Below are 142,572 nucleotides of genomic sequence, written 5' to 3'. Positions count from 1 at the left end.
ATTTGACAATTCAATTTTTTTTTAATTTTGTCATTCTCTAGGAATCAAACATGAGTTTTCCGCTCTTAGAACACCTCAACAAAATGGGGTAGTTGAGAGAAAAAACCGTGTCCTTTAAGAAATGGCCCAAACAATGCTAAATCAGTATGAACTCCCTACACATTTTTTAGCTGAAGCCATCAACACCGCTTGCTATACTTCCAATAGAACTCACATGCGTCCTCATACTAGGAAGACTTGTTATGAGCTGTGGAAAGGTAAGAAACCCAGTGTGAAGTACTTTAGGGTGTTTGGAAGTAGATGTTATGTCTTGAAGATCATGAAAATCTTGGAAAGTTTGAATCCAAGAGTGAAGAAGGGATATTCTTAGGATATTCCTCCAAAATTCGGGCATATAGAGTATACATTTTGAGTTCAAAATGTATGGTGGAATCAATCAATGTGATTGTGGATGATATAGGATCAAGGTCAAGAGAGTGTGATGATGATAGAATTGATGTGTTAAAAGATATTGAAGTGATTAAAGAAAAATTTGAAGATGAAAAGTTAAGTGAAGATGAAGAAAAGAAAGGAGATAGGGGGAGAATTGAGCCATCAAAGAAAAATAAGTCAAGGGTACCTAAGAACCATCCTTTGAGCAATGTGATTGGGAACTATGAGGATATCATGGTAACAAGGAGACAATCCAAGCTAAATGAGGTAAGCTATGTTTGCTATACCTCCCAAATTGAACCAAAAAATGTTAAAGAAGCCTTGAATGATGAAGTTTGAGTAGAGACTCTTCATGAAGAGCTAAATCAATTTTCTAGAAATGATGTTTGGTTATTAGTGCCTAGACCAAAAGATGTGAATGTCATTGGAACAAAATGGATTTTCAAAAATAAGATGGATGAAAATGGTATGATTGTGAGAAATAAAGCTAGGTTAGTTGCTCAAGGGTTCAAGCAAATTGAGGGAATTGATTTTGATGAAACCTTTGCTCCAGTTGCAAGACTTGAATCCATTCGAATGCTTTTAGCTATAGCTTGTGTATGGAAATTTAAATTGTTTCAAATGGATGTCAAGAGTGCCTTTCTAAATGGATCCTCAATGAAGAAGTGTATGTGGAGCAACCCAAAGGGTTTCAAGATCCTAGGTATCCAAATCATGTCTATAGACTTAGAAAAGCTCTCTATGGTTGAAAGCAAGCTCCTAGAGCTTGGCATGAAAGACTCACATCCTATCTTCTTAGGAAAGGATTCATGAAAGGGGGAGCTGATTGAATATTGTTCATTAGAAGAAATGGTGAAGTGTTCTTGGTAGCACAAATCTATGTGGATGACATAGTGTTTGGCTCTACCTCTAGTGAGTGCGCTTTAGATTTTTCCAAAGAGATGAAAAGTGAGTTTGAGATGAGCATGGTAGGAGAATTGACCTATTTTCTTTGTTTCCAAGTGAAACAACTCAAGGATGGGATTTTCCTATCCTAATCCAAATACGCAAGGGAACTTGTCAAAAAGTTTGGGCTTGAGTCAACTAAACATTTTAGGACACCAATGCCTACCAACCTAAAGCTAAGTAAGGATGAATCCGGGAAAGGGGTAGAGGAAACATTGTATAGAAGCATGATTGGTAGCCTCTTGTACCTCACTGCTAGTAGACCAGACATAGCTTTTAGTGTTGGAGTGTGTGCTAGATATCAGGCATGTCCTAAGGAATCTCATCTCATAGCTCTTAAGCGTATCATTAGGTACATTGCTGGTACTTTAGAGCTAGGTCTTTGGTATCCATTTGACACTCGCTACACTGATGCCAATTGGGCTGGAAATGTGGATGATAGGAAAAGCACTTTAGGTGGTTGTTTCTATATTGGAAATTGTTTGGTTGCTTGGATGAGTAAGAAGCAAAACTCTGTTTCGCTTTCCACAGTTGAAGCGGAATACATTGCTGCCGGTAGTTGTTGTTCTCAGCTTTTGTAGATCAAGCAAATGTTGAGAGACTATGGAATAAATCAGGGAACCATGGTAGTGTTTTGTGACAATACTAGTGCAATCAACATCTCCAAGAACCTTGTTCTGCACTCTAGAACAAAACACATTGACATTAAACATCACTTCATTCGTGACTTAGTTGAAGACAAAGTGGTGTCATTGGAATATGTTCCAACTGAGGGTCAAATTGCTGATATTCTTACTAAACCTTTGGATGTGTCTAGGTTTGAATCACTTAGAAAGTCCATAGGTTTATGCACAGTCAATTGACTTTCTCTAGAACCTGTCTAAGACATCTTCTTGCATATTCTTGAGTCCTAGTTGTCTTCCTATGTTCCTAACTTTAATCAAGTTGATGTCTTTTTGTTTTGGTTCAATCATTTCTTCATTTTTCATAAATTTTCAACATTTGTTGAGTTCATGAGAGTGACATGCTTACACTTTTGTTTAAGAGTTAAATTGACTCTTAATGATCTTAAAAGCTTCAAGATGTTTTTATCTCCATGGCTTGATTGATAAACATGATATTGAATCCTTGCTATTTTGATTTGATTAGATAAACTTCAAAGGGTTAGCTTCATTTTTTTAAGTGAGTAACAGCTCATGGTTGAACCTTGTGATTACATAAATTGTGAGTAATGTTCTTTATAGTCTAAATGCAAACTTATGTTTATCTAATGAGCACTAAAAAGTGAGTAAAGTCATCTAGAATATCCTTGAGTGTTTAAGATTATTCTTCCTTGATTGTTTACCCCCTCTTTGAAATTAAAAAAAGAAAAAAAAATATTAAGTTTCCCAGAATGGTTATGGCTCTTTAGCAATGTTTCAAGAGTTAAAAAGCCTCCATTGCAAGAGTGGGACATCCCTTATGTTGTTATGTTGTAAAGGCCACCTTAGTGATCCTCAAATTAAAAAAAAAAAAATGATCCTAAGAGTGAAGCTCATGTTTGTGAAATCATTTCAATGCTCAATGTGAAAAACCAATGTTGTATGAATTTTTTTTTGGGATGTTAATAAGCTGTGTTAAACAGAAATCCGGCCAAGAGAGGTGCAAATTGACTTCTTGGAATATTATCTTGAATTTCTCTAGGAAGGAATTGTGTCTTGAAAATGATTTTTTGCTTTATGGTGGATATAGGTTTATAAGTGGAAAAAAAAAATAACATACTCACTATTTTATGGTGTCATGAGTAAGTCTTCTTTGAGCTTAAACATACTTGTTAGAATGTTGATAATCATTTGTTTTTTACCTATTCATTTAATAAATTTGGAAGGTTCTTCAATCTTTATGTTTATTAATTTTGTCTAAAGTTAAGCTCTTGGTAGCATTCTTGTTCAATATGAATCAATTCTAACTCATTGATTGAAAGATAAGTATGTCATCCTATTGAATCTTAGCTATGGTGAATCAAATTTTCAATGTTTGGAAAGCTTGTTGGTTTTCGTGTGTTTTTATTGTAAATTTTTTGCCTAAGTCATTTTTCAGTAGGGTGTCGATCGATCTGCTAAATTTGTGGATCGATCCACTGTGTGCACAGTCTTGTGACCGAGAGCCCTTGAACGATGTGTGGATCGATCCACCAAGATTGATATCATTTGACTCCAACACTTAGAAATTTTTTTTGTGAAAAGTTTCCTGTAGTTGCACAATTTTGTTCCTTCACCGAGGGCTCTTGAACGATATGTGAATCGATCCACCAAGATCGATACCACTTATGCATTTGTGTCAAATTCCATTTTTGCCCTCATCTGGTTCAACTCCTTTGGTTTAATGAATCAAGGGTATTTTCATAATTTTTTATATAATTAAAAAAAAAACCTCAAAATCCCTAAACATTTTTTCTTTGTTTTGTGTGAAAATTTCCAATTGTGTCCCCAACCGGTTATACTCATGGGTTAAATGGATGAGGGTCATTTTGGTAATTAAAAGTTTTGTAATGTCAAAAACCCCAAATCTGGTTAATCTTCTCATTTCTTTCCAAGCCCTAGGGTTTTCATTCCAGAGAAGAACCCTTCGTCTCTACCTGTCACCGTTGTTTGGTTAAATCCAGCCATTGTCACCGGAAATCTTCGCCGTGCACAGCTCTCATTCTCATTTCTGTTTACTGTCGATGTTTCGGTGTATTGTTAGCTCGTCTCGTCTCAATTTTTTCTTCTCTATTTGTCGCCTGTTTGTCACCGACCTGCATTTCCATTTCCGTTAGTCAGCATTCGTTCCAGCTTTTCTTATGGTATCACTGATCTGGTATCTTCCTCATCACAAGATTACTGATCTGGTAGCCCTTGGTCTTCACAGCTTTTCTCGTGTGTACAGGTTGGTTTTTCTTCTATTGGTGTTGTTGGTTAGTTTTTGTGTGAGATTTTCTCATAGTAGGCTATTTGAGTGGATTATTTGGGAAAGATGCCTCCAAAAGGTCGTAAAAGTAAAGCCCCTATTAAAGGGTCATCCTCTAGAACTCAAAAGGTGCTCAAGATGAAAATTTACCCATCATTCCTTCTATCTAGCCTCCCAGTATCCCCAAGGCTCCTGCAAAAACTTCCATTGATGGGATTCCTTTTCATGCTTTCCCAGCAAAGTTCTGTAGAGACTAGTACACCAAGGTTTATCGTCATAGGTCTCTTGTTCTTGAAAGACAACTTCATTTAAAATCTTTTCTCGATACACCAATTCCAGACCTGTTTATAGAACTAGGATGGCTTCCTCTAGCAAACTTCACTGGGTCTGCTTGTGCTCCTATTGTCCGAATGTTTTATTCGAACATTATTGAGCATGACTTGGATGAGTCCTACCTCCAGTCAAGTCTTTTTGGAATTATTGTTAAAGTCACCCCTAAGATAATTGCTGAAGTCTTAAGCATCCCGTTGGTTCAAGCACCCTCTATGAGTGATTTGGAAATCACCTCTGACCTATTGGATAGAGTGTCTATTGACTTATGAGGAGAGATCCAAGGTCAGCTAGGCTCAGGGGTACACATTGGTAGCCTATCTCGTCCTGCTTGGGTGTTAGCTACTTTTCTATCATTCTCAGTTTATCTCTTCTCTCATCGGGCAAACATTTGTAAGAATGGTTGCATTCTCTTGTCTCGAATCCTTCATCGGGAACCCATCAATCTAGCATCTTGCATCTTAGATGAGATGATTTTTCGAGGAGATCCTACAGTGTCTAAGAAGGAGGTTCTTCCCTATGGCATTTTAATCACACAAATCTGCCAAAGGGTTGGAGTTGTATTTCCTGTAAATTCTTATTTTCTTGTGCGAATGGGTCCCATTGATACCTCTTCTTGGAATCGACGTCAAGGACAGATTAATGGTGCCCTTGGTTCTAAGAAGAAGGTGTGTCATAGTAGGGCTAAGAGAAAATTTGGTGAAAGTGACGCAGATTCAGATGTAGATTCCAATGTCCTAGCTCAACTTTGTGATAGGTTTGATGCTTTGGATGAGAAGATTTCTGCTCAATCCACCTTATTGTCTGAGTAGATTTCTCAACTCCAATCTCATATGGACAGAGGCTTCTCACTAATTGATGGACAAATGCTTTGCAACATGGATCAGTTGCACGCTCTTGAAGATTTTGTCCATAAGCATCTTTTTTAGCCAAGTAGCAGCTAGTTATTTTTTAGACAACTCTTTGTCTTGTGTACTTTGCTTATCATGTTCATTTTGATCGACTTATGTACATGGCTTATTTTGGACAACTCTTTGTCTCATTCTGGGACAAAAAGGGGGAGACATTTTACATTTGACATGTAGTTGATCATGACATTATGTTTTGTGCTTTGGATATTTGATATGTTGATCATGATCATTTTGTTTTGTATTTGTGGATATTGGACATGGTTATTTTGACTCATGAATGCATATTGACTATCTTTAGGCAAATGATCTTTGTGGATATCTATGTGTTAATTTATTCAAATCTTGTGGAAGTGCCTCGGAATATGTACAGGTGCTACTAATGTTTTTCTTGAGATTTATTTGCAAGTATTGTAGTACCTAGGTTGTGGTTTTGAGTGAGTGAGGGGCCTTGTATGAGAGTTGGGTGGGGCTTACTTACTTGTACTCATTCGTGTTGTAAAGGGTTTTATCCCAGAATTGCCAAAGGGGAAGATTGTGAGTGTTTAGCTAGGTTGGCAATTCCGGACAAAATTCCTAAGTGTCCCCTAACTCGGCTTTCCTATTCCTATTCGTACTACTTGACTTTGAAGACTAAGACTTTGCTAAGAGGCCGAGGTATGTAGTCGAGCGTGGAGTGATTGGATGTGAATCAACCCGGCTTTTAATCTTTAAATGTGTTAGAAAGTTGGGAAAAATGGTTTTTGGTGCAAGGCTTTCATTCCTCTGTTTCTGGATCGATCCAGGTGTAGGGGTGGATCTATCCAACTAATGTTTTTTTTTATCAAATCTCAGCCATTAGATTAAGGGTTTCTTTTTACACTTTAAAAACCAATCTTCTCTAATTTTCTGGAGAGAGAGATTGCAGAAAACGTGGGGAGAGCAGCCACACTCCTAGTGTTCTTCATTTTCTCATTTTTGTTTTCCTAATTTGGGGTTTTTCATTGCAAAGAAAATCTACTTCTCTTAATGTTTTCCAAACTAGTTTTTAATGGATTTTCTTAAGCAATAAATGGGTTGATTCATTCCTTCATTCACATCTCAATCTCTTATTCTATTTGGGTTTGGGTACATACCCATTTTTCTTCTTGTGTGGATCCAAGAAGAGGCCGGGATTGAGCTTGGTACGGACTCCAAGTGTGCTCCAAAAGAAGAAGAGAGAAGCTGAAAATGAAGGTACTAGTCAAGTAGTCCGGGAAGGATTGGTTGGCTTGAGCTAGGTAAAACCTTGTACTCAGTTTTTATTCTTCATAGTGGAGTTTTTCAATCAGTGATAGGCTCATGGTTTTTTATCTTTTTGGACGTTTTCCACGTTAAAATCCGGTGTTCATTATCTCTTTCTCTCACTCTACATTTTGATTTATTTTTTAGGAGTGTTGAAGCATTTGCATGTGTTTTGCATTGATAAATTGTTGGGAGAGTGTTGATGCATACATTCTTGCTTGTGGATGTTATGATTTGTTGAAAAGTTGTTGGAAGAAAAGTTTCTTGACATTAAGATAGTCTAAGGTTAGGTAATATTTGTTGGGAGAATTTCAAAATTGTTATAAAACACCTATTCATCTCCCCTCTAGGTGTATTCCATTATTAAGATTCACATTTTCAACTATGATTTGGTCAAGAGATTGTTGAGGTTTGGTGTAAGGTGATGAGTGGCTCCAGAATCCAAGTATCAGTTGTTGTCTTGGATCATTCTTGGTGTTGTTGGTTTTACTGATGGAGATGAGGTTCCTGGAAAAAAATTTTCGCATAATTGTTGAAGAAGATGAGCCATATTTCCCCATGGATGATTTCCTTGAAGTTGTGAGGGCCTTGTAAAAGATCGACCAAATCGGTAGTAGCATTGCATGACAATATGACCAATTATTCCACAAAGTTGACATTGAGGTTTGTTGTTGCCTTTCCAGGAGCCTTGACCATGGCGTCCTTTTCCTCATTGAGTGAAGTTCCCATGGAAGTGTTGCATTCCATTTCCAGAATGTTTAGGTGGGTGGAAATTTGAGTTTCTGGTACCAGCTTTGTAGTTGAAATGTGGAGAACCATTTTGAGTAAAGTGTGGAGAGTTATTAGTTGTGATGAGATGGGCCAAGCTAGGAGTGGAAAGATCTGCAATCTTGGTATTTTTCTCAATACGACTTTCTTGAGCAAGAAGAAGGGCTTCAATTTCCTTAACTGTGTATGAATCAAGTCTAGAATTGACATAGATGATGAAGGTTTCTTAATCTTGAGGAAGACCTTCAAAAATTGCATCTATGTGATTTTTGATAGAAATCTTGTGACCAACTAGGGTAAGAAAATCAACTACATTTCTGATTTTAAGGAGGTAATCAGTTATAGACAAGTCTCCCTTCTTGGTGTTGTGTAATTGCGTCTTAAATTGAGTTACTTTGGCTCTCACTTGAGTAGCAAAGTATAGTTCAAGAGTTTTCCATACCTGGGCTAAAGTGTTACAATTCACCATACAAGTGAGAAAAACATCAAATATAGATGCAAGAAGCCAAGACATAATAAGCTGATCTTGTTGTTCCCAATCCTGGAACTTGGGATTTACATGATTTTGGGTTTCATCGTCTGATGAGAGAAACTTGGAGAGTAGAACTAAAGTTTTAGAAAGGAAGTGTTGCAACTTATGGCCTCTTAATGTGGTGAGTATCTGTTTTCGCCAAACCAGAAAGTTATGATTGTCTAGTTTGGATAAGACTAGATGAGGAAAGGAAACGGGGAGAAAACTGGTGGTTCTTGAGGTTTCTTCCATGGCGGATAACTAAGCTAAAGCCTGCTCTAATAGCATGTTTGAAGAAATAGAGTAATAGAAACAATTAGAAGAAGAGAAAGAGAAAACAGAGTCAGAGAAAAACAGAGTAATGTTTCTTGCTCTTATTTTTCAGTTATAAAATCATTACACTTTTGTAGTTTTTATATACATAGTTGTTGATACCTATAACTAACTTGAGAGATTGGTTTTAACAGAAATGATTAGTTGAAACTAACTGAATTTGGTAACAAACTCAACTGAGTTCACTAACAAGAAAGAGTGGGGGATAGTGTATAGCAGACATGCTTGGATCAAGAATTCTAATAGAAAGGTATAAATGCTAGAAAGCCTACCAAGGTGGCCCAACTGCATAAGACTAATGTTAGAATGTGTGCTAAAGCTACATGATCGTGAGTTTGAATCCTACCCTAAGTTAAATACCTTGATTTACTCAGTATTGGTTATTACAGATAACACTTTGAGATTTGGATCCCCATGGAGAATCCTAAGGACTTGGACATGGAAGGCTCATCCGTTATCAAAAACAATAAATAAATGCTAGAAATTTTTTTATTTTAAATATTAGTTCTTTTATATTATAATAGATTGAATATTGAAAAGTTTTATATATTAAAAAAGTTTCTCTATACATAATATTTTATATATTAGAAAAGTTTTATTAATATTTTATAGAATATTTTAAATATTAGGAAACTCGATATATGATAAGGATAAAAATGAAAAAAAAAATATCATCTAAACATATTTTCATCATAATTTTTGTTTTTTTTTAAATTAAAATTAGACAAATTGTATTGAAACAACTTATAATTTAAAATTAAACTTCATATAAGAGATAGGAAAATATGATGCTTAAAAGCACCTTTCCATAAACAATTTTTTCTTTTCTAGTTTTTATAATTTAATATTTTACTTAAAATGATAGTATTTGTGATTTTACATACTTTCACCTTTTCCCATCATTTATTTTCTATAAATATTAAATTTGAAACTTATATAGAACATTTGGGGATCCAAATTCAATTCAATTCCAAAGAATTAAGGCATGATTTAAAATTGCTCAAAACCCTAATTCTATGAGACGATAAACATAGCATATAATTTGAACCTAAAAAAAGGGATAAGGTTCAAATCTTTCATTATTGAGGAGATATTTGGTAAAATTTAATACTTATTACTTAATTATTTAAGTTAATTTTAAGATAAATTATACTTAATTTGTTAATTAACTTAAAACTTATTACTTAATTCTTACTTTAAGTATTAAGGTTGTTTGATAAAATTAATTTAAAATTTATTATAAATCATTAAATTAACATATTTGTCCTCATAAATTATAATTAGAACAAAAGAGGTTGAGTAATAATGGAGGTCATGAAGTAGTAAAAGAGATCATGAAGGTAATTGGAATAAATGAGATAAAAAGGTAAAACAAAACGTAGACTTGAGAATAATTTAATTATTTTTACTACCTACTTAAAGTTGTCATACCATTAACTTATTTTACCAAATATATTTAACTTACTTAGTGACTTAAATTAAATTATTAAGTTACTTTAAGTTATTAAGTTGGTTTACCAAACACCCACGAAATGTCTTAATTTTTACTTTTTATGTAATAAATGGATAATAAAAAATTATCCACTTATTTATTTATAAAGTCATTATAAAATATAATAACAAAATGCTAACATATTTTTTATTAAGATTTTGTAGTAATTTTTTTGAAAGAACTTTACAAGAAATCATAATTAATCATCAGAGTCAAATAGGGTGTTTGATAAAACTTAATACTTATTACTTAATTCTTTTTTTAAGTATTAAGGTTGTTAGATAAAATTAACTTAAAACATATTTTAAATTATCAAATTAATATATTTATCCCCATAAATTATAATTAGGGCAAAGGAGGTTGAGTAAGAGTGAAGGTGGTGAAGTAGCAAAGGAGACTATGAAAGCAATTAAGACAAATAAGGATAAAAAAAAGTAAATTAAATATGTAGACTGAAGAATAAGTTAATTGGTTTTACTTATTACTTAAAGTTGTTTTTTACTTTAAATGATACCATTAAGTTATTTTATCAAACATATTTAATTTATTTAATAACTTAATTTATAAAATCACTTTTAAGTTATTAAGTTGGTTTATCAAACATCTACTAAGACCCACTTTTTTTTTTTGCCTTTTCTCATCACTTCAATCCTTTTAGTACTATTTGCTTTTTTAAGTTCAATATTATTTATCAAGGTTTTATCAATATATATAAGTAAAAAAAACTTTAATTATTATCTAAAATATGAAATCTGAAGTACCCTTTTTCAATGACTTCTTATTTTAGGCAAATCCAAAAACCAATAATAATTCTCTAAGAGATTATTTTAAGTCATGAAAGAAAAAATTAGAGATCATACATTTCATTTCAATTTTGACTGATGAGGGTTGCATATAGAAGTTGATTCCAAGTATCTGGAACTCCTGCAATACACCAATGGGTACAGTCCATGCTCCTGTTGACGCCATTGTACATACTAGGATGACCATCTTTTCTTAGTTGTGAGAGAGTTGTAATATTGAGGAATTGAACTGGTTTTGTCACACCACTTAGAACTCCTTCTAATACGTAACTTGATTGTGGCAAGCCACTCGGGTATGTTGATCCACTTATTGGTTGTGTCTCCTTAGAGCAATTAGTCACTTTTGGCTCATCCCATTCCTTGCCACTAAATTTGACCACACAAAAAATAAAGATATAAAAGTTAGGTTGGTCGTAAATGATATAGTTGTTAAAAACTTACCATAGAATGGTAGGATATATTATTTATGAAAATCGATACATATCGTATATCCATGTTGTATCTTAAGTGTATCTTATGATATTTATATACAATACATGATACGATTCATTTCATAAGTTAACATCAATGATAAATAACCTCATAAAATATCCATTTGAAATGAATAATTGGTGGTAGTATGATTATGAAAGGGTTAATATACTACCATGAATATTTTTTATTTAGAAGGAAAATTAAGTGAAAGTTTTTCTTGAACAAAAAATAGAGATGCATCGGGTTGAGTTTTATTCCTTAGCGAATGATATAATTATCATTTTTTTTTCTTTCATTTCTACAAACCCTAATGATATAAGATTGAAATTGTGTTTTCTTAAATAATTATAATTTTCCATAAATGTTAATTATTCATATATATATATATATATATATATATATATATATATATATATATATATATATATATATATATATATATATATATATATATATATATATATATTTAAAAAAAATAACAATGTGATCACTCAAGATTTTGAACAAAGACACTTCTAAATTTATGATAAAGAAAGCTTAACCTAAAACCTAAGAAATAAAAACCACATATAACCTCATTTATGTAATTTTCAAAATTTAAATTTTGAGTTTAGGTAAAGAGCTTACTCATAATGGGCAGGCGTAACTCCTCGAAAGAAAACTTGAGTTTTGTTGAAATCCACATTTGAATCCACCCATTTAGCCCAAGTAATTAAGGCTTTCTTAAATGCAACCATTCGATCCATGTCCTTTTTTATCTGATCACCATCTTGAATATAATCCCATCTACAATAAAAATTAGTTCATTGAAATCACTAGTACGAGAAAGTCATTATTGTACAAATAATACTATTTTCGATTTAATTTATTATTATCCATTATAAGTTTCTCATATCATATATATCAAAATATATTATCTCAAAACTATTGAATAATAAAAAGGAAATGCACTTAAGAAGGTACATTAATACATACGGTTGGGCACGTCCACTACGATACCACCAAAGCCATGTATTAAAGATAACGATGTCATTGGTCTTCCATATGCTGCCATTCTTGAGTGAATCAAGCTTCAAAACTCGACCAATTTCTTCGATCTCAATATCTACTAAGTATGGAGAGTGAAATACCATAATCGACAAGTCATAATCCTACAAGATCATTCAATATGTAGTTTTAAAAAAAGTAGAGTGAAAATAAATAAATGAAAGAAAATAAAAATTAATAATAAAAAGAATATAAAATAAATATGGCTTCTTGTGAAAGTATTATATTAACCTTAAGAAAGGTAAAAGTATAGAGAAGATTTTTGTAATTTAGAGTGGGTCGGTGGGTGGGTGACAAAGCTGATTGACCTAAAAACTGATTGTAGCAATGGGGCCATTGCATTCTGGAAAATTTTGGATTGATCAGGAACAACAACATGAAGAAGGCAGACCATCGATTGCCACTAGTTTAGATTGATTGAATCCCCTATGTACATTATCCTTTTCCCCTTGAATCTCCTCAAGAAATCACAAGGCTTCCTGTTTTGAATTGGTTTTGGAAGTGCCAACTAGGTAAAGTTTCAAGTGTTTGAATGGCTTAGAGATTCCCAAGGGATCTCTTCCGATGTCATTACAGTGGAATGTTCATCATTAGCTTGGAATAAAAGGGTTTTCCCTTTTGGCGACGTGAGTAAGCACTTAGTATATACTGACATGGAAATGGCTTCTTGTGAAAATACTATATTAACCTTAAGAAAGGTGAAAGTATAGAGAAGATTTTTGTAATTTAGAGTGGATTTGTTGGTGGGTGACAAAGCTAACTCACCTGAAAAATGATTGTAGTAATGGGGCCATTTGCATTTTGGAAAATTCTGGATTGATCAGGAACAACAACATGAAGAAGACAGACAATTGATTGCGACTGGTATAGACTGATTGAATCCCCTATGTACATTATCTTCTTTCCTTTGAATCTCCTCAAGAAATCACAAGGCTTCCTATTTTGAATAGGTTTTGGAAGTGCTAACTGTGTAAAGTTTAAGGTGTTTGAATGGGTTAGAGATTCCCAAGGGATCTCTTCCGGTGTCATTACAGTGGAATGTTCATCATTAGCTTGGAATAAAAGGGTTTTCCCTTTTGGCGACGTGAGTAAGCCCTTAGTATTTACTGATGTGGATATATAGGTTCTTGTGAACGTACTATATTAACCTTAAGAAAGGTGAAAGTATAGAGAAGATTTTTGTAATTTAAAGTGGGTCTATGGGTGGGTGACAAAGTTGACTGACCTGAAAAATGACTGTAGTAATGGGACCATTTGAATTCTGGAAAATTCTGGATTGATCAGGAACAACAACATGAAGAAGGCGGACCATTGATTGCCACTAGTTTAGACTGATTGAATCTCCTATGTACATTATCTTCTTCCCTTTAAATTTCCTCAAGAAATCACAAGGCTTCCTATTTTGAATAGGTTTTGAAAGTGCTAGTTGGGTAAAGTTTCAAGTGTTTGAATGGGTTAAAGATTCCCAAGGGATCTCTTTCGATGTCATTACAGTGGAATGTTCATCACTAGCTTGGAATAAAAGGGTTTTCCTTTTCGGCGACATGAGTATGCACTTAGCATTTACTGACGTGGAAATATGGCTTATTGTGAAAGTACTATATTAACCTTAAGAAATGTGAAAGTATAGAGAAGATTTTTGTAATTTAGAGTGGATCTATGGGTGGGTGACAAAGCTGACTGACCTGAAAAATGATTGTAGTAATGAGGTCATTTGCATTCTAGAAAATTCTAGAGTGATCAGGAACAACAGCATGAAGAAGGCAGATCATTGATTGCCACTGGTTTAGACTGATTGAATCCCCTATGTACATTATCTTCTTCCCCTTGAATCTCCTCAAGAAATCACAAGGCTTCCTATTTTGAATAACTTTTGGAAGTGCTAACTGGGTAAAGTTTCAAGTGTTTGAATGGGTTAGAGATTCCCAAGGCATCTTTTCCGGTGTCATTACAGTGGAATGTTCATCATTAGCTTGGAATAAAAGGGTTTTCCCTTTCGGTAACGTGAGTAAGCACTTAGTATTTACTAATGTGGAAATATGGGTTCTTGTGAACGTACTATATTAACCTTAAGAAAGGTGAAAGTATAGAGAAGATTTTTGTAATTTAAAGTGGGTCTGTGAGTGGGTGACAAAGCTGACTGACCTGAAAAATGATTGTAGTAATGAGGCCATTTGCATTCTAGAAAATTCTAGAGTGATCAGGAACAACATCATGAAGAAGGCACACCATTGATTGCCACTGGTTTAAACTGATTGAATCCCCTATGTACATTATCTTCTTCCCCTTGAATCTCCTCAAGAAATCACAAGGCTTCCTATTTTGAATAATTTTTGGAAGTGCTAACTGGGTAAAGTTTCAAGTGTTTGAATAGGTTAGAGATTCCCAAGGGATCTCTTTCGGTGTCATTACAGTGGAATGTTCATCATTAGCTTGGAATAAAAGGGTTTTCCCTTTCGGCGACGTGAGTAAGCACTTAGAATTTACTAACGTGGAAATATGGCTTCGTGTGAAAATAATATATTAACCTCAAGAAAGGTGAAAGTATACAGAAGATTTTTGTAATTTAGAGTGGGTCTGTGGGTAGGTGACAAAGCTAACTGGCCTGAAAAATGACTGTAGTAATGGGGCCATTTGCATTCTAGAAAATTCTGGATTGATCAGGAACAACAGCATGAAGAAGGCAGACCATTGATTGCCACTGGTTTAAACTGATTGAATCATCTATGTACATTATCTTCTTCCCCTTAAATCTCCTCAAGAAATCACAAGGCTTCCTATTTTGAATGAGTTTTGGAAGTGCTAACTGGGTAAAGTTTCAAGTGTTTGAATGGGTTAGAGATTCCCAAGGGATCTCTTCTAGTGTCATTACAATGGAATGTTCATCATTAGCTTGGAATAAAAGGGTTTTCCCTTTTGGCGACGTGAGTAAGCACTTAGTATTTACTAACGTGGAAATATGGCTTCTTGTGAAAGTAATATATTAACCTTAAGAAAGGTGAAAGTATAGAGAAGATTTTTGTAATTTAAAGTGAATTTGTGGGCGGGTGACAAAGCTGACTAACCTGAAAAATGATTGTAGTAATGGGGCCATTTGCATTCTGGAAAATTCTGGATTGATCAGGAACAACAGCATAAAGAAGGCAGACCATTGATTGCCATTGATTTAGACTGAATGAATCCCCTATGTACATTATCTTCTTCCCCTTAAATCTCCTCAAGAAATCACAAGGCTTTCTATTTTGAATAGGTTTTGGAAGTGCTAACTAGGTAATGTTTCAAGTGTTTGAATGGGTTAGAGATTCCCAAGGGATCTTTTCCGGTGTCATTATAGTGGAATGTTCATCATTAGCTTGGAATGAAAAGGTTTTCTCTTTTGGCGATGTGAGTAAGCAGTTAGCATTTACTGACGTGGAAATATGGTTTCTTGTGAAAGTACTATATTAACCTTAAGAAAGGTGAAAGTATAGACAAGATTTTTTTAATTTAGAGTGGGCCTATGGGTGGGTGACAAAGTTGACTGACCTGAAAAAATGACTGTAGTAATGGGGCCATTTGCATTTTGGAAAATTCTGGATTGATTAGGAACAACAGCATGAAGAAGGCAGACCATTGATTGTGACTGGTTTAGATTGATTGAATCCTTTATGTACATTATCTTCTTCATCTTGAATCTTCTCAAGAAATCACAAGGCTTCCTATTTTGAATAGGTTTTAGAAGTACTAACTGGGTAAAGTTTCAGGTGTTTGAATGGGTTAAAGATTCCCAAGGGATCTCTTCCGGTGTCATTACAATGGAATGTTCATCATTAGCTTGGAATAAAAGGGTTTTCCCTTTCAGCGACATGAGTAAGCACTTAGCATTTACTAACGTGGAAATATGGCTTCTTGTGAAAGTACTATATTAACCTTAAGAAAGATGAAAGTATAGAGAAGATTTTTGTAATTTAGAGTGGGTCTATAGGTGGGTGACAAAGCTGACTGACCTGAAAAATGACTATAGTAATGGGGCCATTTGCATTCTAGAAAATTCTGGATTGATCAGGAACAACATAACGAAGAAGGCGGACCATTGATTACCACTAGTTTAGACTGATTGAATCTCCTATGTACATTATCTTCTTCCCCTTAAATCTCCTCAAGAAATCACAAGGCTTTCTATTTTGAATAAGTTTTGAAAGCGCTAGCTGGGTAAAGTTTCAGGTGTTTGAATGGGTTAAAGATTCCCAAGGGATCTCTTTCGGTGTCATTACAGTTGAATGTTCATCACTAGCTTGGAATAAAAGGGTTTTCCCTTTCGGCTACATGAGTATGCACCTAGCATTTACTGACGTGGAAATATGGCTTATTGTGAAAGTACTATATTAACCTTAAGAAAGGTGAAAGTATAGAGAAGATTTTTGTAATTTAGAGTGGGTCTATAGGTGGGTGACAAAGCTGACTAACCTGAAAAATGATTGTAGTAATGGGGCCATTTGCATTCTAGAAAATTCTGGATTGATCAGGAACAACAGCATGAAGAAGGCAGACCATTGCTTGCCACTAGTTTAAACTATCTTCTTCCCCTTGAATCTCCTCAAGAAATCACAAGGCTTCCTATTTTGAATAGGTTTTGGAAGTGCTAACTGGGTAAAGTTTCAGGTGTTTAAATGGGTTAGAGATTCCCAAGGGTTCTCTTTCGGTATCATGACAGTGGAATGTTCATCATTGGCTTGGAATAAAAGGGTTTTCCCTTTCGGCGACGTGAGTAAGCAATTAGCATTTACTGACGTGGAAATATAGCTTATTGTGAAAGTACTATATTAACCTTAAGAAAGGTGAAAGTATAGAGAAGATTTTTGTAATTTAGAGTGGGTCTGTTGGTGGGTGACAAAGTTGACTGACCTGAAAAGTGACTGTAGTAATGGGGCCATTTGCATTCTGGAAAATTCTGGATTGATCAGGAAAACCATTGATTGCCACTGGTTTAGACTGATTGAATCCCCTATGTACATTATCTTCTTACCCTTGAATCTCTTCAAGAAATCACAAGGCTTCCTATTTTGAATAGGTTTTGGAAGTGCTAACTGGGTAAAGTTTCAGGTTTTTGAATGGGTTAGAGATTCCCAAGGGATCTCTTCCGGTGTCATTATAGTGGAATGTTCATCATTAGCTTGGAATAAAAGGGTTTTCCCTTTTGGTGATGTGAGTAAGCAGTTAGTATTTACTGATGTGGAAATATGGCTTCTTGTGAAAGTACTATATTAACCTTAAGAAAGGTGAAAGTATGGAGAAGATTTTTGTAATTTAGAGTGGGTCTGTTGGTGGGTGACAAAGCTGACTGACCTGAAAAATGACTGTAGTAAGAGGGCCATTTGCATTTTGGAAAATTCTGGATTGATCAGGAACAACAGCATAAAGAAGGCAGACCATTGATTGCCACTGGTTTAGACTAATTGAATCCCCTATGTACATTATCTTCTTCCCCTTGAATCTCCTCAAGAAATCTTGTCCATCAAATCTGCAATTTCATCATCTCCACCATGTAACAAGTAGCAAAATACAATGACATAATATCATGTAAACTTCACAAAATTATTCAACTTGTTCAAAAGGCCTAGCTTATTACTAAACAAATTAGAAAAAATATATATTTTTGTTTACTTTATTTTCTTGGAAAAATATTAAATTTCAAAAGCTTTAAAAAAAAAAAAATCAAATTCTAAGTTACAAAAATGGCCTTTAAATTTTTACCTTGTCTTAGTTTAGTTTTGAATTTTTTCTTAAAGTAATATTAATCTTAAATGGATAGGAAAAAAACTTTAATATGTCAACATTTTCTAGAGATGTCAATTCGTGGTGGTGGGTCATGTTGATGTAGTGTCAAAGTCTAAGTATTTTACTACATAGCTCAACCTGAACTCAACATGAATAATAATCGTGTTAAAACTATAAACCAAAATACTACTTAATTATTAAATAGATAATACGTAGTTTAACTCATTTAACAATTATGTCATCCTATTTAATTATCAAATTGAGTTAGATCTTATATATGTCTATATAATTAATGTTTCAACCAACACTTTTATAACTCAATTGATTTATTTATTTATTTAAATGAGTTATGTAGGTCGACATGAATTTGACTCAAACTCATTCATACTCTACCTAAATCCACAAAATGCATGTTAAGTTCGTATCATGTTGACAAATCATGTTAAACTTTATCACTCTTAACATTTAATTTCTATTAGAAATGGATTTAAAAAAAAAAACCACAAATGACAAGTCATGGACATTAAATGAAATTTAAGTTTTAAATGTATAAGTATCTAAGAAAAATAAAATTGAAATTAATAAATTATTTTTGTATATTTGTCCAAACTTTTTCACTTATTTTTTATTTACAAAAATTAAATAATTTAAAATTTATAAATTTTAAAGTAATTTTAGTTATATTTCATTTTTTTTCTTGTTCTTCATGCTATAACAAAAATTAAATTAAAAAAAAAATCTTTAGTATTTTCGGGACCAAACAAATAAACTATTATAATGTTACTCAAAATAAAATGAATTACTAAGTATCAAATTAGTAAATAATGTTGCAACTATTTTTATTCAACTTAGCAATTATAACAACTTTTGAAAAAGGAAAATGATTGTAGACCGCCGCATTGTCCCCATTCCTAGCCGTTGCAACAGCATTAGGATCATGACGTCACTCTTTTTTCTTTTTTCTTTTTTTATAAATAAAAATTAGTTCTCAACTCCAAGAAATGTTGTCATCAAAATTCTTCCAAGTCAAGTCATACCCACTACCATTTATTGTACCCTAAGAAAACTCCCTGTTTAAAACTAACTCTCAATTTCAATTAATACTTATTTCTTTCTTTAAAAATGAATAAAAAACAATTTTCTTTAATAATTTGAGACAAAAAATTTTGGTAGAGTAATTTTGCAAATATATTAGAGGCATTAATTTTGGAGATACCATGTATTCTTTTCTTTAATTGGATTAAGAAATCTAAATTATTTTTAAGATATTTTTCCAATATAATATATAATATACCTAAAATAAAATAATTCATAATATTAAATCAAAACGTTATAAATGGAAAATTCCTTATTTAATGTTTGTTTAAAAATGCTCTAAGATACTAAATTTGGTCTTGAAAATTTCTGACTTAATTTTTTAGCTAATACATTATGTCGGTTCTTAAAAAATATCAGAGAACAAAAAAAATATAATAAAAATTATTTTTTTATATTTGATTTCACGATAAAAAATATAAAAGAAAATAAAAATAAGTAAAATAAGTTTGAAGATATGTATAAAAATAATTTATTAAATTTTCACTTTTTTTCTAATTTTCTTCTTTATTTTTTATTATTTGTATTTTTCCTCAAATTTTCTAGAAATCAAACATAACCGACATATTTTTATAATTAAAATATGAAAATTAAATAAAGTATTTTGAAATAAAATTCTTAAATATAAAATAAATCATGCACAAAAGTCTCGGTTTTTTTTCCCTTTGAATACCTTTCACAACATGCAATTAATGTTCTCTTTTTTTTTTTCACGTAGTTTTTTTGACAAATTATTCTAAATAATTTTTTTAGTTAAAAAAAGAAATGATTAAAAATTACAAACAATGAGATATTTGAAAAAAAAAAAAAAGAATCGAAGAGATGATGAGAAAGAGAAAGATCAGTTGTACCTGGGCAAATCACAGTCCTTGGGCTGCCATTTATATCTGAGGTAGAGTTTATCCGGCCGTCCGTACGTCTGGCAGTCAAACTCCCTTCTGATATGTGGGCACAATGTTGAGTTATACATAGGATATGATTCGTCTACCACCCAACTCCCTTCATATATATCACACTTTCCTTCTTCTCCTTCTCCCACTTCTCCTTTTGCCAAACACATACCACCAGAAAATATCACAGCAACACCCACCAGAATGCAGGACCACCCCTGAACCCAATACCCCATCTCTGTTTGTTTCCCGAGAAAGATTCAGACAGATTTACAAGGAAGAGGTGCATATATATAAATATGCATATAGAAAGAGAGGGAATCTGTGGAGGTGTTGGGAAAATTAAGAGCTTGATTACGTTATCTGCGCTTTCACACATTTTAATTGTAAATTTTCCTTCCTTTTATAGTTTTGTCTTTTTCTTTCATTATTTGTCTGTTACAATTATGGTTTTTACATATATGGGATTTTTTAATTTTTCTATATTTCTCGTGAAACACATGACAAACAACTCGTTTGGAGAAGTCGTTTATTTTTCAAAAAATTTCTTGTTGACCTTCTCTTGGTAGTAGTTCTTTCTCACAATCTAATGAAAGAATAGTAAAAAATAAGTGGTTGTTTGGTAAATCAATTTAATAATTTAATTTAAGTCATTCAATAAATTAATAATATGACTTAAAGTAAAAAATAACTTTATGTGATAAATAAAAATAATTAACTTATTTTTCATATTTTTATTTCACATTTTATCATCATTGGTCCTAAAGATCTCTACAATTTTTTCACTACTCCTAGATCTTCATTGTTACTCAACCTCTTTTGCTCTAATTATAATTTATGAGGATAAATATGTCAATTTGATGATTTCAAGTAAATTTTAAATTAATTTTATCAAACAACCTTAATACTTAAAAATAAAAATTAAGTAATAAGTTTTAAGTTAACTTAAGTACCATTTAACTTATTTTCAACTAAAGTTATTAAGTAATAGGTATTAAATTTTACCAAACACCCCCTAAGTGAGTGTTAGATAAACCAACTTGATAACTTAATTTAAGTTATTAAGTAAATTAAGTATTTTTTGTAAAATAACATAATAGATTATTTAAAGTTAAAAACAACTTTGAGTAATAAGTAAAAATAATTAACTTATTCTTAAATTCATATCTTTGTTTTACTTTCTTTTTTTTATGTTCATTTAACCTAATTACCTCCACAATTTCTTTTTATATTTTATGACCTCCATTATTACTCTACCTCTTTTACCCTAATTGTAATTGATAAGATAAATATAAATATATTAATATGATGATTTAGAGTAAATTTTAAGTTAATTTTATAAATAAATTTAATACTTAAAAGTAAAAATTAAGTAATAAGTTTTAAGTTAACAACTTAAGTATAATTTAAGTCAACTTAAGTTATTAAGTTTTATATTTGATAAACTAAGTTAATAATTTTTGCAAGCATTATAAATAGTAAGGAGAAGTAAAATACAAGGTGTCAATACCAATATAAAGTGACAAGGTGTTGCTTAAAGTGATGCAATTTCATAAATAATCTATGTAAAGTTATCTTTTTCACATTGGCATAAGGTGAGTATCTATGGATTTATTTTGTTTTGTTGAACTAGAATTGAAAAATCTTATTTACTTGATTTCCAAATAGATTGTTCCATAGTAAGCTTGTCCTTGAGCATTTCAAAACATGTAGCTAAGAAAGGTTTGGTTAGTTAGTTTGCTATTTGTTCCTCCATTGGAATGTATTGCATGTTTAGTTCCTTTTGCCATGAATTTCTCTTGTATGAAATAGACATCAATTTCAATATTCTCAATTCTCACATGGAACACTAGATTTGAAGCTAAGGAACCTACTCTGAAATTATCACACCACAAAAAAAAAAATAGAGTATCATCAATTTTAATTCCTAACTCTTTGATGAATAAGGACTAAAGCTAAGTAACCTTTCTTGCAACTTGGGCCAAGGATCGATATTTAGATTCTATGCTAGCACTTTCTGTTTTCTTGAGCTCCAATGTTTCAAGTTGCCTCTAGGATAAATACAAAAAACGCTAACAGATTTTCTATCTACACTACTAGCCCTATCAACATCCCAAAATCCTTGGAAAAACAATATTTGAGTTACTAGGAAGAATCAATGCAAATGCAGATCCACTAGCACCTTGGTAGAGATTACCTTCCAAAAACAATAATTATATGATAGTAATATATATGTTTCTATGTTTAGCTTAAAGGTGTGGTTAGGACGTTTGGGGTTCTAGAATGATGTAGTCATGGTAAACTATCAACAAATCATTTATAATGAGTGAGTTTGCTATGGGCAATATTTGTCGGTTTGTATATAAAAAGATAGTAAATTATGTGTGAAAGTCTTTACTATGATGAGTTTCTCAATTCAAAAAGAAATAATAGATAGCAAAATAACATTTATAATATCATATGCTAATCATTTATTTTCATGTTCAAGAATTCTCATTCTAGTGTAGAGAGGAAACCAAGAAAATCTATTTTCTTTTTATTGATTTATTTAATTATTATATACCATTTTTTCAAATAATAATGGTATTGACTTTATTTTATAAGTTTCCAATTTAACTTTTTTCTTTCTTTTTTTACTATTGGTGATACTAAAAATAATTTTATATTGGTGAACAAATCGCTTTTTGCTTACAATCACAAAAAATAAATAAAAAATAAAAAATCATCCACTTTCACATATAAGAAAAATAAACATAAAAACATAAAATGTTCCAACAGTGTCTTGAGCATTGACCAACATTGTCTAAATAGGATCCCAAATATCTCCAAAGTAATTAAGTGAGTAGTTGACCTAGATATCTTTACTAAAACCTATATATAGCATATTTACAAGAAACATCATCACTTGGAAGTTCAAAATATTAGGTTATGTGAGTTGTTAGAAAATTTAGGCTATGTTTAGTTTTTGGAAAGTACTAAGGAAAAAAAATGCTAAGAAAAATTATTTTCCCATATTTGGTTTTCTCATTAAAAATAAGAAAAAAATTAAATATAATTAAAATTATTAAGATATTTGTATATTTTTAAATTATTTAATTGTTATATAAAAGAGTTAAATAAAAAATTTTAAGTAGTATATAAAAATAATTTATTTACTTTAAATCTATTTTTTATTTTCCTTCACTTTTTTTTTTAAATTTTCCTCTCTATTTTCTTTCTATTACATTTTCTTTCAAACTTTTAGAGAACCAAACATAGCCTTAAGGAAAATGTAGGAGTGAAAATAGAGAAGAAAAGTAGGAGAAAATAAAATAAAAAATAGATGTAAAGTCAATAAACTATTTTTATATACTATTTCAAACTCATTTTACTTAATTTAACTTTTCAATATAAAGATTAAATAATTTGTAAGCATATAAATTACTACCCAGTTTTAATTATATTTGATTTATATATATATATATTTCATAATATATCCAAATATAAAGAAATCATTTTCCTTAATAATTTTTTTTCTTTCCTGTGCTTTTTAGGAACTAAGCATAAGTTTAAGGTCTAGATTATTTATTCCAAGTGGGTATAAGATTTAAAGAGATGCAAAAATTCTAGCATGCTCGATTTAAAATGGATGAAATCATCCCTAATTTGTAAAACCAACCCTCCACTTTTTTCCACCCTGAAAAATACTTATTTTAGATAAAAATTGTCTCACTTTTTTCTTGTAAAAATAATCTTTTCTTTTAAAACACATGTAAATAATTGAAATATTGAAAAGTACCTATGTCTAAAATGGATTACTCTTTAAGTTCAAAACTGAGAAATGTTAAATTTATAAATTTAAAATCTTTTCATCTTTTTAATCAATTAATTCAACCAAAAAAAAAAAAAAAAGGACGGGAGGGGGAGGGGATGATTCTATTTTCAATGTGTTGTAACTCTTAAAACATGATGAAAGACTAGTGATAGCTCTATTTCTTTACCACTATAGTTCTATTCTCATGTTTAACTTTAAAAAGTATTCACATACTAGTAATAGCTTTTCAACACTTTTTTTTTTTTTTTTTTAATCAGATTTTGTAGTTTCCTTTTCTATTAATCTTTGTGACATGTAGATCATATTCTTGCCACTCATGAATCTAGCATTATTTATCCATTTCCTTTCATAAATTATTTCTTCCTTTAATTCTTATTGTTATTTTTTTTAGATAGGTTGAATTAAACGGTTACTACTAAATCCACTTTGTGAGGACTATGTTTTCATTTACAGGAATCCAAGGGTTGCCTCCAAATATTAGATAGGCTTCCCATTTTTCTATTGTTTTTTAAATCACTTTTAAAAGGGCATAAAAAATTTTTTAAATAGTTTTTAAAACTATTAGAGTCTATCTAGTTGTGTGATTTCAAAACATTTTTTTGTTTTTAAAAATAAGAAACTATTTTTAAAATTCCTAATATGACTTAATCATTGATTCTCTAAAAACAAAGTGAAATAAAAAAATAAAAAAAAGTAAATAAAAAGTACTGTTTTTAGACAACAAGTAGAAATTGTTGTCATCAATTTTTAAAAACAAAATAAAAACATAAAAAACTAAATAAAATTAACATGATATCATTTTCTTTCATTCTTCGATCTAATACCGATACCTAAACACTTTAAGCAAAGTTGCATTGATGTTTAGGTCAAAATTAGTAACAATTACTTCATTTCATTTCTTTAGCAAAATGAGAATGGTAGACACTCTGTGTCAAATACAAAGAACGGTATAACAGAGGTGAGTAAAGAGAGTAAACTATGGATTTTGTAGAGGGCATTTTCCTATACCTACAAGCCCAATGAAATGACATGGTTACAAAGGAAAATGGGTAAGTTGGGACCTCAAAGAAGTAGGTTCATTGCTTTTCCATTTTTTCAAAGTGTTGAAAAGCAGTGGGACCATCATCAACCTTTTGTATGGTTCTTTTCCGGACATGGCCACGTGGGAGTCACTTTCAAAAGCTGCTTTTTCTATTGCGAATGGAATCAATATACTTTTAAAGATGCTTTTTCTATGGAGAATAGAATCATATACTTTTATTATTTTTGAACTTTTCTTTTGGAAAAATGCTTTATTATTGGATGGGCATCTGAAACTTTAAACCTGTTCTCACATGTATTACCAAGTCAAGACCATTCAATCAAAATATCTAACAATAAAATTAAGGTACAATGAATTAGAATGAGGAAAAATAACTACAAACATATGAAATTTAGATGAAAATAAATTTATCTGAATTATGGGATTTTGATATTTCAACACTTCCAAAAATAATTTCAAGGGGTCAAAGAGTCGCATGAATTGCCCTTCAAAATCCCTCTTTTAATGCTCTGTATGATACATAGCCAAAGCCAAAGCCAAAAACCCTTTACAGTAGGATAGAATTGCCCTTCCCTGTAGAATAAGATGACCCTTCTCTTTTTTTCTTTTTCTTTTAAATTTTGTATAGTGAGTGTTTGTGTCCTTATCTTCTTGTGAGTTGAAAGGGTCACTACAACAACGATCTTACAATCTGTGGAAACTTTACCTTCTCCTATCTCTTTTGCTCTCTCGCATTTTCTGAAAGCATGTTTGTGGCTGAGACTGTTGGATCTTCCTTCATTGGTGTGTTGATTGACAAGTTGATTGCCTCCCCCCTGTTAGAGTACGCTCGCCGGAAAAAAGTTGACAGAACACTCGAAGAATGGAGGAAGACGTTGACCCATATTGAAGCAGTGGTGGATGATGCTGAGAACAAGCAGATCAGGGAGAAAGCAGTGAAAGTTTGGCTGGATGACCTCAAATCTTTGGCTTATGACATTGAAGATGTGATGGATGAGTTTGATACTGAAGCCAAGCAAAGGAGTTTGACAGAAGGCCCTCAAGCCAGCACAAGTAAGGTACGCAAGCTCATCCCAACTTTTGGTGCTTTGGATCCTAGAGCTATGTCCTTTAACAAAAAGATGGGTGAAAAAATAAACAAAATCACAAGGGGGTTAGATGCAATTGCCAAACGGAGACTTGACCTTCATCTGAGGGAGGGTGTTGGAGGGGTGTCCTTTGGAATTGAAGAAAGGCTACCGACTACTTCTTTAGTAGATGAGTCTCGTATTCATGGTAGGGATGCTGATAAGGAGAAGATCATTGAATTGATGCTGTCAGATGAAGCAACCCAGGTCGATAAAGTTTCTGTCATTTCCATAGTCGGCATGGGTGGGATTGGCAAGACAACCCTCGCTCAGATCATCTACAATGATGGCAGGGTGGAGAACCATTTTGAAAAGAGAGTTTGGGTTTGTGTTTCGGACGATTTTGATGTTGTAGGGATAACTAAAGCAATTCTTGAGTCCATCACAAAATGTCCATGTGAATTTAAAACCTTGGAATCGCTTCAAGAAAAATTGAAGAATGAAATGAAGGATAAAAGATTTCTCCTTGTTCTAGATGACGTATGGAACGAGAAAACCCCCCGTTGGGATCTACTACAAGCTCCTTTTAATGTCGCAGCACGAGGCAGCGTGGTCTTAGTAACAACTCGCAATGAAACTGTGGCGGCAATTATGCGAACGACGACTTCTTCTCATCAGCTCGGTCAATTAACCGAAGAACAATGTTGGTTATTGTTAGCACAAACAGCCCTTACAAATCTAGATTCAAATGAATGCCAAAATTTGGAATCAACCGGTAGGAAGATAGCCAAAAAATGCAAAGGCCTACCTTTGGTGGCGAAGACACTTGGAGGTTTATTACGCTTTAACCAAGATATCACGGCTTGGAATGAAGTGTTAAACAATGAAGTATGGGATTTGTCAAATGAGCAAAGTAGTTTTCTTCCTGCTTTGAACTTGAGTTATCATTATCTCCCTACAACATTGAAGCGATGTTTTGCATATTGCTCCATATTCCCCAAGGACTATGTGTTTGAAAGGGAGAAGTTAGTATTATTATGGATGGCTGAAGGCTTCTTAGATGGCTCCAAAAGAGGGGAAACTGTAGAACAGTTTGGGAGGAAATGTTTCAATAGTCTACTGTTAAGGTCGTTCTTTCAACAATACGGTAACAATGATTCTCAATTTGTGATGCATGATCTGATTCATGATTTGGCACAATTTACATCAGGAAAATTTTGTTTTAGATTGGAGGTTGAACAACAAAATCAAATTTCTAAGGGGATTCGACATTCTTCGTATATTTGGCAACCTTTGAAAGTCTTCAAGAAAGTTAAATCATTTCTTGACATCTATAGTGTACGGACCTTCCTAGCACTGCCTCTTTATTCTGATCCATCACCTAATTTCTATTTAAGCAAGGAGGTCTCACATTGTTTGTTGTCAACATTGAGGTGTTTGCGGGTTTTGTCTTTGAGTCACTATGACATTAAAGAATTGCCCCACTCTATTGAAAATTTGAAACACCTACGCTATCTAGACCTCTCTCATACTCGAATTAGAACACTACCTGAATCAATAACTACTCTTTTCAACTTGCAGACATTGATGCTATCAAAGTGTAAATATCTTATTGATTTGCCAACAAAAATGGGAAGACTAATCAACTTACGTTGTCTCAAAATTGATGGGACTCAACTAAAAAGGATGCCAATGGAAATGAGTAGAATGAAAAATCTTCGAACGTTGACTACTTTTGTTGTCGGTAAGCATACAGGATCAAGAGTTGGGGAATTGAGGGACCTTTCACACCTTAGTGGTACACTTGCCATTTTCAAGTTGCAAAATGTGGCGGATGCTAGAGATGCCTTGGAGAGTAATATGAAGGGTAAGGAGTGCCTTGACAAGTTAGAATTGAATTGGGAAGATGATAATGCAATTGCCGGTGATTCACATGATGCAGCAAGTGTGCTGGAAAAGCTGCAGCCTCATAGCAACCTGAAAGAACTCTCCATCGGATGCTACTATGGTGCAAAATTTCCAAGCTGGTTAGGGGAACCTTCATTCATCAACATGGTGTGTCTACAACTCTCTAACTGTAAAAATTGTGCATCCTTGCCACTGCTTGGACAGCTAGGGTCTCTCCAGAACCTCTCCATTGTGAAGAATGATGTTCTGCAAAAGGTGGGGCAGGAGTTTTATGGGAATGGGCCTTCTTCATTTAAGCCATTTGGAAGTCTGCAGACTCTGGTGTTCAAGGAGATGTCAGAGTGGGAGGAATGGGATTGTTTTCGAGCCGAAGGGGGGGAGTTCCCTTGTCTCAATGAGCTCCGTATTGAGAGTTGTCCAAAGCTGAAAGGGATTTGCCCAAGCACCTTCCTGTTTTAACAAGTCTGGTAATTTCAGAATGTGGGCAATTGGTGTGTCAGCTTCCAGAGGCACCGTCCATTCAGAAACTGAATTTAAAAGAATGTGATGAGGTAGTGTTGAGAAGTGTTGTCCACCTGCCTTCAATAACTGAGTTGGAAGTGAGTAATATTTGTTCCATACAAGTGGAATTGCCAGCGATTTTGCTTAAGCTCACATCTCTCCGAAAGTTGGTTATGAGGGAATGTCAGAGTCTTTCCTCTCTTCCAGAGATGGGGCTGCCCCCCATGCTTGAAACCCTTGGAATAGAAAAGTGCCACATTCTAGAGACCCTACCGGAGAGAATGACCCAAAATAATACCAGTCTCCAGAGGTTGTACATAAAAGATTGTGATTCTCTTACGTCTTTGCCCATCATCTCTTCATTGAAATCACTTGAAATCAAGCAGTGTCGGAAAGTAGAGTTACCCCTTCCTGAGGAGACCACGCAGAGTTATTACCCTAGGCTTACCAGTTTAGATATAGATGGAAGTTGTGATTCTCTCACGTCCTTTCCATTAGCCTTCTTCACAAAGCGTGTAGATCTTGACTTCCAGAATTGTGAAAATCTGGAATCCTTTTACATTCCAGATGGACTTCGCAACATGGATCTCACATCTCTCCGAACTATTAGCATCTTCGATTGCCCGAATCTGGTGTCTTTTCCACAAGGAGGATTGCCAGCTTCCAACCTGAGAGGACTTGCTATCAGCAATTGCAAGAAGCTTAAGTCACTGCCCCAACGGATGCACACTCTCCTTACATCGCTTGAATATTTGACGATAGCTGATTGTCCAGAAATTGTTTCATTTCCGGAAGGGGGTTTGCCGACTAATCTATCTTCACTTCATATATGGGACTGCTACAAGCTTATGGAATCTCGGAAGGAATGGGGCTTACAAACACTTCCCTCCCTTAGAGGATTGGGTATTGATGGATGTACAGAAGAAGGGTTGGAGTCATTTTCCGAGGAGTGGCTGCTGCTGCCCTCCACTCTCTTCTCTCTCGTGATTTGGAGGTTTCCAGATCTGAAATCCCTGGACAATCTGGGGCTTGAGAACCTCACATCTCTCGAACGCCTCTACATTGGTAACTGCGTTAAGTTAAAGTCCTTTCCGAAACAGGGGCTGCCCGCCTCCCTCTCTGTTCTCGACATTCGTAATTGTCCTGTGCTGAAAAAACGGTGCCAAAGGGATAAAGGGAAAGAATGGCGCAAGATTGCTCATATCCCCTACATAAAAATGGATGACGAAGTCATGGACCGATGAGGATGCCAAGTTTGAATGAGGTAGTTGACTTGAGTCTAAAATTTGAAGAATTGAAGTGTTGAATTAGAGAGAGATTTGTTATGATTTGAAAGGTGAGGGCATATTTATTATTTATAGAAATTGGAATGATATAAATAGAGATAATAAATAAAGAAACATATACTTATTAAATTAATGTATTAGTAGAAAGACCTAAAAACATGTACATTAAAACAAAAAAGACATTTTAAATTTTTATTTTATTTTAGTTATATTGAATTATCATGCATCCATTTTAATCTTGTAATTTTAGTGAGAATGAAAACATGTACAATAATTGGAAAACAAAAAATATGGTGTTTTTTTAAACATATTTAATTATTTTCACTTATTTTTTTAGGGGATGTTTTGAAAAAATACTAAAATCTTAGAGAATAATTAAAAATAAAACACTACAAATAAAAAATATTTTAAAATATAAAAAATGTATTTTAAGTTCTCAAATAGATCTTTGTTCTACAAAACATTATAAAATAATTTTTAAAAACAATTCTCAATTTTAGAACTATTTTCAAAAATATTTTACAAATAAAATTTATTTTTTAAGATATAAAAAATATATTTTAAGTTCTCAAATAGACTTTTGTTCTACAAAAAGTTATAGAATAATTTTTAAAAACAATTCTTAATTTTGGAACTATTTTCGAAAATATTTTTCAAATAATTTTTTTTTTTTTTTATGAAACAAAAGTATATTGAGAACTTAAAATGTTCATAACCTTTTTTTATGTTTTTAAAATTACATTTTATTTGTACTTCTTTATTTTTAATCTTGTACAAATTTATTTAAAACAATCATTTGACAACTTATAAAAACAATTAAAAACAAATGAATACAAATGCAAACAACTGAAATAGGTTGTTACAGAGTATCATGTTTTCTATTTTAAGAATATAACATTGTTTTATGTTTTTTTTTTTAAAAAAATATTTTCTATAAAAATGTTACCAACTTTTCTTCTTCTTTTCATTATTTTTTTATTTTTATTTTTATAAGACTAGACAACTGTTGTTACCCTTTACGTCTTTCATACTTGGATATATCCTTTTGTTTATAAGTTTCCAATACTTCAAGCATATTTAACCTTTGACAGCTTCTCATGATAAATTACATCTCTTCTCATTCATGACCCTTCTTCTTCCATCAAAACTCACTTTTATTGCAAGTGTCAGTCATATGGACTATTAATATATCACTCGTCATGATGGAAAATACAGGATAATAATGGTATTGTGACTTCTAGCATGCCATAGTTTTGAAGTCCCATCCAACAACAGCTTTTCATAAAATGTTGCAATTACCGAATTACATTGCCTGACAATGTGAGGTTCTTAATTGGATTCGAACCTAGTTCTTTCAATATCTCTTTGAGAAATTGTCAAAGTTGCCAAACAAGCTCCATCCCACAAGAGCTCCAATGTTGGAGTTTCAAAGTTGGACACCTTGACAAATGATGAAATTAGTATCCTTTCTTGTGTGTGTATATCTCAAATTCTATCCAATATTCCTTCAATTCAAAATGTGTAATTTTCCACAAAAATTTTTTGAAATGAGGCTAGCATTACTTCCTACAAATCTATATAGCCTATTTGAATTTTGGTGTTGTCTTTGTAGGTGATCCATGACCTCCCTTGAAAATTTGGTGTCAGATGGAGTACAAGAACTCATCACTTGCTGAGGTACAGTTGTCACCACTTGGGGAGTGAAGAGAAGGAATATGCATTATGTGAAATTTATTAGATCCTTGATTGTATTGTGTTATGGGAAACTGAAGGCATTTACATTTGGCAGGTTGTTAACTCTCACAAGGCTTTGATGGGAAATACTCCTATTTCTTGGGACTTCTAGAGGGGTTTAGCAGTTTTCTTTTGTCTGCAAGGGATTTTTTATGGCATTGAAGGTTGTTATCTACAAAACTCAGTACCAGACTGTATTAATCTTCATTGTGTTGTAGCTGGATGAAACTTTCTAAGAAAATGTTCATAACAAAACGTCATTTATATGCTTTGCTTTTATGTAGACTTTTATTGATATTGACACTATGAGGTTAGCAATAGCCTGCAGAAAATGAATGGAATTGGATCCCAATCTACACCTCTGTTCTAGAAAACCGCAATCTATGCTCATTTGTTCATCACCTGCTGAGAATAATCCCAAATTTTCTTGTAAGTATGTGCATGGCTCTTGATATTTATTCGATCTGTCACTTGATCAATAGTATTGTGTGTAAAAATAGTAACTGAGGTGAATGTACATTTGGAAGGATAACATTTGTTACTTACAACCCAATTGCAATTTTCATGTTCTCAACTTCCTATCTATGTTCCCTTTTGTAAAGCAATGAGGAGCACAATAAAAATGGGAGATACAAGAAAAATAATATATGGGAGAGCTTGGCCAAGTTCAACTTCATTGTCCTTTAGAGAGTAATTTGCTTTATCTTCAATAAATGCTTCAAAAAAATTCTGGTAGCCTGTGTTCTTTAGAGGAAGTTGGCTTGTAACCTTCATCATTTCCATGGCCTACCAAAAATGAAAGCAACAGTAGAAGAATAAGCATGATGAAATTAGTCTACTTCAAAATGTAAATGACCAATTATTGGGACAAAGCAGGATATATGTGGCATTGTTTTCGGTCTTCCAAATCAAGCAGCGCATCCAATTTAGCTTTTGAACAATATTCCTTTTCTGTTTTTCCATTTACTTCAAGAGTAGTTCGAGCCTATGTAAAAAGGACACCCCCCAATGCAACATTTTTCACTTGTCTAATACAAAAATGTGTGCATTTTTTTTACTTGTCTTTGTTACTCAAAGTTCAAACTCTTTTTTGACTCCTGAGCCCTGAGGCCATACAAACAGGCACTACATTATTCTGTGCAGTCCTTGCTTAGTTACCTGGAATCCGAATATGAGCTGCCTGGCTTTCTTGCTCACTAGGGCATTTGGGTGAGTTTGAAGCCTCTCATACATAACTCGAGCCTCATCTGGCCTGTCAACCATTGCATCTACTTAGTATCCTTTTAATAACAAGACAACAGAAATTTAATATTATTTAGCAGTTTTCTATTTCTAATCAAGAGCCCCAATTCTAAAACAGACTCAATTCAACATGTGAAATCTAAAATTATTTGACATAATCAAATGTTCATGAATTACTTAAGTACTGTAGATGAGGAAAATGATTATTTGCAAACTTCCCAAATTATCTAGAACAACAAATGTTCATAACAGTGTCACATTTGTTCTTCCTTTCCTATGAGTTAGACCCAATATCTTTCTCCAACTCTCAATAGCACATAAAGGCATGGTTTGAAATTGTTTCATTCCAAATTTATCACAATCCATGCAATTCTAGCACATAAACCATGGGTTCACAAACCTGCCTACTTGTTAGACCCTGAAAATGAGAACACTCATATCCAGACAAATGTTGCCCAAAGGGTTGATCTGAACACGCATCATGTCTTTCTAACATTACATGTAAGATAAAGTGTTGATAACTAAACAATTCAGTCTGTCATCTAGTTGAAATAAAAGAGTCGATGTGGTCAGAATTTCTGTATTCCAAGTAACCAGGCATATTGTGTTGATCTTCATGAGTAGCTATACCTGGTAATGCCCATTGACTTCTCATCAGGCGTGAGCAGTTTATGAGCACTCAATTCATTTGCAATCCTAAATAAAATGAGGTCAAATGTTGTACTAAACAAAAGGTGTACAGACATTCAAATTGAATCAATCCATTATGTTTTCAATAGCATTTGAACCTGCATGTTGGTAACTGGCCAAGAGGATTCACCATAGCCCCTAAGTAGGATAGAAATGAGTTGATATATTGAAATCCTAAATCGCCTTTATCATAAACAGGAGCTAAAACAAAAGTCTTACATTCATCAGAGGACAATCTACTTGTTTCAAATTCTATGTAAAGGAACAACGGACTTGTTAATTCTCAGAAAAAAAATATACCTGCTGAGTGAATCTAGACAAATAGACCACTGCAAAGCAGCTAATCCATGAAGTTCACTCTGCACAAACAACAAACATATGAAATGAAATAAATAAAAGAACATAAATCTTGTATAATTATTCTCCACACCAAAGAAAAATCTGAATAATAACAACCTCACTGAGTACTACACACCTAATGTAAACTTAACTAAATCCACCCTAGGGGCAGTTGGAGAAAGTCTGAAAAGACTAATTAGGTGCAATGGTGCAGAGAAATTTGAAGCTCCTGGAAGTAGATTTAAGGATTAGGGATTTTAATAAAACAATGGTTAAAATAGTAAAACCACTGGCGATCTGTGACCATCTGTTTGTTGCTTTCATTGTCCGATTGGAATGGAACATACAGGTGTTGGATTAGCCTGGGTTTTTGAATTACCAAAATTATAAATGCAATGCATCAACATTCTTCCTGCGCACATTCAAATAGAACAGAGGTGCTGGATTAATCTGGTCACACATAAGAACACTTGGGTTTTGTAGTCACACTTCCATGACATGAATCACAAAAACTTGCAACTTTTATACTGGGTGTTCCCTTGAAGTGATACATTGTATTAGCTACTGGTGCAATGACAAATAAACAAGTTTACATGGCCAAGACAAAGTTCAACACAGGAAAGAAGTAGAAAACCCCTACTAGTTCGTATTAGGGCTTCATGGGGTAGAGACGTAGAGTTGACCTCGTTAGTTCATCAGATGCAAACAATCTTGTTGGCAGAAATTCAAACCTCAAATAGATTTTGTAAACTAAGAATTTGACCCAAAAGTTCAAACTTTTAGGTCACTTGCCCATAATGTATGCTAGGCTAACACTCCCCTCATGTGCAACCCCATTCAAACTATAGATAAACAGTTGGGGGAACAAACATGCAGACAAACTAGAACTCAAGATCTCTAGCTAATAAGAGATCTAACACCATGTTAAGCTACCAAATTGACCCAAAAGTTTAAAATTTAGGTAATTAACCCACAATATATAACAGACTAATAGATTCCATGGTCTTTCTCAATGAAAAGAAAGAAAGGGTGAGAAGTGGCATTTCAACTTATTTACATTGTTTGTATAGACACACACTCTATATAAGTGAGCATTTTCTTCTTCTTTCTTTTTTCAATTGCAAGAAGCTCAAACTGTATAAACAACCAGTTTTCATTCCTATCAGAAAATTACCTGAAATGTCAACTTATCCATGACTTTCTCATAATAGGGCAATGCTTCCTTCAGTTTTCCAATATTCATCAAGGAGTCACCATTTTTCAATGCCTACATATAGAAACACTTATATTATGCTCCCAACCAGACATACGACACAAATTGTTGACTTTGTTTTTCCTTTTTCTTTTTTTTTTCTTTTTTCTTTTATCGGACTGGAACATTGACTCGGCAAAAATTTATAACTTGGAGTAGAAGAGTAAAAAGGAATCTTTTCCAAAATTAGGTTCAAGCACCTTTTATCCAATATTTTCTATGTTGTGTTTATTCCATGACGAATGGTAAGAGAAGTTAAAAGTAGATTTCAATTTTGAGTTTGAATTTTCTTCTATGTTTTATGTAAAGAAGTGATTGAATCAGACCTGGTCACATTCAGACTTTAGCTTTGGATCGATATTTAATCCAATCTTAGTTTTGTATGCAGCAAGTAACTGTCTAGTGCGTGCTTCTTTAGCAGCTTTGTCATCTGCAGTTTCAAGCACCTCTCCAGGGCGAATTACTCTTCCACCACCAAACTGAATGTCAAGAAAAAAAATGTGTTACCAATAATAGAACTTTCTAAAGATGTTGGCATCAGTGTCATAATAATCCAGAAATAGATCAAAGTAAATTGCATAATGTGAGTCTTCATAACCCATCTTTTTGATAGCATGATCCCTCATTTAATTAATTTCATCTAGAAGTATGGATATTGCCTCAAAGTTAAAGATGATGCCCATGACAATTAATAAATAAAGTCCAATAAAAAAATGAAGCAGTTAACATGGGATATGGCATGATCTCTATTGCTGGTGCTACTTCTCAGAAGCATCTAAGATCAATTTTAAACTTCCTTTTTTAAAAAGTGATTACATTATTGCTTTAAGATTAAAATAGAACATCTAAAACCTTCTCTCTCTCTCTCTCTCTCTCTCTTTTTCCTTCCAGCAGTTGAATCTACACCATTTATCCTTGCTCCCCTTTTCACAGTATTCATAATATCACCATCTCAGACTCTCCAACCAATTCTTTTCTTTTTTTCCTTTTATTCTTCTACATTTATCTTTTACATTGATAGAGAAGTGATGTGTTACATTTGTTACAAGGCTTGAAAATTTGTTATGTTTTTTCACATCCATGTACCGCAAAAATAAATAGTCTTCGTTATCCACATATATACAATGCATCAATGCTGATGGAAGATGTTTTTGTCTCTTTTGTATCTTTCCTTAACCTAGTTATTTATAGGTTAAGTTTCATTGTTGCCTTATCAAAAAATAGGACATGATCTTGCACACAAATTAACTACTATGGTTAGTATTACTGACGGGACAGTTCTGATAAAAACAATTTACAAAGAAAAAGGTAAAAGCCTCATTTCATTCTCACCATATCAGAAAATAATACATGATCCTGTACATGAATTAACTACTATGATTAGTATTACTGCCAGGACAATTCTGATAAAAACAATTTACAAACAAAAAGGTTAAAGCCTCCTCCTAAGGTATGAGTAGAGACCAACTTTCTGATGCTTCTTTACTTTATTCTTCTCTTTTCTTTCTCTACTTGCATTCTTATTTCCCAAAGTACTGGCATTAGCTTGGACATGTTGCACTCAATTTAGATAATTAATTTGTTTCTACAGTTGCAAACTTTGACAGTCAAAATTGTTTTCCTAAGCTGGTCATATCCATTTCATCCAATCAGTAGCTCAACATTAAACCAAATCTGCCAACAGGCCCCACTCCCTCACATAGCATAATCCAACAAACAAAATCAGTAACATGAGCCAAGATGCATCAATTTCTCAAGTAAAATGTAGAAACAGAAAATATCATACTGTTTTTGAGATGTTGTTGGGTCTAGGAAAAACTCCCCATGTAGAAACCTTTGGCTTGTACAAATCCGAGTTATCATCTTGGGTTGGCCTGGGATTTGAAGAAGTTGCATCCTCAAACTTGCTGGTGTCCCCAACAATCAACTCCACCCCAGGCAAGTCCCCTTCTGGAAAGGGGTCTGAGACTGGAACCAACCCAGCTGGCAGTCCCCTGCCTGTCTTCTTATCAGAAAAGTTGAGCCCCACAAAATCAATGCTTGAAATTGCAAGTTGTTCCTTCTTATCGTCCCCTTTCTCAACAATCCCATTTCCCAAATTCCCCGCATTTCCTCCTGTCAATTCTAGAACCAGCGCATATACAATTTTCAGTTTTTCCATTTCAAAATGTCTCATTTTTCATCAACCAACAAAATCCTCCTAATTATTCAATCACATTTCCAAACTTGTCCCAAACTGCAGCTGAAAGAACATATATTAGAAGTCATTTCTTTACAAATTTTTCTGAATCAGTTCAACTTCAGTCCCACATCCTTAATTGATAGCTAAGGTACTCTTAACCGAACTTTGTCAAAATATTATTCCAGGGTCCAGTCAGAATCCAGGCTTTACAGATTTTTCACAAATTTGTAATGAAAATTTAAACCCTGTACAGATTCAGTAATTCCAGTCGGTTGTTAAAAGAAGTAGGAAAATATAGAAATTAGTTATTCAAGGATGGGGAACCAAAAAAACAGAAATATGCAGACAACTGAATTATACAGCCACCTGGCTCGTGTGAAGTGTTTTCCCAAATTCGCTGAGAATGAAACAGAGCAAAGAAACCCTAGGACTTTTGTATTGTTGCCCATTGTGGAATCAAGCAAAAATTGAAAAAAAAAAAATCCAAAAGAGATATGTGAAACAAATAAATTTAATTTCTACATTTTCCCAAACGATACCTGACAATGCTTCACTCCTGCTATCACCCACAACCCCCTTGTTCTTCGTATACTCCTTTGCTTTTTCCAACGCAATCTTCACTGAAACCGGCATCTCCTGAGCTTCACCACCCCCATTTCCATTTCCCTCAGACCCTAAACCTGGATTTCCATCCATTTCCTGCTTTGTCGTCTTCTTATACTCCTTAGCTCTGGCAAATGAGAGCTTGTCCGGGTCAGAACTGCCCGGTTTGACCTCTAGGGGACCCTCCCCTGAATTTGGTGAATTTGATGGTGAAGATTCAGCATTGGATTGGGATTGAGAGAAGGAGACTTTGAGGGGTCTGATTTGGGGATTTAGGATGGGGGTTGTGGAGGTGAAGAGGGAGGGTTTGGTGGAAGAAATGGGGTTGATGAGAGAAGAGAGACATGAAGATTGGAGAAGGGAAGACATGGGTTTCGAGGTTGGAGGGAAGCTAGGGTTTTGGGAGGTTGGAGGGAAGCTAGGGTTTTGGGAGGGTTTTGGATTGGAGAGTGAGCATTGGGTGTCTGGTTTTAATGGTGAGTGGTGGTGGTGGATAAGAGGAGGGTTTGGGGAGTGGAAGCTTGGACCCCCAACCGATTTTTGCAACTGTAATTATTTTTAAAAAGACAATTTTGCCCCCCAAAAAAATAATTTTTGAATAAATAATTAAAATTTTATTTCTTATTTTCTACTTTTAAAAAATTGAAAAATTAAATATTTTAGAGGTAATTAAGATAAATTCATAAGAGTTAATGTATATATTATATAAAATTTACTATTACTTTTTATTTTTAAAAGCACCAGGATATCCAAATAAGTAATAGATATAAACTATAAATAAAACATAAGAAATCTTTGAAATTTATTTTGAAAAAATAATAAAATTTGAAAATTGTTTAAAAATTTGCTAATTCAAATTTAAAAATTTTTATAAAAGAAATTAAATAATTTTGTACTTTTTATATAAAAGTTATCATATTTTATATAAAAAGTTATTCTTTTTTCTATTTTTTAAAATTAAAAATAAAAAAGTATATCCAAACAATAGTTTTTTTATTTTAAGAATAAAAAATAAAAATAAATCCTATTTAAAATATAAAAATTCTTAAAGATTTATTTATAGTCTTTTGCTCGAGATAGCAACTTTGTTCATTCAACAAATAGGGGATATTCAATGATTTATCTTGCACTCCATCTCTTCCTACCCCACTTGTGCTTTCTTAGTCCATCCTCATCACCAATAATGATTTTTGAAAATGATTTTTGAAATAAAAATATTTAAAAAATTGTATTACCTCAAACTAAATTTTTAAATAATTTTAAAAGACATTATATAAATTCATATATTTTTTTTTCATTATAAAAATTAATATTGTCTTTTACTCTTAAAAATAAAAAAATATAAATTATATTAGAAAATAGTCACCAACCATGCCCTTACCAAATTTGTTCTATATGTTACATGGGTTTGGAGTCTTGGATCTAGGTGTCATATCTAACAAGATCCCACACCCGCACCCTTGTCATATCATATCGACCCGATATGGTGGGTGAAGGTAAAGCAAAACAAGCCATGAGAAAACACTCGTCTCATTTCCACTGCAGAATTGCCAAACACAGATACAATGATCTAGTTCTTGGAAAGGAATCAACCATACAAGTACCATGTGCAGAGGATTATCAATCAGTAATATATTGTCAATAAGATTCAAATAGAAATATTGCCTACAACTGACCAGACTATAGTCATTATAGTCATTAGACGCCTCACTGCATGCTTGGTCACGAGAAAGGTTTATATATCTTACATTTCAAGCAAATGTTTAACCCCTGTGCTGCAATCCTGCTCATGAGAGAACTTACCTTCAAATGGCATCATCTGAAGACCCGAAGTGAGTGATTTGTGCAGGAGAAGCCCCCATCAAGCATGAGATTAAGGCCGCTTATGTACCTCGCCTCGTCGCTAGCTAAGAAGACTGCAGCATGAGCAACGTCATCAACTGTCAATTCCACCCCCTGCAAGTTCGCATTTTTTCCTACAAAAGCACGGAAACCAGCCATGGCATCCTCCGTCCTCTCATCCTCAGGCAGGTGAGCCAAAGCCAAGCCTGTAGCAATTGCATAGGGTGAAATGCAGTTGACTCGTATCCCATGTCCCCCCATCTCTGCGGCAACACTCTGTGTCAGGCCAGCAACAGCACACTTAGAACTTGTGTATGCATGCGGGCCAACACCTGCTATGGCGCTAGAAACACTGCATAAGGATATGATTGTTCCTTTCTTCAATGGGATCATGATACGAGCCGCGTGCTTCATTCCAAGGAAGACACCCTTTACATTTACATCAAATACCTTCTCAAACATTGATACTTCCACGTTACGAATATCAGAACAGGGTGGGCCTGCCATGCCAGCATTGTTGACCATAATGTCAAGTGTGCCAAATTTAGTAACTGTGAAATCGACTGCATGGCAAACATCATCCTCTATTGTGACATCACAATGGAAAAAACATACATTTGGGTCACCGCCAAGCGTTTCACAGAGCTTCTGGCCAAGGTCATCTTGCACATCAACAATGCAAACTTTTGCACCTTGCTTAAGGAATAGACGCACAATACTCTCTCCAATTCCAGTGGCTCCACCAGTGACCAGCGCCACTTTCTCTAATAATCTGAAAAACAAAAATACTCCATAAGCAAGATGTACATATATTTAGGAAGTGAACTAATTACGAGACTCCATGGATTCAATCACTAAGAGTGCTGATGAAGTCTTTCTTATCTAAGTTTCAGGGCAGTGGTTTTGTGGGAACTCGGGAACCAGCTATGTACTTTTGCTTCCATAGTGGTTTGACATCAATTTTAGTGATGACCAAGTAATGTTCATTCCTACCTACAAATAATACCGAAAACAAATGGAATGATTTCAATTTTCATGCTCAGGGAAAAACACCCACTTGAGCTTGCTTTTGGCTAAAGCTATGGTCTCCTACAAAAAGACACTTCTTCTGAAGATTTTGAATTATAATCGCAGTCCATTCATACAACAATAATCAAATTTGAAGGCTACATTCTCTGGGTTTTGCAACACAGTACCCACACGACTGGTTTGAGTTTTAACTCTAATAAAACAACTGCAACTAATGGTGAATAAAACCGGGAAAAAAAAAAAAGGACTAGTATTTGGGGAATGTAATCCAGATTTCAGATCCCTTAATTACTATTCCAAGCAACAGTCTATAAACCACCAGAGCTGTTCTCATAATAAATTAAACATTCCTTTTTCCACTAATTTCATAATGAGCTGATGGAGCATAATAGAGTAAAAATAGGGTCAAACATAGAAAACCATGACAATTTATTTTTGTGCCTTAAAACCATAGTTTAAATACCACCACAAATTGAAAAAATTCATCTAAAATCAAATCTGAACACGATGCCCGAATGTTAAGTTGAAATCAAACTCGGTCGACAAAAATATGAATATAACTTCAGAAACTTTCAACAAACGAGAAGAACCCAGGAAAGCAAATCGTCGAAAAAAAAAGAGTCCAATGTTTTAATTAGGACATTTGGATGCTCTCAAAAGTTGAATTTCAGACCAAAAGTATAAAGCCAATTAATTCACTCACAAAAAGAAGCTCAAAATCTTCCAGAAATGATGCTAAAGTTGGCCAAAATTAGTGAAACCCAAGTTTTCATTTTTTTAACAAAGAAAATCTGGCAGGTTGACCGTAGCCGAACTTTATGCCTAATGATATGATAAACGATTGCACCACAAGATTGGACCTGCCCTAGATGAACTTCAACAATTGGTTTTAGAAATATCCATCTTAAATCACATAGTATAGAAAACCCAAATCGATTGACAACCGAAAATTGAGCTATAGATATATAGCAACCAACAAAACCAAACTAAATGAAGTGGCTCAGACCAATAAAACAGTAAATGCAATATCGAGATGGTTTCTTCTGTTCACCGATCCAAGTTTTCATTTCCAGACAGAAACTTAGGCAAATTGACTACAACTAATATCCTCCATAATAAAGTGATAAAAAAGTTAATCAAATGGATCAAACCACAAGGCTGGATCTGCCATAAAGGAATCACCACAGTTGGATTTTGGGATGGAGAGAGAAATTTATGTTAGGGGGGCAATATTTGAATTAAAATTTTTAAATTAAATAAATATGAAAAAAGTACTTGAAACACATCAAAATTTGTAGAAAGATAATTTCATTGAGAAATTTGAATTTTTTTCTTCAATAAAATGAATTTAATTGAGAGATTTTAAATTTCTTTAAAACCGTTGAAGATTAATTACTATAACTTCATCTTTTCAAACAATGAAGGATTAGCTATTAAATAAATCTTGATGAATGATCATCAGTGAAAACAGATCTTTTTTCAATGAAATTTGCCTCTTTTTTTGGGGGGGTTTTTTTTCCAAAAAAGAATTCTTGAGAAATTTTTATTATATAAATTCTTGAGGAGCAAAAAGCTTCAAATTTTTTAAATTATTTTTTAACCCCTGTAAAAAATATTTTTTAAAAAATTAAGTTCTTGAATTCTATATATGAAACCCAAATCAGTGTTGGCTGGATTCATCAATCTTGGATTTACAACTTCACCCTAAATGACACAAACACACATGAAACCCAAATCCCATGAACATATGAAACCCTAGTCATTATTAATGAAACCCTACATAATTGAAACAAGTATTCATATTAAAGTAGCTCAGACCCACAAATCAGATGTTATGAAAAGGGGGTTTTCTCTGTTTTACCTTTGGCTAGGAAGTGGGGAATTATCAATGCTGGTGGCTGCCATGGCTGCACTGCAACTCCCTCTATCTTTCTCCAAGTGAGGTGGGGAGGGGTGGGTGAAGCGGTGAAGGCAAGTGGCAGAGGGAAAGTGAGGCAATTCAGATGAAGAATATTTGTCTGGTTGCCCGATAAGTGGGGAAGGGCGGGTGAAGCCGTGAAGGCAAGGAGTAGAGGAGAAAGTGGGGCGATTCAGAATCTCAGATGATGAATATTTGTCTGGTTGTCCGATTTATCATAAAGGATGTTGATGGCTGACAGTGACAGTGGATAATAATTGTAGGGACAATATTGTTTTGGAGTTAGTTGTTTTGGTCCGGATAAGTTTATTATTTAAACAAGAGGAAGCGTAAAATTTGAAAAGAAGGATTTGAACGGGAAAATGATATTTATTGACTATAAAAAAGAGTAAAAGAGTATTAATTTAAATTTTATTCCTTGTAAACCTTAATAAAATTTAATTTAATGATTTGAAAAAAAAATCCACCATTTTCCAAAAAAATAAAAATAAATTATTATTATTATAATTATTTAAAAATCAAACATCTTGGAAAATAAATTTGTGTATATAAAAAAAAACTAAAAATATGTCAAATTTGTTTTTAAAAATGATATATTTTTATAATATATTTTTAAAAAAAATAGTTTTCTAAAAATAATAAATTTTCAGAATAATTATTAGAAAAAATTAAGATAAAAAAATTTGTCAAACATTGTGATAGAAAATACTTAAAATAGTTTTGAAAGGTATATTGGTCTCTTCATATTTTATATTCGTTCCATCAATTATGCAATTTTTATGGGTCAAATCTTAATTTTTGGGCCAAAGCAAGTCCAAAACACAATTGACCCATAATTGTAAATGTACTCTGCCCTACAATGAGTGTAACATCTAGACCCAAAGGTTCATTTATAGCCTTAATACACATTTACTTTGTAGTAATGTAATATCAGAAACTTTTTCCTCTATTCTATCAGGACATCACAAATACATCGTCTAGACACAAAGTTATCATTGTGTTCCACAAGATTATGAAATCAAATAGAAAGACGGTTAAACAAACTCCCCTATTCGTTTTAGCCTTAAAGGGACTCACAACTTTAAAATGTATTTATAATATTAAGAGAAATATATATTTATAGTATTAGAAACTTTCTCTTCCTATCCAATGTGAAATGTTAACGATTTAGGTATTAGGTTGCAATTTTTTTTCCTCTCCTTTTTAGCCCTTCTACGTGTTTGTTTTATCCATTCTCATATTTTTATGGGAAAGTTAGGTTTTGGGCTCTTGATGTGGAAAATATATGGTTGTGAAAACCCAAATATACAAAATATGATATCCAACCTAACTTTCCCTATTTTTATTAGAAGAGTAACTTATTTTTCACGTGAATGTCACTTACTATTTCAAATATTTACAATATGTTTTAAATGAAATGATTATTTTTATAAGAAAATAATAAGGACATTTTTTTTGAAGTAAGATAAAAAAAAGAATGAAAGTTAGATTTTCAAAATTGGGTTTTCAATGATCTTTTTAATCAAATAACCCATTTTTTATCATTATAGGACATGTCACATTTTTTTATTAAACAAAAATGTTCAAGATTTTGGTACTAGGTTTCAAAAGCTACAAGGGAAAAAAAATAAAGAATGAATTTTGAATGAAAAAATTAAATTTAAAAACAATAAATTATTTTTATATCTCATTTAATTTTCTTTTTATGTAAAAATTAAATAATTTAAAAATATAAAAATATTTAACTAATTTTAATTATATTTAAAAAAAATTATAAAACAAAACATAATAATAGGGTGAATTGTGTTTTAGGCCTAGCTGGGCCCAAAAATTAAGAGAAGATCCATGTAACTGACCTATTTAATGATAAGGATATCATATGTTAAAAGATGAAAATGCCCTTTACATTTCCAACTCAAATGGTTGTAAATTAATGGGTTTCACAGCTGGTAAACTTGAAATGCCATGTCACCAGAGTGAAAATTCTAAATCTTCCTACCCCTTTTTCTCCCTCCGTAAACAACATACGCACAAACGATGCCGACTGTGACTGTCCCCCAATCGCTTTCTTCAGTAGCCGAGGATTGTGAGCATTTCAGAAAAGCTTTTGTAGGTATTTTATCATGATCATTCCCAAATCCAAATGACGGGGGTCTGGATTATTTGTTGACATTTTGATTTGATCAGGTTGAGGCGTTTGTAGGTATTTTATCATCATTGTCCAGAGAAAATAAATGGGTGATGATGCAATTAATCCAGAATAGCTATCATTCGGATCAAAAATATTTCGAAAGCAAAGAAGTTGGTCAACCCGACGAAACATAGAAAATGAAGAACTCTAATGAATATATAAACCGGCCACAATTGTGGTCGTGATGATGGTAGTGGCCCAACAACCTCGTGTGAAGATGGAAATATGTTAAATAGGGTATATGCCCTATTGTGGGGTAAGTTTCCATTTTATAAATTGATGGCTTCCACCAACTGCTATGTCCACCAATTGACTAGTCATTGTTAGCATATCAAACATCTATGTAGTCCATCAGCTTCAGTTTTAGTGGGTTGTGGGCCATCTGATGCACCAGTTGGACAATGCAAGACCTCTGTTCTGTTTGATGAGTCCAAACCTCTAAAAAGCCTCAAATGTAACTATTGTTCTATGGCTCACAAACATTGGGCAAGATGTATATGCATAAGGTGTTGTGTTCCTCTGGAACATTCTAGGTTATTCCATTTTTTACATTTTTCCTTTTCTTTTTGTATACCTTGACCTGGTTACATGATGCATGCGCAGTTAATGCTACTTTTGGTCCTATTGTCTTTCTATGTGGCTGGAGACTTTTGTAATAAGGCTTTATAAGCTCTATAGGCTTGGGGCTCATAGAAAATGATACCATGAGATTAATTTAGGATCCACTCTCTCAGAATCTCTCTTGTTCTTTGTGTTAGCTGTAAGTTCATGACTATTTCACATTCTATTAAAAATTCTATTAGCTATCTTGATTTTATCAAAATCATAAGCTTTTGCTTTCTGCTTGAATTCCTAAATTTTCTTTTTGAAGATTTTTCTTGTCTTAGCCCACTCCACCCAACTTTTCCTTACTCGTTCTTTTGATTAGTATCTAAAACAATTCTTATTTCGTTGATCAATGTATATTCTTGCAACAAATGAATTAAAAATTTAATTTGTGCCCAATTAGTTTGGTGTAAATTTCATCCACTTTTATCTCATGTAATTTTAATTGGAAATATTTGGTGTTTATGGGAATAAACAGGAAGTTTGAAATTGCTAATCATTGGCATTAAATTGAAGTAGGTTTGGAAATGAAAGTTCTGGATCAGGAAAGAATGGATGAGAAGGAGAATTGCGAACAGAAGAAAACAATGTCTCTCTGTTTGGCTCTGAAGAATTGCTTGGAGGAGAAAAGGGTGACTACTCTAAAAGTCAGTGATAGTTAGAAGCATTTTGGTCTTCTTCAGGGTTTCCTCGTAAATTATAGACAATTGTTAGGCCTGGTGCCACATGTGATGTTTAAAAAGTTGTTCACTAGTTGAATGGAACCCATCTTTAAGCATGCTTTTTACTGAATAAAATATATGTTTGAATAATAATTTTCCATGCTTAACATATAATCTTCTTTTGAATTCTAGTTGGAAAGTTGGAATTAGCTTCGAATAGCTTCACATTAATGGACAGATTGCTGTTTTTTTAATTTGCTTGTATTGTTACAAAAGTATAGGGAACAAATTGATACTTCAGTTTTTCCTTATTTTATGAACCAAAAGATTGCAAATATGATTAACCTATGCATGAGCAGACATTCAGTAATGGTTGTAAGGAATTTCTGTCTGTGTATAAGACATTTCCACTAAGTGTACAAGGTACATGTGCTTAATGTACAAGGGTGTACAAAGGTACCTATGTTGAAGTATTTGCAATCGTTTTAAAATCATTTCCATTTTGAAAGGATGAGGAACATTCCCTCACACACATTCCTTGATCACGCACTCATCTTGTTCAATTTTATTACTTCATACATGTTCATTGGATGACCAACCACAGTAATGATGAATAGGAACCTATATTGGGTTTCACTTCCCCCTTTTCTCTTCCCCATTTTCCCTTAGGCATCACATTGGAACATGGTAGCTCACCCATATGCATGCTTTTAGTTGTAGGTATGTCAAATTTTTTCCATTGTATAAGACATTTACACTAAGTGTACAATGCAAATGTGCTAAGTGTACAAGTGTGTATAATGCTACCTATGTTGAAGGATTTCAAATGGTTTTGAATAAATTGCTTGCTCATTTATTTTTTCTAAGGGGGACATTCCTCATTTCCCTTCGTACACATTCATTGGATGAGATAACACACTCATGAAGAATAGGAACCTAAATTGGGTTTCATTTTCCCTCTTTTAATTGAGCCATGACATTGGAATGTGGTTAACCCGCCCATATGCACTAGTTCTGTTCTAGCTAGGTCGAATTTTTGCAACTGTATAAGGCAGTTACACCAAGTGTGCAAAGCCAATTTACTAAATGTACATAGGTGTACAAGGGTATCTATCTTAGGGGATTTCAAGTGATTCTGAAGAACTTCCTATCTTACTATTTCCAATCCTTGGGGACATTCCTCACACATATTGCTTGACAACACACTCATTGCATGCATTTTATTTGATGTCTACTATGTTAATTCCTTCTATTAGCTTCCCTAGTAATGATGAATATGAACCGAAATTAGGGTAAAGTTTTTGTTCATTTTCCATAATCCATGAGAATGGAAACATTGGTTACCCACCCATATGCACTCGTTCGGTTGTGCCTATATGGGATTTTGTGGCTGTACAAGGCATTTACACTAAGTGTACAATGCAAATGTGCTAACTGTACAACTGTGTACAATGCTACCTATGTTGAAGGATTTCAAATGCTTTTGAAAAAATTGCTTACTCATTTATTTTTTCTAAGGGGGACATTCCTCAAAGACATTCCTCATTTCCATTTCTACACATTCATTGGATGAGATAGCGTGCTTATGATGAATAAGAACCTAAATTGGGTGTCATTTTACCCCTTTTCAGTGAGCCATGACATTGGAACGTGGTTAACCTGGCCATATGCACTAGTTCTGTTGTATCTAGGTCGAATTTCTGCAACTGTACAAGGCATTTACACTAAGTGTACAAGGCCAATGTACTAAAAGTACAAGGGTGTACAAGGGTGTCTATCTTACTTTTTCCAATCGTGGGAAACATTCCTCACACATATTGCTTGATAACACACTCATTGTATGCATTTTATTTGATGTCTACCATGTTAATTCATTTTATTAGCTTCCCTAGTAATGATGAATATGAACCGAAATTAGGGTAAACTTTTTTTTCATTTTCCCTAGTCCACGGTAATGGAAACATTGGTTACCCACCCATATTCACTTGAAAATATGTACCTATTAGGGATTTGGTGACTGGACAAGGCATTTACACTAAGTGCACAAAGCAAATGTGCTAATTGTACAAGTGTGTACAAGGCTGCCTATCTTGAAGGATTTGAAATGCTTTTGAAAAAATTGTTTGCTCATTCCTCAACTGAAATGATAATAACCTTTCATTTATTGATATCCACGTGGGCCCTCCTCATGATTGTCTTCAACCTGATAAAGGGTATGTGTTTTTTTTTTCCTTAGTGAGAAAGCAAATAAAGGCATAATAGAGAGACTAGTGTGTTAGCTGCCAAGTAGGTATTGGTTGGTGTTTGATGATGTTAAAAGCCTTTGTAAAGCAGCCTCTAGTAAGCACTGATTTTGAGATTTAAGTTTTTTTGAATTTGATCATTTTTCCCTTTCTTTCCCAAGGTTTTTCTTTCCACCTTGGTTTTCTGAAGAAAGCTTGCATTATTGGAATGATTGTTATTTAATGTCGTTGCAGTTGCAAAGGACACAGCTATTCACCAAAGCCTAACCTCTATTCTGAATCTGAGACAAGGTTAACAATTCGTACAGTTCAAGTCTTTGAAGGCCTTCTGGAGAGTGAGCATGCAGCATGTGCACAGGCAAACAACAAGACAAAAGCTCTTTCTGTTCAACTACAATCCACACAAGGAAAACTTGATTTACTTCAGCAACAATTAACATCAGTTTCTCTTAATAAAACAACAATGGACGATAAACTCAACACTGCTTCCCATGGGAAACGTTCGAGAGTAGATGACTTTACCTGGCTATTGAATCTATTGAAGATATGGATGTTAATGAAAGAATAACAAGAGGAAATAAGATGTCAACGATCACAACTAGCCCTCTGAAGTTCACGCAGTCAGAAGATGGTGTTTAAATATTCAAGTCCAACGAGGACAATAACAGCCAACATACGAACCCAGAGGACTATACAAAATTCATTGTGTTGAAACTTATGGAAGAACTCACAAAACATCATTATGGGGCTGAGCTGCTTTAGTTCAGGAATCCCAACAAGAGAAACATTTTGCTTTGTATGAGAAACACGTGCTTCAAAAATTGTAACAGTTGTAATTTAGGAATTATAAAGGTAGCCTGCCTGTAATCTAACGAGAATTGACTTGATAGATTAGCTTTTTAACCAAGTACTTAGTGCTAAAAAAGGTGTTTTGTGCTTGAACGGTGTCATTCCCATTAGTCCAAAATTTTAGGATGATGATCGCCATTTTTCGATGTGGTGAATGATTACTTTTAAGGTGTAGAGCTACTGCATTATGAGAATGGTTAATAATAATTTTTAAAATCATACATAATAACTTCCAAAATAAAGACTAATAATTTTCAAGTGATTATGGATTATTCTTGAGTTCCCCTTTTCTCTTGTCTGAACTTGCTAGTTCCCAATACTAAAGTAGGAGTCCAGGGATAATTTCAACACAAATATTGACTATAAGTCTCTGAAAAACCTTTTTTTTATAATCAATCAAGCCAATATCCACCCAACTAACCCAAGGGCAAAGTGGGTTCTTATTACCAAGCCATAAGCAATTTTGCCCACCAAAAAACCTAGGATAAAAAAGGGAAAAAGCCACACCAACATGTATGATAACAAATAAGATCAACCATACACTCTATTAGGCATAGGCATTTGGGTTGGCGTGGAGGTACTCTTCCACAACCTTGTACATCACCATGGCCTTGTCTTTGCCGGTCTTGATGTCCTCGTCCTTAAGCTCAATCTTTGAGTGATAATGGCTGGTCATCTTGCACACAGAGCCTGAGCCCGATGCCTCAAACTTTACCTCGTTTGAGATGGCCTTGTTTTTACACTCTTAATTGCCTAATTTTCCTTTCTAAGAGGCTTCATTTTCCAATTCTATCTCATTTCAAACCTCCAATGGGAATTCAGGAGACAACTTTTAGTATTGTGTCTTAGTTTGATTGAAGGTAAAATTGAAACCCATAACAACCCTGACTTGTTGGAACCCAATGTCAGAAAAAGTAAAAAAGAAAAACAACGAAGTGTATAGATTCTTCAAATAGATGTATCTGTAATTGAAACAAAACAGGTGGAACACACCTGTGAACTCACCACTAACATTACAAGCAACTGGAATTATTGTTGCCTTGAACTATATATCATAAAGAACACCAAAAGGAAATATCTATATATGAAACAAAAAATATTTGAGTAATCATAGTGTTAATTTCTATTCCTAATTTTTCGCTTCCCATATGCGGGAACTGGGTGCCTTCCATTCCTGTGCTGTCGGGTCCCAACCCCATTTGATAGTTTCCATGATGGTGAAGGGCCCACAGTAGAATTCAAATTCCTACAAGAAAATTTTGAGAACATTTTGTCAGTATACATGGGAACTTACTAGGTAACAATAGTTGAAATGAGAAATAAATCAGTTTGCATTACCTTAGTTCTGGACTATTTGTTGGCTTTGTATTAGGTTTCATGATTTTTGACTCAATCCCATTAATCATGCTAGTTATTTTTGCTTTATTGAATTGCCAAAGCAAATCGGCATCAAAAGAAGCACCGGTGGCAGCATCCTCATGCAAATCATCATTATTAGCAATGTCATAACAATTGTTTGCCATGAATATGTTATATGATTGATCCGGGAATAGCTTTGAAGAATCTGAAATAAGTTTTTGGTAGAAAGCATCAGGCAAGTTCCTATTCTCTGTTTCCCAACATCCTAAAGGGTTTCGAACTCTGGGTACAATATCTTGCTTATTCACCATAACCTTATATACCCACTGACCAGAGCCAATGTCTTTGTCGTCCTCCACATAATTTTGCACATCACTACTGACTGGAGGCCAAGGAGGTGACTTCCCTAGTAACTCCTCAAGATCAAAGCTTTGGTTCTTTTGCCTCATCATGGAATTGTTGCGTGCCTACATAATCAGAACATCAAACTTGAATTCTGGTTTCACAAAGACTTGGATGCATAATAATCAGTCAACTAAAATGAAGCCATTATTTGATGTCTACCTAGACCACATCTATATGGAACCTAATCATACATGAGCTAGAAATTACTTTTTATGAAAATTTCCAATGAATGTGATATAATACACAGTTTATGATCATCTTCAAACTTAGGCATGGCGTGTCATGATTATCAAGAAATAAAGGTTTCCTCATCATCAGCAATTTGCTATCATTCAAGTTTAAATACACTTATGTTATTATTCAAAGCCAAATATCAATGATTGGGGTTAAGAAAGAGGAATATCTCATCATGATTAAAAAAAAATATTTACCTCGATGTTGCCTACATCCCACATTGGTTGCCTACAGCTATTTTGATCATCTAACATATCTCCAGCCTGCTTTTTACAATGAAAAGGTGGTAAATCACTGGTTTTTGTTCTGTATCTTTCAGAACTGTTAGAAAATGAATGTTGCATGTCCTCTGGTTCTCCCTCTTTCCTTGCCAGAGCTGTCTTAAGAGTAGCAATCTAAAATAATAGTTCAAAGTTTTCAGAAGAATAAATAAGAATTGAGAAGAATGATAAATAATTAGAGCATTTAGAACCTGTTCTTTCAGCTCTTTCACATCTGCACTATCCTTGTTTACATGAGCAGCACCAAGTTCTACCGTGGCAAACCGCTCTGCAAATTTAACTGTGCTAATTGTTTCTCCAACAGCATCCGGTTCAAGGCTAATGTGAACAAACATTAGTGTCTTGGTTTGCCTCCCTAAATAGAATTACAATCTAAATGCCATATTATAATTTAAAAAATAAAATTAAACAAAACAGAATCAAATATGAAGTTCATACTCTAAAAATGTGTTAGTTTATTCTTACCAAGTGAGTCTTGAAGAAGTTCTGTTAGTTTACTATTCCTGTAAGGGACATGTGGATTCTTCTGGGCAAAAGAAGAGATGACATCCCCTAGAACAGAGAGTGATTTGTTAATATGTTGTGCCTCCTTTAGTCTATCTCCAGTGACCTCAGATTTGTCTACTCTCTCACTGTCGGCCAGATCAACAAGATGCATACAGCCACAAAGAATAGTTCCTAACATCAAGTCTCTTCCCTGAACATGAACAATCAGGCAAGTGCAAGTTGATTGAAAATCAAGTGAGCAAAACCAGCAGAGATTACTAAAAGAGTATTCATAGAGAAATATATAGAGGAATATGATCATACCTGTGAGAGCGACTACTACGGTTTCATATGTTGACAAGTGGCAGAGAACCAAGGTTTTAATTTCTATGCAATTTTGAAAATTCATTCTAATAATATTTAATTCTCCCTGTTTACTTACAATGCAATGACAATCAACTTAAGTCAAAAAACAGTCAAACTCCTACTAATCCCATAATCTCAGTGTTCATTTCTGCATGTGGCACCATAAAAAAACATTTAAAGAACTACGTTTGTCCACCATAAATTACATACAAATGTGCTAACTTTATACAGTCTCATCACAAATTACAATCCCCATTAATCCCTCCAGACATGATATCGATGTGCATTCTGTGGTGAAAACAACATACTCTCCATAATCTTCAACCTATAATGTTTCAATTTCCCCTGCATTCATTCAAGTTTATAGCAACAAATCAGCAAATTAATTAATTAGGCTTTTCTAACTATTTTAACATTAATGAGATAGTCATAGATAATTCCTCCTACGTACCACATCGATTGATTTGGAGAACCCGCCCATTGACCACAACTCCATGAATTTCATTACAAAAACTCCGCAATCGTGCCTACGTCAATATCATTACCAAAATGTTATTAAGTGTGGAATTATACATATGAGAGGAACTTAAAATAAGTTGCAATCCATTTTAACATCATCCCAGACTGCAAGGTCAACACTCACTCATTAGGTTGGAGGGGTACATCAAGTGTTAGGAAATTGAATGTCCTCAAATCATAAGGTGATACCTCTTTCTTGTGTGCAACCAACCATAGGACAACCTTAGCCTGAAACATTTATTAACGCAACAATTGAAATTTTTATGGGAAGACATACCTAACAAATTATTAGTTGTTACTTGTTACTTTACCAGATTTTGTTGTATTCCACTTAAAGTTGTCTTCTTCATACCAGGACGAGAATCTAGCAGTTGGATTCTCTTGTTTGATAGGTCATATACGTACAGTGTCCAATGGTTCTTTATGAGAACCAGTAAGAAGACCTACACTAATAGACTACCATTAAACATACATCTAAATTTTGTACCTTCATGCAATAAAAATACAAATCTAAGCATTAAACACAAGAATCCACCTCGTTAACATTGACATATGGAATATCCATCTGATACACATGTAGTTCAAATTATCCTATAACTGCTTCCCTCACTAAGTGTTTTGCCTGGGAGTGGATTACCATTTCCTGCATATCAAATATGGGATAACATCAGGTTTTTCATTGTAGGTAATGATTGGTTCAAGACATAAAATAAAGTTAAGCAATGATTTAATGGAATAGTCATCATTACAGCTATGTAGGGAGATAGAAACAGTTTCGTATTCAGTTCATGTTCATACTGCAACAATCTACAGTAGGCATGGACGACCTGATTTCGTAGATCATAAAAGTGTAAGCAACTAATTATATCAGAACCACACTTTCATTTTCAAACTTAAAATAATGCATAAAGAGGGATAAGAAGTCATATTCATGTCGTTCCTTATCTAGCCATTCCCTTCGAAGCAGCCCAAATTGCCTCTGGTTAGGATAGTGTCATGCATAGACACTAGTTCCTCACTGTTACAAAAACATACAATTTAGTTTTTGTGTTATCACTATCATACAATGAGAGAAATGTCTTTGAAGTATATTACCTAGCATCCAAATCCTCTCCAAATACCAGTGTAGTTGCTTGTTTTAGGTCCATTCTGATGGCAGATTGTTTGGTTTGTGGTTGGGATATGTATGGGGACAACAGGTTTGGAGCCATTCGACGCACTCGGCATCTCCGGACGTTCCTATTTGTGGGGACAACATTACCTTCTGGTTGTTCTTCACCATCTGCAATACGAGATTTAGAACTAGTCAGCAAAGGTATACATTATGATTGGGTACTTGGGTTGTTAACCATATGGGTGTTTGCATAAATTTTATCACTTACCACTTACTGCATTAATGGGTACGTTGGGCTGCAACTCAAACTCAGGGGCGATAACGCGATCTGGTGTGTCTATCACATGGTCTGCAGCATGCGAAGCCATGTCTTCATCACCAGGAAATGCATGGTCATCGGCTGTGGGAGTGTTGGCTGGTACATAGCCAAAGTGACCACCAGCATCTGAATTTACCCCACTATGTCTTCGAGCCCCTAACTTATGCATAAGGCCACACATTATTCTCAGCTGCTGCTAAATGCCCCGTTGATATTGGTCGATTGCTCGTTCTGCATCATGATATTGATGCCATATTTCCTATCACATGATATTGATGTTAATCTTTGAGCAAAAAATGTCACAACAACATATTTCTTTGTAGTTAAGAAGTAAAAATAAATTACAATGACAATGAAATGAACATTTATTAATTTTTTTTAAAATTAACAGCTTACATCACTATTTTCAGCATCAACATTTGTGTCATGGTCCACATTAGTCTTTGCCTCCATAGTTCTCTCTACAATTGGAGATCTCTAGGACGCCTATAATTAGCACTAAAGATTAGTACTTAAATAATGAGTGTTATGCTGGTAATGACAATATATTTATGCATGCATCACTTACAAAATCAACCTCAACATGTCCAAATGCTCCAAACTCCTTTATCTCAACGACTAGTCGCCGCTTAATCAAATCATCAGTCCATGCCAATGCTGGGGGCACTATAATGGGGACTTGGACTAAAGGAATTTGGAATTTAATGACATAATGCAGCTGCATAATAAATACAAACATCAGCAGGCAAATATTACTTAGTTGTGCAATAAAATTATATATAAAAAAAAAATGGAAGACAAATATTGAATAAGTTCACTACCTGTAGAAATAAAACGCAGCCATGTACCCAAGAGGTGTTAGACTGTTGATATCGCCTAATTCCCTCAACCAGTTGGTCAAGCACAAACTGGGCCCAATTAACGTCATTTCGGAATCCATCCTCATGGATGGTATGCCACAAGTTACGGCAACCATTGAGCCAAGACGTGGGGGCCAACAATGTGGCACATGCGTAGAATATGAATGCTCTACGGAACTCCTCGCCTACAGGTAAGTTGAGGAGTTTCTTCTCGCATGCCCGAATAGTCCCAAATGGATGCTCTGATGATGTAGAGGTCACCTGCAGAATCCACCCTTCTGTTGGGAGGCCGAAAATGAGGCCAACATCGATGGCTGTAATAGGATAGTGTTTTTGGGCTGAGAACTCTATTCGTCTAAATCCAACATTGAAATGTTGGATTAAAAAGATACAGATGTTGTGGCATACCTCTGTGCAATTTAAGTTCAATAGACCTCCAAATTGGAGGTCTCTTATGGCTTATATTTTTTCTTCTAGTAAACGGTTGCAGATTTTTTTAAATCTTGCAGTTGAACATCGTGTAAACATTGATGGACCTTGCATGCAATGTTTGACAACATGGCCATGTTAGGAAAGCAACATAATTGCAGTTGGTAATGCAAAAAATAAGTGAAAAAGTAAAGATGCCATTTCTCATATTTACAAAGACTTGTCTACTTATATTTAGAAATAATATATAGTAGGGTAAGACATGAGATGGAATTAGGTGCTATTGACAGTGAGATATCCTGTAAGAGGGAGGATTGTCAATTTATGAATAAGCCTATATAGAGTAGACAATAACAGTAAAATTGTACAGAATAGACTATAAAAGAACAAAAATAAATCTGGGAATATTACATGATATATAAAAAAAGGAAATCAAGTCAATTTAGGGAAATAAATTGACTAATTCTATTAGAGAAAGAAACCGTCAACAAATCAATGAATAATCCTATTTAATTCCCATTTAGATTGTAAGACAACTTGATAGAACCAAAATCCTTGGTAATGAATTTAGGATCTTCAACAACAACGAACAAATGGAGTAAACAGAAAATGCTATGGAAAAATAGATTTCTTTCATTACCTTAACATGGTTACAATAAAATGCTTGAGAATGTGGAAATAAAAGCTCACTAACTCAAAGGCTTTTTCTTCGTATTCCCTCGCACACACTAGGTTTTGTGTCAAGAATCATCTTTACAATAATTGTATTCCCCTAAGTGTTTTCCACTATACCTAACAATATGCTGGCTGCTAAGGGCCTTGCACTCATGGATGTGAGCAAGGGAAAAAAACTCAAAGAGATCTCTTTGTTTTCCCTGTTCTTTTCATTCTTCTGGCTATTTAAAAGGGGTCTAACCTGCTCCTTTTGATACTTCTGACAGACACAAAATCTAGAGGAACTGCTAGAGCAAGCACTTTGCTACTGCCATTGAACATGGACAAGGTTTGGAATCCAAGCTTCTGTTGAGAGTATTCCCATCTAGTAATTACTATCATTCAAGAATTGTACACTGTCTTTTGATACCATGAATCATGTGTTTGGCCAAAGTTCATTCATACCTAAGTTGTTAGATGAGTGAGGATCCATGGGAAAATAAATGAAAACTAGGACTCTTAATCTAAACTTGTGAAAGTTTTGAGGCCTGAATCTGATTCATTGGCCATAATAATCTAAAATTTGCATAATAGAGGAAGTGATCATTTCAAATTAGGTACTAATACAATATGAAATGCTACTACATAATTTTTTGTAGAATAGTAAACAAAAAATATCTTTGCCCTTGAAAACAAGAATAAATAAGGTGAATCCATGAGTCTTGGAGAATTAAATGAATGAAGAGGAGTTTGGAAACCATGAACTCCAACTGGTAGATGGCCAATACAACAAGAACATCAACTAAGATAAGAAACATTAAGCATAGTTTCAAGTAGAGGTTATGACACTGCTTGTTACACTTGAAACTTCATCAACAGTTCTCCTTCATTACCACAGTAGTTTAACTAGCATTAAGTTATGTTTTATGCCAATGCATCAGTCTTAAAACCAAAACATAGTTCACAATATACACTTATAATATCCTGCTTAATTACAAGTTTTCTGTTTGCCTAAGAAATCAAAATTTTAATATCAGGCGGGACTCAACTAGAGTTTCAACAGCTTGGCTGCATACCCATTTACAAATGCCAAATTATCAGATATTTGAGAATATTCTAAGGCTTTAATTTCAAGACTTAAACTTCAAGAATTACAAAAATCTTTAGAGATAGAGGACTTCACTATTTGGACAATCTTTACAACAACAATAATAATCATCATCATCATGAAGATTGATGTTTCAATTCTAACGTTTCAGTCAGTTCATGCACCAAATCTTGTATCAATTTCACATGGAGCCGACCTATTCATCCACATTCACATTTGGTTGAGCAAGATATTGGTCTAACGCATTAAAATACTGCCCCAAAAGAAGAATTTCTGCCTTATTGCCCTGGAATCCCAATTATGTAATTGAATTTTTTTGAGGTACAAGTCAAGAAAACTTCTGTAAGGGATTACAATCATATGTGCCAGATTTTCACGGAGAGCACCATTTCATCTCTTTTAAAGGCTGGATATACAGTTGAGAGAATTAATGTGCGTTTGGAAATGTTTTTTTTCAAAGTGTAATTAAATAAAAAGTTTTCCTTTCTCATAGATTAAAAACATAAAATATGAAATTTTTGATAAAATGGAAACCACTATTTGGGGTGGGTAAGAATAGCTTAGAGATTGTATGCAATAAAAATCATGAAGTTAGCTCAAAATGGGAATGAAATATTCATTCCATTCTAGAGTATTAAGTGCAACCAAATATTGAAATGAATTTTTATTAAGATTTTCTAGATACCATTCCATTCTCAGTAAAGGAACAGTCTTATTAATTCTAAAGTAAGTGTTAAGTACCTAGAGAAGAACAAAAATAATATAAAAGAAAAAAATTTTAAGAAAATAAATTGTAAACATTTATTTATCTTCTTTTCCCTGATTTTCTTAGCAATAAAAAAAGAAACAATTTTATAAAGTCAGAAACAGAAAATATGAAATTAATAAAATTGAAAACATTATTTAGAGGTGGAATGAGAAAAACTTAGAGATGTTGATGAAATAAAAATAATGAAATAAATTAACATAAAATTGGAATGAAAGGCTCATTGCAGTTCAACCTATTAAAGTGCAACAAAGATTAGAATGAATCTTCATTACCATTCTATAACTAGGAAACAAACACAAGACGAACTGAATCAAGCAACATCAACCATCCATTACTTTGATTTCCAAAAACTAGAAATCTGAGATTCACCCAGGAAAGTGTAAGAAGTGATCTGAAGTAAATAGAAATCTTTAGTGCCAGTTAGAAGGTGAGGCTACTAGATTAGCAGTAATCTCTATATCTGAGCAGCTCTTGACAGTGAATCGAAGTTGAGCGTAAAAAATAACTCTTGGTCCGTATAAAAAATCAAATTTCATTTTTCTCACTCAAATAAGCCAAACAAAGGCCAAAGAGGAAAATAAACACAATCAAATTTCATTTATTTGGAGATTAAAAATTTGGGAAAAGAGACTCACTTCCTAGGGTTATTTTTCATTAGTCTCTGACATGCAATTCTGATTCGAATATGGCAATGAGTTCGGTGAGCGAGTTGGTTGTTCATCAGCAATCTAGTTGCTGACTCAGCTCCTAAGGTTTTATGCCTTTGGAAAAAGAGTTCAATGGCCATCACTAGCAATGTCTCTCAACATTGAGGGTTGAGAAGAGTGAATAGAAGAAAAATGCCAAACAATTAGTAAGAAAACAAAATCACAAGTCATTTGAAGATTCTCACCAGTGGGTTCTCAACAGTTTGAAGTAAGGAAGTGGCTCTTAGTGGGTTATTGGCAGTCCGAAGTGAGCGGCAGAGGTAGTGGTTATATAGTAGCTCTATTGAGCCATTTATAATAGCAGCTCATTTCTTCTCCTAACTATAAGAGCTCTTATAGCAACAACCTATTTCTTCCCTCAATTATAAGACCTTTTATAGCAGTAGTTATTTCTTCCCCTAGAAATAATGTTGCTTTGGTTGTGGATTTTGCCCAATTAAAACTAAGTCATTATATCTTACATTTCTTGTAGTGTAATATAGATCATTTATATATAGATCTAGGAATTAGATAAGTAAATCCTTGTGGAGACCACCTAACTGCTAATCATGTTCACTAGTTCTTTTTTAGTAAATTCACTTTTTATTTTGAGTGCTAAGGACTATGATCAGTTAAAAATCAAAGTAAAACCTGAAATTGAAGTGTGAAATTGATTTTTCAAACAGATTTCAAAAGTAAACCTTGAGCAAAGAGTTGTAATTGGAAATAGTAATCAAAACATTTGAATTTTTCTTCTAATTGTTGTGATAATTTCACTAAAAAACAAACCAAAAAAAAAAAAAATTGGCATATTGCATGTGTCTTCTAAAGAGGGACAACTTGTCCTCATAATCTTGCTTTAAAAAATGGGTTGAATGCCAGTGTAACAAAAAACTAATGAAAGGATACTTAGATTGCTTCATAATAAGACATCATAGCAACTTAAAAGTCAAACAATTGTTTTCTTGGATGTTGTTTGATAGTTTAACAAACCATAAGAAAGTTGAAAAAAATATAGTAGTTTTTTTTTTTTTTTTTTTGCTCTTTTCTTTGTGTCAAGTTGTAATTTAAGTGTAACCTAAGTAAAGAAATGGAAAACTAAAATTATTTGGTGAAGCATTACACTAGGTAAGGAAGTTCATTTTGACTTAAAACTTTTCTAGGTTTTATAAAATATGGTTTGAGGTGACACAACCGAACATACTTTGAGTATATCCATTAGCATTAATCCTATCCCCATCACCATTCCTACCATAACACCTCTCTTTATCCCTTCCTCTACCCTCATCCCTCCTCCTAGACGACATGGTTTTTGCCTATCCCCGCAATTGTATAGCGAAGACTATTAGATCCCTAAAGCATAATTTTATATGGTGTTAGTGAACCACATTTTCCATATTACCAAATTGTACACAAATATTACCCGACAACTTACAAAGTTGATAGAATAATATTGAATAAATAAATGTTGAATTGTTAAAATATTATATTAGAGAACTTTCCAACATAACTTATACATGGTAACTATAACAAGGTAGATGAAGAAATCACTTAAATTTCATGCATAATATATATATATATATATATATATATATATATATATATATATATATATATATATATACATATACTAACTTAAAAGGTATCTGAAAATGAAAATTTCAGAAAATGATTTCAGATTATATATAAACAAGGGAGTCATTTGTTCACACCAATTCAAATATGTAAAATATCATAAAATGAAATTTTACCCATTTTGATACCAACATGCATTTTGATTTATGTTCTCATAATACATTAAAATTGCATGACTATAGATTATAAGTTCTTGTGACACTCTACCAGAGAAGCCAAAACCTCTCAAATAGTATGTTGGTAACAGAAGAATGCAAAAAACAACAAAGATAAGCAAACATGATGAACCATACCGAGATTGGGAGCGAATTGGTAGCAGAACCATCTAGGCCATTACCAGTCATTATTAATATTATAACTGCATCATTGGGCATAGAAATAAGGGTCTCCAAAAAGCCCGCAGCCCGTGGCCTGCTTTAGGCCAAGCCCGAGCCCGTTTATGGGTGGGTCGGGCCGCAGGCCTAATTTTAGGCCCTACGGGCCGGCTCGGCCCGTAGGCCCGCCTCTTTAAAAAAAAACTACAAAATAAAAAGTATTAAAAAAAATATTCATTTCAAAATTTTATTCATTGAACACTACAAAATAAATAGATCCCAACTAGGTTGGTACCTATTTATTTGTCAATCATCTGTATTTTTCAACCACAAAAAATAAAAATAAAAATATAATATACATTTAGTCATTATTTTCTGGCGGTGATGGCGAACTATCATGCATCCATGAAGATCTTGATAATTTTAAAGATTCCATATCGGCAAGCATCTCTATTTCTCGAATGGAATCGTACATCCTTTTATATGTTATTTCCCAATCTTTCACACATATCCCTGCTTCAATAACATCTGGCGCTAAGTTGCATCGTTTTTTACTAACTACTCTTCCACCTGCACTAAAAGCAGCTTCTGATGCAACTATACTCACAGGAACTGTTAGTACATCACGAGCAATTATAGAAAGCACAGGATATTTGTGTTGATGTGATTTCCACCATATTAAAATATCAAAATCTTCTTGATCTTCAAATGAAATTATACCAGTATTAAGATATTTATCTAAATCAGATGTATTATTTGGAGAACTATTTGTTGTCTTTTTTCGACTTTTCAACATTTCTAGAGCTCCTTTATAAAAAGATGAGGAGTTTGTAGATGTAGGTGGTAATTTAATAGTATTAATATCATTACCATATTTTTCTTTATAATAGTTATATAAATTATATAATAATGAATTTATTTCATTTTTAATTTCTTCGATTTTTATTTGGTCATTAAAATAAATAATTGTTAACCATTCATCCAAAGCTTCAAATTTCAATCTAGGGTCCACAATTAAAGCAATATAAAAAATTATTCTCCCCAATATTTTCTAAATTTTTCTATCATTGCAAATATTGTATCATTAAATATTTCAAAACTTAAATATTTTTGAAGTACAATAAAAATATTAGTTATTTGCATAATAACTCGATTTGAAGTTGGATAATATACACCACAAAAAATGTTTGTTGAAGTATCAAAAATTTCAAAAAGATCTCTTAAAAGATCCGCAATATGCCAATCATAATCATTTAATGCATAAATATCTGCTTCACAATCATTGTTAATTAATTGTATTTCATATAATTCGACTACTTTTCTATATTTTGTAATATTTTGTAAAAGTTTATATGTGGAATTCCATCTAATGGCCATATCCAAATTTATATTTTTTCTTTTCATATTTAACATTTTGCAACAATCAAAAAATAATTCATGTTTTGCTTGAGAACTATTAATACTATATGCAATGCCTATAATTTTTTCCAATGTACTATCAACATTTTTTAATCCATCCTTTACAATTAAATTTAAAATATGTGCACAACAACGCACATGAAATATTTTAGCATGATCTTCTTTTACCTGCCAATATCGTTTTAGTCTATGTATTGCTGCATCATTATTAGCAGAATTATCTAATGTTATTGTCAATATTTTATCACAAATGCCTAAATCTATAATTTCATCATTTATTAAAGATGCTATATTTTTACCACTATGTGGAGCATTTATTAATTTAAATGAAATTATTCTTTTACTTAATTTCCATTCATTATTAATGTAGTGAGCAGTTATACATAAAAAACCAGTGTGAGTTAAAGATGTCCAAATATCAAATGTTAAACAAATATTTCCTTCAAAATTTGCAAAAAAAAAATTTTAATTTCTTTTTGTGTATAAATTTTTTTCATAATATCTCTTTTAACTGTATTTCCAGACCAACCTTTAAATTGAGGATTAATACCTCGTTGAATTGTTCCTGCAAAATCATGAGTTTCCATCATGTTGAAAGGTTGTTATGCTCTTATTATATAATCAATCATTTCTTCACGACAGTTAGATTCATCATAAAAAAATGTTTTTAAATTTCCACTTTCATTTTTACCTAATTGCATATAATTTCTAATATCTACATTATTTTTAGTTTTACAATTTTCATGATGTCTTTTTAAATGACTTGTGCCTGCATTTGAGCCACCAATAAGAAATTTATTACAAATTTTACATTTTGCTTTTATTTCTTTTTTATTATTTTCTAAAATTATTTCTATTCTATCAAAAAAATTCCATATATTTGAAGTAAATTTTTTGTTTGATGATATTTCATCACATGGACTAGATGAAAAAGCACTTATCATATTATAATTATTGATAAAATATTATGCCAAAAATAATAAAGTAATAAATATAAAAAAAAATGTAACAAAAAAATAAAGTAGTAGGGGTGAAGTATGTTACTCAATTAGAGAACCGATGCAGAAATTCCTAGCAAATTTGAACTCTTGGAGCCACCAATGCTTGTTTTGCACCACCAACAATATTGTATAATTTGAGGGAAAAATAAAAGAATTTGAAATATTGTAAAATGTGAGAGAAATAGAGAGAGAAATAGAGAGAATTTGATGAAAAAATGAAAATGAAGAAAATGTATTTATAGGAAGGTTAACAAAAAAATTCAAAATTCAAAATAATTGGTCATGTGACCGTTGGAGGCTTATCTCCAATGGTCACATGGGCTGGAGCTAACCATTGGAGCCTTTAATTTTTTTTAAAAAAATAATATACTTTATTTATATATATAACTAACTCAATTAATAAACATAAAAAGAATGTAGTTTAGCTGGTTAGAAGCTTAAAGTTTAAACATGATGGAAGGGGTTCGAATCCTCCCCTCTCCCTTCCCTTGGCTTTTTTGAAAGCCATTTTGGCTTAATTCAAAAAGCCCGCCGGCCCAGCCCACCCGCCAGCCCACCTGCCTAGCATTTTAGCATGCCCTGGCCTGGCCCGGCCCAAGCTGGGCCGTGGGCCTCCTATTTACGGCCCGACCTGCCCGTTGGAGACCCCTGCATAGAAAAGTAGAATGTTATGCACAGCTAAACTGACCAAGTAAATAACTAGACAACAAGTATAGTATAATACTATGAAAGTTCAGCTAAGTGACATGAAAATGCACGCATCCAATGATGTGAGTAGGACATACTTAAAATAGGGAAGTGAAAGTATACATCAAGTTAAAGGATACCACATTGAAAGTGCAATTTCAAATTAAATCAGTAATGAAAGCAACTCCAAATAATCAAAATTAAAAAGTAGTGCATTGTGTTTATAATAAGGACAATACATAACATCCAAAAGCAAAAACCCCATGACCATAAAGCAAATAATGGAACAATGAGTGATCGTACACAAAATGAAAGCCTTACAAGCAAAGAAATGAACATGTCACGACAATGGATTATTATTACATTTAGACTGATTGTGACCTATGTCATTACATCGAGAGCAATGAATAGCTCTCTTATGGCTAAATTGTGACTCAATTCGCCTTTGTCGGGGTCTTCCTGGAAGACGTCTCACTTGCGGGGGTTGGAGACTAGGAAATACGTTGCCTCGGCCATTTTGCAAAGTCCCAATCTCACAAACTTTAGGTATGTTGTGTGTTGGTAATGGTTGAAACTGACCCGAGTAAATCAAATGTTAGGTGGAGACTTTAAAACATGGGTCGATATAGTCATACACATCGTGTCTTAATGTGCGGATCACAGCACATACATATGGACATGGCAACCTGGACATTTTCCATGTTAGACATGTACACTTATGTTGCTGCATATCCATAACCAAATAAACCTCTCCAATAAAAACCTTGAACGTCCCACCCAAATAGGGCATCACAGTAATCGGAGCAAACCTCATGATATTTGACATTAGTTTTTCCTCTGTTTTGGGTCCAACCACGCTCTTCCACTTATCTGTACCACACATATGGGTGTCCAACATGGCTATAAGCTTATCAGCACACATTGAAGGACTCTGCAATATTAGTTATCATTTTATCCCAACGTTTTTAAGGAACTTTGACATCTCCCAATGCTCCGGACTATTCTCCGCAACCCACCTTGCTAGGTTGGCATTAAAACGCACAAGTTTTTCAAACGCCTCATTATAATCTATATCCAACCAAGCATATGCAATGTTGTCTAAAAGCAATAAAGCATCTTCTTTCCTTTTCTTTCTCCTAATGTTTTGCCTATTGAAGAAGCTAGAAAAGTTCTCTTTCACAAGTCGATAACAATAGGCGTGATTTTCTACCCCAAACAGCTCCGAAACACTACGCAATATCCCTTGATGTCTATCTGATATAATAATTACTTCTTGACCATTTAGGATCTCCTTCAATTTCTCCAAGAACCAATACTAGTCCTCATAATTTTCTGAACCAACCACACCCATGGCTAGAGGGAACATTCCATCATCTGCATCATATGCAATGGCAGACAAAAGAGCTCCTTTGTATGGACCACTTAGGTGGCAAGAATCAATAGCTAATACCGGTCGACACCCCATGGTGAACCCTTGAATTGAAAATGCATGGGCAATGAACAATTGCTTGAAATGACCTTCATGAGAAGTGTACTCGGCAATAGTTCCGGGGTTAATTTCCCTTAGCCTATGGCATAACCAAGGCAAAAACGCGTAGGACGCACGTGGAGATTCATATAAGCGCTCTTTTGTCTTCTCTTTAAGATGCCATGCTTGGTTATAAGTCAATTGAACTCCATGATCACGTTCAAAATTCTTGCAAATTTGTCGGGGAATGTATTCTGGAATTGTTCTAAACATATCTTCAACAACAATATCACCTCTCTTTGAAGAAACCCTCACTTTAGATGAACACTCATCTTGAGCTATATGATTATGATTAACTTGGTAAGTATAAACTCACAATATTTCATTTCCTTCAACAGCATGAGTTGTTATCTTCCAAGGACAACCCTCAACCGAACACTTTACGGACATATGAGTAGGTGAATTTTTCTTGTACTTGTATTGAAACCTTCCAGCTAATGACATTTGGTATATTGCATTCCAAAACTCATCTGCATTTTTAAATGTATGTCTAGAACCTAATATTGCCTCATGAAACTGATTCGATTCCAAAGGGGTGTACTCACTATCTGCACAACGCGATGCAAAGCCTCTTGATAACATCATAGTATTAGGACTTGCATCGCATGATGCATTAGACGAAGGAAATGTAGGAGGTGGACCTCTGCATTTACATTCATAACCAAAATTAGACTACATAATGCGTAAAATTGATATTCAGAAATTTTTAAATAGACATCCAAGTGAAAGCGCATTACCCAAATGCCAACCGTGTATTCGGTATATTTGCCTCAATGGCTTCCACACCGGGTGACCCTACTATGTACACATTTGCAAAGTCATCACTGTGGGAAACCACGTTATCCAAGTCATCCTCATCTTCTAAATCTTGGATGACTCTAGGGTTAAACTTGAGGGTGTAGTGCATTCTCCTCACATGAAGGGAAATGTCGAATTTTTCTAAGACTTTGTGAGTGAATTCTTCAAATGTCATTCCTTTATAAATGTGAATACCTTTGTTTTTTCCACCAACATATTCCCAAAGGCCATCATTTTTTTGGACAAGTTTGCCTCGCACAAAAATATAACAGTATATTCTATTTGTGGCATCCATCAACCTATTGAAATAAAACACAAATTTATACTGTTGAACAAACAATAATGCATATTCAATGTGACCTTAAAAGTTTTTTCATCTCACGATATACTATGTTCCCATACGAAAAAGTTATATTTTAAAAAATGTATATACAAACAAATGTAACTTTAGCATGTCTTAAAGAATAATTTATGTTGCTCTTTTTTATTATTCTAACCATTGTCAATAGTAAGATTATTTTAAGATAGGCACTAATAAACAAACAGTTAGTTGAACTAAGATATGAAGACCCAACTTCTCTCTTCTCTTGGGGAGTGGTAAATATTACCTAACCTAAACAAAACTAAAAATAATAATAAAAATAAAAAACAAAAATGAGAAATGTAAAACTGAAATGGAAATTAAAATATTGAAATTAATAGATTAAAAAAATCATTAAATTAAAAACTAAGAAAGGCTATAAAAGGAAAAAAAAATGAAAGATTACAACCAAAAACTATGTTACTTCTACTCCTACTTCTAAAAACAAATCTTTAACTTATTTTCCCTATCATTCTCCTTTACTTATATATTCATAGTTCACATTTTTATAAGCAAAAACCTCTCTCTCCAACTACTTTAGTGCTACCCAATTTGACACTATTGCTTACCTATGCTAATAATCTAATTGTGTCAGTACTTGGAACTTTAAGACAGAACATCACAACAATATCTAGTAAAGTAGGAGGATTTTGTGTCCGATTCGACATAATATTCCAGAACATATATATATACACCAAAAACATTGGAATTATAGAACTATAAGACATTCAATAGGAAATAATCCCCCACATTTTATTAAGCTCTGACCTATACTTACACTAGGTAGAAAACAAATTCTCATTCTCACTCAAACCCTTAGACAATTTCTGTTGGCACTACTATATCAGACATGCCTACAAACTTATTCAAAGAGAATGGAGATATTTAAATATTAATTACAAAGCGTTGCTTTGCAAAATAATTTGAAGAGATAATAGCCTAAAAAATGCAACAAATACAGAATTCTCTTCTAAACTATCATGTCCTCCTTTAGATGATTCATACAAATCCATAAACAATAGTTTAACACATTTAAGGTTTAAGGGTAAAAAAAACTAATAGATAAAAAGAGATAAATCTGTTACTTGTGCCTACATCTCAAGCCAAGGCACCATAAGAAAACTTTAGGGGGTCTTTTTAGGTTTTCCATTCCTCCTTTCCATTTTTCCTCTCTCGGTTTTCTAGCAACCAATTAAACAATTATAAATTATTTTCAAGTATATATGACATTTTTTCACAAATATTTTTTGAATTTAAAATATATAAATAGCATGAAAAAAAATCTAAAAAAAATTACAAAAATAAAATCAGATCAATTAAGCCATGAATAAATCATGAGTTGTAGGTAAAGTGCATTTTCTGTATTCTCAAGGCTTAAAGAAAAAATTATGGTTCAAAATTTTTCCTTCTTTTTCTCATTATTTTCTCAGCATCCGAATAATTGTAGCAAACCAAGAAGTCAATTATTGAATAGGAACAATAACTTAAACTCCAGAGATCAAGTTGAACACAGTTTAGAGATTTGGACTAAGAAAATCTAGGCCGAGATTTAGGCAATCTACTTAACCTCAAATATGCAACAAGGGACACCCAACTGAAATCAAGAGCTTATTCAAATTTTCGAGAAAGACGAATGAGAGAAAAAAATGAAAGAGGCGCAGAGATTGAGATGCAAGCGATGGAAGAACTCGGGAGGAAAAGAAGAAAACGACTTCTAGGCTTGAAATGTTGAAGAGAGAGCAAAATTAGGGCAAAATTCCAACTTGGATTTTTTGTTTATTATTTTTTTTCATAATCAACAAAGGTTATTTTTGGAATTAATAAAAATGTATATCCTTCTTTTTAATTTTGACACTTCCTGTGGGTTTTCGGCTTAAATGGGTGAGTTATATGGACCTTCTCTTAATTTTTGGGCCCAGCTAGCCCAAAACACAATTCTCCCATAATAAAATTGTTTTTCTTAATTTTTTTTTAATTGTTTAATATTTTTTTTCTTTATTGGTACTTACTAGGAACCCAATATAGTTTTAGGAATTTATGAACTTTACCCTTCTTATTCAAAATTTAATTATCTAATCCTAATATTGCTAACCTTCTTTTCTATTTTTAGTAACACAAACCCCTAAATGTCATCCCAAAAAAAATTTAGATTTTGAATGTGAAGAATAAAAAAAATTGAATTTTATCAAAGGACATAATGTAAAAATAAATTATTTTTATTTTTATTCTAATAAATAATTTTGATATAAAAATAAAATAGATTTATCATTCTCATTTTCTATTTTTTAGTGTTTCAAATATATCCTCTAAGCATAAAAAATTTAAAATATAAATATGTCAATATAAAAAGCCCTTATATTTTGAACTATTTAGCATTTGACCCCTTAAATTCTAAAACTTAATAAATATAGTTTCATTTTATTGCTATACAACATGATTCAATAATATTGAACTACTTAATTTTAGAAAATATGAATTTGAAAAAGAAAATTACAAGTAGTTATTTCATGTTCAAAAATATTTTATCATTATAAAACATTAGAGAGAGTTCAATCTCATTAGTCAAATTTTACTAGAAGAATACTAACAAAATATCAATATCTTGAAAGATAATTTATTTATTTTTAGATCCTCATATTTTATATATATCTTAATGTAAATCAATTTTTTAATTGATTTTTTTTCATTTTCACTGCTTTTAACGTATGTAAAAAAAATATTTTTTATAAAATAAATTATAAATTATTTTATTTTTAGTATAATTTAAAATTTTAAAAAATTAAAAACATGTATATTAAATGAGGCGGACAAGTATAAGAATAGATAAATAAATGAGATGGATCAACATGGGGTGGCCTATCATGAACCCCTCATTGTCAGCCTTAGTGGAACTGTCTCGGGGCATGGATTGCCTTAATTGTTGCATGCAAATGTCTGACGCGTCTTAATAGTTGTGCACTTTATCAACATGAATGCCCTTTCTTCTAATTGTCTTAAAACATAGAGTAGGGAGTTTAACATGTACGTGAATCGAGTAATAAAACTTTAAGATGTGTTTTAACGTCATGAAGACAGTGGACTTAGAGTAAATGATATTTGCATAATATCGACGAATCATAATTGATAGTATCAAAGTCAATTCTTAATTTAGACTGTGCAAAGTTGAGCATATTATGAGTCGTAGGGCAACGAGATTGTTATGTCCATGAAACTATTGTCACCTTGATCATGGCATACAAAACACATTATCTTGGTGTGTGTCGATTTATATATTTATGATGTTAGCCTATAAGTTCCCTCGTTCAACCCATAACATGTGTATTAGTCACTTAGCTAGTGAGCCGACCCTGATACACTTCTTAAAGTCGTAAGAATAATGAAACCAAGATTACATCATTTAACTAATTTCATATAAGCCATGAAAAATGGTGTTAAAGTCAATCTTCAATTGGATCAATCAAATTTCTTAACATATCCACCTATTTTTGTTATTTAAAATAAACTTTACATATGAAAATACCCAAATAATCATTTTCTTCAATATCTACAAACTCACCATCCAAAACCCTAACCCTATTTCTTCTTGTTTTCAATTTTTTTTTTTCCTTCATTTACCTTCACTTCATGTTCCTTTTCAATTTCTGTCTTGTTGGTTTTTTTTTTTTTTTTCACTTTAAAATGAAAAAAGGTCTAGGTAGAGAAATGGAGGAAAAGAAAAGAAATTGGATTAAGATTTTAGTTAAAAAGATGGTATTTTGGGTATTTCACTTATAAATATGTATTTTTTAAACTCACTTATAAAGTTTATTTTAAAAAAAGAAAAAAAGGATATATTTAAAGAGATTTGGTGGATACATTAAAAATTTCTTTTATTATTGAAAGCCATGGTATTTTGGGTATTTCACTTATAAATTTATTTATTTATTTTAAAAACCAAGTAATAACTCATGAAGTTTATTTAAAAAAAGGAAAAAAAATGTGGATATATTAAAAGAGATTTGGAGGATCCATTAAAAAATATTTTATTAATATTAATATTATTATTATTATTAATTTTTTAATTACATGTTGGATTTTGCTGCTTCCACAAAATACTGGAGCGGTAAGCTTCACCGCCCTGCTCTCACGCTACTTGGTCCCTGCAATTTTTTAGGGTTCATGAGAGTTTCTGTAAAACCCTAAGTGCCCAATTCTAAACTTAATTCTCCAAATTCATCTTGTTCCATGACCTCTTTGTCTTCCTCATAAAACCCTAACCCTAATTGTTACCTCGCAATGACGAAGGTGTACGGAACCGGCGCTTACGACTTCAAGCGCCACAGAGTCGCCGAGTACCCAGTTGACTCAACCACCCAAGTCACGGACCCCAAAACTGGCTCAGCTCTCCCCAACTCCATCACTCTTCTCGAAATCCAGCGTGATAGACTCACCAAGATAGCAGAAGCCAACTGGTCCAAAGCCGGCGACGGCTCGAAGCCCATAAAGCCGTTCGACCCTAATCTGGTGAAGGAGATTTACGAGACGGAGCTGGTGGTCTCAGGCGGACGCAAAACAGTGCCATTGCAGAGGGTTATGATTTTGGAAGTGAGTCAGTATCTGGAGAATTATTTGTGGCCTAATTTTGATCCTGAAACGGTGTCGTTTGAGCATGTGATGTCTATGATACTCATGGTGAACGAGAAGGTACGGACTTTGCTCTGGTTTCGAAATTTTTAGGTCTGTTTGGTTGCTACGAAAGGTAGGAAAACATGATAAGATGGAGGTTGTGAATTTATATGCTTGGTTCTTTCAAACAAACAAAACCAGCAATCTTTTTTAAGGTTTTTTTTTTTTGTTTTGTTTTTAATTTTTGGTTGGGACGTGTCATTGTTTGGTTTCTGAGAAAATGTGGAGAAAGGAATACGGGGAAGTAAAGATATTGGAATATTTGCTCTGACGGTGATGGAAAATGAAAAATGTTGCTAAAAGAGGGAAGTAGTTCTTTTAGGTTATTTTTGTTAGGGAGAAAACAGAGGGGAAGAAATAGGAAATAACGATTAAAGCATTAGGTTTTTTCTTAGGTACTTACTGAGAATATGGAATATGAAAAATGAAAAACTAGAAGTGGAATATTGTGGGTACTTTTCTTATGTTGGTTTAATTATGCTCTGCTTGGTTTTTGAGAAACTAGAAATATGCAATTTATGAATTGCTTCCCTTTAATTTGCAGTTTCGAGAGAATGTAGCTGCTTGGGTTTGCTTTTATGATAGGAAGGATGTGTTCAAGGCGTTCATTGAGAAGGTTCTTCGGCTTAAGGAGCAGGTTTGTCTCCTGTTTCTTTGGTTTACTTATTACTTAGAGGAAACAGTTTCTTCTTTTGTTTCAACAGTACTGGAATTACTACATTGCTGCAAATAATTGCCAAAACTGAGTGACAGGCAGTGTAACACTAACTAATACGAAGTCTTCTGTTGATGTGTACTTTACAACTAAAACAGAATTTCCCTGGTAACAGTAGTGCGAAAGACATTAATGTTGTATTAAAACACAGCAACATTAGTGCTCTTGTTAGGTTAAATCATTCAGAGAATTGACCCATTTGTGAATTTGGCTTTTCCTTGTTGGATTTTTTTTTTCTTTTTGTTTTTTTTGTGCCTAAGTTGTGTCACCTGACTACTTAATGAAACTTAATCAAGCAAAGCACCTTGTCATGATCCCTTTGAGGCTTGGCTGAAGCGGTGAAGGGTTGGGGGGGTTTGTGGGAGATTCCAGATTCAAGTTCAAATGGGGAAAAAACATTGTCATGATGCTTTTCTTTTGTAAACTGGTAATTCTGGCTCCTTAATGTACTTATCTTGTTGTTATACCAATGGATTTATGCTTTTATCATAGATGCACTCAAAATAGTCTTTTCAAATTTGTTGTCACACCAGTATTTTTCTATGATTAGTGCAGCCATCTTCACATTCCTATGCCCTCTAGAATTTCCATTTTGATTTGCTAATTTTAAGATTAACTCTAGATAGCCTTAATCTTATATATAGTCATGCAACTTTTGGTTTAAATCTGTAATCATTTATAAGATTGCCACTACACCATCATTTACAGTCTTCTATTTACTGTAAATGGTGCAATCCTGTATGAGTTTTGCAAAGTAAAAATTTTCTCTGAAGGCACTAAGGCTCAGACCAGTAAACATTGCATGTGGAAAGAAGGATGTATGATGTATCATTTAAGTTCCTAAATAATTTTGAGTTCCTTAAATAGCTGAAAACATAGATCCTCAAAGGGACAATTTCTTCATCAAAGATACTCTAAAGAGCAATTCTTGACCTTATTGTACAAACCTAGAATACTCTTGGGTGATAGCTTTCCATGGAGAGCAATAAGTAAATCTTAAGTGACCCCGACCTGTGTTTGGTATTAAATTCTGAATGAAAAAAAAATCTAATTAACTGGAATTGAAGTGAAAGAGATCAAATTTCATTTCCTTCATCTTGTTTGACATGATAGAATTGAGATGAAATGAAAATAACTCACTTCCCCTTGTTTGGTATGTAACAGAAATGAAATGAAAATAACTCACTTCCCTTGTATAGTGCGGCTCTCTGTGATAGGTTATCACATTTGAATTTCACATGTCTCATTGATCTAAAATGCACAATATCTTATTCTTATTTGGAATAAATAATTGAATTATGTATAATGTCACAAAATCGAGTCTATAAATCATATGAAGAAGATTCTTTAAAAAAAAAAAAAATCATGTGAAGAAGATCATCAATTGAACTTTTCCTTTTTTGCCACTAAAATAGATGTCCTAGGTGTGTTCAATGGTCTGCAATATTATATGGGACTTATTTATTTATTTATTTTTTGCATATAAAGTGACAAAGCTCCATAAATGATGGAACACTTGCATAATATACGTATTCACGCTGTTTGTCTCTCTTTCTCTATTTATCGATATTTCTTGCTCTTATATCCCCTATGGGAAATGTAGGATATTTTTTTTTCAATTTCTTAGGATGGCTAGAGAGCTTCTTGTATGATGGTATGGTAGAGGTTTTGAAAAGTGCATTGAAATGTGATGAAAATAAGACATGGCCCTTTTGTCTATATTGATACATTTAAAGGGAGTGCAATAGAAGAATTTTTAGACAGGAGTTTCTTTGTTTTGATTTTGCCTTTTGGTGCCCTTGTATGCAACCCTTGTACCTTGGTGCACTTTTTGATAGGCGGTTCATATATCATTTTTGCTTTCTTATGAGAGAAAAATTCATTTAGAGAGGAGTTATCCAACTAGTTGTAGAAAGAGTTTTTCCTAAAAGCTTTTCTGATCGATTGTGATTTGATGAGGGCTTGATCTTTCCTTTTTTTTTTTTTTTCTCTTATTTTTATTTTTATTTAGACTTTTGGGGTTTTATTCCTTTGTTTGTTTGTTTTTTCTATACACCTTCTCTACAAAAAGGGAGAAAAATCTTGTTACTATTCCAACCATATTGCCTGATGAAATGGTTTGGTGCTTATTTAATATTTGAAGCGGAAGTGGTATATTACTAAATTTCCTATCTTGTGGGTTGTTAGGGAAGGAGCTTAAGTATAGCAGAGAAGACCAATTACTTGCTTTTCATGATTAATGCCTTTCAGGTATGGTGAAAGAGGTTTAGTGGATGTATTTAGTTATTAGTATCACATATTTATTGTATGTTTTGTCTATATCAATTATTTGATTGCTAGGTCCATCCATATAAAATTTGATGATTATATTCAAATGTTTTTTTGATAGGTGAAAATGGTTGTATTACAAGCGCCTAACAAAGGGCGTGCAAAAGTAAACATGATGTATACAAGGCACCTAAGGCAAAACAAATAGGAAAACGTGTTTGACAACTAGAAAATAGAATACAATTTTCTATTCTTAAAAACATAAAATAAGGTGTTTTCAGAGAACATTATTAATTGTTTTCGGTTGTTTTTACTTGTTTTTGATGATTGTTTTAAAAAATAATTATACAAATATGGAGAATGATTAAAAATAAAGTACTGCATATAAAGTTATTTTTAAAGCATATTTAAAAACATAAAAAATGAGTTAAAAATATTTTAGGTTTCCAAACATACATTTGTTCAACAAAATGTCAAAGAATAATTTTTAAAAATTGTTCTAAGAAATCATTTTTTAGAACGGTTTTTGAAAACAGATTCCAAAATGGCCCTTAAACGTCTACTTGAGAAGCATATTCTTCATGGTAGCTAGAATCACCCATCTTTGACCAAAGATTGATAAAAGAAACGATCATAGCTCCTATACCCTTGCATGGTGAATCAAAAAGTGGTCAACAAACTCTTCACTTGATTTACATGGATTACAACTATTAACCATTGTCCACCCCCTCATCATCAACAAGTCTATAGTTGAGATCTTCCCTCATACGGATTCCCAAGTGGAAAAACAAGATCTCATACGAGCTTGCAAATCAAAATTGTTGACAATGAAGGCTAATAAATTAGGTAAAGAAAGACTTACCCAATAATCCTAAAGGGCTTTGATATCAATAAATTCGAATTGACTTTCTTTGTATTCATTGAGAAACATAGTTTTACAATATATATAGACTGCAGCATCTGAGGTAGGTTACTAGAAAACAAAACTACAATAATATGCAATTGATATCTAAAAGGAAAGTTAACTAAGTAAAAGAAATACTGAATGATACAGTTAGGAGACAAACAAAATCCACAAAATCAGCTTATGATAAGAACAGAAAACATTTGACTTTCTAAATATGATCCACAAAATCTGTGTTACATGTAGATGAAGAATTTGACTTTCTCAACAATTTTTATTTTATTTTGTTCTTCCTGATGTTCAGCTAATTTTGGCGAAGTACGTGAGATCTTCTTTTTTGTTAGTTCATTTATTTCATTTTTAAATGCTTTTGAAAACTTTTTGTAACAGAGTTTGGAAGATGAGATTGTGAGTGAGACTGTCCTGAGCTTAGCAAGTTTGCAGTCCTGGCTTAGTCTGTCATATGGTCGGTTTCAGGTAGGGTTTTATGCTTGTTTTTTTTTTCTCTGCCTTCAAAGTAGAAGAAATTATTTTTAGACATTTTCTTTTGAATGGTGTATGATTTGCTTGTCTTATTTGTAGATGGAGCTTTGTCTTAATACAGATTTGATCAAGAAATGGAAAAGGATGATTAAAAGAGAGGCTAAAGAGGTCATGAAACGAGGAGAGCCTTTTGACCCCTCAACTATGCTTGAAGCAAAGTTTTTGAGAAACATCATTGAAGAGTTTCTGGAGGTACCTTTCTTGCTAAACTAAAAGGGAGTTGTTTGGGCTATTATCTTAAGTACACTAGATTTCAAAAAGTTGTTCCATCATGTTTTCTTATGTTACCAGGTATTAGATTCCAAGGTTTTTTCCCATATCCATGGTGATGATGAAGATAATGAACTTGTTGATGCTAATGGTTTTGAAAAAGTTAATGATGCCTGCATTCTGTACTGTGAGAGATTTATGGAATTTCTTATTGATTTGCTGAGCCAATTGCCGACAAGAAGGTATAATTGTGTGCCCAAATTTTGATCTTCTATTCTAGCTTTTCTAGTTGGCAAATTCTATTTTTATTTAATTTCAGTCAAATCCATTGGCATGGATGGTAAGTTTGGTTTTAATTGGATATAAGCCTATAGTATGAAAAAAACGGTAACACCTTGTCTTTTTCCTTTTTTCCCTTTTCTTTTCTTTCCTATAACATTGTGTAGCCCAGATGCTTAGTTTTCAAATTTGTAGTAGAAGTAGAAATAATAGGTGCTATGTTGCTTTGTTATACAATTTGTGATCTTAAATTCATGTCAGGAATTGGCTTTTTGCCTCTGTACAATATCCTTTTTACCAGGAAATGAATACATTAAATCTTATCCAATTTACCCATTTTGACTAAAGGCCATTGACTCTAAAACTGAAAACAGGAAATGCTAAACTAATAATCATAGGCCTTGTCAATGTCCAAGGTAGAAATCACACTGGGCCTCAAACTTTTGACTTTTCAGGCAAATTGCCCATTGCCAAGGAGTATGGTTCGCATAATTTGCGTACCCTTCAAAAAGCTTTTTGGTACTCAGAAGTCACATTGTGTACAACTTTTTTGAGCTTATTTTCCAGAATCTTTGCCAATAGCTTGAACAAACTGTCAACAAACTGATAAATCTAAAATATTTAATTGTTTCCTACCACCTTTCTTAGTGATCAGCACCAGGAATGTTGTGTTCAAACTCCTCTTAGAAGTACCATGAGAGTAGAACTCATGCAAAAAATCCAGAATATGTCTGAACAACACCCCAACAGTTTTGTCAAATAGCTTGGGTAAATCCATCTGTGCATGGAGCTTTGTCCCCAATGAACTGATCAAGTGCCTTCAAACTTTATCTTTACAGAATGGCTTTTCCAAACCACTGCTGTCCTCTCCCCCCAGCAACTTGAACCCCCCTCTCAATGCCAATCCTCTTCCTTGGCTCAAAAGAAAGCCACTTGAAGAAATGAACAGTTACCTTCTTCAACTTGGCCTCATCAGAACACCAAGAGCCCTCAATCCTCATTTGGCCCATGAAGTTGAATTTTCTATGGAGCATGGACCGCCCTCTAAAAAAATCTGGTGTTTCTACTTACTTCCCTCAGATAAAGGGCATGAGATTTTTGTCTCCAAGATGTTTCTTCCATCACAGCCAGCCTGTTGTGTTTTTGGATTCTTGAATTTCTGGTTTCCTGCTCATGAAGAGATAAGCCACCCTTTCTTTCTTTTGCGTCTCATGTTCTTATGGAGTCCAAAGCACCAACGTTGTGGGTAGCAATATTACCAAATACTTCCTTGTTCATTGCATCATATCCTTTTTAAGAGCTTCCAGGCCACTCTCTCCAGGTTTGCTTGCAAAGCATGCATCATGGCATGAGCTGCGGCATGATATCATGGTATAGGCTATGGCACGAGTCATGGCACAAGTTATGACATGGGCTATCGCACAAGTCATGGACAAGTTGTGGCATGTGTCACACATCACGACAAGGGTTATGAGTGTTTTAAAAGACTATTGAGGCTTACGCCTTGAGGCGAGGCTCTACAAATTAGCCTTGAGGTCATGCTCTATGAATTAGGCTTGAGGCTATAGCCTTAGTTAGGGTAATTGAGGCTTAAGCCTCAACTTGTCGAGGCTTACAACTTCAAGGCTATAGCCTCAAGGTTGTTGAGGCCTAAACCTTTTGTGGGGTTTTAGTAGACATTTTTATTAAAGGTTTAAACCTTGATATTCAATGAATTTTAACGGGTTCTATCATCTATACTTTTGTGGGCTTTTGATATACATTTCATGAATTCTGTATTCTCAACTTGCTGGCTTAATTGATTTCCTATATACCCTTGTCTAATCTCATAAATAATTATTATCTTATCATTGATAGATAGATAAGAAAAATTACCATTGCAATTGGTGGGTGAAAAATAATGGGTGAATATTGACACTAATGGGGACCTTAGAGGATCCTACTAGACAGTAATGTTGAAAATTTATTTGATGAAACCATGAGAACTAAATTTTATAAAAGAGAAACATGAACTAAATTAGAAACTATAAATAATGACAATAATTAATTTTATCATTATAAGGTTTATGCCTTTTTTATTATTCAATTTTCTTTTGACTTTATGATTATTTTTTTGTTTTGATTTTTTGATAATTTTATTAGTTGAGACCTCATTCTGCTTTGAGGCTTACATCTTGTCTCATTTTGGCAAAACTCCTCAAGACTGCCTTTAGCCTTTTAAAATCATTAGTCACACATTATGACATGAGTGGTGGCACCCATCATGGTATATGGCAGACTCCCTAGGTCATAGCTACACTACCAATCAGCAACTAACTCCTTGTACCCTTCCTCCTTAAGCTGTATGTTCTCAAATCTGAAGGGACCTTTTCCGTCTCTCAAGCCTCCAGCATCAAGAGGATAGGGTAATGAGCCTTGGCAGAATGCTCTGACTCACATTGGAAACTGATCTTCCAAATCTAAAGAAAGAAGCAAACGATCAAGACGAGACAGAACTTGACCATCTTGGCCACCATTCTAGGTAAATACCCTGCCAACCAAGTGGGAGATCAATCAAATTGCAATCCTCAATGAAGTTATTTTGAAGACAGGGTGCCACCATTATTGTGGTCATGGGGGAACGTGCTTCTTATTAAAGTGCCCTCCAATGCACGATGGTTATCCCACAGCCTTCTAATAGCTCTTTAACTCTTAAAAGAGATAGAACTTTCTTTCAGAATCCTGGTCATAAACACCTGAAAAAAAACCCAACAAACACCATCTGCACAGTTTCTGAACCTTCATGCAGAGAGAAAACCCCTGTATCCGTCTCCAACATCTCCAAAAGAAAGCCTCTGTTTCCATCTCCAACATCTTCAAAATTCTGCTCCCAGAAAACTGCTAGACTTTCTGATGCCCCCTTGCATCAACAGCTCCACTTCACCAACACACTCCCAACTTCTGATCACCTCAGTTGACATGAACTCTTTAGTTTCTTTCTATTGAAATTGAAATTTTGTAGGGGTTCCTTTTCCATCTTTCAAAATTTCTAGTTTCTTTCTTCATGAAACTGCTTATCCAATTTCATTTTTCACCATGTGTTTCTATCCCTGAGCAGCATCTATTAGACAAAAGTCTGAAAGAATTTGATGTTTGTTTGAGATTAGACCATTAAAATGTGATTTATTTTATTTTATTTTCTGTCTTATTTGATATGTAATCTTTTTTGATACATAACATGGGGCTTCCACCTTCCCACTGCAATCCCTTGCTGCTTGAGCCAAGAGTTGTTATTTTGGTTCTTTTTCTTCTTTGTTTCTTCAATTAAAATTGATATTGATACTATGTGAGCCTGTTAGAGAATGATATTGATGAATGTCATTATCTTTTAACTACTTTTTGCAATAGACATGCATTTCACATTTCTATGCTTATGGTCTTTATCTATATATTTCTCAATATGTGAAAAAGCATGTGATACGTGATATGATACATAAAGGATCTCTTTAACACTGTTTGTGCATTGTCATGAGGTTTGGGGAAAATTTATTGTGTCCATCCAGTTAGCCGAAAAAATTTCCATTAGAAATATATTTTGTGAAAACAAAGATGCATGCATAAGACAAATTTTAGATGAATCACCTGAAATTGTGAAGGGATGGTTGCTGTCCCTTTTCTCCCTTCCTTTTGGAAATGGTAAACATTCCTGAGGATTCATTTGTGATTTGATTGATTTAGTTGTTGCCACAAGTTATTAAAAGCTTTCATACTAACAAAAAATGGGATGTTTCCTGTATGCAATGATCAAGGGATGCTTACTGTCCTTTTCCCTTCTCTCTCTTAATAGTCAGGTTTGTTTTGGTTTTTTATTCCTTTTTCTCATTTTCATACAGATATCTGAGACCTATTGTATCGGATGTGGCTGTGGTTGCCAAATGCCATTTGAGTGCTCTTTATACTCATGAAAAGGGGAAACTCTTTGCACAATTGGTTGACTTGCTTCAGTTCTATGAAGGTTTTGAGATTAATGATCATGTAGGAACACAACTGAATGATGATGAGGTGCTTCAGTCTCATTATGATCGTCTCCAGTCTTTCCAGTTACTTGCGTTTAAGAAGATTCCCAAGGTATGTTCATTATTAGGAGTTATTTACAAAGATATTCACTTGAAAAGAGCTGCTCCTTGATTAATATATATATATGTATATTTTCATTTTAATTTGTGTCTCAATTGCCATTTCTCATTGGTCCTTGTAGTTGCGAGAACTTGCACTGGCCAATATTGGTGGAATTCACAGGCGTGCTGATCTCTCAAAGAGGTTGTCTGTACTTTCTCCTGAAGAGTTAAAAGACTTGGTCTGCTGTAAGGTCTGTAAACTGACTGATTGACTGGTTTGGTCTAAAGTGCTAACAGTTTGGAATCAGATCCTTCTGTTTTGCTGTAATAGATCCTTTATTGTTCATTTATATAGGTGTTTTTTTAGCTATGATTCAAAATTGATTTTTATTAACCTTGCTATGCTTGTATTTTCTAGCATTTTTTCTTGATTATTTCATTCTGAGGTCCTCATTTATGTGCAGTATGTAACTATTGCAAATGTATTCTATTGCTGAATGATTACTCTTTCAAGAATTGATTCTCTTCTCTCTTAAACTAATTATGGGCATGGTATCCATGTTATTAAAAAATATAGGGGGGGTGTACTCTCATGCTTGTATTCTCGTACCTAAACATATATAAACCTTGTCCAGTCACTCAATATGTTCCATTATCCAAAGACTAAACAACTTGTAAAAGTACAATGGTAAGTAGGTACACAATGTAGTTTTCTTGCAAGTGGTGTATGGACAACTTTGTCCGGAGTGCATGGTTTTGTTTGGTGATTGACATACTAGGAAGGGTGTATGAGTCACTAGAATCTAGTTTACTCTTTTGTCATCTATGTTATTGGTTGGTTCCAAGAATTTGATTTTGGGATTTGTGGTGGTCTAAGTTCTAATATTGGGACTCTTTCTTGGAAGGGCATTGGGTTATTCATACCCCAGTTTTTGCACTTTGAGAAGATAAGATGTTTGTTTGATAATTGATAGTGGGTAGGACTTCCTTAAAAATGTGCTTAGAGAATCTCCAATGTTTTTTTTTTTTAATTTGGCAGTGTGATCTCCAAGTTATAGAATGCTTTTGTAGAGGGTAGACAAATTCTAAATGCGGTGCTAATAGCAAATGAGACCATTGATTCTATGTTGAAGAGCAATGCATGTGGAGTCTTGTGTAAGTTAGGCATTGAAAAGGCGTATGACCCTGTTAATTAGAATTTCTTGATCTCAGTTCTTGAAAAGATGAATTTTGGTTGGAAATGGGTAGGATGGAATAAAAGGTGCTATCTTTTGCAAGGTTTTCAATGATTGTTAATAGCACCCCTTAGGGTTTCTTCCAAAGCTCTAGAGGTTTGAGACAAGGGAACCCTTTGTCTCCCTATTTATTTGTTGTTATAATGGAGGACCTTAGATGTCTCCTTAAGAGAGCTAAGGGGGGTGGTTATCTTACGAGAGTTAGGGTGAGGAAGACAGGTGGTAGAGGGGAAGAGGTGTCCCATTTGTTGTTTACAGATGAAATTCTTGTTTTTTGTGAGGCTTCCTAAGATCAAATGGTTCATTTAATGTGGTTGCTCATGTGGTTTGAAGCTTTATTGTGGTTGAAAATTAATCGGGATAAGTGTGAGCTGATTCCAATTGGTAGAGTAGATCATGGTGAGGAGTTGGTCTTGGAGTTAGGGTGTAAAGAAGGCAAACTTCCATCTACTTACCTAGGTCTGTCTCTGGGTGCTCCCTTTAGATCAATGGCAATCTAGAATGGGGTGGAAGAAAGGTTTTGTAAAAGACTCAATGTGGAAAAAGCAATACATCTCTAAATGGGGGAGGCTTAAGTTGATCAAAAGTACTTCCTATATATATATATATATATATTTTTATCTTTAATAGTATTCCAAGGAAAGTCAAATTGAGGCTAGAGAAAATTCAAAAGGATTTCCTTTAGGGAGGTGGTGCATTGGAGAAAAAGATGCATCTTGTGAAGTGGTTGATAGTGTCCATGGAGAAGAGTAAAAAGAAGGAAAAAAGAGAGGAGGGAGGGATGGAGGGGGGGCGGTTAGGGGTTAGACGCCTTTCTTTGTTGAACAAGGCGCTTTTGTGCAAATGGAATTGGCGATATCCAACTAAAAGAGAAGCTTTTTGGAATCAAGTCATTAATGGAAAATATGGGGGAGGAAGAGGAAGGAGGATGGTCTCGTGAAGTGAGAGTTGGGTATGGGGTTAGGCTTTGGAAATCTATTAGTAAAGAGTGGAATAGCTTCTACTATAGTTTTTCATTTGTGGTGGCCTATGGGTGGAGAGTGAAGTTTTGGAAGGATAAATGGTGTAGGGATAAATCTTTGTATGTTTCATTTCCTTCTTTATATGCCTTAGTTGTTTCAAAGATGCATGGGTTGTGGATCTATGGGTTTAGACAGGGGAGAGAGGTCATTGGAATCCTTATTTTTCTAGATCTTTAAATGATTGAGAATTGGATAATGTAGAAGATTTATTTTCAAGGTTACAAGGAGAGATGGTTGATAGCGTGGGGGAAGACAAGGTGGTGTGGATGAACTTTAGAAACAACACATTTTCAGTTAAGTATTTATATGTCACATTGGAACCAAGGGATCGATTTCCCTTCCAACGAATGTAATTTGGAACTCTCTGGCGCCTTCTAAAGTAACTTTTTTTTTTTTTTTTAACATGAGAGGCTAGTTTGGGAAAGGTTTTGACAATAGACCAGCTTCAGAAAAGAGGGTGGTCTTTGGTCAATAAATGTTTCTTTATAATGACGAGTAAGAATCCAAAGATCACATCCTCCTCCACTGTGTCAAGGCCAAGGTCCTTTGGCGGTTGTTATTTGCTCTTTGTGGTATTTATTAGGTGCAAGATGCTACTATTAAAGAGACTCTTTGAGGGTGGCATGGTCCCTTTGTGGGTAAAAGATGCAAGATTTAGAGAGCAGCTCCTTTGTGCATCTTTTGGACTGTATGGATAGAAAGGAATCAAAGGTCATTTTCTAATGAGGAGCATTTAGATTAGGATTTTATTTTATTTTGATAGATAAACGCCCAAGGATAAATTAGATAAAGGGTGCTTGAAAGGCGACCCAGAGCATACAGGGAGTATACAAGCGTCGCCTAAAAACAGGAAACAAAAGGGACAAGCACTCACTGGCCCTCAACAAGAACCCAACCAGTCCACAAAGTTAAACAAAGTTAAGGGGCCTACAACTATAGAAGATTTAGCCCAAGAGATTAGGATTTGAAGAACTCTTTTCTTAGAAATGTTTTTTCATGGGTGAAGATGTACATAGATGTAGGTTCTATGCCTTTATTCGATTTTATAGATTGGTTGGGTTTTTGCAAAGGGGAGGGAGATGTTTTTTGTGTTCTCTCTTATTCAATGTTCTTTTAGGTGCTATTTGTATATGTCCTATGTACTTTGCTGCGTTATCTTTTGGCCTTTTTTTTTTTAATAAATATTTGCATTATTTGCTTATAAAAGAAAGGTCTAGTTATGAATTGTGTCACAAAATCTTCTGTGAAATTGCTGGCTATCATGATTTGTTTTTTAATTTTTCCTTTTGCTTTTCTTCCTCCCCCACCTTCTCATCTCTGCCTCTTTATGTCCCTTTGTTCTTATGTTCATGTATGTGAATTTATAGTAACATATGAACTCAGCATATTTAAATTCTCTTGGTTGACACTTTTCCCTTCTTTCAGCTAAAATTGGTGTCAAGGGAAGATCCCTGGTCAGAAAGGGTTGATTTTCTTATTGAAGTCATGGTATCCTTTTTCGAGAAGCAACAGTCTCAAAAAGAAGCTATAAATGCTCTTCCACTCTATCCAAATGAGCAGATCATGTGGGATGAAAGCCTTGTACCAAGTATCAACTACTCTGGGGAAGGGTGTCTGGCTCTCCCAAAACTTAATCTACAATTTCTAACGCTTCACGATTATCTTCTGAGAAATTTCAATCTCTTCCGCCTTGAATCAACATATGAGATTCGTGAAGATATTCAGGAGGCTGTACCCCATCTCCTTGCCTACATCAATCATGAAGGAGAAACCGCTTTTCGTGGTTGGTCAAGGATGGCTGTGCCAATTAGAGAATTTAAAATTACTGAAGTTAAGCAACCAAACATTGGAGAAGTCAAGCCATCATCTGTGACTGCAGAAGTTACTTTCAGTATTTCCAGTTATAAAGCACGAATAAGATCAGAATGGAATGCCCTTAAAGAGCATGATGTTTTGTTTTTACTCTCCATTCGTCCTTCCTTTGAACCATTAAGTGCGGAAGAAGCTGCAAAGGCTAGTGTGCCCCAAAGGCTTGGTCTTCAATTTGTACGTGGATGTGAAGTTATTGAGATCCGTGATGAGGAAGGAACTCTTATGAATGATTTCTCTGGGAGAATTAAACGGGATGAATGGAAGCCTCCAAAAGGTGAACTGAGAACTGTGACTGTTGCTTTAGATACAGCACAATATCACATGGATGTCAGTGATATTGCAGAGAAAGATGCAGAAGACGTGTATGGGACATTCAATATATTGATGAGGAGGAAACCCAAGGAAAACAATTTCAAAGCCATTTTGGAATCTATAAGAGATCTTATGAATGAAACTTGTATTGTTCCTGATTGGTTGCACAACATATTTCTCGGTTATGGCAATCCTTCTGCAGCTCAGTGGACTAATATGCCCGATCTTCTTGAGACAGTGGATTTCAAAGATACTTTCCTTGATGTGGACCATCTGAGAGAGTGTTTTTCAGATTATCAGGTTGATATTATTTTGACATCTTTATTTTGTAAAATTACTTATATTTGTTTATATCTTCCACAGTTTCATGAACTGTAAATGGTAATCTTATACCTTTTCACTGTATTTCTTTAGGTTCAATTCATAAATTCAGATGGTACTGAAAATTTGCATCCAAGGCCCCCTTTTCGAATTAGGCTCCCCAGAATGCTGAAAGGAAACATCCATGCTCTTCCAGGGAATAAGAAGTCCTCTACAGCTTCAATGAATGATGTCAGTAAGGCAGATGATGGTTCTGAGCGAGAAAAGCTAATTGTTGAGGCATATATTCCTCCTGACCCAGGTCCTTATCCTCAAGATCAGCCCAAACAGAACTCTGTCAGATTTACGCCCACACAGGTGCAAGACTACTCTTTTATCCATGATATTTGCTTCATATATTTTGAAGGGATTTTATTTTCCGTGTATATTTGTGTTTTGTTATTTTTTGGTGTCTTTCCTTGCACATTTCTTGTAGTTGGTTGGAATTAGCTTTAAATTTTAATCTACTCAAATCAGTGATGCCTTCAACTATTTGGGTTAGCATCTGCAGTTTCTATTTTGAATCTTGTTAAACTTTAGTCATTTATTAGGAATTTCCTCATTCTGTATAATACCATAATTCCCATACAGTATTCTTGTTTTCTAAAGTGAATATTCTGCACATTGTATTTTTGTACCCTCTATATGATTAGAGGTACAAAAATTCTGCACTAGAGTTAGAGTTTGTTTGTTTTTACTTTGTATTTTCTTGTATTTGATTCCTTGTAGTTTTGTTTTTCTTTGGTGGGAGGATTCCTCATCCTTCTCTTGTACTTCCTTTTTATCAATACATCCCTTTGTCGTTTCCTATCAAAAAAAAATAAAAATGATTAGAATTCATAAAATTTTTTTGTTCATACCAAAAGAGGGAGAGGAAAAAAATAAAAATACCATGCTATGGTTTCTTTTAAATGAATTAAAATCACACTTTTATTTTATTTTATTGTAGGTATCTGACTGTTCTTGTTTTGGCTTTGCTTCTAGTAAATAGTAGATTTTATTGAAGTTGGAGAGGGAAAGAGGGTGTGAAGCAACCCCATGGCTGCTACACCAGAACAACTCAGATAGTAAACTGGAAACCACCATGACAGTCAAATTAGGGCCTAGAAATACAAACCAGCTCCTTATGAGAGACAGCTAAACTGACCAAAAAGTGCTATCTTCTCAATCATGATAAACTCCTGCTAACTCCTCAAAAAGACTAAACATAAAAACCTATCAAACATGAGAAAAAAATTATATTTGAAGATAAGTGCATTATAATTTCTGTTAAGACAATCTGCTAATTATTCCTTATCTCAAGTCTGATTGGTTATTTACTTATAAGGTTTAAAAGAAGTTGTTCTGGACTCTGGTCACTTTCTTCAGGTCTGTCCTCTGTATGATCGAACCCACAGGTACTGTATTGGGATTTCTTTGTAGAATAGGACCTAAATCATTAGTCCTCTTGTGTGTTAAATTAGTCTTTTACAATGTAAGGAACTAAAGAAAGAACTTTTCAGTGTGTTACCAGAGGGAATTTTTTTTTTTTAATTCTTTTTTTGTTTTCAATATTACTGAATAAGGTTGCTGGATGATATTGTGGTTTAAACATTTTGATTAGATTGTACTTGATTGTCTATTATATGTAGAAACAGTTGCAAATGGGAGATGATATATTGCATAAATATATATTTTTTGATAGGCAAATAATAAAATTGTTTTTATTTTTTATTTTTTATAGGTAAATAAATGCATGTATTAGAAATGCCTAGAAATGGCGAAAACTGTATACACGATGTATGCACTAAATGCCCAAAAAACTGGGCAGTAAAAAGACAAAAGATCCAATCCCTTGCTTAACAAACAACCAATCTATAAAGTCAACCTAAGACAAAGTGTAATCCTCTATATACACCCTAGCCCAATTCACAAAATTATACAAAAAAGAATATTTGATAGCTTGTTTGGCCCGTTCGACATCGTTGAGCGCTCTCCCATTCCTTTTCCTCCATAAAGTCCACATTAGGCATAAAAGGGGCAGCCCTCCACGCCTTCTTTCTTTTTTTTTACCCCTAGAAGCTCCATTCCACCCATGCAAGTTCCCCCTCATGGTGGTATGCGAAACCCAATGTAGACAGAAAAGGGAGGTGGTGTGTACTCAAAAGGAGAAAGGGGGTCTAGGTATACGGAAGATTGATCTCCTTAACAAGGCCTTGTTGGGTAAGTGGATCTGGAGGCTTGCCTTTGAAAAGGATATTCTTTGGAAGAAAGTGATCGAGGTGAAGTATGACCAACAGGGCTTTGGTTGGTGGACTAATGAAGCTCGCGGGGCGTTTGGAGTGGGAATGTGGAAGGAGATTTTGAAGGAGGCAGATTGGTGCTGGGATAACATGATGTTTAAGGTGGTGGGTAAGGGGACTAAGGTCAAGTTCTGGACTGATCACTGGTGTGGTAACGCGATGCTGTCCCGAAATTTCCCTTAGTTATTTGCCTTGGCGGTCCATAGGAATGCAATGGTTAACGATGTGTGGGACTCTACCCTTGGTCAAGGGGGTTGGAATCTCAGATTTGCTAGAGATTCTAATGATTGGGAACTGGATCTAATAGGAGCTATGTTTAATATGCTGAGGGACTTCAAGATCTCCTAAGAAGAGGATTCAGTGCTATGGAAAGGTGGGGGTCAAGGCACTTTTGGGGTTAGGGATGCTTACAACCTGTTGGGTGCTCCCAATGCCCTCGCCTTCCCGAATAAGTACATTTGGGTGGACAAGGTCCCAACTAAAGCTGTTTTTTTTGTTTGGGAGGTTACGTGGGGGAAGATTCTCACCTTGGATAGGCTTAAAAAACGAGGGTGGCAGTTTCCTAATTGCTGTTTTTTGTGTAGCCGTGAAGAGGAAAATGTAAATCACATTCTTTTATACTGTATAATGATCAGGGTCCTCTGGGAAATTGTCCTTGCATTGTTTGGGGTTCATTGGGTGTTCCCAAAGATAGTCAAAGGGGTGTTACTTAGTTGGAGGGGCCCTTTTGTGGGGAGAAAGAGGAAAAAAATCTGGTATTCCATCCCGTTGTGTATTTTTTGGACGGTATAGAAGGAAAGAAATAGATTAGCTTTTAGGGGGGGTTCTTTAGATATACAGCAACTCAAAAATTCTTTTGTTTGTAACTTGTGGAGTTGGGTTAGGGTATATATGGGAGAGGAGTCCTCTTCGCTTTTAGTCTTTTTGGAGTGGCTTGCGGCTACTTAAGGGCTGGTGAGGCTGCTTGTTCTTTTGTTTTTGGGTTAAGCTGCGTTGTATACTCCTTGTATACTTTGTGGCTTTTTGCCCTTTAATATAATTTGTGCTCATTTATAAAAAAAAAAAATGTAGACAGAAAAGGGAGAAGATCAGATTCCACAACATTCTAGCCTTGTTACAAAACAGAAAATGATGGTCATTGGTTTCCTTATCTTCTTTACACAAGAAACATCTATTTGGCAAATAATAAAATTGTATAAACAATTGCTAAAGGAACAATGTACCAAAGTACACAAAACATATATAATGTACGCTAGAAGACAACCAAAAAAGAGAACACAAAAAAACTCCCTCCCTTGGAGAGAATGCAACAAATCAACAAAATTGATTAGTGTACAACTTCACCCACACGAAAAAAATAACTAAAAGAACTTTCAAACCCTTATTTGAGTGCTCCTCATGATGAAACAAAGAAGGATGTAAGCAACGGATTGTTCTTCAATTTTACAAAAAAACATCTATTAGCCAACAACTATCCTCTCCTTTGAAGTTTATCTAGGGTCAACACCTTTCCTCAACTAGCTTCCAACATGAAGAAACTTGCTTTAAATGGTACCTATGGATGCCAAATTACACCCATCAAGAAGGGAATCGAAGCCCCTTGTTCCAAGATAACATATAAAGATTTTTCAGAAAAATTATCATTCCTTGAATCCATTCATGCCACCTTTTCCTCCCCTCACTATTCATTGACATTTTTTGAAACTTGGAAAATAATTCTTTTACAATGTCTAACTCCCAATCATTCAAATGTTTAGAAAAACAAGAGTTTCAATGACCCTCTTGTGTGGTCCCATAAATTTGCCACCCAAGCTTCTTTTGATGTTGGCTAAGGCATATAAAGATGACAAAGATATTAACAAGGACTCATATCCACACCATTTAGCTTTCCAAAACTTTGCCCTCCTTCCATTACTCTCAAAAAGGAAGTTCTACTATAAAAAGTGTCTCAATCCTTCCTAATAACTTTCCATAGCATGATCCCATACCCATCTCTTACTTCACAAGACTGTCACCCTCCATCTTTTTCCCTTGCTTCCCACCCAAAAGAACCGATCACTAGTTATGACCTGTTTCCAAAAAGCTTCCCTTTTACTTGCGTATTGCGAACTCCACTTGCAAAAAAGAACTTTATTAAGTGAAAAAAGACATCTCATGCCTAATCCTCCCCTACCATTCTTTGTGTAGACAATCAACCACTTTTCGAGGTGCAATTTTTTTTCCAGAGCCTCGCCTTCTAAGGAGAAATCTCTTTAAATCTTTTCAAGCCTCAATCTGACTTTCCTTGGAATGCTAAACAAAGCCAAGTGTGTGGGTTGATTGGATGATGTGCTTCTGCTTAGCATAAGCTTTCTCCTTTATGGATATCTTGTCTTTTTCACATTGACAACCTTTTGTGAAACCACTCTTCCATCACATCCTAGGCTGCTACTGATCTAAAAGGTGCACTTAAGGAATGGCCCATGTAAGTAGACAGAAGCTCTCCTACTCTACACCCTAGTTCCAAGGCCAACTTCACTACATTCTTCACCCTTTCAATTGGAATCAACTTGCTCTTTTCTAAGTTCATTTTTAGCCCTAACATGGTTTTAGACAACATTAGCCACCGACTTAACTGGACTATTTAATCTTGGGAAGCCTAAAAAAACGAGAGTATCATCAGCAAGCAACAAATGAGACACTTCTTCCCTTTCACCATTTCTCCCCCTCATCCTTACTCTCAAGAGGTAACTTCCCTTTCTGGTCCTCTTAAGGAGACAATTAAGGGCCTCCATTGCCACTACAAATAAATAGGGAGATAGAAGGTCCCCTTGCCTGACCCTTTGATTTTGGAACAAACTAAAAAGGCTGTAATTAACAATCACATAAAACTTTGCAAAAGTTGTGCACAATTTAATCCATCCTATCCATTTTTTTAAATCAAACTTCATCTTTTTAAGAACTGATAGCAAGAACTTCCAGTTGACATGATCATAAATATATTGCATAAATATTGATGAAATCATACTTATATTAGTGGTAAATTTCTACTTTTATATGATCTTGGTATCCTTTCACTTGGAAGTCAGCAACACTTTAGCCTGAAAGAAAGTGTCATGGAATTGGAAGTTTGTGCGATTATTGCAAAGGAAGTACCACAACACAAGATGTCCTGTGACGAATTTCTTTGTAAACATTGGAAACAAGGGGATGTTTTAGTTAAAACTGTTTTAATTCTATTTCTGATTTCTATTCAACATAGATGTTGGTGTTTGTGTGAATATAGCTAGCCAGCTAGCATGTCTTTTTTTTTTTTTTGATAGACGAAGACAACTTGAATTGATAAGACGCCAAAACAGGGGGCGCACCCTACGTATACAGGTAGTATACAAAGAGAGCCAAAACAAGGCTGTAAAAAGAAAGAAAAAACCTAGAGAGGTAAAAAGCTAGCCAACATATCAATCACCCAAAAAATTCATAAAAGAGAGAGTCTAAATCCAAAAATTGCTGAGACCACTTTAGAAGAGATTGAAAAAAGAGGTTCCTCGAGCAAGGATCTGACATCCCTTCCTCTTGGAACGTTTTTCGGTTTCGTTCTCCCCAAATACACCAAAAAAGACAAATAGACGCCAATCTCCAAACTGCTCTCCTCTTCTTCTCTAGTCCCTTAACTTTCCATTCCAGAAGCAGATTTCTCACTGAGGCTGGGAATACCCACACTAGACCAAAAGAAGATAGTAACAAAGTCCATAACTCCTTTGTCTTACCACAATGATACAGAATGTGGTCCACCGATTCCTCATTGTCTTTACGAAGGTTGCACCTGTTGACCATGGGCCAACCCCTCTTCATTAACAAGTCTACTATTAAAATTTTCCCCCAAATTGCTTCCCATGCAAAAAAACGAGTTCTAAGAGGGGCATAGAAACCCCAAATCTCTTTGGCTGAAAATAAAAGGCTATTCTTAGCCCTTAAAGACCTATAATACGATTTGACATTAAGCTTTCCCCTCCTCTCGATCTTCCAAACTAAGGAATCCTCCCTTTCTTGAACCTTTACTGTAGAAACATGTTCCAAAAAATGAGTAACCTCTTCCAATTCCCAATCTTGGAAAGATCTTCTACAGTGCGCCTCCCAACCCCCGCCTCCACCTCCTTGTCTCCCCCAAAGGTCAGCTACTGCAGCAGAATTATGGGTTACAATTCTAAGCGGAAAAGGGAAAAGATCCTTCAGCTTAGAATCCCTAACCCAAATGTCCCACCAAAATGTCGTGAGTCTAGCATGTCTTGTGGACCGCAGTTTATAGATTGTGAAAGCTACATTTTTTAATGGGAGGGAAAATGTTCATTGCTATTGACTCTGTCTTTTTGACTATTTACCTTAATGTCTCTGCTATGCAGATTGGAGCAATCAGTTCAGGTATTCAGCCAGGATTAACAATGGTTGTGGGTCCACCTGGTACAGGAAAGACTGACACTGCTGTGCAGATCTTGAATGTTCTTTATCACAATTGCCCTTCTCAGAGAACATTAATAATCACTCATTCAAATCAGGCTTTGAATGATCTTTTTGAGAAGATAATGCAGGTATGAGGCATGAAGTTTAATTACTTGAATATGATATTGTTTTTTTTACAATTGAAGAAGAAACTTTTAATGCTCCTCCAGTTACAATCAAGTTCCTGAAGCATTTATATGTTTACTATGTCAGAGGGATGTGCCCGCTCGCTATCTTCTTCGACTGGGTCAAGGAGAACAAGAACTTGCGACTGATCTTGACTTCAGCCGTCAAGGACGTGTTAATGCTATGCTTGTTCGACGGTTGGAACTACTTAGTGAAGTAGAAAGGCTTGCAAGATCTCTCCAGCTTCCTGAGGATGTAGGTTATACTTGTGAAACTGCTGGATATTTTTGGTTGCTTCATGTCTATTCACACTGGGAACAGTTCCTTGCTGCTTGTTCTGGTAATGAGGACAAACCAACATTTGTTCAAGATCGTTTTCCCTTCAAGGAGTTCTTTTCCAACACTCCTCAGCCAGTTTTCATGGGTGAGTCCTTTGAAAAAGACATGCGTGCAGCAAAGGGTTGCTTCCGCCATCTTAAAACCATGTTCCAAGAACTTGAAGAGTGTAGGGCATTTGAATTGCTCAAGTCAACAGCTGATCGAGCAAATTATCTAATGACGAAGCAGGCAAAAATTGTGGCGATGACTTGCACCCATGCTGCTTTGAAGAGAAAAGATTTTCTTCAGTTAGGGTTCAAGTATGACAACTTGTTGATGGAAGAAAGTGCACAAATATTAGAGATTGAAACTTTCATTCCAATGTTGCTTCAAAGACAGGAAGATGGGTATGCACGGCTTAAACGCTGCATATTGATTGGTGATCATCACCAGTTGCCTCCTGTTGTCAAGAATATGGCTTTCCAAAAGTATAGTCACATGGATCAAAGTCTGTTTACCAGGTTTGTCCGTCTAGGTATTCCATATATTGAGCTTAATGCCCAGGGTAGAGCTAGGCCAAGTATTGCTCAACTTTACAATTGGAGGTACAGAGAACTGGGGGACCTTCCATATGTAAAGGAGGCGGATATTTTCCATAAAGCAAATGCTGGATTCTCCTATGATTATCAGTTAGTGGATGTCCCTGATTACCTTGGGAAAGGTGAAACTGCCCCTTCTCCTTGGTTCTATCAAAATGAGGGAGAGGCTGAATATGTTGTCAGTGTCTATATGTATATGCGGTTACTAGGGTACCCTGCAAGTAAGATATCCATCCTGACAACTTACAATGGCCAGAAACTGCTGATACGTGATGTTATCAACAGACGATGCGTTCCATACGATTTCATAGGTCCTCCCAGTAAGGTAAATTATTGAGATGGTTGTACACTTTCTAAATTTAAATTTGTAGTAATCATCAATTTCGTGGCTTAGGCTATTCACTCATTCAGGTTTTGCGACATATGCTTTTTTAATGAATAGCAGAATTGTAGTTGGAATTGCCAATTGAAAATCCCACTTATGAGATCTCCTTGTTTGCACAACTGCAAACCTGATTGAATTAGCCTACCCATCCATGTTGAATTACTTTCTGCTCATCATTAAATATTTGACTACCTTATGGTGGGTTCTTCTGCACAGTTTGAAGAAATGCCAAGATGAGCTTTGTTGGGTTCCACTGATGGTGTTCTGATTTTATTTAGCTTGTGTACCGTACTAGGGCAGTAGAATCTGCTGGCACCATTTCCTGTGCATTCCTTTATTTTCAATAAGGGCATGTGTCATGGCTATAATCACACATCACTTATTTGATTGTTTTTTTCTTTACAGGTTACTACAGTAGATAAGTTTCAAGGTCAGCAAAATGATTTTATCTTACTGTCTCTTGTTCGTACTCGCTTCGTGGGTCACCTTCGTGATGTTAGAAGACTGGTTGTTGCCATGTCCCGTGCTCGACTTGGTCTCTATGTGTTTTGCCGTCGCTTTCTGTTTGAACAATGCTATGAACTGCAGCCTACATTTCAACTTCTGCTTCAAAGACCAGATCATCTTGCCCTAAATTTGAATGAAACCACATCATTTACAGATCGTCATGTTGCAGATCCTGGATTAGTCCAGCTTGTCAGTGGTGTTGAAGAGATGAGTGGCATTGTTAATTTCAAAATGCATCAGGTGTATCAGGTATGCCTTTCTTGACTTCATGGTTATTGAATAAGTTTGGAATTTGGGCATGTTGGGAGCAAAGTTTGTTTGAAAGTTCACCTGCTAGTAAGATTAAGTTTAGCTTAGCTTTTTTGGTGGGTAGCAGTATGTTGAAAATCACATTCCATTTTGGGCCAGAAATTTGAAAGGCTTCAGAGGGATCATTGTCCAAGGTAAATGCAAGGAAGCTCAACCTTGAGGCCTAAATTTGAGGCTACCCCTAGGTGTACAGTTCTTGTTAGCTATGTGCCTCAAACCTTTGAACTTGCCTTGTGATTGAACATATGTGTGGGCTACTAAAAGTCTTTGATGAATTGACATTTTGAATGAGTTTCATGTTGACTTTGTGGCTTTCAAAAAGTTCATGGAGATTCAAATGGATAATTTGTTTATTGAGCTTAGATTGAATCGTTGAGGTTGAGGAAACACAATGTGGTAGAAAATGCACTCAGTACATAGATCCTACTTTATATTTTCCTCTGGGTTCCCTTTCATTTCCTATATTTCTGATTTTATGCTTAAATAAATTGGATAAATTATGATACTGATATAGTGATATGTTTTATTGCTTTATGCCTTGCCTCACATGCCAAAAAGTTTTCTCACTTGTCTTTAAAAAATCTGAGTTGAAGTGAGGCCTATAGTCATGTGCTTCAACAACAGAGGATTGTTCTTAAAAATTGTGTTGCTTATAAGGTTTCCTTATGCCCCAAATATAAGGCAGGCCTTGCCTCATGTATTAATCAGGTCTCGGGGGTGGTTTGAGTTTTAGTCTTCTGGTTCCTTCATTTTATACTACGAGGATCTCTGGCTCTTATTGGTGAACTAAAACATCTTACCCATGAAATATAATCCATTCCTGCATCCTGGAGTTGATCCATCCTAGGAGAAACTTCTCAGCTCCCTTCTCAAGTGAAATATGATTTTGCTTTTGATGTCTTGTATCTTTCTTTAGTCTGAACTTCCTTTTACCAGAAGGCTTTGAATTTCATTTGTCCGGTTTCAAATGCCTTTCTATTCTTCATCACTCTGAAAGCACAAGGCAATGCTTGCTTTTGTACAATGTATCAGTTGCTGATGGGAACACGTGTCAATAAGTATAATCTTATAATCTTCCATGCTTCTTGTTTACTTTCCAATCTGTTTGTTTCGTTTGTCTTCTTTTTTTGTTTTCATTTTTCACTTTTTTCAAGTGAATCTATCATTCTTATTTTGGTTTTAGCTGAATTTAGAACTATTGTTTTAACCATATCTTGCATGAAAACTTCAAAATATAAATGTTTTGTAGGATTTTGGTTTGGATTGATCATGGTTTTTTATGTGTTAATGGCATTCACCAAAATAAAATCTGACGTGGATTTCTTTTGGTTATGAATACAACATTGTCAAATCTTTGTCTATTTGTGAATGATGTGATTAGAACTTCTCTATATTCTTATTAGCCTCAAGTAATAAATGGATACAAATGTGGGAGTGAAGCTAATCCCATTCTTTAGAGGAAGCCAATCCAAGCTTTGTCTAACTTTCATTCATATTAGATCAGGCTACAGGCCAAGGTTGTTGAGAATTTATTGAATTTATGCTCAGTTTAGATGTATGGGTGGTCCTGTGCCTAATGGATGGCCTTATACCTTGTAATATTTTTTGTTACCTTTATTATTTACTGAATCTCTGAAGTTATACAACTGGTCTTTCCTTGATCCTAGGCACGGGTAATGGGCCATCAATTTGATCAGTTTTCAGCTTATTCTGGACAAGTAGCACCATCCCTGGGTGGATGGGAGGAGCAAAAAAGCCAGCGGGATTCAACATCCCAACACCAGCCCATGGGCACCGATATGCCTGCCAATTCACATGATGCAAATGGCATCTTGCCTCCTGAAAGCAAACCAGAGGAAGCTACAGAAATGGAAGTCCTTGAAAACGGTCAGGATGGGGATTTATCACCAGAGAACAATTTGAAGGAAAACACAGATATGGATGGCGACGGAGGTGCACCACTCCAAAGCAGGTCGATTGATGAGAACAAAATGGAGTAGTATGGGTTGAGCTCGGGAGAACAATTATTTTCACAATGTGTAATTGTTCAGGATTTTGGGCCCCAATGCACCTAGTTATTGGATGATGCCAATTAATGGAAGAGTTAGTGGCTCATTTCTAGTCCAGGCTTTGAACTACTTAGGTGGTAAACGAGAACAGACAGTCCTTTCCAATCTTCGGTTGAAGGCATCAGGGCCGAGAGTTTTGAAGGTAGTTTCCAATTTCATCTTGTGGGAAAGCAAAGAAAAGGGAAGCGTCATTTATACATGTTATGGCTGTGCTTAAAGAATGACAAATGGAAGATCAGCATTCATCTTCATGAAAGAGATGAAAGTTAGCAGCCACGTTACTGATCCATTACGAGAAATCTTGTAATATTAGAACTCTGACTGAACTTTTTGCAAGTTGGAGTTAAAAGCAACCTCCTTATTTTATAACCCATAACAGAATTGCTAGGGGAATGTATGTGCGAGCATCATATTCAATATGTATTTTCTTCTCTTTTGTGCAATTCAGGAAAACTGATTGCTGAATCTTTGCTTTGGCAGATCAGAAGATGTTTGAATGTAGAATTCTGGATATTCTGCTCTTGTTAAAAATACTCATCCAAGAATTTTTAAGGCTTTCATTGGGCACTGACTTGTTAATGTAACTGGTTCTTGATTAATTGGAATAGCAGTAATGGCTGTTGTTGCCTCAATGCAGCCGGATCTTTTCAATGTGGTCCATCTCTTTAAAATGAAAATTCAATCATTGGTTCTGAGAAGACGGGATTAACAGTCAAATCTGTATCAATTTGATAGGGAGAGAGAACAAAATTGGAAAAATAAACAATAAACTATCTGAATCAATTTGAGGGAGAAGAAAAAAAAAAAAAATTTCCCAATGAACAAAACGTACGGCTCCCATCACCAAGTAACAGAACAACATCGTTTTGTTTGAATTTGGTGATATTGTGATACATAATTTCTCCCAAGAGGATGTCGGGGTCTTTCTTTGTCAAGTGGTTCGAGTGATGGAGGCACATTTGATCTGAGCGTGTTTCAGTTGCAACTGGACCCAGGCAAGCTCACCAATAGACGAAAAGATAGCCCTCACAAAATTGATCTAGCAATAAGAGTTGAATTCGGTTGATCTGTAAGAATTAAAATGAGGAAATGAAACACAAGGTTTGCAGCTGCTATCCTCATAAAAGCATAATGAGACAGAAGGTGTGAAATTCACCTACAGTTTGATTCAATCCCCAAGAAACTTCCGTTTCTTTGTCGTGTTCATGTATGGTCTGATGACCCATTCAATCTGGGCTTCACTCTGATCCATTGTTCCCAACTTAATCTGCAGCATCAAGAACATTTTATGAGAGAAACCAAAGATAGTCAAATGTTCTAGCACTAAGATCCTCCATATAGTAGCCAAGTTATCAACCCACAAAGGAAAAACGTTTGTGACAGAACTCATCATTAGACACTAACCTTGATTAGTGCAGGGCCACTAACCTAATTTTGGGCTTTTGAAGAAGATATTGACTTCTCCGACCAAGCTATAGCTTCCACATTACAGTTACTCACATGGTGCACAAAACTATCCTCAGAAATATTCAAGCCAAGATATAAATTCACTTTCAAGTGCAATTTAGTCTGACTAATCATTGTATTAGGCACTAAAAGAATGGAACTCCATCATAAAGTTGACCTACAAATGACATCTGCACACTTGAACCAAGTTGATAAGACGACATCCTTCAAGGTAGAACATTTTAGCCTGACCATACCTATGGGCCGAAGATAATCCATCCACAAAAACCATCTGACACCTAAAAGAAAACATTTACTACAAATTGAAACCAAATCCCCTAAAGACGGGATCTATGGGGATGCCTTCAGGCCCTATAGCAACTGATCCCCAGAAAATCCTGGAAATTGTTCTTTTATTTCATTTACTAAAGTGAAGCCAAGAGATTGATTCTATTCCTGATGTTCCCAGGATCCTCTAAGAACTTACAATCTTGCCCAATTGATGCAACAAATGATTGTGAAAAAGGCAGACCTCCAGCACATATACTGCTCCAATGTTTTAAAAGGGTTTTGTCTTATGAAGAGCATTTAATTCCACTCAATTTTTACTACTATATGCTAGTCACATGGTTTATTAGCTTCAGCATTAAATTTCTGAAGAAAACTATAAAAAATACTGCAAAGGGAATATTTAACATCAAGGTTTCTACGATGTTCTTAAAATGAAAATTGATGGCATGAATTTGGTAGGAACTGATAGACACAAACTGAAGTAATACATGAATATATCACAGGTAGCTTTTATTGGAAAGTAATGAGGGGATTAAGGAAAAGAAAATTCATTTGATCAATATCATGTAACCAAACATAGGGTGAATTTGTAATACCAAAAAGCAAAACTAGTTTCACCTAATAAGAGGGCATATCTCTTGACAACAATACCAAAGAATAAATCAAGCAACAGTGCAAAATGAACTAAACATCCTGTTACCTGATAAAGCCGCAATTCAAAACGAGGACCAACCTCCTTCAGCTCAATCGACTTGGGACCTCCACGTTTTTCATAGACATGATGCCTGCACACTCACAAAATGTTAATACATGATAAAGATAGACATGTAAATTTGTTCAGAAAAGAGCAGGATGCACATGGAGCAATTTATTTATTTATTTTTAATTATCATTAGCATAAAAGAAATGTCATGTGCAATTGTTCTGGTTCATTAGACAATATGGTATCCTCTAGAAATTTGGCTAGTTTAAATAACTTTTATATTGTTTGACCGCTACAAAATACAAGTACCTTGAGAACAATTTTTTTTGAACCTACAGGTGGGAGGTTAGGGAAAAAGGAAAATACAGAGGATTTCTTAAGTAAAAGTATCTGGATGGTGGTACATTGTATGGATCAAGGTTATAAAATGTGGAAAGGATTGTTAAGAAGAAGTCTACAGTATTTCATCCGGATCCTTTTTTCTTGAATGATGAATTAAAAAGAGAAAAGGGCCAAAGGTAAATAGCATACAACACAAGCATCTATAAAAGAATTCAACAATGAACTGACCTGAATGAGATATAATCAGACTGATTCGCAAATGTGATGATCCGTTTGGTGTCTGGCTTGGGCACTGGAAAGAGATGCTTTAAAATGTTTGCTGTCCTTTCACCAAGCTATCAAACCAAAAATTAAATCTAAAATGGTCAATATATAACCAACTATTGATAAATCAAGATCACAACATGAACATGAAAGGAAATCAATAAATAATGTTAAATGCATGAATTGCATGAATATAATTTACATTTCAGAAAGAATGGTGAAGACTCACATGATATATAATATTATACATACATACATATATATACATATATTTATTTATTTATTTAAAAAAAGGAGAAGAATATGATCCCTCATCCATAGCTATCACTACCCACTGATATTGCCACTGATAATGTAGGAAATGAGCTAAGAACTTCCAATTCAGAGAAGGAAATAGAATTATGAACTTTACCAAGCTTGGTTGAGAAGTTGTTTAGTATCAAGTGTGGGTAAGCCTCGGACATTTTTCCAATGGCTTTCTTGTCCTTAATGTCATGTCTTGTAACCTAGATGTAAACAATGAGCTTTAAATTTGTGTCTGACAAGGAAAAGGTTGAAAAGACACCATATGGAATCAAACTACTTACCACATTGAGCAAACCAAAGTAAGCAGTTGGACCAAAAGGTAGGTGGCTTATAATTATCCCATCGGGCACACCACGATGCTCATGAACCAACACAACATCTGTAAAATCATGTGCCCTGCAAGTTTCAATAATTTCAGAAATAACCTGCAAAGGAAGAGAATTCAGAAACATCATTCCACAATAATCATTCAACTCCAGCTCATTTATAAACAAGCTACTAATTTTAGAACAAAATACACTTTTATCAATAACCATTTAAACAAATGCTGCCGTTGATCAGCATATTTTTTTACCTTTTTTCTTCAGTAACCAGCCCATCAAGGCAATCTTAATATTGCTTGTTACCTTTTAGAGTTCAAAATGAGAACAGAAGTATAGTTTATATTTTTTTGATAGGAGAAGTATAGTTTATATTGAATAGTTAAAACTAGAACTTATATCATATAACAAATATGTTCTTTCAAGATGTTCAAGGATTGCACACTGAAAACAGGATCATCCTTTGTTCGTCTTCACTTGTTGGTATGACTACTCTTTTCATGTTTGGCATCCGAATTTGGATCTTCTCTGTCTAAAAATCAAAAGGCTAGAACTTCTGTATTCCTTTAAATCTTATAGCAACTCATCATACATATGCTATGTTTAAGTTTAAGTCAGAGAGAGTGGATCATTGCTTTGGAGAGACATCTCTGAACCCATTTAGACAATGTTGGTCAATGGAGGGTTGGGGGGCCAGTGGCATCAGGATTTTTTTTGCTTTTATTTTACATTTTTATAAGTGAAAGTGGATGCTCTTTCATTGTGAGTCAGCAACTGATTTGTTTAGTTGGCGAAGAATTACAGAGCTTTTTTCTCCATGTTTATGTGCTTCCAAGAAAAAAAAAAACAAGAGATAAATTCAGTGGTTTGGCTTGACAATAACAAACATCTCATTGTCAATTTTTTCTCACTATTACTTCACAGGTTTGGAGGGATCACCTTGCTCAGATTATATTTCTATAAGCAAAATATATACCTAGGAAGACTTAGGACAGCTAAAAATGTAAGCAACACAAGGATGCAAAATTGTAAAAGCACCTGGTTTTTGGGATCAAACTGCATTTAATTCTCTAGCCAGATTAATAGAAGAATTAATAAAAATGTCTACTGGCCTAAAATTTTGTGAAAATATTCAAATCATGACCCAGTTTTTGAATTTAGACCAACTTTGTCAAATAAGTTTCCTCCACATTCCATTTTTTTCTTTTTCTCTTTTTTTTGATAAGTTCCTCCACATTCCATTTAAGATGCTGGTTTCAGTGATACTACTACTTGTTAGCCATAAGTAGTAGAATTTCAAAGCCACAGCCAGGGTTATGAGTAGGTTTATCAAGTCAAAATTCTCATAGGTTTTTTTTTTTTTTTTTTAAATACAAACATTGGATTTAGAAAATATGCAAATTTCAAATTTCTAGATCAAAATGCACACATCTAGAAATCTAAACCTCAATTCTGTATAAGATTTACGAAAAAGGAAAAAGCTGGATAAGTAGGTAACAGGAATGAAATACACACTTGAGAATTAGTCAGTTGCACAAATAGCTAAAAGGGCCTAAGCCAAAGAACAAAGAGAAGAAAAAAAAAAAGAACAAAAGAGCCACCTGACCACCACGATTCATTCGTTGCGCATTAGGAAATACGAACTTAAGTTCCTGCAACAATTCGTTATATGGATGTAAGCATAACTAACTAAAGGGTGCATCCATAAGAAAAGAGAACTAAGCAGGTGGGTCAACCTTTACAAATTGTGTAAGAGGAGCACTTGGATTCCTGGATGTGGTCAGCAAGATTTTAGGATCTTTTTCTGTTGCATTTGCATATTCATCGTCTATATGCGACCTTGGTACTAAATCCCAAAGAAACAAACATTATGAGCAACAAATAAATAAATAAATAAATAATGAAGAAGAAAAAAACATATAAGACTTGAGTCTTGTAGAAGAAGATTTAAGGGAAAATCCCAGAATGCTTAATATCACTAGCTATTATTTATTAATTGGTCAAATTGGCCAAAATCCCAAAAAAATAAAATAAAATAAAAGAATACAATCTGTTCCAGCAGAACCCAAGTGGTTTTTACATAAAACCTAGTTTCAGCAATTCTCAATTCTCAAATCAATTTAAATTGGCTTTCCAACTGTGTATTGAAATTACAAACACTCCCCAAATTGACGCAATTTAAACTTGCGAAACCAATGAATAACCCTCAATCTCCTAATACTTGGAACCTTCCACCTCCAAATTTTCCGTTCAGCAATTTTCCCAGCTGGCAAACAGAGTTGGGAAAAAAATAAAAATAAAACAAAGACATACCAGCTGTTTGTTCGTCTTCGAGGTCAATTTCTTGGCGAAGCGCGGCCTCTTCATTCCTGAGCTCAGTGGGAATCGGTTTCCCCTCTGGCACAAAACAAAGACACGTGAATTGAATGAGAAAATTGCGAATAAGAATGGATTTAATGAAAAAACCGAAATCTTTCTTTCTATTAACCTTCTAAGGCTTCTTTGATTTTTCGTTTTTTCTCGTAAAGCAAACGCTCTTTGCCCTCCAAGCTTTTTCTGTAGATGTACTCTCTTCTCAATCTAATGTTCCTGCGCAACATCTTCCCAGAACCCTAAACCTAAACCTTTGCTAAAACCCTAAATCCCACAAAAGCGAAAAGAAGAACTCGGTTTTAGGTTAAAGATACCGGGTCGGGTCAAAGATCCTAATATCATTGATCCGGCCTTGAACGGAAAGACCGGCGGTTGGATTGGCCTTTTTGCGACTGAGTAGAAGCCCAACCCACCATTGATGGTTGGTGGGGGGAAGCCCGGACCCCAACATGAGGCTTAGTTCAGGCTCTGCCTTCGGTCCCCTTCCATAAGTATTGAAAAATCCATAAACTATAACCTGTAATATGACCACCTTGCTACTGATGGTTGCTATCTCGAAGTTGCAAACTAAAAATCAAATAATTATTCTTTTAATTTTTTAAAAGTAAAATAATGTAATATAAGTAAAATAAATTATAAATAAAAGAATTTTCTTCTATTTTAATTTATTTTTTCATATTAAAATATTATACATATTTTATTTATTCATAATTTAAGTTTAAAAATATCAAAGATGAAAAATAAATATTATGATTTTTAATATCTTCATATATATATATATTAAAATCTTATATTTATTTTTTAATTTTAATAATATATAAATGATATATTTATGATGTCATCGATTCAACTGCGATTCAACTATTGATCTAACCATTTAACTATAAATTGATAATTTTTCCAATTCAATGATTAATTCTATTATATAAATATTACCAATTATAAATTATCAAATTCATACTTCAATATGTTTTTATGTTTTATTTTTAAAAAATAAAATTAAAATTACCAAACATACATAGGTCAGAAAATTATAAAAATGAAATTTGATTAAAGATTTTGTGTACCCCTTTTTCAAAGCTAGTGTGAAATAATGATGAAATTTTTGGAAAGAAGTTAAATGATTATGCCAATAATATAAAAAATCATAATTTTCTTTTTCCATGTTCTTCCAACCTCCCCAATAAACATATTACAAGCATTAATTAGAAATTAAGTAATAGTATCACGATACATTTCAAATAAAATACAGGAAGAAACACATATCTTGGACTAGATTATTTTTTAATTTTTCTCTTATTGTATGAACATGAGGAAATGCCACTCATATAATTCCATAATTACAGTAACATGGGATAGATTTTTTTGCTATACCAAGTTCAACCTATCCTTGTTAGGATAGGTTCCGTAAAATCTAAACAAGGTTGAGGTGGTTTTGGGGAAAAAAATGTTTAGAACTTGACTAGGTTTTTGTACCATTTCTGAAATCAAATGGATCATGTGACTATTTCATACTCTAGCCATGAATGATGCATTTTATTAAGTATTCAAGAAGGTAGTCATAGGACGAGTCGTTTTGCTTGTTCTATTGCTCTTTCTTCTAGCCCTTCTGATGGGTCCAAGCTTCAAAATGCTCTAGACAATCTCAACTAGCTGCACCTTTGGGTTGCTACCCTCTTTGATTGGGTATCAATTGCACGGATGCCCCCATTTGCTCTTTTCATACTCATGTGGATCAATGGTTTGATGAGCTTTACCATCAAGCTCAACACATAAATGGTCAATCGATATCTATCTTAAATCGGATTGGTTCACAAGCCAGTTCCAGTTTTACTCTCTAGCCACCTACCAATCTTGGTTTTTAAACATTTTTTAGTTATTTGTGGATAATTTCTAGTGTAGTGGCGTTTGGTTATTGAAGTTGTGTTGGCTTAATTTTTCTATTGTTGTTTTGGTCTAGATTTATTTTGATTTTATTTATACTCAGATACCATTCATTATTTATGAATATCTTTGCTTTATTCTATCCCTTATCAATTTATTACATCTATTTTATTCTTTGTCATTTTTGCGACAAAAAAGGGAGACATGTTTGCATGACTGGCATTGTTTTCTTCTTGATATGATATATCATGATCATATACATCTATGGTTATATTATTTTTCTCACACAATGCTTTACTTGGGTATTTGTTTTGTATGTGTTTGCAGATCATAGCGTTGTTCATTTTTAGACGTTGTATGGTCATTGCTTTCGCATTTGAGGATGTTTAGTTTAGATGAGTGCCATTGAGGGATTTCTACACTTTAATTGAGAGGATTGAAGAGTTTATGTAATTTGTATTTTGTCACAAAATTTTCAAAATGGAATATTATTAATGTATCAGGCTACTTAGTTTAAACTTGGCTTAGGACTTTTCTAGATTATCATGTCTTAGTCTCCATTGAAGATTCAAAGTTGTTGTATAATCAAACGAAATGACATAAGTATAGAGAGGTCCTAGAAAGGCTAATTGAGATTGATCATGGCATAAAGTGGAAGTTAAACATTAATTAAGCAAAAAATGTTTTTAAAATTGATTTTAGAGATTGCACGAATGCTCAAGCATTCCTCCTAGCATTCAACCGCATCTTGGAGTGCTCAAGTGCTTCTTAGAGCACTCGAGTGCTTGAGCTAGAATTCTAATTCCATATTTTTTAAAGTTTTTTTTTGAAAACTTCTAGATTTTGTCCACAAGGATTTTTCCTTATAAATACCATGCTAAAAAGGGTTTTGCTCTTTGATGCAAATTAAATTTGAAAAAACCAATTATCAACCTTCCAAAATTATTGGAAGTTGGTTTTCTCATTTCTTGCGTTTGTGAGAGAGATATGTATATCCCCTTAGTCTTTGAGGTAGTCTGCTACGTGCACATTTGGTGTTGCATCGCAAACATGAAGACTAGTATATGTGTATACTTTTCATTCAATAGTGACTTATATTTTGTGATCTCTAATCTCATGGTTTTTACATTGGTCTAGTCTCCAAGAGACCGTGTTAGTGGTTTTTCACATAAAAATCGTAGTGTTTTGTGCGGATGGTTTCTTTTCCACTTCCTTAAATATTAAAGTGGAATTAAAAATAAAAATTTGAGTTAAAAAGAAGTAAATACTAATTTAAGCCCTCTAGGTATTTCATAATTAAGGTCCATAAACTTCATTTTTAATTATATTTTATTAACTTTCATATTTTTACAATAAAATCAAATATGAGCAAAATTATTTTTCATATTTTATTTTATTTTATTTTTAACATTTTCTCATAATCAAATATAATGCTAGTAAACAACATGAAAAAAATTAATTTCGAAGTCATCCATGACAATGGCTCCACCTACTACATTTGAGTCAAATGAATTTAAAACTAAAAATGTTAAATTTCATTAGCTAACTCATTTTATTCACATGAAAATTGGTTACCAAATATTTCAATTGACTCAATCATTCTAGGGCCTTCTTAATGAATTGACATAAGTTCAAATGTATAAAAAGCCCAATGTCATGGGTTGGAATCTGATTATAGAACTCATAAAAAATATTGCCTTAGAAAGGTAGGTTTATTTAAAACTAAAATAAAATAAAAAAGAAGAAATGCACTCATCATGCAATTCCTAAGATTTCTATACCTCTCCAAAAATGGATGTCATTTTATTAGATGTCAAGGCTATGTACGGTTATTGAAAATTTTGAAAGAAAATAAAAAAAAAATTAAAAAGAAGATTTCAAAATATTATATTGTATAAATATTTGATAATTTAAAAAAAAATAATATTATTTAAATAAAAATTTCCGGTAATCCTTTAGGTTTTAATGCAAAGCCCAGCCCAAGAGGTCTCTTAGTGGATTATGCTCCGTATCCACACACTGCAATGGAACACGTGGATGTGTCAGAGATTTGTCGCCCTCTTTATTCTTATATTTGCCCGATGTGGGATCCATGATATTAATTTTTAAGAAAAATTTCATAACAGATAACTCATCTAAAGGACTTCAACTTTGGACTTCCAAGACCACTCGGCTGTGAATATATGTATATATATATATATATATATTAATTTTACAAACAAAAGTATTTTTATTTTCAAATATAAATAGTATTGATTTTTAATTTATTTATTTATATATATTTTAAACTTTTTATAATTATTTTTAATTTAATAATATATAAACTATATAATTATGATATCACTGATTTGATGTCATTCAAACATTGGTTCCATTATTTCAAACATCAATTCCATTATCGAATCGTGAAACAACACATTGGGTAGCCCAATTGGTCAAGACGAACATCAGAAAGTGTAGTGTCAATAAGCGGCAAATGATCTTGGATTTGAATTCTATCATTAATGATACCTTGAATTTATTCAGTGCTAATTGTTACGATCAACATCCTAAGATTTGAATCCCCCGTAAAGAGTTTTAAGGGCTTGGCCATGAAAAGTTTCTTGGTTATTAATTGAAACAATAACTTTTCCAATTCAATTAGTAGTGGTGCACATTTCTCATCTTCACATGATGTTTCCCTAATGGAGGCATTGTGATTTCTGGGGAAAAATACCTGAAAATTTTGTGCTATGAACATATCAATCCTAGTAACAATTCAGGCTTAGTTTAATTAAGTTGGTGTTAGGAAGATTTCCCCTGAAAGAGGGTTAGCATCTCACAAGCAGTTGGAAGTAATTTTCAATGAGAAAAATATCTGTGAGTTCAAGAACTGACTGGTTCTAATTCAAAATCGACATGGAGAAACTATCAGTGTCACCATCAATACAATAATGTGATAGGCATAGGCTTTTTATGTAGTTGTCAAAGAAAATCAGTGGCCAAACCAACTAGAACAATAAATCAGCTCACAAGTAAATACAGAGATTCTCAGCTACACCTACCTGCTAGTTTTAAGGGAATCGAAACTCCTGTTCTTTGGGGTGGTCATAGAATTAAAGCTCTAAAACCTACAGTGGATTTCCAGATCATTAAAAATGACACAATCCAATGAGAAAAAGAACATATAAATTTATCCCACAGCAAAACTTTCATAATTCAATTTAACATCCAAATGATGAAATACTCAGCTCCGGTATAAGTAGTTATATAAGCAACGTGTGTGTCTGATTCTTCCATCAGTTGCTTTCAACAGCCTTTATGGGGTTATATAAACAACACAAATCCATGCAAGAATGAAAAATAGTTTACCTCAACAATGTTATCATCCAAATGGTCAGACTATTGAACTCAACAATGCCCATTTTTCGGATTTCATGAAGTGTCATTTTCAGTGCCTTGTCTTTGCTGTGCACAGAGCTTTTAGTGTGAATATGAACACCATTAGATAGATTTTCATCACTTTTTTAGTGGGGTTTATCCCTAAACTTCCAGTCTTTGAACAATAGTGGAAAAGGGTACATATTCTGATCACCTGGTTTAGAGTTCTACATTCCTTTCCTAGTATTAAAATTCCATGTGTTCTTTATCTTATCTTGGTTTTCTCCATAGAAGCACCCAACTAAAAGGCAACAACCAGCAGTATTCTTCTCTTTTACCGAGTCTTAACTGTTTAATACAAAGTCTACAACTTTTTTCTCATACAAGCTCAAGATCAAATACTTTCACCAGGTCTTCTGGATCTAGAAATAATTGAGATTGTTGAGTTTTTATTTGTTTTATTTTTGGTGAGATCAGAACAACAGCAAAGGTCATTATGAAATTTCCGAAACAAAGAAAAGAAAAAGAAACAGACCTCTCATATGAGAAATAGTAAAAGAAAAAACACTTCCCAGAAACCAGGGACAGTTTTTGACAAACATGCCATTAAGGTTTTTTTATTTGCTCTTATCATAGCCAGGGAATATCTCAGGATTCAAGCTTGCAAGTCAAAAATGAAAGTTATAAACCTCCAATCAACTAACAGAACTATTTTCCAATCAAACAATATTTAGAATCAAAGCATCAGAACAACAATTACTGAACTCAAGTGCTTAGATCCTTTTGTCCTAGCAAGCTAATCAACATCCTAATTGATCTTTTGTGCCTCTTAAGCCACTAGATGCCGTGGCAAAGTACTACTCTTTTTTTAATCAAGGAATCCATTTTATGAGCCATCATGTTTGCCATAATGAGCTTATATTCTGATTCTAAGGTGTGTAGCAAATGAAGAGAAGCTGGTGCAAGCATGAGCCAACACAAATCAACCAGAAAGAAAAACTATATACTGGAATTCCTTCATCCAATTGCATGTGTATATGTGTACACAAAAGGGCAGAGAGATTGTCAATAGCATGGGAAGATATAGCTAAAAGGAGCTTCTAAAAGCCAAAGAAGAAGTACCTTTAGAGCCAGTGCTCTTGCTTTCAAATGACCGAGAAGTTAGTGACACAGGCAAAGGCTGAGACTGCCACCAAAGTTTCGCCACCTGAAACAAACCCAGAGACAGGGGGAACAGGTATCTCTCCCTCCATATGCAGGCAGAATAAATAATTTCTTAATTTTAATCGAGTGTTTGAACTCAATTCAACCTTACTTACAGCATCTGGAACAGGAATGAAGAACTGTTGTCCACATAAATCAAAGAAAGGACAGTGAGGCTTCATTGAAGGATGGTACATCTGTTTTCTTCACTGGTAATCTTCTTGTTGTCACTATTATTTTTCAATCCCCATAGGGTCTGTTTCCAATAAATTTGATGCAGCATAAGTAAACAAATAATTCTTTCTTTATTTCTTTTGTTCTGGCCCTCATCATTGTCCATTTTCCTACCAAGTCCTATGAAAAAGCTATCTTTCACATAATCCAATTATTTCAGACAGCATTATATTGTTTTTAGGGTGTTTATTTAAAAGTTGTAAATCATGTCACTGTTGCAGCCTCTTCACTTTGTGTTGCTGTTGGCTCTGTGAAGCTTGCTTTTAATGGAACCAGATGACAGCGACAAGAAGGCAGCAGTTCCATTCAAAGGCCTCAACTTACACTTTCAACCACTTGCTATGTCATTTCTCCACTGTTGATTTTCTAATGTTAAATTTTGTATGTGATCTATAATTCTACAAGTAGTATGCGATTTTTTTTTTGTTATTTATTTAGCTCTTTTTTATCTCAAATTTCTGTTTAGTTTGATAATAAGCTTACATTCATTCAATGTTCTCACTTCTCAAATCAATTCTATAAAGATGATAGGAGAAAACACACACATAGATAACTAGTCAAAGTACAATAACCACACACACACACACATGTATACAACACATAGATAGCTAGTCAAAGTACAATAACCCAATTTCACTTATGTCACACTTCAGCCAACCTCAAAGATAGTCCCAATCATGCTAGGACAATATGCATATTATAGGGTTTATACTCACAAAATGAGAAAGTCAATCTATTTACCCTTTGAAAGAATGTGAAAAAATAAGGCAGGGAACATTTCATGAAACTCCATACAGCATAAACTATTGCTTAGTCATAAGGGCAAGTCATTTTATATTATTTTTACAGTTCAGTTAGAAATTTCAACTTATCGAGAAAAAGAGAAATTTCCAGTAAATATATATAAAAGAAAGAAAAACAAAAATTAAAAACATAAAAAAATAACATTGTTACTTACAGACGTAAAATTTTAAAAGAACAGCAGTACAGCATAACCTCCACCCTGGTTATCTGTTTTCTCTTTGAAATTATAGTGCACACAATCAATGGAAAGTTACCTTACACATGAAAATTCACCCAAGAAAACAAGAGGCATAAGGTGGATGGGGACATGGGGGTTTGTGCGTTGTGGCGATGCTGTGTGGGGATGATTTACATGCCAATGACTAGCCTTGTCAGAGTCAAATCTAAAATATGGCTCTACTCAATTTGTGATTGATATACCAGGAATTTGAGGAAGAAGAATTCTTCATCACGATCTTCATCTTCCATTCTTTATTCTTACAATATCAAACCACTTCATGTGCATCCATATTATTGTTTCTTTTATACACCTCAGGTGTTGTGGATTCTCATGGCTCATCCACTAAATAACACGATACAAACAGAGGAACGGAAAAAACGTATATCAAAAGGTATCTGAAAAACAATGTAAGTATTACATGCACAAGGTTGCTTACTTGATATGAACTGTCTCAAAAGTAACTAGATTGGGCTTGCAAGAGCTCAAGTTGTGCCAGTAACTTAGCAATTGTTGATTTCAATTTGGGATCACCCTTCTGTGCCAGATCAATAAGCACTACCTGAGCAGATTCACCATACTGTACCCTGTGAGCCTCAACCCTAAAAATCCTCTCTAGTATCCATAGTGCCTTTTCTTGAGCTTTGACAGTCCCCAATTCCAAAACCTTTATAATAGGCTGAGCGCCTGATATTTTGGTAATGCGATTGATTCCATGTTCCCAAATTTCATCCTGGGCAAGAGTTGCAAGAGCATTGAGAGCAGCTTCATCTGCTTCTCTCTCATCACCTTCCAAGATTTGGACCAAGGGAGAAATAGCATCTGCCTTAAGTAAACAAAATGTACTTTTGACAAAGCAGAAACCATCATGAATTTCACAATATGCATCGACAGAAGGAGGAACACAAAACCATCTCGATGATCTGGACTTCCGAAGAGATAATGAATTCTGTGACAGCTGAGCTAGTGAAGTTGCAGCTCTACATTTAGCAACTGGTGATCCACTTGAAAGCAACTTCACAAGCAAAGGTATTACTCCATGTTCTGCTGAAAAAAGTTGCAATTTCTTATCAGAAGGAACTGTAAACCGAATGAATACACCTGCAATGCTCTCCACTAACCAGCAGGTTGTGGGTGTTGAAGTTGCAGGGAAGGAACTCATTATAGAGACCAAAATTGGCAACAAATTTGCCCTCTTAAGAGTATCTGTTGCTTTTTTGTCATTAACTGGGAGATTGCTCAGTATGCCAACAGCAGCAGCCTTTTCACTATCAGAAGTTGATAATGAGATAATATTTACAATAATATTGAGATGGGTCTCACTGAGCTGCTCTGTGAACTCTGCTGGTAAATATTTGGAGAGAGTGTATAGTAAATTCAAAGCACCAGTTCTGGTCTTAGTGTTGGTTTCACTCAGGAAAGGGAGGAGAAGCTGAATTGCACCATTTTCCTTCATTTTATTTCTGACTTTGGACGCACTGGAATGAGCAGCGATGCTATTCAGTGCCTGTAAGAGGTGATATTGAATTACAGGACTGGACAGGTTTAGAAGTGAGAGCATTTGTTGAGCCACGTCTTGGTTGACAAGAATAGATTCGGACTGAGCTATCCTTGCCAGAATAGCAGATGCTGGCTCCCGAAGTGTCATGAGCACAGATGTGACAGAGAAAAGGAGCTGAAGCAAAGCAACTACAATCCCTGAACTGATCAAACGTTGGATGTTCTCAGTCAACATGGACAAATTTTGCAATGCGCTTAAAGCAGATAACTTGGATTCAAGCTTCCCAGCATTAAACATTTTCACAAGGGGTTCAATTGCCCCATCTTTGCCAAGGGAACCTCTGCTTTGATCTGTGAGCTCCATTCTTGAAAGTGCTGTTGCCATGAGAATTTTACTCATGTCAGAACCTGCAGACATGGTAAAGGAAAATTTAATCACACTTGACAATAAGAATTTCCTGAGTTCAGAACACCGTGAGACCTTTTAGATTAGAGTGCCACTAGAGGGTCAAATTGTTAAAATCAAATTGCTAAAGGTGAAAGATAGAGAAATCAAAATAACATATACCTAATCGGCCTTGAAAACGACTACACATCTTTAATAAAGATTTATGGTTTATTAATTAAAATCACTACATATTTACAAACAGTTTCTCTGGTTATGTAAAATCACACAAGCTAAAAAAAAGGCAATATGCTATCAAATCTACCAGTCAAGCTCCAACTTCATCACCATGATCAGCAAAACACATCAAGTCAAATAGTTTTCTGTGAGCATACAACCTCTCAATCTATTGAGTCTGTGCTTTTGCCACTGTTTGCTCTCCTTCTTGGTTTCAAACAAAAATAAAATAAAATAAAATGAATGAAATACCACTTAAAAAAAGAAAAATAAAAATAAAAATAAATTGAAGAAAGGAATAAGGGCTCATTTTCTTAGGTCATCCACACCTTAAGATCAAAGATACACCATGCTTGGTACATCGACCCCACCATATATTGTGGTTCAATCAACAGAGAATAGACACCAACCCCTAATCCCAAATGTCGTGAATTTTGAGGTTTATATGCAATTTCAAAGTTTCATGTAACTAAATCCACAAATTCATTTGCAATGACAAACTAGGACACTAAATTGGCAATGGAATCATAAAATAATTAATACACATCAAAAGGAGGGGAAAAAAAAGGCAAAAGTAAAGGAAAAAGAGATTCAGTCATTATAGTCACCTTCCTTTAAGTAATGCACTAATGGCTTAAAGTATCCAGCCTCAGCCATATGAAGAGCATTCTGAGTATTACTAGATAATGCGCTTAACAACTTCCCTGCATCACGTGAAGCAACTGGATCTTCTCCATTAAGAATCGCAACCAACATGACAATACACCCTTGAATTCTACCAAGCCGCCTATGAACTGCAGGAAGGTCTGAGAGGTCAAGCAACAGTCCCACAGCCTCCCTCCGCTCCTCGACATCCCGAGTCAAAGATTTCACAATGGTTGACAATGAATTTGGGTCTGCCAGCTTCTCCTACACATTACCTGAAAATGTAAGATCAACAACAACATTGGAACTATAATCATCAGAATTGGAATGTCATATACCTTGTTTTTAGCATTCTCCACAAGGTTGCGCAACATTTGAATTATAGTCAACCTATTGTTTGGCTTGCTCGAACCCAATCTATTGGATAGGATTAGAACAACCCCTTCATCGTTAATCCATTCATCATCCACCATTTGGTCCCTAATGAGTGACCTCAATCCCGAAAGTGCGAATTTGAATTCTTCATCATTACCATACTTCAATTGTAGCACAACATCATCGATGTCAAGATTGATAATCTCCTCCTCTATCTCTTCTATCTCCACCTCCGCCACCTCCTCCACTATCTCGTCTTCTACTCCGAACTCATTTACAGATTCTGTTTCGCGATCATACTCAGATTCTTCGCGGTCGGGGCTCGAGCTCGTATCAAATTTTGCATTCATCTCCTCCACTATCTCGTCTTCTACTCCGAACTCATTTACAAATTCTTTTTCGCGATCAAACTCAGATTCTTCGCGATCGGGGATGGAGCTCGTATCAAATTTTGCCTTCATCATTTCCTTATGCAATGCTCCAATCTTTTCTTTAACATCTACTGACAAAAAATCAAGACTAGCAGACAGAACAAGGCCCAGAGATCGCCCCAGACCTCGAGTCAATTCCTCGATTTGCTTAGCCGATATTTTGGGGTTAAGGCTTTTCATCAAACCCCTAGCTCGACCAAGCTCTTTCTCCAGCGACTCCACCGCTTCTCTAATCAAAGGCGTGTCCATGACCTTGTTCTCCCTCAAATCATCGAGAATCGGTCCGAATTTCGCGACCAGAGATGCAAATTCAGCCAAAATTTCCTGCTCCGTCTCAGAGTCCTTTGACAGAGACGCAACCTCGCCGGCTGACGCCTGTCGCTCCGCCAACAGCTCCGAGAACGTCTTAGTTCTGCTCCCCATGCTGTGAAGATTACAAGCTTTACTTTCTCACAAAACACCAAGAACCGAACCACAGAGAGACGAAATTTGCAGCCGTGGAAGCAGCACTAAAGACCAAGAAAAAAAGAAGAAGAAAAATGAGAAGTCAACAAAGAAGAAGAAAAATGAGGTGAAAGACGACCGAAGTTGAGTGTTTTTCTCGGGAACCAAACAGACAAAAACGAGAATAAATCTAGACAGAAGACTGAGGGAAAGTGGGAGCCAATATTTTCTTCTTGGTTTAAAGACTTTGAAGATAGGTTGGATTGAATTTGAAGAGAATGGGAGTATGATAGATTCTAGGGGCATTTCGGGGGATTTGTCGTGTTTCTGCGTTCTTTCTTTCGTTCTCATTCTTCTCTGTGGAGAAGACGAAGTCAAAGCTCACACGCTCGTTTATATCCGCCTCTTTTATATTCATTTATTTTTATTTATTTAGTTTTATTTATCGGCTCTCTCTTTCAAGCGTTGGCTTTGAAAGTGATTTGGGGACGGCTCCTGCCTGTTTGAGTCAACGCTATTTAAATTATTATTATAAGCTTTTTAATCCTTTTAAAAAATATTTTAATTTATTGAGATGTTTGCATGTTTTATGTGTTTTATTTTCACAATAAACCAAAATTAAAGTTAAAATTGTTAAACCTTGAAGAGAGATAAATTTTGAGGTTGAGAAGTTTGATGAAAGAAACGATCTTCATTTATAAAGTGTTAAGATGTTATCTTGTTGCTTCGATGGGGCTTATATGATATAAGGGAAACATGCGTGGATTCTACTCAAATCAAAACAGAGCATGTTTAGCCTAAAAATCATGACAAATATTCGGTCATCAATTCCATACTTGTAGCTGATTCTATTTTTGTATTATATAGCTGTTTGCTGTAAACTTTAGCATAATTCTAGCATTACCGTATATGTATTTCCTAAATTAGCTTCTCTTCATTCTTGTATATAACAATACAGATTTCTGTCAATGAGAGTGTGGGAATATATTCATTGAAACCTCTGCAGTACTTATTCACTATATGGTATCAGAGCAGCCGATCTCCACCGAGCCACCGATCCAAGTACCTATAATGTCTTCCTCCTCCGATCAAACTCCCAATTTTACCCTCCACACCCAACCCCCTTCCGCATCCGAAAAATCTCTCGTCGCTCTCAACATCACTGCCCAAATCAATGAAAAATTAACTCCCTCCACCTTTCCTCAATGGCGTGCTCAATTTGAAGCACTTCTTATTGGTTATGACCTCCTCGACTATGTTGAAGGCACCTTTCGGTGTCCCTCTTCAGATGGCACCCCGGCTGAAGAACTACGCAAGACCCATTGGGTCCGACAGGACAAGCTTATCCTGAGTGCGATTTTAGCCTCTACCTCCCCTTCCATCACACCCCTCATTGCTACAGCTAAATCCTCTCATGAAGCTTGGAAAAAGCTTACTCACCTTTATGCTAGCCGATCTCGAACTCGTGCAATGCAGTTAAAGGAAGAACTTACCTTAATCCAGCGTGGAAACAGGACCATCACCGAATATCTCCATGCTGTGAAGGCTTTAGCCGATGAACTAGCCATCATCGATCATCCAATTTCGGATGATGATCTAACCCTTTATGTGTTGAATGGTTTAGGTCCAGATTTTCGGGAGATTGCAGCGCCGATTCGTGCCCGAGAGTCATCTCTCACCTTTGAGGAGTTGCACGACCTGCTGGTTGGCCACGAGGCCTATCTAAGGCGCCTGGAAACTGCAACGCAAAACTTAGTTGTGTCTGCCAATTTACCGAAGACTAAGCCGTCTGCAAATGAGGGAAGTCATCAGCGTTTCTTTAAACAACATGATCATTCCCGTGGGCCTCAAGCCTCCAGTCCAGGCCGGTACTCAAATGGAGCCCAACGTGATGGACGACGCCCCAATTCAAGTACTGGTAAGCCCAACCACTCTACTCGGCGCTATCAGCCCAAGTGCCAACTGTGTGACCAGTTGGGCCACATTGCCAAGGCCTGTCCTCAGTTTCATTCACAGAATGTCTCTATAAATTGTGCCACCACTTCTACGGGCAAAGATAAAAATTGGCTGCTTGATTCAGCCACTTCTCATAATATTACGGGTGATCTTTCAAATTTATCTATTCATTCCGAATATGATGGAACTGACGAAGTAATTCTCAGTGATGGTTCAGGTTTGGCCGTCTCACACATTGGTTCTTTGGCTTTACACTCTCCGCACTGCACATTTACCTTACGTGATACTCTTTATGTTCCCAATCTTTGCAAAAATTCAATTTCTGTGCATCATCTCACCAAACAAAATGATGTCTTTATTGAATTTCATCCCTTTCATTTTTTTGTGAAGGACAAGATCACGGGGGCGATCCTACTAAAAGGAGCATGTAACAATGGCATCTACACCTTCCCGGAATCATTGGCGGTATCCAAAAAGGTTGCTAATGTGCATGAAAGGACCTCCATTGATGGATGGCACAAGCGTCTTGGGCATCCTTCTCTTAAAATTGTCCATCATCTTGTTAAGAATTTTTCTCTTCCTATTTCCTCGCATAAAAGTTTGTCTTCATTATGTCATTCATGCTCTATTAATAAAGCACATCAACAACCTTTTCGTATCACCAGTCTTCAAAGTCATGAGGCCCTTGAACTTATTTACACGGATGTGTGGGGACCCGCTAGTTATACTGGGATTGATGGATCACGATATTACCTTATTTTTGTTGATCATTATACAAAATATATATGGTTTTATCCCATGACCACTAAATCTGGTGTTTCTACAATTTTTCCGCACTTCAAAAAATTTGTTGAAACCCGCTTTCAAAAATCCATCAAAACATTATACTCAGATAATGGAGGTGAGTTTATTGCTTTAAAATCCTATCTCTTACTTCATGGCATAACTCACCTCACCACTGCCCCTCACACTCCACAACAAAATGGTGTTTCTGAACGTCGTCACCGTCATCTCGTTGAAACGGGTCTCACGCTCCTGTCTGATGCAAATCTTGATTTTTCATATTGGCCCCACGCTTTTCAAACAGCCTCTTATCTCATAAACCGTCAACCCACGCCTCTCCTAAAAAACAAATCACCTTTTGAAGCCCTTTTTGGTCACTCACCAAATTATTTAAAATTTAAAAAATTTTGGTGTATTTGTTATCCTCTCACAAGGGCCTATAATTCAAACAAAATGCAACCCAAATCCAAAGCCTGTATTTTTCTCGGCTATTCACCAACTCAAAATGGCTACAAGTGTTTTGAGCCCCAAACAAAAAAATTCTTCATATCGCGCCACGTGTTGTTTGATGAAACCCAAAATCACATCAGCCCATCCTCACCCGTGCCTTCCGAGCTCACTCTGCCCCTTCGAGACCTTCATCAACTGCTTCCTCTTCACTTCGGTGCCCAGCCGACTGCAGTGCCATCCTCAACGGTTTCCGATGCACCGGCACCCTCGCTGCCTCCGGAAGGTTCACCTGCCATTGCTGCGTCCTCCCCAGGTAATTTCGCACCCTCTGTTCCTTTATTTTCGGATTCATTGCAAGCTGTAGATCCCAACCCCGCCCATCCGAATCCTCATCCAGGTGACAATCGGACTGGGTCTTTCTTAGATTTACCGCTGTCTCTTTCACATGATACAACTTCCCGTACAGCTAATCCTCTTCCCAATCCGAATCTCACAAACCCTAACCCAACAAATCCTCAACCTCAACGCACTCACACCATGACCACAAGATCAATGAACCAAATCTTTAAACCTAAACAAATCCACACCGTGTCCAAACATCCTCTCCCTCCTACCATTGAACCAACAAGTGTGAGTCAAGCCATCTCTCAACCTCACTGGCGTGAGGCCATGTCCACAGAGCTTACTGCTTTGATGAAACATGGGACTTGGGATCTCGTTTTACCCACTGCTGATTGTAAACCCGTAGGGTGTAAGTGGATATTTCGGGTAAAACGGAAAGCTGATGGTTCTGTTGATAAATTCAAAGCCAGACTCGTGGCTAAGGGCTACAATCAACGTCCTGGTGTTGATTACACCGAGACCTTTAGCCCTGTAGTTAAATCAGCTACTATTAGAGCTGTACTGTCTATTGCAGTGATGAATGGATGGAATTTGAGGCAGATGAACGTTAATAATGCTTTCCTAAATGGTGACTTAACTGAAACTGTTTTTATGGCACAACCTCCGAGATTCAAAGATCTGTCCAAACCCCACCATGTGTGCAGACTCAAAAAGGCTATCTATGGGCTTAAACAAGCCCCACGGGCTTGGTACACTGCCCTCAAAACGGCCATTCTTCAATTGGGTTTTCGAAACTCCAAGGCAGACTCTTCTCTCTTCATCTACAGCCACGGCTCCACTCTTTGCTATCTCTTGGTGTATGTTGATGATCTCATCATCATAGGAAATAATCCATCTCTTGTGACTTCCATCATTAAACAGTTGGGTGATAAGTTTTCTCTCAAGGATATGGGTTCCCTTCATTTTTTCTTGGGGATTGAAGTTATTCCTACCAGAGCAGGGTTATTTCTCTCACAACATAAATACATCCGTGAGCTGTTAGACACTACAAGTATGAGTGGTGCGAAAGATGTCTCAACCCCTCTCTCCACTACTCAACCTCTTCAACTGATTGATGGCACGGCTGTTGTGGACAGCTCTGTTTTTCGTCGAATCATTGGCAGTCTTCAATATCTGTCCTTGACACGTCCAGATATCTCCTTTGCAGTCAACAAACTATCTCAATTTATGCATAAGCCAACTGCAAATCACTGGACAGCAACCAAACGGCTCCTCCGCTACTTAAAACAAACCATTTTTTATGGTATTCAGATCCAAAAAGCTGGACCTTCTGTCCTAAGGACATACACTGATGCCGATTGGGCTGGCAATATGGATGACCGCACGTCAACTTCTGCTTACATCAGTTTCTTGGGTCCTAATCCAATTTCTTGGAGCTCCAAGAAACAACGTGCAGTTGCAAGATCCTCAACCGAGACTGAATACCGGGCACTAGCTAATGCGGCTTCCGAGACAATGTGGTTGTCTACACTTTTCCAAGAACTTGAACTTCCATTCAAAGACTCTCCTCATCTGTTATGTGACAATATTGGAGCCACACACTTAAGTTTCAACCCAGTCAATCATTCGCGCATGAAACACATTCAAATCGATCTTCACTTTGTGCGTGACTTAGTCCAAAAAAGAAGCCTTCAAGTCAGACATGTACACACTCAAGACCAGTTAGCTGATCTCCTCACCAAGCCACTGTCCAAACAGCGTACAAAATTGCTGCGTTCCAAGATTGGTCTTGCCGATGGAAGCCCAATCTTGCGGGGGCGTATAAGGGAAACATGCGTGGATTCTACTCAAATCAAAACAGAGCATGTTTAGCCTAAAAATCATGACAAATATTCGGTCATCAATTCCATACTTGTAGCTGATTCTATTTTTGTATTATATAGATGTCTGCTGTAAACTTTAGCATAATTCTAGCATTACCGTATATGTATTTCCTAAATTAGCTTCTCTTCATTCTTGTATATAACAATACAGATTTCTATCAATGAGAGTGTGGGAATATATTCATTGAAACCTCTGCAGTACTTATTCACTATATATGAAGCACAAAAATATAAAGAGGTTCGATCAGTAATGATGTCTTAAGAATAGAATCATGAACTTATGAGCATACAAAAAAAACTATTTTGTTATGCTCGGATAATAAATAAGGTACTTCATGAAATTGTAAAAAACGGATATAACTACCACGAAGCTAGAAAATCTATAGATGATGATGGTTGTTTAATCCTTTTATGAAATAAGGTAGTCTATCCCTTGAAGGCCACCTTATCAGTTCAATAGACTGATTATAAATTTAAAAAATATTAATGTTAGAATTTATGATAAGAACAAGTCATAACATTGATGTGGTCTTGTCAAATTCTTATTGTTACTTTATGAATGACAAGATATATTTTAGAGATTCTCTTTTTATGGCGGATATTAAGGCAACCCTAAAGTCAAAGACGAGAAATAAAATGAAGTTACGAATAGAAAAGAAAGCTTGAATACAGATTTGGCAACTAGAGGGAGAAACATGATAGGAAAAAATGAAAAGAAAGGTTGATCTAGATCTGAATCGAAATCCAAGGGAAACAAGTGTTTCAATACCACAAAGAAAGGCATTATGTAAGAAATTGTCCAAAATATAAAAAAAAGAAAAAGAAAAAAAAAAAAAAAAAGGTTCTACTATTGGTAATGCAATAGTTGCCAAGGAAAATTTTGATACTACAAATGTTCTTTTAGTTACTATCAATACTTGGATGATGAGTGGATCCTTGATTGAGGGTAATCTTATAATCATATGCCTCCCAACACAAATTGATTTAGTACTTACAAACTTATAGATAGTGATCAAAAGATTTTTATGAGAGAAACAATATTGCTTACAAGGTCATTGGGATAGACACAAATAGATGGCATTGTAAAGACATTGATTAATATAAGACATGCTCTAGAGTTGAAGAAAAAATTGATTTCTTTAAGTATACATGACTCCAATGGATCCATGCACATATAAAACTATTGATGAAGTAATGAGTATTAATGTTAGCCCTAGAAAGCAAGGTTAGACTAAAAATATTTATCATTATTAATAAAATATAAATTTTTTCTACACATTATTGTTTTGATGTTTACTTATTTTAACTATTGATATTATGGGTATTTCCTCAATCAAGTTGTATTGTACATAGTCTGGGTGTATGAATGGTTATATACAAGATACAAATAACGAGTTTCCCATGACTTGATAAGTAGTTCATGGTTGTTCATGAGTTTGGACAATTTCGTAGAAGTCGTAGTATATTACCCTTTTAATTGAAGCACTTATCTCAGGCATTAGAATTGCATTCCAAGGTGAATATGCTACTAGATATTGGTTGTTAATTCAACAATGGGTTATAGACTTTTTCTCAGTAAACACCATGATATCTTTATACTGAAAAAGTTGTATCTCTTCAAATAATTCAAAGGTTAATGATCATATTTAAATCATGACCATAACAATTTCATTAAGTTGAAATATGACATTTATCCTTTTGGATATGATATCAAGTGACCATACAAAAGGTAGACTTCACTCGAGGAGAATTAAGATGTAATCTAAGTAGTTTATGATAATATTTAATTTACATTATGAATATTAGTTCATGAAAAACATCATACAATGACATAGTAGGTCATGAACTATGATTTATACTTTAATTATCATAGTCCAATTAATCTTCTTTAGTCAGTTTTTTTGCCGTAACCCTAGCCTTTATATAAGTACTTTTGTGTTTTAAATTAAAGGGAACACATGAGAGCACTCTTAAGGTTATATTTAGTTCCCGAAAAATATTAAAGAAAGAAAAAAAATATCGAGAAAAATGAGTTTATCATACTCGGTTGTCCTACAAAAATTACCAACGAAAATTAAATATGATTAAAACTAGTTAGAAAATTATGCATTTTCAATTATTTAATTTTTTAATCAATGAGTTAAAATAAATCAATCAAAATTTATAATTATTCTCCTTTTATTTATAATTATTTTTAATTTCTAATAAATCAATCAAAATTTTCATATTTTATTATAAAATACCTATTAAAAGTAGTTTGGCCTTTTCATTGTCATTGTAATAAAATTTTATACCCTGTCCCTTGATTAATTTCCTCATTCGACCGTTAATAAAATTATTATTATTATTATAATGCATGCAGCCAAAGGCGGTTACGCAGGGCAAGGGCAACAGTGCCACGTTCCCACCAAGGGTGGCAACCCCTCCCTCACTCTCTCTCCATCTGCTTCTTCTTTTTCTTCCCCTTCGTCTTCTTTTAACTTCTTCGCAGGGATGAACGCCCAAAGCTTATTCGCCTCAGCGGCTATCAACATAGGATTAGCATTAATCACCATCTTTCTCTTCTCCATACTGAAGAAACAGTCCTCTAACGCCCCCATCTACTACTCTCGCCGCCTCTCCCACCGCCACCCCATCCCCTCCCACCACCACCACTACAACTGGTGCTGCTCCACTCTCCTCCGCTTTCTTCCCTCCGTTTCTTGGATTCCCCAAGCCTTCCGGGTCTCGGAAGATGAGATTCTTCACACCAGTGGACTCGATGCTCTCGTCGTCATCAGACTCTTCAAATTCGGGTCTTTCTTTCTTTTATTACTGTTGTTATTATAATCGGCACTTGTTTTTGATGATCTTTTTTTTTTCTTTTTGATATGAATTGGGATTGCTTTGGAATGGGAATTTTTTTGTTCTGGGTTTTTTTCGTTGGTGGCTTTGAAATGTGAAAGTAGAGAGAGATACTTGTGGAAATATAGGGAAAAGGCCAAATTAAGAGATGGTTTTGATTTGGGTGTTTGGTGGATTCGACACTGCAGAGATTTTCTGTTTTTTTTTTTCTTTTTTTTTTTTCTAAAAAAAAAAAGAATTGCAAAAATCACTACCCTCCTTGCAACCCATGTCAATTTACAAATCCTAACTATGTCTAAAAATTGATGGAAAAATCATAGGATACTTTTTTGTGTGCATCAACATCGGTTTTCATATGCTATATCCATTGTTTGTACATGGTCAACCTGTCCGCATACTCGAAAATTGGGGCGTAATTTATGGTTGACTTTTTTAACAGAAGTTTAGGATTGAAAGTGCACAGGTGATTTCCTAATTTACAAAATAAATAAATAAATAAATAAAATGAAAATGAGACCATAAAATGAAATAAAATGTGTTTTTTCTTGGGCAACTTTGGCTTAAAAAAAGAGTTTTGGAATTAAGGTTTAGTAAATGTTGGACCTATTTGGAAATGACAGTTTTTTGTTCTCTAAAATAAAAAATACAGAAAACATGTTTAATAATTAAAAACTGTTGTTTTCTATTTTTTGTTCTTAAGAACAAAAAAACATGATGTTTTCAGATAATATCTTTTAATTGTTTTCTGTTGTATATTAATATGTAGAATGATTAAAAATAAAATACTAGATATAAAAATTATTTTTAAAACATATTTAAAAATATTAAAAATAAATTAAAAACATTTAAGGTTTCCAAACAGACTTAAATAAAATTCAAAGAACAGTTTTTAAAAACTGTTTTCAATAACTATTTTTTAGAATTGTTTTTGAAAATTGTTACCAAACAAGCCCGTTTATTCTTCTTCTAAGATGAATTTATTTGAAGAAATATTATATCCATTAGCAATGCCAAACAGCCAAACTGAGAAGAATTCATTTGAAGCATCCATGCTAATTTTGGGAAGGCCTTTTTATATTTTTAGTTGGGGTTTCACCTAAATAACTAATGGATTAGCAATGGATTAGTAATTACTAAAACTTAAATTTTCATTGCTTTTTGGTTGAGCCATTTCTAAGTTCTCGGTTCTTTCGATATACTTCTTAACTTGCATATAAAATATTATAACTCTAACATAAAAGTGTTATCAAAATTAGTGTAGACTCATTGAATAGGAGGATTACAAAGTTCAAACTTTTGAATTATTAAAAAAATTTTAAGACCTCAATTTTTTAAGGTAAGTCTTAATATTTTACATAGAAGTTATGATCATTTTTTATTTTTTAAAAACAGAAAACAAAAAATGTATCTAATCGAAACCCAAACTTTTTGTTTAATATGTTGCATAGCACGTCATGACTTCTATAGGTCTTGAGTTTGTCTATTTGTTCTCCACTTATTTCTTTGTGATCCACGGTTCATTTTTTGTCTCTCCTTGCTAAGCTTTTGGGTTAAATTGATAGCTTTGTAACTGGACACTGTTAGAAAGATGTCTTTTAAGTACGCTTTTTCCTAAAAATTGAGCTTTGTTCTTTTCCCTTCTATATCTTAGGAGGCCACACTGCTACAGAGGAGAGATGACTCCATTTAGTTCCTAAGAAATGGAATGATACCCTTGTCATGATCCTATAGTAGAGTTAATGAGCACACAAACAATTTGCAATACATTGTGCACTGGTTTGTGAATAATGCTCTTAAAAGTTTTTCATTCATTTTGCAGCATCAATTTCTTTGTGGCATGTTCTCTTGTGGGATTGCTGGTTCTTCTCCCACTCAATTATACCAGTCCTGGTGGACCATATAAGAGTTCACATTCCATGGATTCTTTTACAATATCTAATATCAGTAGAGGCTCTAACCGGTAAGCCAATCTCATTTTCCATGAGGAATTTCAAGTGTAATATCAAAACATTATGTGCAGCATTTGACTTACCATATTTTCCAGTTCTTTCCACTTAAGTTTTTAATGACCATCCTGTTTAAGAGTAGTGGTATGGGCATCACAATTTTATCTAGCTGTTGATTATAATCTAGGGATATAAAAATGTTGTGTATGTTATTTCTATGTCTAAAGAAAGGGTATGTAAAATATTTTCGATCCACACTGATTTCTATGAACTTTTGAAATTTTTAGGATATGAAAGTTTAGACTGTTGTAGGGTTGAATTAAATCAATGAAGGATTATAAGCTCGATCTATTGTCATGCTATCTCTTCTGAAATGACTCATTTTATAGCTTCTTGTACTTATTTTCACAGTTGAGAGGTTCAATAGTGATTGTTTTCTTAGGGAGTTGGCCTAACAAAGGCAAACTCCATATATTGCAGGAGTGAAGCCTTGGTTCTGAAGAGAGGGGTCCTTGTAGCCATTTGATAGTTGCAGCTCATGTTACCAACACTGATAACATTTCCAAACCAACATCAATAATGTTTCCAATACCATCACCCTCTCCTCCATGCCCTATCCTGTTGTTTCCAGTGTTGGTAGGTCTCCATCACTGACAAGGATTTTCATTTTTACAGAATTTTGAGGATTGTAGGTTCAATAGAATGTCAAATTAGTTCATCCTGTGGTGGTCCATTAATACAAACATTCTGCCAAATCCTTAGATGAGCATGCTTACTATCTTTCCCTTTCTTAATTCACCTACATAAGAGAATGTAGATGAGTCTCACTGTTTTTGTTTGGCCAATTACCATTTAGAAGAACATACTTGAAGTGATTAACTGCCCTGGAATTATCATTTATCTGTTTTCAATCCCTTAATTTTACTGCATTTTGTGGAGATCGATGTTCCACCAGATTATGTTTGGAAAGCAAGTGATAAATTACTTCTTCGGGAACTGGTGGCGATGGAATAATATCTTAGGTTACTTCCCCATCATTTATCTAGAATGAGGATGGTCTAAATAGCGGTATCCAAACTGCAAGCAATATATCCAAAAAGATAAGGCCTCCTTTCATATGCTATCTTGCCTTAAACAGAAATCTGAGTGGTGGTTTATAATCAGGCTGTATATCATGCACATATACATGCATATAAATATGCAAGATGGTATATGTTTATCAAATTATGACGATATTTTCTTCTTTGATTGAGCTCATGAAGTGCCTGTCATATTCTAATTTATTCTTGTCTTAAACCCAGAAAGCCTATCAACTCAAGAGTACTTACCGTGTCTTTTCCTGCTCTACAGGCTTTGGGTTCATTTTTCATGCCTATGCTTGATATCATTCTATGGATTGTACCTGCTATATAAGGTATTTTGCACTCAATTCTTTCCAGTACACAAAAATTTCGAGAAGCATTTATGACATATTTTCTTGTCTGTTTAAATACACAAACAGATCATCAATGTAATGTTGGGTTACTGAAATTCACATTTATGCAACTGTTTCACTACAAACTACATGGTGAATTAAACAAGGATGAAATATATTGTGGTTCTAGTTATACATTGTGATACAGATAGAAGATATTGAAGAATCTAGAATCCTAGATGCTGTCATTCACTTATTTGATCTGCTCTCAAGCTTGTTTTCTTACTGTTACTCCTAGCCTTTTAAACCAAATCATCGTGTGTCTGCAATATGATAATTTCTCAACTCCAGTCTGCAAAAGATCATATCTATCTTACATGGATTCATTATGATGCACAGCAGTCATCTCTGAATGATACACTATGTTCTGTTCCATTACAGCACCAAGAATTTGATTTTCAGACATTGATATAATCTAATGGTTTGGTCATTTTAATTGAATTCTATTACACAAAAATATATTTGATATGCGGTTTTTTCGAAAATTATGCTAAAGATGTGCATATGATAAGTATGCTGTATGAAAGGGAAAAAAGTTTCCTGGTTTGCAGAAGTGAAGGAATATGACCTTACTATAAAGATTGTCAGTGTGGGAAGACTGAAGTACTTTTTCCTCTGTAATCATTTCTGGTTTGAAATATGAGCCAGCATATTTTTCTGCAATGTGGGAACAATGGAACACAGCTTCAGTGTGCCATAGAACCATGGAACTGTGAGAGAAATAATATCAATCAACTCCCTGTATTCTTTTCTCTATATTATCTGTATATTATCTTTGAATGGCTTAGTTAAAACAGAGTAGAAGTATCGAGTTCTTAGACTTCGCATCTTCTTAATATTCTCTTTGCTATTCCATTGCACTTCAGTCATTGCAAGATGCAACCATTTGATCTGCAGGAATACAATGAGATATTGGCGAAAAGAACTCAACAACTTCAAAACATTAGGCATCAACCTGCTCAGTTCACTGTTCTGGTTCGAGAAATTCCCCTCTGCAGTGAGCACAAAACTAGTGGGTGTTCTGTAGATCATTTCTTCTCTAAACACTATCCATATGCATATCACTCTTATCAAATGTTATATGATGCGACAGACCTCGAGCAATTGTTGGTAAGGATCTACTGAGCCAGAATTCGCTGGTACCCCAATATATGCATTAGAGTTTCATTTCTTTTGTGTGAAAATTATTTTTATGGTTTCACTCTGTTAAAATTTGTTTCCTTGTACATGCATCTTATGTCACTTTCACAGGCAAAAATATATTGGTAAAAAACTCAAGAATGTATAGAACTAAAAAATTCTTTTATCATCACATGTCACATAAAGATGTAACCTTCCTGGATCTTAGTGGAATTGAAAATGGTGTTTGGGGAAACAGGAGTAGAAAAGAGATATTTTAAAATGGTTTTGGATTGATCATTTCTTCTGCTTCTTTTGGCAAAATCGTTATGAAGGCAACCATTTTATTGCTGATGCTATGATGCCCATATATTTTTGGAATTGTGGCTTCTCCAGATCATTGATATTTTTTACCATCTCAGACTATAGCCATATGGATACCTGTTAAGTGAACGACAGTGTTTCCTTTTGTTTATCTTAAAATTTCCATGGACCCCATGAATTCTTCTATTAGCATATACAGAAAGAACTGGATCAAATTTTATCTAATTTGCAGGGAAGGCCCAGAGTCTGTGCTAAGTAGCCATGTCAATGCCTTAATGCTAAGATGTGGATCATGCATGGCACATGTTATGAACTTGATCAATATATTTAACATCTCATACCGATGGAACAAGCTAAGTTAAAACCAATAATCTTCTACATCAAGTTAACTACTGATATTATGTTTAGATTTGGCTTCCAATTATATCTTCTATCCACAGAATCCATGTGGGTATTTGCCTTTCTATTTTTACTGGTCGGAAAATCAAGACTAATATGATTGTGCCATGCTTTAGTAGACATACACTCTGCCTCACATCATATTCATCTTTCTTTTGGCTTTCTTATGGCTATTTGGGGTAACTTCTGATTAGTAGGAATGCTCTCTGCTTCACATCATATTCATGTCATATGGCTATTTGGGGTAACTTCTGATTAGTAGGAATGCTCTCTGCTTCACATCATATTCATGTCATATGGCTATTTGGGGTAACATCTGGTTATACTTTTTTTTTTTCATCTTTTTAGGAGTTGCCTGTTGCTTTTGTTACTTTCAAGTCCCGATGGGGTGCTGCACTAGCAGCACAGAGTCAGCAGCACCCACATCCACTATTGTGGATCACGGAAATGGCTCCAGAGCCAAGAGATGTCCTATGGAAGAACTTGGCTACTTCATACAGATATCTGCCACTTCAGAACCTTCTTGTTTTTATTGCTGCATCACTTCTTACAATATTCTTTGCTATCCCAGTCACTGCAGTTCAAGGAATAGCAAAATTTGAAAAGTTAAGGAAATGGTTTCCTCCTGCCATGGCCTTACAGTTGATGTAAGGATTAACTTTTCTCGTTCATATTGTAAATTTTTAGGTATTGTGTATATTTTGGAATCTGTCTTGTTTTTAGCACCAAAACTTTAATTTCTTTTTCCTACAGTTGATTCATTTGCAATTGATCACTATACTACATGGGTGATATCTCATTAGGTTGACATAATCAGATGCCACTGATTTTGGTTTTTACAGGATGGGGCTGTACTGATAAGGAGCCAAAGCCTAATATGCAGCTCTATCATTGATTTAGGATGAGATTTCTTCTAAATGCCTGTCTTTTTGTTTTCTGTATATGAGCATACTGATGAATTCATTATAACTTATTGCCATTTTCTTTCTAGAAATAAGCATTTTACCAAATAAAAAATGAGGGAAGAGAAACCAATTTAGATTATTTACAAAGACAGAGACAAGTACAAAACCAAGATCCAACACCCTTAGAATCTAACATCCAAAACAAACCCAATATGCACTTCCTTGAGACTGAGATGCTACAAAAAGCTATGTAAAGAGAAGGCATCACTTGCTTTATGTATTTTTTTCTTTTCTACTTTTATCTTTCTTTAGACAAGGTGCTTCAATTTCCAGTGGTATATATTCTTTGAACCGAGTACTCAAGATGTTCTCTCAGTTTTTAGAGGAAAATGTTTACACAATTATCATAACTTGAAGCCTCAAAGTTGTATGAATTTATTTTGGTGCTTAGGTTTTGATGTATGCATTTGTCCTTTTCTTAATGATGCATCTTATGGTTCCCTTGGTTTTTGTCTGACATATCAACTGTCCTACAGACCAGGATTGCGCTCTGTTGTGACAGGATATCTTCCAAGTGCAGTTCTCAAAGGATTTATATATATTGTGCCCTTTGCCATGCTTGGAATGGCTAAGCTAGCAGGCTGTGTCTCAGGGAGCAAGCAGGAGATAAAATGTTGCAGCATGGTTTTCTATTTTTTGGTGGGAAATGTATTCTTCTTGAGCTTGTTATCAGGGTCTTTACTTGATGAAATTGGAGAATCTTTCTCTAATCCTAAGAATTTTCCTAGTCATCTTGCAAGTGCTGTCTCGGCTCAAGTAAGCTTGGTTCATATTTCTCAATTCTCCTGAAAAATTATCAGTTTTTTATTGCATGTATCATTTGAAAAGAAATTTATCCCTGCTGACAAAAGATTTTCATTTAGAAAAGGGCCTTACAGATCTTAATGATATTTGTTTGTTAGGCAGATTTCTTTATGACATACATCTTGACAGATGGGCTGTCAGGATTTTCTTTGGAGGTTCTTCAACCTGGCTTACTCATTTGGGATTTCATCAAATCACACACATACTCCCGTGGGAAGGAGAAAGTTCCTTATCTTTATTCAATGCCCTACTTCCGAGTTATTCCATTCGTCTCTCTCTCAATACTGATTGGCATGGTATATGCAGTAGTTGCACCATTGCTGCTACCATTTCTTATTGGCTACTTCTTTTTTGGCTATGCCGTGTACATCAACCAGGTTTACACTCTCAACTTTGTCCTATCAAATGAAAATGTTGCACAAGATTTCTTTTATAGCATTATTGTTGTGAATGCATATTATTAAGTGCAATCAAAATGATTTCAGAGGAAGCAATATGAGTTTTGGCTGGGGGGTTGAGGTGGTAAAAAGAATCCTCTTTTTTTTTTTTTTTCATTTTTTTTTCTTTTTCCTGCATTTATTCTTCATTTGTGAACTTGAACTTATTAAAACTGGGAAATCCCTATTGGCCTAGTTTCTGTATGAGGATGGACTCCTTGTATACCCGAAAATTGAGTAATTAACTAAACTAAATTTTGTTGTTTTAGTGTTTTTCTTGATTAAAAATATGAGCTTCTTGGCTTTGATATTAAAAAACAGTTATGTAGTGGACGAGAATTCTAGTTTGCTCTATATCGAGAGCCGTTTTTATGTTGGACAGTTAAAAGGAAAGGAAAGGAAAGGACAATGCTTAATTTTACTTAAAAATGGATTCCTTGCTCAAGATGTTTTAGGTGTTGTTTTTTCCTTTTTCCTTTGCCCCTTTCTTTATGAACTTGAAACAGAGTAGAAATATCTTCAGTGAGACTCACCCTGAGAATGAGGTCCCATAAAACTGATCAAGAAGTAGATGTTCATTAAGGAATGTTCTCAAATCCAGTCTTGTAGAAATTCATTATATCAGTGAAAACCATATTAAGGGGCTTGGAGGAGGAATATTGTCTTCCTCAATTGATGTCCTAAAATTTTCTGCTGTCACAAATTCTGTCATAAGGTTCCATTGCATTTGGAACTAGCAGAGACCATTTCAATGCTGTTAAAAAGATACTAATTTTTCCTGGTTTAAAATCTGAAAACTGCCTTTTTGAACCTGTGAAAAGTCATCCCCTTCTTGAGAGGATCCTAGTTATTGTCTAAGCCTTAAGTTAGATGAAATAGATCTACATTTGTGTGTTTTAACTTTTAAAGGAACTCGATTAATATAAAATTTTCATTTATTTCTTTGACATACAATGTACAGATTAAGTTATATATTGAACTTATAGATAGTCTCATGAAAACCGTTCTTTTTTAGTGCTTAGGATGCATATACACCTCAGAATCAATTAAAATATCTACTAAATGATCTTTATTTGCGAAGTTCAAAAGATTTTGCATGTGGACAGCAGATTCTTCCATTTTATTGATAATCTGCATACTAACTACTTTTTGGTAAGTAAAAATGTATTAAAACAACTAACAAAATAATGTATAGTGAGACGAATTGTTTACCAAGTAGCAAGTTCTCGGGTTGATCCCTCAAAGAATTGCATGCCTCCTATTGCTATAGCATCCTCTTTAATTTACTAATTCTGTGTTCTTTCATTTTCATTAACACATTTTCTTTCACATACTACCTTGCAGATTCAAGATGTATATGAGACTGTTTACGAGTCGTGTGGACAATATTGGCCATATATTCATCACTATATTCTTGTTGCAATCGTCCTTATGCAAATAACAATGATTGGTCTCTTTGGGTTGAAGTCAAAACCGGCTGCAGCCATTTCCACAATACCACTCCTCTTGTTTACTATATTGTTCAACGAGTACTGCAAGATCCGTTTCCTTCCTACATTTTACCGTTGCTCTATCCAGGTAGATTTTGATTCATGCACTTTCTATTTGATCGATGGATTAGGATGCGAGGTATATATTAAAATTGCATCATAAAGGAAAAGAAATTATCACTTTGTTATGGATCAAATATTTGCTTCTGCTTTCTTTTGTGCTTTTGATGCCATTCATGTATTTCCATTTGCCTATCAGACTGCAGTTTCAACACAAGATTATATCCATTGAGCCTCACCGACCACATATGGATTATTTCTACTCAGTCTGTGTGAACTTTACTTCTCTAATCCACTTTGCTCTATGTGTGTGTTTCTCACAGTTGGTCCCAGGCAGGGAGAAAGAGGTAGGATTATAGTATCATGGTCAAACCTCGCATGGACATGGACATGGACCCTGAAGATCTAATCCTGTGTTTGTGGCATGTCTTAGAAGCAGGGTGTTGCATCAATCTCCAAGTGGAGTGAGAAATTAGCAAGAATATTGCATTTATCAGGAACATACATGGTTATGGGGAGAAACAGAAAAGGATTCCCACAATACAGGCAAGGACAGGCAAAAAAGCTAGTGAAAAAGAGTAGGGTTCCTTGGCAACTTGTAACATAGGACATTGATAAATAAAAGGGATACAATTAGAAGATGCAGTAATTAGAAGAATTGACAGGGCTTATCGATATAACACACAATATGTGATTAGTGATACTAAATGAAAGAACATATTTTGAAATTGAAAGAAAGCTAGGGGCTCCTTTGGATGCACTTCCTATGTTCTGTTTTTAAAAATAGAATATAGTAGTAAAAGCTTTTTAATATTTTAAATTTTTAAATAGTTTTTAGAAATCATTTTCTTTTAAAGATAAGGCCCAAAGAGTTCTTGCAAGAGTTACTATTATTTTTTTTGTTTTTAAAAACAGAAGACAAAAAGTGTATCTGAATGACACTTAAGCAATCAGGCATCCAAGAATTGGGAGTTGAAACCCAATGGAAGAACCATGAAGGAATAAAAGGAAAATAGGGTTTTGATAATGAAAGTGTTCTTGAAAGGAGATGGGATTTATGTTGAGCTGTTAGTTGGAGGTGGTCAACTATGGAGGATGCAACTGTGTCCAAATTTAAGGGAGAATGGAGTGGAGTGAAAGATAGGAGGGGATTTGAGAGAGTGGTAGGGCATCTTGTATGTAAAGCTTACTTGTTTTTGCATGGCTCCAAATAGGTAACTCCCTCCCATGTTGATTATCATATAGTGATATGGAAGCTTCTAGTGATGACATTTATCCCATAGGTACTACTATGCCTTCCTCTCATTCCCTCCAAAATAGGCTTGTCAATCCCCTTGCAACACTGAAGACTAAGACCCTAAATCAGTCACAAAGTACTAGATGGTGGCAAGTTTAGTCCTCGGTTAGCCTCGTTATTTCTCCCCTTCTCTCGGTCTTCGAGTTTTATATTATTATTGATCATAGTATATCCAATGTACCACCTTGTTCTATATCTTCTATGTGATTCCTTTTCCTTCTTCAAAATGTGAATTAGATATCTCAAATTTGAGCTACTCACATTGTTTCCAAAACATTAGTTATTATATGGTGGGCTACATGTGTTACAATTTGCTGGCATCCAAATCTCTAGGGTTTGTGTTATCATGTTATGCCTTTATTTCTATGCTAACAATTATGCATGACCGGATCACTTCTCTGTATTGGTATTTTCTTTTCATGTCTTCCTTTTGTATGACAATCGGATATCTGTTATTCACGTAACCGAATCCTACTCTGAATCTTCTTCCCTTGAAATATCATCCTCATTTGATGATCGAAAAAGAATTTGGAGTACTATCATATTTGCCCATTTAGTGGTCCCACATCCTCCATTGAACACTTTTGATAAATCACCTAGCCTCCCAAACCATGTAAATAGTATCACTTTAGGGCTTTATAGTCTTTGGATGACCTTAGACCTTTTACCCCTCTCCGATTATACTAATTAAACAGTGTTTTGTTTCCTCCTTTTTGTTTTCCGAATGAACACCTCAATGCAAAGAGTCTTATCCACGTTATTGAAGTGATTTTTAAACTTTTTAAAAGTATTTTTTAAATTTTACTCGATACTTGATTTTTTTATTTATAAATATTATGTTAGAAGTACTTTCTTAAAGCATTGTCAAACAAACTCTTAGAATCAGTCAGGTTCATACTTGAGAATTTAATGCCATGTGCTGTGTTTTTACTTACAGACTTGTTTGGATTACTTTTGTGTGGTCAGAATGCTATGGAAAATGATGAACTTGATGAGAAGAATGGGCTGCTGGAAGTAAACTATGAGAATGCGCATAATGCATACTGCAGATCCTTTTTGCAGCCGCAGGTGAACTCCCCACTAGAATCAAGCTCCATGCAGCCATTGGTCTCTTCAACATGATTTTTCAGCTCAGGATCATCTAAGTTTCACTTTCCATTTTATTCTTTTGAAGATTTAGTTATAATCTTGATGTAAAATATACCATTAACATTTCTTAATTTCCACGCAGCTCTTTAGTGAAAAGGTCTGTTAGGAGAAAGGATTAAGCCATATTAGCCAATATTCAATCTACAATCCTATTTATATCATGATCTGGAAAATTTGTTGTAGAATTTCTTATTTCATGTTCATTAGACCATCACTGGATGGTAGAAAGAACAAAGAAATTTTGGAATCTTAGATAATCCAATGTGATACTGTCTCGTCTTCATGGATGTTACAAGTGAGACAATGCAAAAGGCATTCATAAACTTAAGAAGTATCTTAAGCGGTACGAAAGTGTTTGTTTTTTTGGCTTTTTATTAAAAATAATTTGCCTTTTGTTATAATTGAAGTAATGAATGCCACCAGATTAATTATAATAAATGTTAATTAAGTATTATTTATGATTTCCATTAATACTTATTAATGGAAATCATTAATGTTATTTATGAGTTCCATTAATATCTATTAACGAGAATATTAATGAAAGCCATTTGGAAAGCTTATAAAAGGGTTTTCCATTCCTGTGCATTCCTAAGCAAGAAAGAAATTTCTCTCTTTCTCTCATTGTCTTTGTCTTTCATTCTCTCAACTCTCTTCTATGATTCCTTCTTCTCATTATATATATATAGTTAAAGTAAGATATATTTTATCTCTACTACTTTGATTTACATTGCATTTATCCTTGTTTTACAACACTTTTAGATTTTATATTGTTTGTTTTTCTATTTTATTATGACTTATTATAAATTTTTTGTTGAATTAAAAAAATAGTTAAAAAAGAGTTTAAATAATTAAATATTATCAAACATGTTTTTCATGTTTGAGGAAAAAAAAGAATGCAAAGAAAAATGATTTTTTCATATTTGGTCATCCTATAAAAAAATATAAAAAAAAATCAGATATAATTAAAACTAGGTAAAAATTTATGTATTTTTAAATTATGTAATCTTTATATTAATGAATTAAAATAAGTAAATCGAGTTTGAAGTAATAAATAAAAATAATTTATCAATTTTTATTTATTTATTATTTTTTCTTTGTATTTTCCTTCACTTACATTTTCCCTTAAATTTTACAGGTATCAAACATAACCTTACATTATTTGTAGTCAAAATAAATGCATTGTGACACTATAAATAAAGTCATTAAATTATTTTTATATGTCAATTAAAATTCATTTTATTTATTTTAACTTTTTATATAAAAATCCGATAATATAAAAATATTTAATTATATTTTATTTTCTTTCATATTTTTTATAATGAAATCAAATTCGAGTCCCAATCAAACATAATATAAACATTTTGAAAGTAAGATATATTCAACTCAACCACTTGTAGAAATAACAGATTCCATTATTGATAGTGAAAAAATGTTATAAAATCCAAAAATTCAGCATTGGTTGTGGGCTTGTGGTTCAAAATCTTTTGGTCTCAATGCTATTTTTAGAACACAAAAGACAATATAAAGAGACACCCTTCAACCTCCATCCTCACCAAGGTAATCTTCATCCTTCCTCTTTCTACTTTTCAGGGAAGGATGGAAGAAAATACCTTCGTGTCGTTGTTTCTTTCTCTTGTGCTTCTTCAGCTCTGTATAAAATCTCAATCTCAGCTTGTACCTGCTCTTCATATATTCGGAGACTCCGCGGTTGATGTCGGCAATAGTAATTACTTGAACACGTCCTTCCGAGCCGATTTTGCTCCCTATGGCATCGATTTCGTTGTTGGGCAAACTGGGCGATTCTCAAATGGTGTCTCGATCACCGATGTCTTAGGTAAAGATAAAGACGTAGCAGAAGTCGAGAACTCTTTTTTAATCTCAATAAGATTAGATTGAACATCTGAATGATCAATTCGTAAATATGTGCAGGTACGGCACTTGGGGTAGACCTTTCGTATCCCCTTGTCAATGGCACCAACACGATTAATTTCCTCTACAACAACAACCAAGCCTTCAATTATGCTTATGGAACAGGAGGCATTCTTCTCGAGACGGGAGGGGCAGTGGTGAGAAAAATTACTCGTGCATGACATTGTCTTCGATATCCATTACGACAAAATAGTAATAATAATATGGATGTGCATTTTCATGCAGGGAGAGACATTGAGCTTAGGGCAACAAGTTGGATTGTTCAAGCAGACAGTAGAGATCTACTTGCCTCAACAATTCAAGAGCTCACAAGAAATCTCACGGTACATTTCCAACTCCTTGTTCGTGGTCTTCACCGGCAGCAATGATTACATCCACAATTATCTTCAACCCAGTCAGTACAACAGCAGTAGCCAATATAATGTCGAAAAGTTCGCTGATCTCCTGGTAACAGAATATGGAAATCAGCTGTCGGTAAGCAATTCTATCCGTCACCTTCACCATGAATAATTAACAAACGTTTCTCCCATCCTCATTACAGCCAAATACTTTCTTTCAACCATAAGGCTATGTTTGGTCGACTGAAAAATTGAGGGAAAATGATAGGAAATGAAAATAAAGAAGAAAGATAAAATAATAAGAAAGAACATAAAATTTTAATTAAATTTAATTTTTCTTTGATACTTTTTATAGTAAAATCAAATATGAGAATTTTTTTTTTTTAACCTTTTTTTTATAGTATTTTTTGAAACAAAATATAACCTAATACTTTTTTCGATCTTTACTAAACCCTAAGACTATGTTTGGTTCTCCAAAAAATTGAGGGAAAATGGTAGGAAAAGAAAATAAAGAGGAAAGATTAAATAATATAAAAATGCATAAATTTCTAATTAAATTTAATTATATTTGATTTTTTTTATATTTTTTATAGTAAAATAAAACATAAGAGAATCATTTTCTCACATAAATTTCTAATTAAATTTAATTTTGTTTGATTTTTTTTACATTTTTTATAGTAAAATCAAACATGAGAAAATCATTTTCTTTTAATATATTTTTTTATTTCATAATACTTTTTGAAACAAAACATAGCCTAATACTTTCTCCAATCTTCCCTAAACTCTAAGGCTATATTTGGTTTTTCGAAAAATTAAGGGAGAATGAAAAGAAAAGAAAATAGAGAGGAAAGATTAAATAATATGACAATCCATAAATTTCTAATTAATTTTAATTATATTTGATTTTCTTTAATATTTTTCATAGTAAAATCAAACAATTTTTTTTAAATTTTTTATTTTATTTTTTTTATAGTGCTTTCTGAAACAAAACACAATCTAATACTTTCTTCGATTTTCACTAAACCCTACGGTTATGTTTGGTTCTCCGAAAAATTGAGGGAAAATGGTAGAAAAAGAAAATAGGGAGAAAAAATTAAATAATATGAATGCATAAGTTTTTAATTAATTTTAATTATATTTGATTTCCTTTTATATTTTTCATAGTAAAATTAAATATGAAAAAATAATTTTTTTTAACATATTTTTTTTAATTTTATATTACTTTTTGAAACAAAACATAGCCTAATACTTTCTCCCATATTCACTAAACCCTAATACCGGCTTCAGGAATTACACACTTTGGGGGCAAGAAGAATGGTCGTGTTCGAGATTCCTCCGCTCGGCTGCTACCCTATTGTGCTTGAACGCATCAAATCCAACACCAGATGCGTGGAAAACGTTAATAACATGGTAACCATTTTCAATGACAAGCTGGGAGCTAAGGTGAAAGAGCTGAGCTCCACATTGAAAGATACAACTCTTATTCTTGCCAAAACCTATGAACTTGTCTACGATATGATCAACAATTCTTCCACCTACGGTAATACATCCATCTCTATATCCTTCTTTTGCTTTCTATAGTGAAAAATTCCCACAAACAGTCAGTAATGGGGTGGTGTTTTTGTTATGAAAAAGGGTTGGAGGAGGCAGCAAAGCCATGCTGTGTAGTTGGGAAAGATGGAAGTGGGCTGTGTGTTCCCGAGAAGACTCCATGTGAGAAGAGAAACACAACTTTGTTTTGGGATCAAGCTCACATCAGTGAAGCAGCGAATACGATTATTGCTGTCAAAGCTTTCAATGGTTCGGGCCTCAGCACGCCAGCAAACATTGTTGATGCTATTAAGTCTGCTAAATCTACTCCTACTGCACACAATGGGACTAGCCCAAGCTCTGTGTCACATTTGAACATCTTGCTGGTTTTGGCCTTCTTTGTTGTATTATCATATTTGTAACAAGTTCATGGTTCTGGCAATAAATAAACATTCCTTTGGAGTCTCCTAATTAAGTTGCTCTTTGCAACCTAAGTTTGAAACTCATATCAAACATAGTTGTATCGTAGCTATATCTTCGGTTTGAATTTCGTATTTTTGCTTAGGAAAATCCTTAACTTAGATATTGGCAAATAGTAACAGAATCATTGATTTCATAATGTTCTTTATGGTAACACAACACTCGATACACAAGTACAAGAACACAAGAGATGATGAAAAAGAAAAACCCCCACAAAAAAAAAAAAGGACAAGAGAAGAATTCATCAAAACCAACTTTGGGTCACTTAATTATTTCCTTACTTTTCACTCTCCTCTTGCAATCAAAGTAAGCAAGAAATCCTTATAGTTCCCATTGACTGCATCTTCAATCTTCTTTGACAGTGAAACTCCATATTTCTTTTGGTACTCTTCTTTGATTTCCTTCATATCATCATCAGCTCGCGTCACAATTACTCGAGTAAGAGCTTCTTTAGCATGCTCATCAGCGTCATTTTGAAAGGCCGCACCTAAAACCTGAGAAAAATCGATATAGGGACAAGTAAATAAACAAAGGAAGTCATCTAAGAGCTTGGAGGTATATCTTTGTAACCCCATTAAGCAGTTCATCTTACCTTAGAGAAGTAAGTTTGGGGAGTACATAGGCATTGCATGGTCTCATCCAAGCTTAACTCATCATCAAGATCCTAAAGAAAAGCTCGGTTCGTTAAACTTAGGAAGTAAAGGTATGACTTCATTCTATTGTTTGTTATTCCATTTTGATCTCATACCTCATCAATGTTCTTGCCATTGATCTCTTTGTAGTGTTTGAATATGGCCTTGAGATGGGGCTTGCTCCTTGTTGTTAGTATCCTCACTACCTCTTCATCTTCAATGGGATTCTTTTTATCAGCATTTTTTATGGCAGCAAAAAGTGTTTTGGCCTCGGATTTTGCAATCTCTTCGTTAACCTTTGGCCCTTCGTATCGATATGAGCTCACCAATCCTACCAAGAGCTGTTCAATGCACAAGATAATCTTTGTTAGATGCTATTTCTTGCTCATAATCATGGAATTAAGGAATTGATTAGTTTTAATTTGTGACATCCTACATTATCTAGGAGAGAAGTTTCTGACACTTACAAGGTTGACTCAATCAATTTATGTAGATACATTTCTTAGCCTGAAGGTTAACAATTCAAAGCAAATAACATCTACACGCAGAATGAAAGTGATGTCTCACATAGAGTGACAATGGGAGGGGTTTGGGACCAGTCACCCCCATCCCAATCCCGTTCCATTGGATTTCTATGCTGGTTCTTTGAATGGGCTTTGTACTTCAATGGGTTCTTGAAGCCCCGTAAATGTTGGGCTTGACCAAACGTCCAAAACTATAATGTCCCAACTCCAAACAGCTAAATTAGGTTGGGCCTAACGTTATGACCCATAAGATGATTGGCAATGCAATTTTGTGGCCCAACCCATCATGATTTTAGTAAAAAGGAAAAAAATGCTGACCTTACGACAAGAGTTGTTGATATGGTAGGCAACATCTTCCTCAATGGAGTGATCAAAGAGGGAGTGGTAGGCCCGACGAGCACCCAATAATTGTTCAGATGATCTGGTGCTTGCGACCTCTATGATAACACCATAGGCCTGCGGGCCCTTCACCAATGCTTCCTTCATCAAGCGAGCATCTCTTTCCCAAGGATGCATGGTCCATAGCACCACCGCATTCTGATCATCATAAATTCCACTCTCAACAATCATTAGATATCATATTAAATTTTAAATTTCAACCCCTTAATATGTATGATTAAATCTCAATTATTAAATAAAAATATAAAGAAATAAAATTATTTGTGGGTCCTATCATAGTAGGAAAGGTATAAAAAAATGAATTATTTATGACCCGTATCATATTCCCGAAAGATACTTTTAATATGTATTAAAATATTATTATCAATTAGATGACGTCTCGGTATCACATAGATTTATATCTAAGTTTCATTTATTTATATTTTTATATTTTGATCTCATTTTTTATATCATTGTTTCGACAGAAAAAAATTGAGGCTACCGACTCAGATAATATGAAAAAAATTAAGATAAAACCTAATAATAAAAAAAAACCCATATAAAAGCTATTAATCTTTATAATGATTTTTGCATATAAATCTACTAATTTTCATATTTACCATACTAAAAAAAATCTAAGAAAATAAACATTATTTGGAATAATTCAATATTCCACTTTTGTAATTACCAATAAATGTACAAAATTTAGAAGAAAAAGAAAGAAAGGAGAACTATACCTTAAGACGTAGGAATTCATGCTTTAAAAAAGCAACATGGCGATCATCCCACTTCTCAAAAAGGCGATCATCTTGTGTGAAAAATTGAGGACACCCCTTTCTATATGATTTTCTATCATCTTGGTGCCATTTTCCCAATATTGATATCATTGATTTCTCATCCACTCCAAATCCTATAAAATAATAATAATTAAATACAATTTTATATTTAAAGAAACTTTAAAAAAAATAAAAAAAAAAATTGAGAAAGAAAAATTATATAATTATATAAATTATTAACTGGAAAAAAACTTTAAAAAGAAATAATATTTTCAGCATGATGACATTAAAAGGAATGGAGATGAGAAAATAGCTGGGAAAGTAGGGAAGGAAGAGGGTTTTGAAGGGAGGATTTTTTTTATTAAAAAAAAAAGAGAAGAAGAAGAAGAAGAAGAAATACATTGAATTGTGGAAATTATTAATTGAAATATTTTTTTTAAAAAATATTATTTGTAAAATGGTGAGATTAAAAGAAGTGAAAATGATAAAAAAAAAAAAAAAAAAAAATGCAGGAAAATGGGGGAAGAAAAAGGGCTTTTTTTTTTTTTTTTAACAAAAACAGCTACATTATTTTTTTGTGGAGTATATTAACCAAAAAAGGTGAAATAATAAAAATTTGGGAAAAATCAAATTGAGCTGAACAAAGAATTACTAATTATAAAAATTCAGAAAATAAAATAATAAAAAAATTATTAGAAAAAATAAAAAGTGAAGAGATAGAACCTGAAAAAGACTTTGTGAGAGCTTGGAACTCATGAGAGAGAGCCATGATTTTTCTGTTCTGTGCTGAAGAGAGAGATGAGAAGGACAGGCCTTCTCTGATGTTCACTATTTATATGAATCCATGGGGATGTGTTTGTCATTTAAAAAGTCAAGGGGGTATTTTTGGTAATTTAAATAGTTATAATCAGTTAAAATGACACTTTCACCCTTTTGGATATTAATACGATTTCCTTTCCACAAAGATTTTAAAAATATAAAATGTAACATCCACATCAATAATTATAAATAATTAAAATAAATAATGCTACTTTCATTGATAAAGAATAAAACATTTCAATATAAATGTAAATGTGTTGAGTAAAGGTACATAACATCAAAAATAAATTAATGAAACCTACCGATCGGAGGTTGGTCGTGTTCATTTCTTTGTATTTAAACATTGTAGACATTTGGATGAATACACGATAAGATTAAATTATACGTTTTTTCTAATAGGAATTACTTTTAAAAGAGTTGGTAGATTCTCTAAAACCATTCAAGAAATATGACTTATCTTTTAATAATGTTATATTTTAGTTTTAAAATATTTACTCAATCATAATAGATAATTAAAATGGGATTTCTTCTTAGTATTTTTTACACTATTTTCGGGTTTTTGGAAAATTTAAGAGAAAATGTAAGAAAAATAAAAGACAATTAATTAAAAATATATTTAAAAGTATTTTTTTGTATTATTTTAAATTTATTTAATTTATTTTAACCTTTTGTATGAAACTTAAATATTTAAAAAAACTATAAATTTTTAACCAACAACTAATTATTAGTTACATGAAAAAATATGTATTATTTTTATAAATAAAAACTTTTATTGTAAATTTTGTATTTTGATTAAACATATGAATAATTAATATTGATTATTTCTAAATTCATTAATGTAACTTTAATTATTATTATTACTAGGGCTAGATAATTCAAGAAATAATTATAAGGGAGTTATAAATAATGAAAAATAATAAAATAAGTCAATTAAAAATAAATTAACGTTTTTATTAATAATAAATTTTCATATTAATCAAATAGAGTAGAGTTCGGTTAGTGGTGATTTTAAAAAACGTTTTTAATATTTTTAATACTAAATTTTTTTTTTATTTTTCATATATTACCAAACGCAGTACATTAATTAACAAATAAGTTAAAGGAAAGATGGTTTAAAGGCCAAATTTATTTATGAGTAGTTATTATACCATTTATTTCAAAGAAGTCCATACATCTTAGCTTATTTGCATCAATTCCCCTCTTTTATCTTATTTTATGCTCATTCCCCCACTTGTGTTTTTCATCCATATGCCCCACATGACAAAGCAATATAAAATCTTATCCAATTCGAAGATTGAATTTACCAAAATGCCCATATGACAATCAAAGAGAAAAGATAGGAATATGACATAATTTTATTCTCACGCGCGTGAAAAATGTGATGCCTGTAATATATGATTGAATTAGACATCATGAAGGGCTCTAGCCAGCTCTAATATTTAATTTGGACCAACTATATGAAAAAAAAAAAAAAAAAATCACACCAATAAATCTTGCTCCTTGTGATTTGGATCAGTTGAAACTCATCGATAATGATTTCAGATTATTAAATAAGTTTAAAATTGATTATATATATATATATATATATAATATTCGATAATTATTTTTCACAGGATAAAATTATTGTTATATATCGATGGAGTGTTTATAATCATAGTCGATACAAATTTAATAATAATATTCACCGATGTTACTTCTTTAGGAAGATGATGAGAATATATTTAGAGAAATTAATGACTCATCTCAAACCCTTCTCATTCACATTATAGCATGTGTATAAATATAATTTATTTAATACAATTCATAAGAGGAACCCTTT

General features: G+C 34.2%; 12 protein-coding genes and 1 long non-coding RNA gene across 22 annotated transcripts; 6 read left to right on the top strand and 7 right to left on the bottom strand.

Moving 5' to 3' along the window:
* Nucleotides 1-10,778: 10,778 nt before the first annotated feature.
* LOC117928261 (protein trichome birefringence-like 38) lies at nt 10,779-20,212 on the bottom strand. The gene is made up of 5 exons (XM_034848173.1): nt 19,938-20,212; nt 17,560-17,734; nt 12,163-12,338; nt 11,815-11,973; nt 10,779-11,079 (listed from the first exon to the last, which is right to left on the bottom strand). Exons 1-5 carry the CDS (start codon nt 20,210-20,212, stop codon nt 10,779-10,781), a joined length of 1,086 nt encoding a protein of 361 aa, XP_034704064.1.
* A 5,057-nt stretch (nt 20,213-25,269) lies between these two features.
* Nucleotides 25,270-31,680, top strand: LOC117927867 (putative disease resistance RPP13-like protein 1). Of its 2 annotated transcripts, none has more exons than XM_034847564.1 (3): nt 25,270-29,572; nt 31,207-31,271; nt 31,384-31,680. In XM_034847564.1, exon 1 carries the CDS (start codon nt 25,579-25,581, stop codon nt 28,264-28,266), a length of 2,688 nt encoding a protein of 895 aa, XP_034703455.1. In that variant the 5' UTR covers nt 25,270-25,578; the 3' UTR covers nt 28,267-29,572; nt 31,207-31,271; nt 31,384-31,680. The 2 variants fall into 2 exon arrangements, with proteins under 2 accessions (XP_034703455.1, XP_034703454.1); XM_034847563.1 differs by having other exon boundaries at nt 25,270-29,644.
* Nucleotides 28,518-29,552, top strand: LOC117928260 (putative disease resistance protein At3g14460). Its single transcript, XM_034848171.1, has one exon. The coding sequence runs from the start codon at nt 28,518-28,520 to the stop codon at nt 29,550-29,552; it is 1,035 nt and encodes a 344-aa protein (XP_034704062.1).
* A 70-nt stretch (nt 31,681-31,750) lies between the features above and the next one.
* LOC117927869 lies at nt 31,751-38,136 on the bottom strand. 3 transcript variants are annotated; one of them, XM_034847565.1, is made up of 7 exons: nt 37,573-38,136; nt 36,638-36,975; nt 35,178-35,330; nt 34,774-34,866; nt 33,561-33,619; nt 32,487-32,580; nt 31,751-32,114 (listed from the first exon to the last, which is right to left on the bottom strand). In XM_034847565.1, the coding sequence occupies exons 1-7, from the start codon at nt 38,003-38,005 to the stop codon at nt 31,911-31,913; spliced, it is 1,374 nt and encodes a 457-aa protein (XP_034703456.1). In that variant the 5' UTR covers nt 38,006-38,136; the 3' UTR covers nt 31,751-31,910. The 3 variants fall into 3 exon arrangements, with proteins under 3 accessions (XP_034703456.1, XP_034703458.1, XP_034703457.1); XM_034847567.1 differs by having other exon boundaries at nt 36,638-37,093; nt 37,573-37,661; XM_034847566.1 differs by lacking the exon at nt 31,751-32,114 and adding an exon at nt 32,137-32,411 and having other exon boundaries at nt 32,448-32,580.
* A 1,014-nt stretch (nt 38,137-39,150) lies between these two features.
* On the bottom strand, nt 39,151-42,641 carry LOC117927554 (xanthoxin dehydrogenase). The gene is made up of 2 exons (XM_034847105.1): nt 42,369-42,641; nt 39,151-40,250 (listed from the first exon to the last, which is right to left on the bottom strand). The coding sequence occupies exons 1-2, from the start codon at nt 42,410-42,412 to the stop codon at nt 39,452-39,454; spliced, it is 843 nt and encodes a 280-aa protein (XP_034702996.1). The 5' UTR covers nt 42,413-42,641; the 3' UTR covers nt 39,151-39,451.
* Nucleotides 42,642-50,092: 7,451 nt separating this feature from the next.
* Nucleotides 50,093-52,082, bottom strand: LOC117928259 (kinesin-like protein KIN-14I; the record flags this gene model as incomplete). The annotated part of the gene is made up of 6 exons (XM_034848170.1): nt 50,093-50,222; nt 50,315-50,802; nt 51,172-51,369; nt 51,447-51,610; nt 51,721-51,974; nt 52,066-52,082. Coding segments are annotated over 6 exons (1,251 nt in total), but the record flags the coding sequence as incomplete, so codon positions are not given.
* Nucleotides 52,083-70,402: 18,320 nt separating this feature from the next.
* On the top strand, nt 70,403-96,440 carry LOC117928924 (RNA helicase aquarius-like). Its single transcript, XM_034849041.1, has 14 exons — nt 70,403-70,991; nt 71,518-71,610; nt 73,876-73,938; nt 75,251-75,337; nt 75,443-75,595; nt 75,695-75,855; nt 79,765-79,999; nt 80,130-80,240; nt 83,672-84,730; nt 84,845-85,108; nt 91,452-91,637; nt 91,762-92,916; nt 93,382-93,732; nt 95,460-96,440. The coding sequence occupies exons 1-14, from the start codon at nt 70,584-70,586 to the stop codon at nt 95,790-95,792; spliced, it is 4,659 nt and encodes a 1,552-aa protein (XP_034704932.1). The 5' UTR covers nt 70,403-70,583; the 3' UTR covers nt 95,793-96,440.
* Nucleotides 96,441-96,546: 106 nt separating this feature from the next.
* LOC117928926 (U3 small nucleolar ribonucleoprotein protein IMP4) lies at nt 96,547-102,196 on the bottom strand. 4 transcript variants are annotated; one of them, XM_034849043.1, is made up of 10 exons: nt 102,022-102,196; nt 101,847-101,930; nt 101,270-101,379; nt 101,135-101,185; nt 99,495-99,638; nt 99,320-99,413; nt 98,872-98,974; nt 98,299-98,383; nt 97,018-97,128; nt 96,547-96,928 (listed from the first exon to the last, which is right to left on the bottom strand). In XM_034849043.1, exons 1-9 carry the CDS (start codon nt 102,131-102,133, stop codon nt 97,030-97,032), a joined length of 882 nt encoding a protein of 293 aa, XP_034704934.1. In that variant the 5' UTR covers nt 102,134-102,196; the 3' UTR covers nt 96,547-96,928; nt 97,018-97,029. The 4 variants fall into 4 exon arrangements, with proteins under 4 accessions (XP_034704934.1, XP_034704936.1, XP_034704935.1 ...); XM_034849045.1 differs by having other exon boundaries at nt 96,547-96,900; XM_034849044.1 differs by having other exon boundaries at nt 96,547-96,900; nt 97,022-97,128.
* Nucleotides 102,197-108,165: 5,969 nt separating this feature from the next.
* On the top strand, nt 108,166-109,016 carry LOC117928856. Of its 2 annotated transcripts, none has more exons than XR_004653665.1 (3): nt 108,166-108,387; nt 108,484-108,544; nt 108,809-109,016. It is a non-coding gene; the product is annotated as an uncharacterized LOC117928856 (long non-coding RNA). The 2 variants fall into 2 exon arrangements; XR_004653664.1 differs by having other exon boundaries at nt 108,484-108,565.
* Nucleotides 109,017-109,397: 381 nt separating this feature from the next.
* LOC117928855 (U-box domain-containing protein 44-like) lies at nt 109,398-113,992 on the bottom strand. 2 transcript variants are annotated; one of them, XM_034848927.1, is made up of 4 exons: nt 112,714-113,992; nt 112,339-112,639; nt 110,048-111,516; nt 109,398-109,953 (listed from the first exon to the last, which is right to left on the bottom strand). In XM_034848927.1, exons 1-3 carry the CDS (start codon nt 113,602-113,604, stop codon nt 110,063-110,065), a joined length of 2,646 nt encoding a protein of 881 aa, XP_034704818.1. In that variant the 5' UTR covers nt 113,605-113,992; the 3' UTR covers nt 109,398-109,953; nt 110,048-110,062. The 2 variants fall into 2 exon arrangements, with proteins under 2 accessions (XP_034704818.1, XP_034704817.1); XM_034848926.1 differs by having other exon boundaries at nt 109,405-111,516.
* A 7,486-nt stretch (nt 113,993-121,478) lies between these two features.
* LOC117928063 (CSC1-like protein At3g54510) lies at nt 121,479-133,487 on the top strand. Of its 2 annotated transcripts, none has more exons than XM_034847836.1 (9): nt 121,479-121,834; nt 123,703-123,843; nt 125,180-125,243; nt 126,201-126,413; nt 127,494-127,792; nt 128,587-128,866; nt 129,013-129,291; nt 130,696-130,929; nt 133,165-133,487. In XM_034847836.1, the coding sequence occupies exons 1-9, from the start codon at nt 121,533-121,535 to the stop codon at nt 133,318-133,320; spliced, it is 1,968 nt and encodes a 655-aa protein (XP_034703727.1). In that variant the 5' UTR covers nt 121,479-121,532; the 3' UTR covers nt 133,321-133,487. The 2 variants fall into 2 exon arrangements, with proteins under 2 accessions (XP_034703727.1, XP_034703728.1); XM_034847837.1 differs by having other exon boundaries at nt 133,136-133,300.
* Nucleotides 133,488-134,915: 1,428 nt separating this feature from the next.
* On the top strand, nt 134,916-137,641 carry LOC117927729 (GDSL esterase/lipase 7-like). The gene is made up of 5 exons (XM_034847387.1): nt 134,916-135,181; nt 135,277-135,413; nt 135,502-135,750; nt 136,902-137,154; nt 137,250-137,641. The coding sequence occupies exons 1-5, from the start codon at nt 134,944-134,946 to the stop codon at nt 137,564-137,566; spliced, it is 1,194 nt and encodes a 397-aa protein (XP_034703278.1). The 5' UTR covers nt 134,916-134,943; the 3' UTR covers nt 137,567-137,641.
* An 81-nt stretch (nt 137,642-137,722) lies between these two features.
* LOC117927730 (annexin D4) lies at nt 137,723-140,733 on the bottom strand. The gene is made up of 6 exons (XM_034847388.1): nt 140,658-140,733; nt 139,896-140,068; nt 139,099-139,317; nt 138,373-138,597; nt 138,217-138,288; nt 137,723-138,118 (listed from the first exon to the last, which is right to left on the bottom strand). The coding sequence occupies exons 1-6, from the start codon at nt 140,701-140,703 to the stop codon at nt 137,909-137,911; spliced, it is 945 nt and encodes a 314-aa protein (XP_034703279.1). The 5' UTR covers nt 140,704-140,733; the 3' UTR covers nt 137,723-137,908.
* Between the last annotated feature and the right edge of the window lie 1,839 nt (nt 140,734-142,572).

Source organism: Vitis riparia, chromosome 13, assembly GCF_004353265.1.
Source record: "Vitis riparia cultivar Riparia Gloire de Montpellier isolate 1030 chromosome 13, EGFV_Vit.rip_1.0, whole genome shotgun sequence".
In the NCBI taxonomy this organism is placed as follows: Eukaryota; Viridiplantae; Streptophyta; class Magnoliopsida; order Vitales; family Vitaceae; genus Vitis; species Vitis riparia.
This window is presented reverse-complemented; position numbering and strand designations above follow the sequence as displayed.

Excerpts from the sequence above, each read along its gene's own strand:
- LOC117927869 (XM_034847565.1), bottom strand. The coding sequence starts at position 38,005 with ATGTCTTCCCTTCTCCAATCTTCATGTCTCTCTTCTCTCATCAACCCC. Across the intron at positions 33,620-34,773 it reads TGGATAAGTTGACATTTCAG|AGTGAACTTCATGGATTAGC; the intron begins GTAATTTTCTGA and ends TTGTTTGTGCAG. Across the intron at positions 32,581-33,560 it reads TGTCTAGATTCACTCAGCAG|GCCAGATGAGGCTCGAGTTA; the intron begins GTATATTTTTTT and ends AATGGTTGACAG.
- LOC117927729 (XM_034847387.1), top strand. The coding sequence starts at position 134,944 with ATGGAAGAAAATACCTTCGTGTCGTTGTTTCTTTCTCTTGTGCTTCTT. Across the intron at positions 135,414-135,501 it reads TCGAGACGGGAGGGGCAGTG|GGAGAGACATTGAGCTTAGG; the intron begins GTGAGAAAAATT and ends ATTTTCATGCAG. Across the intron at positions 135,751-136,901 it reads AATATGGAAATCAGCTGTCG|GAATTACACACTTTGGGGGC; the intron begins GTAAGCAATTCT and ends TACCGGCTTCAG.
- LOC117927867 (XM_034847564.1), top strand. The coding sequence starts at position 25,579 with ATGTTTGTGGCTGAGACTGTTGGATCTTCCTTCATTGGTGTGTTGATT.
- LOC117928063 (XM_034847836.1), top strand. The coding sequence starts at position 121,533 with ATGAACGCCCAAAGCTTATTCGCCTCAGCGGCTATCAACATAGGATTA. Across the intron at positions 126,414-127,493 it reads CAGACCTCGAGCAATTGTTG|GAGTTGCCTGTTGCTTTTGT; the intron begins GTAAGGATCTAC and ends TCATCTTTTTAG. Across the intron at positions 130,930-133,164 it reads TTTACCGTTGCTCTATCCAG|AATGCTATGGAAAATGATGA; the intron begins GTAGATTTTGAT and ends TTGTGTGGTCAG.
- LOC117928261 (XM_034848173.1), bottom strand. The coding sequence starts at position 20,212 with ATGGGGTATTGGGTTCAGGGGTGGTCCTGCATTCTGGTGGGTGTTGCT. Across the intron at positions 12,339-17,559 it reads TTACTACAGTCATTTTTCAG|GATTATGACTTGTCGATTAT; the intron begins GTCAGTCAGCTT and ends ATGATCTTGTAG. Across the intron at positions 11,974-12,162 it reads CGTAGTGGACGTGCCCAACC|ATGGGATTATATTCAAGATG; the intron begins GTATGTATTAAT and ends TTTTTATTGTAG.
- LOC117928924 (XM_034849041.1), top strand. The coding sequence starts at position 70,584 with ATGACGAAGGTGTACGGAACCGGCGCTTACGACTTCAAGCGCCACAGA. Across the intron at positions 75,596-75,694 it reads TCATTGAAGAGTTTCTGGAG|GTATTAGATTCCAAGGTTTT; the intron begins GTACCTTTCTTG and ends TTATGTTACCAG. Across the intron at positions 93,733-95,459 it reads AAATGCATCAGGTGTATCAG|GCACGGGTAATGGGCCATCA; the intron begins GTATGCCTTTCT and ends CCTTGATCCTAG.
- LOC117927730 (XM_034847388.1), bottom strand. The coding sequence starts at position 140,703 with ATGGCTCTCTCTCATGAGTTCCAAGCTCTCACAAAGTCTTTTTCAG. Across the intron at positions 139,318-139,895 it reads ATGAATTCCTACGTCTTAAG|AATGCGGTGGTGCTATGGAC; the intron begins GTATAGTTCTCC and ends TATGATGATCAG. Across the intron at positions 138,598-139,098 it reads TCAACAACTCTTGTCGTAAG|CTCTTGGTAGGATTGGTGAG; the intron begins GTCAGCATTTTT and ends TGCATTGAACAG.
- LOC117928926 (XM_034849043.1), bottom strand. The coding sequence starts at position 102,133 with ATGTTGCGCAGGAACATTAGATTGAGAAGAGAGTACATCTACAGAAAA. Across the intron at positions 98,975-99,319 it reads CAACTTCTCAACCAAGCTTG|GTGAAAGGACAGCAAACATT; the intron begins GTAAAGTTCATA and ends TTTGATAGCTTG. Across the intron at positions 97,129-98,298 it reads TTGAATTGCGGCTTTATCAG|ATTAAGTTGGGAACAATGGA; the intron begins GTAACAGGATGT and ends TTGATGCTGCAG.
- LOC117928855 (XM_034848927.1), bottom strand. The coding sequence starts at position 113,604 with ATGGGGAGCAGAACTAAGACGTTCTCGGAGCTGTTGGCGGAGCGACAG. Across the intron at positions 112,640-112,713 it reads TGGAGAATGCTAAAAACAAG|GAGAAGCTGGCAGACCCAAA; the intron begins GTATATGACATT and ends GGTAATGTGTAG. Across the intron at positions 111,517-112,338 it reads AGTGCATTACTTAAAGGAAG|GTTCTGACATGAGTAAAATT; the intron begins GTGACTATAATG and ends CCATGTCTGCAG.
- LOC117927554 (XM_034847105.1), bottom strand. The coding sequence starts at position 42,412 with ATGGCAGCCACCAGCATTGATAATTCCCCACTTCCTAGCCAAAG. Across the intron at positions 40,251-42,368 it reads TCCCCACTTCCTAGCCAAAG|ATTATTAGAGAAAGTGGCGC; the intron begins GTAAAACAGAGA and ends TTTGTTTTTCAG.
- LOC117928260 (XM_034848171.1), top strand. The coding sequence starts at position 28,518 with ATGGGGCTGCCCCCCATGCTTGAAACCCTTGGAATAGAAAAGTGCCAC.